The 121896-nt window shown below is 44.1% G+C and overlaps 2 pseudogenes; both read right to left on the bottom strand.

Moving 5' to 3' along the window:
- Positions 1-40339: 40339 nt before the first annotated feature.
- Positions 40340-47591, bottom strand: LOC133763901 (small ribosomal subunit protein eS4-like; annotated as a pseudogene).
- A 28325-nt stretch (positions 47592-75916) lies between these two features.
- On the bottom strand, positions 75917-113073 carry LOC133763903 (protein N-terminal glutamine amidohydrolase-like; annotated as a pseudogene).
- Positions 113074-121896: the final 8823 nt, after the last annotated feature.

The raw sequence follows: 121896 nt of genomic DNA on the forward strand, positions 1-121896 counted from the left end.
TTTTTTACCTCTTGGGAAGCAAGTAGAGATAGGTGGACTTTCAACCTTGTGCACTGGCACGGTATGAAGTGAGATGAGAGGGGCACACCCCTCAAAGGCATATCAGAACCTTGGAGTGAGGAAGCTTAGGGAGGTATATGATCTTTATGTTTATCAAAAGAGGACTTACATTTAAGAAGGACAGGAAAACAGAGGGAATGGGAAAGGCAGGGAAGAAGGGGAAGAAGAAGAGAGATAAAGGCAGGCAGAAAGAAAAAAGAATAGAAACAGGAAGGAAGTGAAAAAGAGGAAATAGAAGGGGAGGGAGAGAAAGACTTTCCTAGTGCACAGGTAGCAACCTTCCGGACTGTGTGGTTATAAGGTGACTGGGTGCATGTGGATTATTAATTGCTAGAAAAATGAGTTGGAATCCAAAGCCATACAGCCTGGTATCAAGTGGAGTATGATTAGCAGGCTTGTTGAAGTGCTATGGTGGGACTTTTATTTTGATCACACTAAAAGGAAGGGGGCAGATCCAAGGTGGCACAGGGAGAAGATTTCTGTCTCTTAGAAGGAACTTTCAATTTATGACCCAGATTAACCAGAAGCCCTTTTAGCTACTGATATCTAGATACTATCTTTCCTGAACCATCAATTCAACTGCCAAAGCTCTACTAAATTCTTAAGGGCTCATTTTCCCACAAACCCTTTGCTCTTGGTTCCACACAGGTTGCAATGGAACTTACCATGTTGATTGAAATATTAAATTTGGGGGCCAGCATGTGGCATTAGCAGGTAAAGCTGCCACCTGTGACACCAATATATGGGCACCAACTCGAGTCCCTGCTACTCCACTTTCAATCCAGCTCCTTACTCATGTGCCTGGGAAAGCAGAGAAAGATGGCCCAAATGCTTGGGCCGCTGCACCCATGTGGAAGACCTGGATGAAGCTCCTGGCTTTGGCCTGGCCCAGCCCTAACCATTGTAGTGACTATTTGGGTAGTGAACTGGCAGATGGAAGACCTCTCTTGCTCTGTCTATTCCGCCCTTCTATAAAAAAATAAAAAAGAAATATGAAATTTGGCGTTTTCCATAGCTTTCAGACAGAAACACAACCACAAGATGCTTGTGAGCATGCACTTACGACGTCATGACTGCTGAGGAACTCGGACTGAAGTTGGCACACACCAGATCACATTTTAAAAATCTGTTTTATGGGGAGATATACCAATGTTGTGGATTGGGAGACAATATTGTTAAGATGATAGTCATCCCTCAGTTTATTCATGGATTCAACACCCTCCCAGGAGACTTCTTTATAGCGTTGACAAATTGAGTCTAGCTTTCACGTGGAAAGTCAAAGGATTCAGGATAACCAAAACAATTTGAAGAATAAAGTTGGAGGACTTTCAGCACCTTAGTTGAAGATTTCCTATAAATTTAAAGTAATCAAGATAATGTGGGAGCTGGTGTTGTGGCACAGTAGGTTAAGCTGCTGCCTATGATGCCAGCATCCTTTATGGCTACTGGTTCAAGTCCCAGCTACTCTTCTTTTGATCCAGCTCCCTGCTAATGTGTTTGGGAAGGCAGTGGAAGATGGCTCAAATATTGGGCCCTGCCGCCTAGGTGGGAGAACCAAGTGAAACTCCTGGCTCTTGGCCAGCCCAGACCATTTGAGGGGGTGAACCAATGCATGAAAGATCTTTCTCTGTCTTTCCCTGTCTCTCTCTTTGCCTTTCATATAGACAAAGTTCAGAGGTAGACTCAGACAGATATAGTCAATGGATTTTGACAAAGTTACAAAGGGAATTGAGTGAAAGTAGAATAGTTTTCCAACAAATGGTGCTGGGACAATTGTAACCCATGTGCAAAAACATAACTTTGGCCGTCACCATGGCTCACTTGGCTAATCCTCTGCCTGCAGCGCTGGCCGGCACCCTGGGTTCTAGTCCCGGTTGGGGCACCAGATTCTGTCCCAGTTGCTCCTCTTCCAGTCCAGCTCTCTGCTGTGGCCCGGGAGTGCAGTGGAGGATAACCCAGGCCCTTGGGCCTGTACCCGCATGGGAGACCAGGAGAAGCACCTGGCTCCTGGCTTTGGATTGGCACAGTGTGCCAGCCGCAGCACGCCGGCCGTAGCGGCCATTTGTGGGGTGAACCAACGGAAAAAGAAGACCTTTCTCTCTGTCTCTCTCTCTCACTGTTTAAATTTTCCATGTCAAAAGATAAATAAATAAAAAAAAACATAACCTTTGACCTATAGTTAGCTGATTGCAAAAATGTAGTAAAGCCTGCATCAAGATCTAAATGTAAAATCTAGAAGTATATAACCAGAAGGAAAAAAAAAAAGGAGAAACTATTGTTTTGCCCTTGAGTTAGGTCAAGATTTTTTAACTATGTCACAAAAAACACAATCTTTTCAAACGTCATTGATGAGAGACTAAAATGTCAAACAATAGAGTGAAAGGAAATATTTGCATATCACATACCTAACTCATATCTAAATATATAAACTCTTAAAACGTAATAAGAAAAATGTGAAAAAGATTTTCACGAAGACCTTCAAGAAAGACATAAGGGTGGTCAATAATCACACAAGGAGATGCTCAACACCATTCATCACTAGGAACATGCAAATGAAAAATCACAATGAGATGCTGCTAAATATCTTTAGGATGTCCAAAATTAAAAAGATTGAGAATGCCAAGTGTTGGTGAGAACATGGAGGAGTTGGAATTCTCATATGTTGCTAGGGTAAGACATTCTGGAAGACAATTTATTAAAAAATTAAACATAAGGGTGGTCGTTTGGCATATAGGCTAAGATGCCTACGGCCCATGTTAGAGAATCTGGGTTCTGTGTCTTCTGTAGGTTGCCACTCCAGTTTCCTGTGAATGCAGACCCTAGGAGGCAGTGATAATGGCTCAAGTGACTTGGCTCCTGCCACCCACTTGGGAGACTTAGATTAAGATCCAAAGCCAGGAGCCAGGTGCTTCTTCCTGGTCTCCCATGCAGGTGCAGGGCCCAAGCAGTTGGGCCATCCTCCACTACCTTCCTGGGCCACAGCAGAGAGCTGGACTGGAAGAGGAGCAACTGGGACTAGAACCCGAGGTGCTGGCACTGCAGGCAGAGGATTAGCCTAGTGAGCCGCGGCGCCAGCCTATGAATGAATTTTTGTATAAGGTATAAGGTAGGGATCCTGTTTCATACTTCTACATGTGGAAATCCAGTTTTCCAACATCATTTGTTGAAGAGACTGTCCCTACTGCAGGGATTCATTTTAGCTCCTTGGTTAAATATAAATTGGTTGTAGATGCTTTGATTGATTTTTTGAGTTTCCATTCTGTTCTATGGTCTATCCATCAGTTTTTGTATCAGTACCAGGCTGTTTTGATTATAACTGCCCTGTAGTATGTCTTGAAATTCGGTTTTGTGATGCCTCGGCTTTGTTTTTGTTGTATAAGATTGCTTTAGCTATTTGGTGTCTCCTGTGTTTCCATATGAATTTCAGCATCATTTTGTCAAGAACTGAGAAGAATGTCTTTTTAAATTTTGATTGGTATCACATTGGATCTGTGAATTGCTTTTGGAAAAATGGACATTATGATGATATTGATTCTTCCAATCCATGAACATGGAAGATTTTTTCCATTTTTTTGTATCTTCTTCTTTTTCTTTCCTTAAAGTTTTGTAATTTTCAATGTAGAGATCTTTGACAATCTTGGTTAAATTTATTCCAAGGTATTTAATTCCTTTTGTAGCTATTTTGAATGGGATTGATGTTAGAAGTTCTTTTTCAGCTGCGGCATTGTCTGTGTATACAAAGGCTGTTTATTTTTGTATATTGAGTTTATATCTTGCTACTTTACCAAAGTCTTCTATGAGTTCCAGTAGTCTCTTAGTGGAGTTTTTTGGATCCCCTATATATAGAATCATGTCATCTGCAAATAGGGATAGTCTGACTTCTCCTTTCCCAGTTTGTATCCTCAGTGTAATCTCAGATTCCCCAGCAATGTCCAGGGAACCAGAGAGCCCTGATCATGTGGAGCCTCCCACAGTGACTGCCCAAAGTCCCAGCCACACCCTGAGCCTTTCCACACATCCTCAGTGTTTTCACAGCCCTGGCTCACAAGCCTCCCACAGTCACAAGTACCCAGCCTCCATCTATTCTCAACACTAGACTAAGGAGTCTCCGCTTGACTGGTTGCTGGGCATGGGCACAAGCTACCGCAGCTGTTACGTATGTCCAAAATGACACCTGTTGTCTATCAGCTTGTTACAGGAAGCAGTTACAGGGTGACCAGGGAGAGAGAAAATGTGCCCCCCCTTTTGTTTTTTTCTCCTCTAGTTTTGCAGGTACACTGTCACCCATTGGGCTCCAAGCCAGATTCCCCCTAGACTCGTCCTGCAGCCTTTTCACTGTTGGCTTGGGCTGCTGCAGTGTGGTCTCACCTCACTCTCCAACACAGGTACTTAGGCTCTCAGCTGCTGGGGTCCTGAGTTGTGCATATCCTCTCTTCCATATAGGTCCCTCCAATTTACTTAGAGTTTCTTCTGCTGTTTTCTCCCTAACTCTTCCCTGAGAATGCACTCTCTCCACTTTTGTGAAACTATCTTCTCCTAGACTGGAGCTCCCTCCCTACTCCGCCATCTTAATCCTCTCCTCAAATATATAATTTTTAAAAAGTTAAACATAAGCATAAAACTAGAGCATACTTCAAAAAAGTTTTCAGAAAATGGAATTAAAGAACTAGTGTATAGCCAGTGCCGTGGCTCACTAGGCTAATCCTCCGCTTTGTGGTGCCGGCACACCGGGTTCTAGTCCCGGTCGGGGCACCGATCCTGTCCTGGTTGCCCCTCTTCCAGGCCAGCTCTCTGCTATGGCCCGAGAAGGCAGTGGAGGATGGCCCAAGTCCTTGGGCCCTGCACCCACATGGGAGACTAGGAGAAGCACCTGGCTCCTGGCTTTGGATCAGCGCGGTGCGCTGGCTGCAGCTCGCCAACCGCGGTGGCTATTGGAGGGTGAACCAACGGCAAAGGAAGACCTTTCTCTCTGTCTCCCTCTACTGTCCACTCTGCCTGTCAAAAATAAAAAAAAAAAAAAAGAACTAGTGTATTTGGGAGAGAAAACAATTGAAATTGATGCATTTGAGAGGTCTGGGAAACATTTATGGAAAATGCATATGATAAAAAAGTATGCATGGATTTCACGATTTTTTTTATTTTTTATTTTTAGACAGGCAGAGTGGACAGTGAGAGAGAGAGACGGAGAGAAAGGTCTTCCTTTTCCGTTGGTTCACCCTGCAATGGCCGCCGCGGCCTGCGTGCTGCAGCCTGCGCACCGTGCTGATCCGAAGACAGGAGCCTGGTGCTTCTCCTGGTCTCCCATGCGGGTGCAGGGCCCAAGCACTTGGGCCATCCTCCACTACCTTCTTGGGCCACAGCAGAGAGCTGGACAGGAAGAGGAGCGACCGGGACAGAATCCAGCGCCCCGACCAGGACTAGAACCCGGTGTGCCGGTGCCGCAGGCGGAGGATTAGCCTATTGAGCCATGGCGCCGGCCGCATTTCAAGATTTTTAAAAAAGGTTTATTTTTATTTGAAACTGAGAGAGTGGGAGAGGGAGAGGGAGAGGGAGAGAGAGAGAGAGAGAGAGAGAGAGAGAATCTTTCATCTGTTGGTTCACTCCCCAAATGGCTGTGATGGTTGTGGCTGGACCAGACCAGAGGCATGATCCAGGAACTCCATCCTTGGGTGGCAAGGGTCCAAGAACTTGGGCCATTTTCCACTGTCTTCCTAGGTGCATTAGAAGGTAGCTGGATTGTAAGCAAATAGCCAGGTGTTGAACCCATGCTCTGATTGGATGTGGGAATTGTAGGCAGTGGCTTAACCTGCTGTACCATGATGCTGGCCTCCAAGATTTTTTGTTCCCAAATAAATTTATCTTTTAATTTCGCTTTTCAACACATTTTTAAAAGTACCCTCCTGTGACTTAGGTATTCCACTGCTAGTGGGATGAAAGCACACATCCGTACAAAGACCTGAACAGGAATGTTCAAATCAGCCTTAATAATAATAGCCTCAACCTGGAAACAGCCCAGATATTTAATGCCTGGTGAATGGTTCAGGAGGGTCTGATATATTCATGCAATGTGATATTTCTCAGAGACAAGAAGGAGTAAGCTACTGGTGCATGCTGAAACATGAGTGATTCTGAAAATAATTACACTGAGTAGAAGACATCAGACAGGAAAGGAGTACAAACTATGTGGTTCCATAGATACCACATTCTAGAAAATGCTAACAAATCCATAGTGACAGAATGAAGATCAGTGGGTAGGCAGGGGGCTGGATTAGTTCAAAAGACATAAGAAAGCTTTGGAGGTGATGGACATACTTGCTGTCTTGATTGTGGTGATCAGTTAACTTATCAAATTGGATATTTTAAATATGTTCAGTTGATGTAAATCATTCCTCAATTATACTGTTGTTAAAAATCACTCTACACATTGCTGTGCTCTGAAGTCTGCAGGAGACATCTCTTAGTCCTGTCATCCCTTTATTCTTCTCTTCCTCTCCATTCTTCCCCACCCTGCCCCTCCCCTTCTCTTATTTCAGCAACAACATTCCTCTCCTTGTCTCCTGCTAAGTACTTCTGCTCTCATTCCTGAACTCTGAACTTGTGTCTCCAACTCAGGCTTTGGCCCTTGGCCCTGACCATCTATTCTGTGAATGAGACATAATTTCTGGATCTATAAAGTGCATGGATTCAAAAGCTGTGTTTTAGCTGGGAGCTGGGAGCTTCCGCTAGTTATTCACCATCTCTGTACTTAAGTTTCCTTGTTTGCTAATTGGTGGTGACATTAACCCCGGGGAGTGCTCTTTCCATATTATTTGCTATAAGGTTTTATAGAAAATACTTATAATAATAAATGGCATGCAAGGAATATTCACTATGCATTGACTATTCAATGCATATTAGCTATTATTATTATTTTTATGACTTTAAAAACATTTTTTTGAAAGTGAATGCTGGGTGAAGTCTCTGTTGTTTTTTAAGTTTTTTTTTTTTTTTAAATTTATTTGACAGAGTTAGACAGTGAGAGAGAGACAGAGAGAAAAGTCTTCCTTCTGTTGGTTCACTCCCCAAATGGCCGCTATGGCTGGCGCTGCGCCAATCTGAAGCCTGGAGCCAGGTGCTTCTCCTGGTCTCCCATGCGGATTCTGGGGCCCAAGCACTTGGGCCATCCTCCACTGCCCTCCCAGGCCACAGCAGAGAGTTGGACTGGAAGAGGAGCAGCTGGGACTAGAACCCGGAGCCCACATAAGATGTCGGCACCACAGGTGGAGGACTAACCAAGTGAGCCACGGCGCCGGCCCCTGTTTTTTTAAAATTTTATTTGGAAGTCAGAAATAGAGACAGGAGAGAGAGGGAGAAAGTGAGAGGGAGAGAGAGACAGAGAGAGGTCTTCCATCCACTGGTTCACTCCCCAAATGGCTGTGATATCGGAAATGACCTCCTAAAATCTATATGAAAATGTGGCTCCTTAAAGTTCCCCAGAAGCGTCATCTGGGATGCCATATATGTTGTCAAAATTTGGGATGCAACATGATATCACCATATGCTTACTAATAAATCCCCAATATTAATAAGCCTGAGAGGGTTCTTGCCTAATATCTAGAGAAGAATTCTAAATACCAGCATCAATAAACGAGGCAGCATTGCACATTTTAAGCTTTTATTTAGTGCGAAAGATGCATAGGAGAGTGAGAGCTTTATTTAAGAGAGAGAGGTTAATCTGGGTTCATACCGAGCACCAGGAACCAGCCCCATGGAGGAGCATCTAGGCCAGGAAGCCTAGGGCTGGTGGCCCGAAGGCCACGCCCCCTGGAGGCACATGGCTACAGCCAGCCCTCTCCCAGCAAGAGGACAGGGCAAAGAAGAGAAGGGCAGGACACACCCTGTCCCAGGCTTTTAACCCACTTCCAAAGGGTAGTGGTTAATTAACCTGATTGGCTGGTGGGCACTCGGGTGTGGCCAGATAGGGCCATGAGGTCACATGGGGGCATGGCAAAAGTTATCAGGTAGGGTGTGAGGTCACACAGGGGCGTGGCGAAGGTGTGGTCTTCCAGCTCACAAACCTAATCAGTTTTAACCTCTATGACTGCCTGCTTCAGCTGCACTGGCCAGGGCTGGACCAAGCTGAAGTCAGGAGCCAGGAACTTCTTCCAGGTCTCCCTGGAACATGGGTTCAGGGGCCCAAGTACTTAGGCCATCTTCTGTTGCTTTCCTAGGTGCATTAGCAGGGAGCTGGATAGGAAGTGGAACAGCTGGGACTTGAACCAGTGCTGATATGGGATGCCTGCACTGCAGGCAGAGGCTTAACCTACTATGCCACAGAACTCCCCCCCCCCCCAAAAAAAAGCACTTTTTCTGTGCTCAGATAATTCTTTCCTGAGAAGGACTTATGACAATGGAGAAGGAATTAAGTAATTTTATGGCCCATCAACCGAGCATAATATTATGTATACCTTAAAAAAGTGATACTTCCTATGTATTTATAATATTTTGGGGAAATGCTTGTTAAGTGAAATAAAACAGGCTCTAATACCACATTTGATACCCTCTCAACTATCCTCAAAATTCCAAACAAAAACAACACACCAAGTAAAGACTGAAAGGAACACTGAAATACTATCAGTGTTTGTCTTTTTTTTTTTTTTTAAATATTTGTGTATTTATTTGAAAGGCAGAGTTCAGAGAGAGAGATGTTGGTGTTGGTAGGGAGAGAGAGCTAGAGATTGATCATCCCTCTGCTGGTTCATTCCCCAGATGGCTGCAATTGTCAGGGCTGGGCCAGGCCAAGGCCAGGAGCCAGGACCTCCATCTGGTTCTCCCACATGGATGCAGGGGTCCAAGCACTTAGGCCATCCTCTGCTGCTTTCCTAGGCAAATTAGTGGGGAGCTTGATTGAAAGTGGAGCAACTGCAACTCAGACCAGCACCCATATGGGTGTCTGTGTCCCAGGCAATGGGTTAATCCATTGCGCCACAATGCCTGCCCTTCACTGTTATCTTTCTTTCTTTCTTTCTTTTTTTTTTTGACAGGCAGAGTGGATAGTGAGAGAGACAGAAAGGTCTTCCTTTTTGCCGTTGATTCACCCTCCAATGGCCGCTGTGGCCGGCGCATCTCGCTGATCCGAAGCCAGGAGCCAGGTGCTTCTCCTGGGCTCCCATGGGGTGCAGGGCCCAAGGACTCAGGCCATCCTCCACTGCACTCCCGGGCCACAGCAGAGAGCTGGCCTGGAAGAGGGGCAACCGGGATAGAATCCGGCGCCCCGACTGGGTCTAGAACCTGGTGTGCTGGCGCCGCAAGGCGGAGGATTAGCCTGTTGAGCCACGGCACCGGCCTGTTATCTTTCATAATGGAAAAAAAAATGTGTTTTCTTACAAAGAAACTTCTAATTCCCAGTAAATTCCTCTGCAGGGGAGCTGTGATCTTTACCACTTTTGCTAGTTAATCTCTTATCTGGTCTAGCCTTTAGCAAGAAACAACAACACAATCCAGGGTGGAGAAGTATGTTTGAAGGGGAGAAGAAAAGATGACAGAGATACATGAGAGAGGAGGAGGATGCTCTTGGGAAGATGGGAAATGCAAAGTGCTGCTTTCTCATGGCGCCCAGAGCCAGGCTCACTCACACCCTTGCCCCAGCCCTCTGTAGCCCTCTGCTGGAAATCACTGTGGTGCCCCTTCATGCAGTGACCCCAAAGGTCACACATTTCACTTTGGTCGGGGGGGGCCTGTGCCTGTGGGAAGGAGTATTGCTCACTCAGGATGGGCATTGCAAAGATTGTGATTAAACTCCTATGTGCTGCACAAATCATTTCCTGATCTTCCTTCTCAAGCAGAAATTCAGTTTTTGTCACACTGACAAAATTTTCATCTTGGTTTACAGCTTATGTACACGTATTTAGTTGCAAGGGAAAGAAACCCTTCCTCTTTTCTCCTTTCTTGATGTCATACTCTGTGCGTTCGGTGGTGAGTAATTTATTTTGCTGGTCACATGCAGCTCATGAGATGAAGCAGTACATGGAGATGTCTTGGCTCCTGGGCACTTGATTCCTGTCAGCTGACCGTGGTTGTCTGGAGGGACTGGTTATTGTAGTTGGACATCTCTTAGTCATCTGAATTTGATCCTCAGCCCTGTGGATGGAGCACAGAGCCACACTGACACCAGTTCTGCCGGGAACTGCAAATCAAACTTCTGTACCTCCAAGGCTAGGAAACTGGAGACTGCCCCACTTTTCGTGGTCCTCTTTTTACTTTTTGTCAAGAAATCAAGAAAATGGAGCTACCAGTATATAGGCTGCAAGGTTTTCTAGGAGATCAGAACATCTCGCCAGGGCGGTCTGCTGGGAAACCGCTCGAGACACACTGACAGCCTGCCTGGGACGCACCTGCCTATTTGCCCACGGCAGCTCAGACCCCACTGGAGGGAGAGGGTGTTCACAGGCACCATGCGCTACCTGGCCAAAGAGGTGTCATCACTGTGGGCTGTCTGAGGCTGTATGCTTTTCTTTTTCCTTTTTAAGATTTATTTATTTGTTTGAAAGGCAGAGTTATAGACAGAGAGGGAGGGAGAGAGAGAGAGAAAAAAAAAGAGAGAGAGGGTATCTTTTATCTACTGGTTCACTCTGCAAATGGCTGCAATAGTTGGGGCTGGGCCAGGCTGAAACCAGGGGCCAGGAACTCCATTTGGGTGCCCTACTTGGGTAGCAGGTGCCCAAGCACTTGGGTCACCTTCCTCTGCTTTCCCAGGTGCATTATCAGGGAGGTAGATCAGAAGTGGGGCTGCTGGTGCTTGAACTAGCCTTGATATGGGATGCTGGTGTTGCAGGCAGCAGCTTAACCCACTCTGCCACAATGCAGGCCCACCTGCATGCTTTTAAGAATAATTATTTTGGGGCTGATGTTGTGGTGCAGCGGATTAAAGCCCCGGCCTGCAGTGCTGGCATCCCATGTAGGTGGCAGTCCTGGCTGCTCCTTTTCCAGTCCAGCTCTCTGCTGTGGCCTGGGAGGGCAGTGGAGGATGGCCCAAGTGCTTGGGGCCCTGCACCCACGTGGGAGACCCGGAGGAAGCTCCTGGCTTCTGGCTTCGGATCAACTCAGCTCTGGCCATTGCAGCTATTTGGGGAATGAACCAGCAGATGGAAGACCTCTCTCTCTCTCTTTGGTTCTACCTCTATCTGTAACTCTGTCTTCCAAATAAATAAAATAAATCTTAAAAAAAGGAATAATGGCCGGTGCCGTGCTTAACAGGCTAATCCTCCGCCTTGCGGCGCCGGCACACTGGGTTCTAGTCCCAGTCGGGGCGCCGGATTCTGTCCCGGTTGCCCCTCTTCCAGGCCAGCTCTCTGCTATGGTCCGGGAAGGCAGTGGTGGATGGCCCAAGTCTTTGGGCCCTGCACCCGCATGGGAGCCCAGGAGAAGCACCTGGCTCCTGGCTTCGGATCAGCGAGATGCGCTGGCCGCAGCAGCCATTGGAGGGTGAACCAATGGCAAAAAGGAAGACCTTTCTCTCGTCTCTCTCTCACTATCCACTCTGCCTGTCAAAAAAAAAAAAAAGGAATAATTATTTTAATTTACTAAAACACGCAAGCTCATTGTTGAATAGGAAATTGCAGAAAGAAAGAAAGGAAAAATTGTAGAACTTGATATTGTGGGGTTTTTCCTTTTAAAGCATCTCATTTTTATGCATAGCTGAGCAATACAATGTACAAGATTTTTATATCCTGCTTTCATTACTTTATATAATGGAATATTTTTCTATAGTGTTAAGAATAGTTTGTAATCATCAGTTTTAATGGCTTCTTAATGTTTCTCCCCACTACACTTTCTTTATCCGTTGTTTTATGGTTGAATGTTTTAAAACAGTATGAATGCTTACAGCAATAAACACTTTTGATCATAAAACTTTTTCATATTTCAGGTTATTTCCTTATCCTGGAGGACCAACAGAGGAATTTATGAGTGAAGTTAATAAAAAAAGCTATCATTTATTAAACAGTACGTGCCAGTTACTTTACATACCTTTTGTAAGTTAATTCTTACAAGAATCCTGCAAGATTTGTATTATTATTTATATCTTCTCAATGAAGAAAAGCCCATTGAGGTACACAGCCATTGACTGACAAAACTGAGATTCAAATACAGGTTGGTTCAGTTCCAAAATACATTTGTGATGGTTACTTTTTATATCTCAACTTGGCTGGGCCGTAGTGGCCAAATATATGACCAAACATTAATGTTTCTGTATCATTTTCAGATGGAACATAAATTGAAATCAGTGGACTTTAAGTAAAACAAACTATTCTCCATAATGTAGATGGCGTTCATCCAATCAGGTGATGGCCTGGGTAGAGAAAAAGGTGGGCCTTTTCCCAGTAGGAGGGAGTTCTGGAGCAGATAGCTCTGGGGCTGGAGCTGAAGCCCCAGCTCTTCGCTCTGTCACTAACATGACTCCAGTCTGCAAATCTAGGTTTTGCCAGTCTCCATTACAGTGGAAGCGAATTCCTTCAAATAAGTCTTCTATTGGCTCGGTTTCTCTGGAGAGCCCTGAGTAGAATATTCTCTGACGAGAGTCTTTTCTAAGTTCATGATAGGTATTTTCAAATGGCTTCCCAAAAGGCTTAATGGTGAATATTCCTAGAAATGTATATGAGGTCATGAACAGCCAGTCACGAGGGAGAGAAGCACAGTATATGAGTGGCCATGTCACCACAGCATTCGGCACTCATGTCTTTTTTTTTTTTTTTTTAAAGATTTATTTTATTTATTTGAAAGTCAGAGTTACACAGAGAGAGGAGAGGCAGAGAGAGAGAGAGGGCGGTCTTCCATCTGCTGGTTCACTCCCCAATTGGTCGCAACGGCTGGAACTGTGCCGATCTGAAGCCAGGAGCCAAGAGCTTCTTCCAGGTCTCCCATGTGGGTGCAGGGGCCCAAGGACTTGGGCCATCTTCTACTGCTTTCCCAGGCCATAGCAGAGAGCTGGATCAGAAGTGGAGCAGCTGGGTCTTGAACTGGCGCCCAAATGGGATGCCGGCCCTTCAGTGCCACAGTGCTGGCCCCCAGCACTCATGTCTTAAAATTGCGTTTGTACGCTGTATGGAAAAGGATATTTCAGTGTTGCTTGGATTTACACTTCTTTTTCTAACCAAGGATATTGGACGTTTCTCTATATGTTTTAACAGATAAATATTCACTTTTTAAAAATTATTTTACTTTTTAGCCGGTGCCGTGGCTTAACAGGCTAATCCTCCACCTTGCGGCGCCGGCACACCCGGTTCTAGTCCCGGTTGGGGAGCCGGATTCTATCCCGGTTGCCCCTCTTCCAGGCCAGCTCTCTGCTGTGGCCCGGGAAGGCAGTGGAGGATGGCCCAAGTGCTTGGGTCCTGTACCTGCATGGGAGACCAGGAGAAGCACCTGGCTCCTGGCTTCAGTTCAGCATGATGTGCCGGCCGCAGCGGCCATTGGAGGGTGAACCAACGGCAAAAAGGAAACCCTTTCTCTCTGTCTCTCTCTCTCTCTCACTATCCACTCTGCCTGTCAAAAACTTTAAAAAAAATTATTTTACTTTTTTTTTTTTAAGGATTGAGGTTTAGGCCTCTGGAATTTACTTTAGTTTATGTTACCTGTTGAGGATCTGATTTGATTTCATCCAACATGTCCAATATGCTGGCCTAATGTCTTCTATTGTCTGATCCACTGGACGTGAGAGGCTTGGATTGGAAGTTGTTCTCGGTTCTTGTCACTTAGAATTACCTGGGACAATTAAATGAAAGTAGTTGCTTGGGCTTCACTTCAGAGATTTTGTTTCAGTTGGTCTAGGGTTGGACTGGGAAATTTATTTTTCTCATTTCTGTTCTTTAAGGAGTTAATGTGAGTGCTAGCTTCGGCAGCACATATACTAAAAAGTTAATATGGGGCTGGTGTTGTGGCATAGAGAGTTAAGCTACTATCTGCAGTGTCTTTATCCCAAAGGGGTGCCTGTGTGAGTCCCGGCTGCTCCATTTCCAATCCAGCTATCCAGCTCCCTGCTTCTGTGCCTGGGAAAGCAGCAAAGGACAGCCCAAGTGCTTGGCCCTTGCACCCACATGGGAGATCCAGGAGAAGCTATTGGCTTTGGCCTGGCCCAGCCCTGGCCATTGCAGCCATTGGGGAGTAAGCCAGTGGATGGGAGACCTCTCTCTCCCTCCTCTATAATTCTGCTTTCAAATAAATAAAATAAACCTTAAAAGTTTTTTTCAATGTGCTGCAAGTTTTTTTCAATGTGCATGAGAATGACAGAGCTACAGGATTGCTGAGGTCACTGTATCTGTACAGTCCAGATGTGACACAAAGCCACCTATGACATCTGTGATTCTGTTGCTCTCCAGGGAGCCACCCCAGTCGGGTTTGGGAAATTCGGGATTCTTTTTGTCCCTTCCCCACTGCTATTATGTTCCTTCCATATCACAGGGGACAGTGCTGTCTGCCTGCTGGGACTGGTAGGAACTCAGTGATCTTCCTTTGTACCGCTGGTGTAGAATTCTGTGGTTATACTTTGAAGTGCTAAAATAGAATGGAAGGATATTTCAGACTTGGATTTTTACAAAAACCTCGCCAAAAAAGAAAGCAGTAGCAGAACAAAGCAGTGTAAGTCTCTTCTGTGGAATTCGGCTCTGGTGGACTGTGCTGGCTGATTGCTGGCCTCATGCCTGTTCTGTAGCCACCATTATCAGCTGGGTTCGTCCTCCTGGTCTTGCCCTTCAGTCACCTCAGCTGACATCCAGGTTCCCTAGGAAGTGGCTCTCCAGCCTGGCTGTATGTAAGATGCCCTGTGAACTCTGAAGAAAATGCTGATGGTTGTTGAGCCTTGCCCTCAGTAATTCTGAATGGTCTGGGTAGGGTGAAAGCATCTTAAGGGTTATAATATTCCCCAGGTGATTCCAGTGTGTAGCTCGATTTGCGATTTATTGCCCTGGAGATGGGGGTACAGATTTAAGTTGCATTTAGAGAGTGAAACTTGTTGAGGAAAACAATCCTAGACAAATTAATGATTCTTTTTCAATAATTAAGGGTAAAGAAAAAAGAGATGGCTAGTTTAGTATGAACAAACAATACATAAGGGCCAGAACTATTTTAATATAACTTAGCTGGGCCTGTGCTTAAATACAGACAGGCAGAAACTGGTCCATGGGATGAGAAACATAAAATCAGTCAAGTGGCATCCAGGTGGGCCTAGGGGCTTGGAAAACTTGGAGGGAAGTAAGGCCAGTGTTGGCACTCTGGATAGTTTATCCAGCAAGAAGGTGTCAATTAGATGGGCAGTGGCTTCCTGGCTGTGGACAGTGTCCTCAAGGCAATGGCCCAGATGGTGTCTGGGTACAGGAAGATCCCTCATAAATTGACAGAGGAGAGCATGATATGATGGCTCCGTGCACAGAGAGGAGAGGGATTGAGAACCGGGGTTGGTACATGGTCATGCCTGGGGAATATTTTCCTTTCTGGTTTCTCTGACTGGAGTGTAAGCTCAGTGACGGCAGACATACAGTTTCATTGTTAACCACGCTATCTCCGAAACAGAATACAGTGGCTGTTGCATAATAGTAGGGCCCCAAATATTTTGTAATTGGTGGCAATACCTGGTCTCCTTCGATTTACAGTAGAGGAGTAGGGATTGAAAGGCTCAGGGAGATTGGAATGCTGAGTCCTGCTAAACCCACTCCATCATACTGGGAGGGTACAGAGGACACATATTTCACTAGTATTTTGAGAAATAGATTTGTGAGTCCCACCATCTCTCCATGGTTGCTCTTTGTAGGTTGGCCCTTACGAAGAGAATCCTGTCATTCAATTGGAATACTCAAATGCAATAGGAATAATTGGATCCAGGAGTGGCACGGGCTGAGTGGCAGTACTCAACTCTCTGAGGCAGGATAGATATGGTTACCACATCAGACAAGAGAGGCAAAGCGACAATCAAAAGAAGTTGACTCAGGTAGATTTATGGCATTGACTAGTTAATCCTGGTGTTTCTAGAAGTAGAATAGATAGGGAGTCTACTTAGTTCTTGCTTGATCTGTCTAGACAAGTTTCAGGTCAAGTGAACAAAAGTCTAACTTGAATCACAAAAACATAATCATTGTCCCTCAATCTGTTCTCAAATTTGACCAGTTTATAGATCTAACACCCCTTGAGGAAGGGCGCCAGTATACTACTGGAAATTTGTGCTATTAACTTTTCACCCACCCTTCCCCAAAGAAACCTGTGGCCCTTTAGCAGGGTAACTGCATTGGGAAGAAGGAAATAATCATATCTTTCTGGTTCTACTGGAAACTGGCTGTGAACTGACAGATTGCAAAAGCATCCTTGTGGCCCTCCAGTTACGGTAGGGCTTTATGGAGGTCAGGCGATTTATGGAGATTGAGCTCAGATGTAACTCACTGTGAGTGCAGTGGCTCCCCAGTTCTAGAATGCACAATTGGAATGGCTGTACTTAGCAGCTTGCAGAATCACCACACAGGTTCCATAGAACCAATGGTGCAGAAGACCAAAAGAAAACCAACAGAGCTGTCTTTGCCTAGGACAAAGTGAATAACAAGCCAGATTGTATCCTTGGTGAGATTGCAGAGATAAATGCTAGTGTCAAGAACTTGAAAGATACAGGCGTGTTGATTTCTACCAGGCCCCACTTAACTGTCCTATGTGGTCTGTGCAGAGGACAGCTGGACCCTGGAGAATGACATTGGGTTATTATAAGCCTAGCCCAGTGGTGGCTCCAACTGCAGCTGCTGTTCCATATGTGGTTTCATTGCTTGAATCAATTAACTCATAATCAGTAACTCATATGCAGCTATTGATCTGGCAAATAAATACCTTTTCCTTTGTGTCTGTCATAAAACCCACCAAAGGCAGTTTGCTTTCAGCTGGCAAAGCCAGCGGTAAATCTTCACCGTCCTGCCTCAGGGGTATATCAGCTCACCAGCCCTATGTCACAGCTGAGTTCTCAGGAATCTTAATCACCTTTTCCTTCTACAAGACAGCATGCCGGTCTATTTCATAGGTGACACTGTGCTGATTGGACTTCTTGGTCAAAAATATTTGCATGTCAGAGGGTAGCAAACACACTTGACAGAATTTCAGGAGCCTTCCAGTTCAGTGAAACTCCTAGGAGTACAGAGGTGTGGGGTGTGTGGAGATGTCCTTCCCAAGGTGAAGGGTAAGTTGTTACAGCTGGTCCCTTCCACAATCAGGGAAGACCCACGACGACACCTATTTGAATTTTGGAGGCAGCACATTCCTCATCTGGGTGTGTTACTCCAGCCTATCTACTGAGTGGATGGAAGAGCTGCCTGACAGCCTTGAGTGGGGCCCAGAGTGGGAGAAGGCTCTGCCACAGGTCCAGGTGGCCATGCACACTGTTCTGCATCTTGGATCATATGACCCAGAAGATAGTTGAGATCCTGGCGGTTGCTCATGAATAATCAACAGAATAATGAATTGTAAAAACCGAACTCATTGCTAAGCACTCTTTCTCCATCCATGCCATGCATTTGCTTCACTTGAGGAAAATTTATTTAACTTTAGACTCATGCACTGGATTCTAGGACCTACATGGGCAGCTCCTCCCCAGATTCTCAGGCTTTCAGCCTGGGACTGAGAGTTCTGCCAGGAGCTTCCTGGTTCTGAAGCCTTTGCCCTTGGACTGAGCCATGCTGCTGGCATCACAGCATCTACAGCTTGCAGCCGGCCTGTTATGGGATTTCTCAGCCACCTTTGTTTTGTTGTTGTTGAGTTTCTTGATCTCTTTATATATTCTGGTTATTAATCCTATATCAGTTGCATGGTTTAGAAATAATCTCTCCCGTTCTGCCAGTTGCCTGTTCACTTTGCTGAGTGTTTCTTTTGCAGTACAAAAGCTTCTCAGTTGGATGCAATCCCATTTGTCAATTTTGGCTGACTTCTCAGCCACCTTAATCCTGTGAGCCCATTCCCTAATAAGTTCCTTCTCATATAGCTATCTATCTATCTATCTATCTATCTATCTCCTGTTGCTTCTCTCTTTGGAGAACCCGACTGACTCAGTGGTGGCCTGCTGTTAGGACATCTTAGGTCTACAAGCAGCAAGGCTTGGGTGTGGGCCCCTCTAGCTGGTGAGAGGCAGGTGCTGATGGCCCCTCCACTCTGGGATACAGCAGGCTAGGTCTAAGCAGGTGACTGCACCGTGGGGGGAATGTGGAAATGGTAGGATGATTTCTCCCAGTGGCCTCCCCTAATCCATGGGGCCAGCAGACATTCTCAGTCACTCCTGGATGCCCCCAGCCCCTCAGCATCTGCCTGTGAGCTGAGGCCTCTGAAGAGAGTTCCTGCAAGGGAAATGCCAGGGGACACCTGTTTTGGCTTCAGAAGAAGTTAGCAAACCTTAAAAGGGCAGGTTTTCGCTTCACACACACATTTAAAGCTTTCCTGGTGCCTCTGTAGCAGTTTGTGTCTTAGTAAAAACACTTCAAAGATTGTTTTTCCAACTTGGCAGAGAGTTTCCTCAACGTTAGAAAAGCCGGAAAGAGCTATTGCCAAGGCAACCAATAGAATCCATAATATTTGGCCTCATCCTCTTTAACCGTGCCCAAGTCAATTGGAGGGGTCAGAGCGGGGCGGGGTCAGCCTGTTTAAGTAGCTAATCTCCGCTCCCAGCCAGCTCCCTCCCTCTGCTCTTCAGGTCAATGCCGTTTATTGTGTCTGACAGCTGGCTCTGCAGCTGGGGCGCACACAGGCCGTTCCTTCTTTCATCTCAGAGTCTGAGACTGCTCCCTTATTAAAGAGACCTACTGATTCAGAGAAACAGAGTTTTCAAATAGGCTTTCAGGGAAGTCCCGAGAAATCAGCCTTTCCCATCAGCGGTGCCGGAGAGTGGCCATCACTTCCTCACTGGCCGCCCCTGTTGCAGCCAGGCTCTTCACAGCTCAGCCAGAGGGATCTTTTTCAAAGCTTAATCCTGTCATGCTTCTCCCCCACTTAATTTCCTTTAGTGGTTCTTTTCATTTCAATGAGGATAAAATCCAAGCTCTCTATGAGGGAGGCAGAGGGGGCCGGAAGCTCAGCTCCCAGCTTTGTCACCCCTCCCCCACCGGCCTGCCACCATGCTCTTTTATGGCGCCTGTATCCTTGGCTCGGTCATTTCACCCAGTCCTTCCCAGCCCCAGCTATCCGAGTTCTTGTCCCGTGTTAGGAGCTCATACTTTCCTCCAGATGGGCTAACTCTCAAGCAAATTTTGTTACTTTCTCGGGAAAACCCAATGTTAACAAATATGCTTAGGTCTGAAATTTGGAATTAAAACCTGGACTCATTTAGCATTGAAAGATGGGGAAAGAGAATGGGGAGAGAAAATGGGAGACCTGGGAGAGAGACCGGAGAGGCTGGTGGCACAAATGCAAGGGGGAGAGTTACTGAAGTAATACAGCTGCGAAATTTATTCATCACAGGGAATGGAATGATGCTAATTTTGAGTTGATGATGATAAACAGTGGGGCTATATTGTAATCTCCATAGCAATTGCTTAGATATACTAGTATTCAACAGAGACATTCATAAAAGCAGAGGAAATCATTTAAAATACAAAAGAACTCTGTTAATTAAATTTTTTTTAACTAAAAATTTAAAAAGCCAGGAAAGCAGGAAAGAGAAACAAAAGACACATGAGAAATACAGAAACAAAAAGCAAGATGGTGTATGTGTGTTAGAGTCCTGCAGAGAACAGAACCAATGATACACACATGCGCACACACAGACACACATACACCCTCAGCAGAATATGCACCATGGGACCGGTTCACACAGTTATGGAGTCTGAGACGTCCCATGATCTGCTGTCTGCAGGCTGGAGAAACGGAAGCCCAGTGGCGTGATTCAGTCTGAGACCAACGTCCTGAGAACCAGGGTGGAGGCGGTAGGGAAGTAAGCCCTAGTGTCAGAAGTTCTGAGAACCAAGAGCTCCACCGGCAAGGCCCCAGCAAAACCGGGTGTCCCAGCCCAAGAAGAGAGTGGGGTCGCCCTTCCTCCTCTTTGCTCTGTGCATCAGACCCTCAGTCGGTGGGATGGTGCCCTGCCTGGCCAGAACAATGTTCTTTACCCAGGCTCCTGATTCGAGTGCTCATCTCTTCAGGAACTGCCCTCACAGACACACCAGCAACCCACTGGGCATCCCTTAGCCCTGCCAAATATCACACAAAAAGTTAACTGTTACAGGCGGTATAGACTTAATCACACCCAGAATTACAGTAAGTGTAACTAACATAATAAAATTACAAAAATTAAGTGTCTTTAAAAAACTGCATTTATTCTTTAATAGTTCAAGTGTCCACAGATACAAAATTAAGGTATCAGCCAGCATTGGCTCATTCCCAGCTCTGCAAGGGAGCATCGTTCCCCGCCTCTCTCCTGGCATCCGCTGATTGCCGGCAACTCTTGGCATTCCCTGGCAGGCAGCTCCATCAGTCCAGTCTCCATCTTTGTCTCATGTGGCCTTCCCTCCTGTCTCTGTGTGTGTCCTCTCCACTTCTGTAAGGGACATCAGTCATTAGATTTGGGGGTCTGTCCTGTTCCAGTGTGACTTCATCTTAACAAATCACCACTTGCAAAGACCCAGTTTTCAAAGACAATTGTCATCCTCTAAGTTTCTGGGAGGACATGAATTTTGAGGAGTCATTATTCAACCCACTACATATTCAAGATTAAATACTCTAATTAAAAGCCAGGGATTATTAGGATTTTAAAAAAGCAAGACAAATATTTTGATGATCTCCAACTTACAAACTACTCAAATTACGATGGTGCAAAAATATGCATTCAGTAGAAACTGTACTCTTCAATTTTGATCTTTTTCCAGGCTGGTGATATGCAGTACAATATTCTCTTATGATGCTGGGCAGCAGCAGAGAGTTGCAGTGCCCAAACAGCCACACAATCACCAGGGTAAGCTACCAATGTATCAAATACCATTTGATTTACAATATTTTCAACTTAAAATGGGTTTATCGGTACATAACCTCATTGTAACACAAGGAGTACCTGTATGCTGTTCATATGACTTATTTATTTATATATTTTGGAAGAGTTACAGAGTGAGAGGGAGAGACAGATAGAGAAAGAGATCTTCTATCCACTGGTTCACTCCCCAGATGGCTGCAATGGCCAGCACTGGACCAGGCCAAACCCAGGAGCTTCATCAGGATCTTCCATGGGGGTGACAGGGAACCAAACATTTTGTGCCATTCTCTGCTGCTATTCCCAGGTCTTTAACAGGGAGCTGAAACAGAAGTGGAGCAGCTGGAACACAACCAGCACCCATATGGGACATGAGTGTTGCAGGCAGCGGCTTTACCTTCTGCAGCCCCTAGTTTTATCTCTTTTGATTTTATATCTTTTGGACCTTTGTTATTAGGAATATACACTTTTCATTAAGGAACATCTCTCTCTTTTTATTTTGATTTTTTAAAAGGATTTTGTTTTTTTGAGAGGCAGAGTTACAGAGAAAGGGAGAGAAAGAGAGGTCTTCCATCTAAACTGCTTGACTCCCCAAACGGCCACAACTGCTGGGATTGGGCTGTTCTGAAGCCATGAGCAAGGAGCTTCTTCCGGGTCTCCTACGTGGGTATAGGAGCCCAAGCACATGGGTCATTTGTCACTGCTTTCCCAGGCCAGAGCAGACAGCTGGATTGGAAGTGGAACAGCTGGGTCATGAATTGATTCCCATGTGGGATACTGGTGCCACAGGCAGAAGCTTAGCCTACCACGCCACAGCGTCAGCCTGGAACATCTCTCTTTAGTCATATTTCTTATCTTGAAAGCTGACTTTTTGTGTTATATAGCCACATCAATTTGCATGGTATATTTTTTCCCATAATTTTGATCTGTATCTTTGTGTAAAATACATGACATATCTGGACTGGCCTTGTGGTACAACAGAATGCCAATTCGAGTTGCAACTACTTCATTTCTTTCTTCTTCTTCTTTTTTTTTAATAAAGATTTATTTATTTATTTAAAAGAGCTACAGAGAGAGGGAGAGACTGAGATTTCAAAAAAATTTTGTACCACAATAAAAGTGTCTTTTTTTGGACTTTTTTCTTTTTTTTCTAACTTTTATTTAATAAATATAAATTTTCAAAGTACAGCTTTTGGATTACAGTGTTCCCCCCCCATAACCTCCCTCCCACCCGCAACCATGCCATCTCCCGCTCCCTCTCCCATCCCATTCACTAAATTTGTCTTTTTATTCTGTATACATCAAAAACACTTTTACACTACAGAGTAAAAACGTGAGTGCTTTGGTTGTTACTTTATTTTTCTAACCACAATATGGTTAGGAAGACATTGAAATGTTTCCTATGCCTCCATAAAATCATCCCCAGGGTGGCCCTGCCTTATATTACTGACTTTTTTTGAGCTAAAGCATTTTATTTAAGAATAATAACAAACAAAATTCATTATAATTCCCAGTTCATTAAGTGATCCGCTCATCGAACAGGGCCCTGTAGGAACCAGGTTCTTCAGTCATGAAGGAGGTTGGAAAGAGACAGGAAGGTGGGAGATTGCAGTGAGGACCCAGCTGAGGACTGAGGCGATGCCAAGGTCCTGTGCTGGCATCTGGTTGGATGGCACAAAGAAGACGGAGTCTTTATCCTTAAAAAACAGTAACCTCCGCTGCAGTCTCCACTCAGAACGCAAGCTTGATAAAGGTGGGGAACCGGACAGAATGGGGGTAAGGAGGGTGGGTGGGGGTCGGCGCTGTGGCATAGCAAGTAAAGCTGCAGCCCACAGCATGGGCATTCCATATGGCTGCTGGCTCAAATTCTGGCTGTTTCTCTTCTGATCCAGCTCTCTGCTGTGGCCTGGGAAGGCAGTAGAAGATGGCCCAAGTCCTTGGGCCCTGCACCTGAGTGGGAGACCTGGAAGAAGCTCCTGGCTCTTGGCTTTGGATTGGCCCAGCTCCTGTCGTTGCAGCCATTCGGGGAGTGAACAAGTGAATGAAAGATCTCTCTCTGCAACTCTGCCTTTCAAATCAATCAATCAATCAATCTTTTTTTTTTTTTTTAAGTTAGAATTGGGTGTATCCACATCTTCCCAGCCCAAAGCACAGTGCCTGGCACAGGCAGGATTTGAGGCATCATTTAACAGCCTCCACTCCAGGTGTTGTTCAGATTTAGAATTCCCATGGAGTGTTGATGTGGAGATCTTCATAGAGAAGGAGAGACTAACCTAGGCTTCCGGCGTGGTGGGAATTTGAAGGATGGAGGGCCGATGGAAAGACTTGGAGCAGACGTGTGGAGAGTGTTAGCGATGCTGGGAAGTGCAGTAGGCAGTCCCTCAGTCTTGGGAGATAAGACGAGGAAGTGGTTCTCCGGGCAGGCTGAATGCCATGAATAGCACAAAGCATCCTATGCACAGTGTCTGAGGGTAGGTTTGGAACACAAGCAGTGGAAAATAAGAGAAAATTGTGACATGAGACTTTCGTTATTATGCAACATTGTTGGCCTGGGCCCACTGTTGTCAGCCTTGATGAAGTTTTTCCTGAATCTGAGTGTTCAGCCTCCCACACACAGCCCGTGGTCTGCAGGGACTTCCTCATTTTGCACAGGCATGATGAAATCTTTGAGGAGTTTGGTCTTAAACTCTTGGCTCAAGCATATTTTCTGTATTCAGTTCAATTAGGTAAATCTACTTATTCTATAGCAAGAAATCTCACCAAACTCAAGACCGTCCAAACAGGGACTTGGCATAAGATCTTGGGACCTCTGCATGGAGCAATAGGAAGAGACAGACCTTGCATTAGCATGTTTAAGTGTGCTCTAGCCATGAAGTGTCTGAATTTAGTAGGGATCCAAAAACAGCAGTGCCTCATTTTCACTAAGTGGAGAATACTGGGTGGGCCCAAGCAAAAATACAGACTGAAGCAGAGGATTTGATGTGAATTCAACATTTCTTTCTTTCTTTCTTTCTTTCTTTCTTTCTTTCTTTCTTTCTTTCTTTCTTTCTTTCTTTCTTTCTTTCTTTCTTTTTTTTTTTTTTTTAAAGAAGACTCATTTATTTATTTGAAAGGCATAGTTATGGAGAGAGAGAGATCTTCTATCCACTGGTTCACTCCCCAAATGGCTGCAATGGATGGGGCTAGGCCAGACCAAAGCTAGGAGTCAGGAGTTTCATCTGGGTCTTCCACGTGGCTCCAGGACATGGGCCATCTTCCACTGCTTTCCCAGGCAGGAGCAGCCAGGACTCAAACCGGCGCCCGTATGGGATGCCAGCGCCACAGGTGGTGGTTTTTCCCACCATGCCAGGGTGCCAGCCCTGCAATTGAACATTTCTGCTCCACTCTTTACATCCTAACAGCATCTATGGATTTTGGGTAAGACAGACCAGACGTGAACCCCAGTTGACCTGTGACAAGTGGTGTAAAAGATTAGCTCATCAGTGAGCCAGTGATTCAAACCAAACAAAGCCCTGGACTTTGGTGTAGTGGTTGAAGGATAGATTGGGGGTATGCGTATTGCACTGGACACTATTGCAGCGGTTTTGATGTGATGAAGAGAGTCATCCAAAGGTGAGGCCAATGATCAGAAAGGGCAGAATTCAAAGAATTGATAAATGGAGAACTAGATCAAGTCCTATGTAAAGTCTGCCCTATCTTTAACATTGACAGGTATAGGAGCCAATAGTTTTCATCTATTAAACTGATTTATCTTATCTTGGGTTTTCTCTCTTTTTTTTAAAGATTTATTTTTTTGAAAGGTAGAGTTAGAAGGAGAGAGAGAGAGAGAGAGAGAGAGAGAGGGTGGGCTGGGCCAGGCCAAAGCCAGCAGCCAGGAGCTTCTTCCAGGTCTCCTACATGGTGCAGGGGCCCAAGCATTTGGGCCATCTTCCGTTGCTTTCTGATGCACGCTAGCAGGAGCTGGATTGAAAGCGGAGCAGCCAGGACATGAACTAGTGTCCATATCACGTGCTGGCACTGCAGGCAAAGGCTTAACCTTCTATGCCATAGCGCTGGCCCCTGCTTGTATTTTTGAAGATTTAATTTATTTGAAAGGCAGAGTGATGGGGGGAAGGGGGAGGGAGAGAGATGGAGATATAGAGAAAGAGAGTTCTGTCTGCTGATTCACTTATGCCCACAACATCTGAAGCCAGGATCCAGGAACTCCTGTGGGTCTCCCACGTGGGGGACAGAGACCCAAGCACTCGGTCCAGCTTCTGTTGCCGCCCAGGTGCATTAGCAGGAAGCAGCATCAAAAGACTCTAACTGGCACTCCAGTCTGGGATGCGGGTGTCCCAAGTGGCAGCTTAACCCACTGTGCCACAATGCCAGCCCCCCTTTTGCTTGTCTTACATTAAGTAAATAGAATTGGAAGTGAAATCTGAAGGCTTTTCCCGTCTGTCAGTCTCACTTTCCTCCCCAGAGTTAACAACTGACAGCTGGTTCCTATGTAGCCCTATCAATTTCCTATGCATTTATATTACTCTGTATTATAAGCTACACCCTCCCTATATTTCAGAAATTTCAGTACATCCTTCTTCCTCCACAATTTATGTTAATGCAAGGGTATTCATTGCTTATAATCCCAACTATTTCTATCTCTTTCCATCCAAGATTTCTAATCTGTTGGTGGTACATTCCTGGGCTTTCCCAAAGCTTCCAAGTGAAAAAATAAATTCTTGTAAAAGTTCTCATGCAATAGTGATGGGGCTGTTATTAAGCAGGAGGTTTTTGTTTGTTTGTTTGTTTGTTTGTTTAATTACACCAAAAAAAGTGAACGTCTGGCCCGGATAGTCTTTTTGGAAAATTACAGAACAAAACTGTCTTTAAGAGCTTGTTCCTTTTTAGGATCAGGCACTGGACGAGGAAATAAATTCCCAGAGGTTCAGTCATACCAGAGAGAAAACTTCCTAGCCTCAAGACCCAGGGTTGACTCTAAGGGCTGTCAGAGGATGAGGTGTTGGGGGAATTATATTCAGTTAGGCTCCTCTCAAAAGTTGTCAGCTGGCTCTGTATTCTTCTTGGGAAGAACCATTTTAACATTGTCTTTAAATTATTCAGTGTGGATGGAGTTCCAGGCTCCTGGCTGCAGCCTGGCTCATCTGCGGTTGTTGTGGCTCTGTGGGGAGTGAACCAGTGGATGGAAGATGTCTTTCTGTCTCTGCCTTTCTCTCTGTCATCCTGCCTTTCCAATAAATAAAACAAATCTTTTCAAAATAAATTATTCAGTGTGGATCTCTGCATGTCCCTACTTGGAGTTTGTAATTGCAGAGTTAAAACAGTTGGAGATGATTTAATTTTTTTTGACAAATGCTCAAGGGATCAGGCTCTTTGCCGAGAGAGCTCAGTGAGGTTAGCTAAAGAAAATCCCTGAGAATGGACCTTCATAGGGACTGCAAGACGAGTGAAATAGTGGCAGTTTTCTGGGAATAGAGCTTTCAGGCCGCTCCTCTCTGCTTCCTCGGATGGCTGCTTTATATCATGGTGAAGGTTGCAAGGCTTTTGGTTTTCAAGGCTGCTGGGTATCTGGGGAGCAGAGAATGGAACAGGAAGTTGTGATGCCACAGAACTCCTGTTGTGCTGAGAGTTCGCTTTCCCCTCGATTACACACTCCTCAGAATGATTCCAGGCTCTGGCGAATTTCCGAGTCCTGAACGATTCTGGGTTGATAATGCTCGTCAGTGTTGCTTTTGCTTTGGTGGAAGAGCAGATGTTCAGAGGCCCTCACTCTCTAATTCTGTAAGTGCTTCAGCTCCTTAATTTTTGAGCTCTACTGCAAGCCCAATTGAGGAAAGTCATCAAGAAACAATTCCAAGATGCTTCCAGGAGAAGCAAGTTTTGAACCAATGATATGGTCTCAACCCCAAGATGCCTCTGATGCTCAGATGCCTCCGGGCCAGCCATATGCACATACACATATACGTGTATGCCCATGTGTGGAGCTGTAAGGAAGGACCTGTGACCGTGGGATTACCAGACAACTTTGGAAAACAGTAACTGACACTTGATAGTGATCATGAGGGTTATCTGTTTGGCTCCAGCCGTGACAGGTGAGCACCCCGGAGAAAAGAGAGTTATTTTGGTTCACAGTTCTGGAGGTCCACAGCTGAAGGGCTGTATTTGATGGTGAGGCAGTGCAGGCATCGGATGGCGGGAGGCAGGGAGCATGCATGCGTGTGCCTCCTCTGCTGTCTGTCTCTCCTCTCATGAAGTCACCAGTGTTCAGTCCACCTGATCTTATTCCTTCCTAATCACCTCCCAAAGGTGCTGCCTCCATCACCATAGTTGGGTGAAGTTTCCTCTCTCTCTCTATTGTTTATTATTATTTTTTTTAATTGAAAGGCAGAGTTATAGACAGAGGGGATAGAGAGAGGGAGAGACAAACCACGTGCATGCACACCCGAGAGAGGGGGGAGGGGATCTTCCACCAGCTGGTTCATTCCCCAAAAGACTGCAATGGGTGGGGCTGGGCCAGGTCAAACCAGAAGCCCAGAGTTTTTTCCGGGTCTCCCATATGGATTCAGGAGCCCAAGCAGTTGGACCATCTTCTTCTGTTTTCCCAGGTGCATTAGCAGGGAGCTGGACTAGAAGTGGAGCAGCTGGGTCTTGAACTGGCACCCATATGGGATGCTAGTTCTGCAGGCTGCAGCTTTACCCACTACTCCACAGCACCAGCGTCTCTTTCTCTCTTTTAAAGATTTATTTATCTACTTGAAAGGATTTACTTGAAAGGCAGAATTAGAGAGAGAGGAGGAGACACACACACACATACACACAGAGAGGCGAGAGAGAGAGAGAGAGAGAGAGAGAGATCTTCTATCTGCTAGTTTATTCCCTAAATGGCCCCAATGTTTAGGGCTGGTCCAGGCTGAAGCCCGGAGCCTGAAACTCCATCCAGATCTCCCACATATGGGTGGCAGGGGCCCAGCTACTTGGGCCACCTTCCACTGGTTTCCCAGGTGCATTAGCAGGGAGCTGGATTGAAAGTGGAGCAGTCAGAACTCCAACCAGTGCCCATATGGGATGCTGGCACTCCAGGTGTCGGCTTAACTTAATGCACCACTGTGCTGTCTCCCTACTCCCATTTTTAAAAATGCTATTTATTGGCGGGCACCGCGGCTCACTAGGCTAATCCTCTGCCTGCGGCCCTAGCATCCCAGGTTCTAGTCCCGGTTGGGGCGCTGGATTCTGTCCCGGTTGCTCCTCTTCCAGTCCAGCTCTTTGCTGTGGCCAGGGAAGGCAGTGGAGGATGGCCCAAGTGCTTGGGCCCTGCACCTGCATGGGAGACCAGGAGGAAGCACCTGGCTCCTGGCTTTGGATCGGTGCAACGCGCTGGCCATAGCAGCCATTTGGGGAGTGAACCAATGGAAGGAAGACCTTTCTCTCTCTCTCTCTCTGTCTAACTCTGCCTGTCAAAAAATAAATAAATAAAAAAATGCTATTTATTTTTTTGAAAGACAGAGTGAGGGAAAAACAGAGAGATGGGGGTAGGGGAATTTTTATTTGTTGGTTCACTTCCCAAATGCCTGCCTGCCTTGGGCCAGGCTGAAGCTAAGAGCCAGAAACTCCATCTGTGTCTCTCACATGGGTGGTGGCAACCCATGTACTTAAGCCATCGTCTGCTACCTTTCAGGGTGTGTATTAGCAGGAAGCTGGATAGGACGTAGAGGTGGGATTTGATTCCAGGTGCTCTGATATGGATTGTGACATCACAAGCAGTGCCATAATGCCTGCTCTAGTTTTCACTCTCTAGTGAAAACTTACAATGAATGTTAAATTCACTTACAATGAATGTTAAATTTTAGTAAATGAATCTTTAGAGCACACACTCAAACCATGTGCAAACCTTAATAGTCAGTGAATCTCAACTCTGAGATATGTGGCTTTCTTTTAAATCATAAATTAGTGAGCTAGCACATTTTATTTACAGAAATATTGATAATGTAATATTTGATCAGCAGAACAACAGGCAGTCAGGGATCAAATATATGTTCATCTTATTAAGCATTAGATCTGTGAAACGTATACTCTAGTGAGTAAAAATGTGTATTATAGATGTAATAATGGATTACAAAAAGACATCTTTAATGAGTGTTTACTCTTTGCCACATGTTGCATAAGTTACTTTATCTGAGTATACCTCAACTTTTCACTGAAATTATGACATCATATTATCATAATACCTACTTGACAATCAAGGAACTATTTTTTTTAAGATTTATTTTATTTCTTTGAAAGACAGAGTTACAGAGAGAGAGGTAGAGACAAAGAGAGGTCTTCCATCCGCTGGTTCACTCCCCAGATGGCCTCAATGGCTGGAGCTGCGCCGATCCAAAGCCAGGAGCCAGGAGCTTTTTCCGGGTCTCCTACTTTTGTACAGGGGCCCAAGGACTTGGACCATATTTTACTGCTATCCCAGGCCATAGCAGAGAGCTGGATCGGAAGAAGAACAGCCTGGTCTAGAACCGGTGCCCATGTGGGATGCTGGCGCTTCAGGCCAGGGCTTTAATCCGCTGCACCACAGCACTGACCCCAGGGACTATTTCAATCTACAAACCCAATGTAGTAATATGTATATGAGAACAACATCTAGCACTGTGAGTTGAGAAGGTTATTTAGCAGATAAGATGCCTGGCTCTCGGGCTTAAATGAAGGAAAGCCTGTGCTGTACGATCTCCCCTGTTACCCCTCTGCTCTGATGTATTAAAGCCAGAAGTGGGTGGAAAGGGAGCCACTGAAGCTCGTCCTACCGCATTTTCCATTGGGTAGGACAGTTGGGGGACTGATCGCAATAAACAAGTGGCTATGCGGCAAGTACCTGGGACCTATGCAGCATCACCCAACACAAGGCCAAGTCCCTCCCTGCCTCAGATCTATGCATGACCCCCACCACCTGTGGGGTAAAGTGGAAGCTCAACATGTGCCAAGCTCAACATGGAACATTCGTCATGTCTTGCCCCTCAATGGAACAGGACCCTGCTTCTTCCAAGACACAAGGTTATGGTCCAGGCGATCAAACTGCCATCTATTCCCACCCCTCCATGCTGTCCCTTCTCTCCCCAGCCCCGACAGGGTGGGTCTCACCCTTCTGTCTGCATGAAGACCTCCATGCTGGGCTCTGTTGCTGTACTAATCACACCCAATTGCCTTGATGTGTTGGCATTTGTCTCCCTTATTGAACGGCAGGCTTCTCTTAGCATGACCAAGTCAGATTTATCTTTGTGTCTCCAGTGCAGAGCGCCTCAGGGTGTACATTCATAGCTGCTTGTTGAAAAGCAAATTAGTAAATGAAGCACTGGAATAGGCTGGAGCCCTAGACGGCTGGGTCTGGAGCTTGAATCACCACCTATGGACAGGAGGGATGATGAGAATAATAATGACAGTGACCATTTATTGTGTTTAGCTTGGCACTGTGTTACTTGCATCACGTGCACTAAATCATGCAATCCCCATGACAACCGTGTGAGGTGACTGTTAAACCCACTCAGGAAACTGAGGCTTGGAAAGTGCATGAGGTGTGCTCATAGCTGCTAGGTCAGCAGGACAGAGAGCAGGTTTCAGACTTCCAATCCCCTCCTTGCAGTAGGAAGGTGCAGCCAGCAGAGTTCCCATCTGTCACAGCGGTACTCAGGATGAGCCTGCCTGTCACTGCCCTACACATTACGTGCTGAAGTTCCGAGGGTGGAAAATCGGACACCCTCAGTGTGGGGGAGGTCCCGGGCTTTCCTGGCCGATCAAAGGAAAAGATATGACCACAAGATGGCAGTAACACCTACATGCTTTATTCGGATGGCGCTTCCACCAGTTTGCATGTCGAGGGCTGTCCCTCACAACATGAAACTGTCGTGCAGGCTCCCAGGGACAGGGGCTTCAGAGAGGGGGCTCATACATCAGGGCCGTGTCTCTCAGCAGCACAGCAGTCTTTGGGCTTTGGGTCTTTATAGCTACAGGATCTGTCTTATCTGTGTCTAGTGGATGTGGGGTAAGGCCTCATGGGGATACAAAGCAGGCAGGCTCTACATGGCTAACAGTCTGCCCACTTGGGCTAAGTTGAATTGGCCATGTGAACGTCTGAGTCTGGTGCCAGTGCCCATTTGAGCTGATGGGTCTCAGGCTGCTGTGAGAAGTGTGCAGCCTGGGGGAGGGGATACGGAGGCCGTCTTCGGTGCATTCATACAGCACGCAGGGAGCTTGGAATCTCCAGGAGAGAATCAGGCCAACACGAGTGCTCATTGGGCCCTGCCGCCCGCTGGATCAGCCTTGTCAGCCAGGGTCCTCGGGAAAGGAAACGGGTCTCCCTAAGAGACTACTAAAAATGTTGAAATCACACGGTTCTGACCAGCAATGCCAATAATTGTAAGGCATAGATTTTAGTGGAGCCCTGGCTGTTGAAAAATAAATAAATACTGACCTTGCTTGGAAGATGACTTCTCTCTCTTCCAGTGTGTCTGCCTCATGGGCTCCACAAGATCCAGAAGCTTCCCTCAAGCATGACCGATGCTGTATGCATGCCCAGGGACTCCTAATAACCCTGGCACTAATGCCTTCTCATCCCTGCCCAGGCTGGGTGCTGTGCTGTGCAAAGTGGGAACTGTGGGTCGCTGCTGGGCCAGGATCTGCTTGTTAATGGTCCATGACAGTAGGTACACACATCCGCATTAAGCATCTGAACACTTTTTTTTTTTTTTTTTTTTTTTTTTTTTTACAGGCAGAGTTACAGATTTAGAGAGAGAGATCTTCCATCTTCTGGTTCATTCTCCAAATGGCCACAGTGGCTGCAGCTTGGCCAGACTGAAGCAAAAAGCCTGGAGCCAGAAGCTTCTTCTGGGTCTCCCACATGGGTGCAAGGGCCCAAGCGCTTGGGCCATCCTCTGTTGCTTTCCCAGGTGCATTAGCAGGGAGCTGGATCGGAAATAGAACAGCTGGATCTCGAACCAGCGCCCATATGGGATGCCAGCATCGTGGGCGGCGGCTTCACCTGCTATGCCACTGCCCTGGTCCCTATCTGAACACTTTTATAGCAATTTGACATTGCTGCAACTTCCTAGCATTTTGGTATTTTATTCATTGTCCTTTACAAAACTATCAGCCCAAGTTTGAAAAACAAACAATAAACAAGAATTGGTCCCGCAGTTCGGAAAGTTTGAAAAGAACCGTTGTCTAGTATTTCCATTTTACAGATGAGCAGATGGAAGCTCTGAGCGATTGCCTACTTGCCCCAGGCTGCACTGTTTGAACCCTGGTGATCTGACTTCAGGTCTCTGCTCTCCAGGCCCTGCGGTGAGCTCTAAGATTGTACTCCGCCCCCTTTGACAGACATTGGCCATCTGGTCGTGGCTGCGGCAGCTTTTGGTAGAGCCCTTTCTTGAACTTGAACTGACCTATCATAGGGCAAGAGGCAAGCAGAGGTGCCTGACAGGGCCTGGCCATGATGGTAGAAGACTGGGGCACTTGGATTTTTGTGAATAATCACTTGTGGCCAGAAAGCCAGGGGTTCCAGCCACAGAAACGAGGGTTTCAGCACACTGCACTAATTACCATGGTTTCACAGCTGTGATCAATTCACGTTTTCTCACTTCACGCTCAGGCCTGGTCTATGGGGACTCATGTGAAGAGGTGTAAAAACAAGTTCTGTTTCCAGCCAGATTAATTATGGGCTCTGCTGAGGCCCCAGTGCGGACTGCCTGGGCTGCAAGATTGATTGGCTCGGGCTCCAGGTCCAGCTGAAGGAAGGCCATGTTGGCTGACCCAGGGCTGCCCGAGGGGATGCAGCTGAAGCTAGGGAGGCAGCACAGCCCTGCCCATGCCCAGCCTTGGCTCACATGCAGCTGGCCCTCCAGCTCAGGGAGGTGCCAGGAAGATGAAAATGAGGCAATGTCTATAACATGCCCAGGACAGGATGCAGAATGTAGCAGGTACTCAACGGAAGGGGTTGCAGTATTGTTGTTAGCATTATAGATGTGTTCAACAGTTTGTCAGATATGTGTCAAACATATATATTTGATATATATATCAAATTGTATATATACCTATATACACATCTGTCTTGTCCCACTTACCTCTGAGTTCTTTGAGAGCAGGGACATTTCGACCCTGGGACCTACATAGCATTGTGCTAAGCACGCCATGGAAGTTCTGTAACTGCTTGTTGAATGAATATAAATCAAGTGATCGAGCTGACTCGTGTTAGCATCATTCCATTTTTATATCTAATGCATTTCACTTGTTACTGGCTTGCCTCACGGTAATACTCATTGTTTGTGGGGGAGTAATTCATTTCCAGGTGGGCTCGCTCCTCTGTTCCTGGGAACTCAACCTCAAGTCCTCTGGGGAAGCAAAGCATCTCTTAGCTCAGTCATACCCATCCCTACGCTGTGCCTGCATTCGCACACCTTAATGCAATCAGCAATTATTGGGTGCCTATATGGATCAGGTGCTGAGTCAGCAGTTGGAGATATAGCCCAAAGGACACAGCCTGTATTTAGGTTGGGTTTTGACTGCAGTGAGCACACAGGAGCTGCGCAAACCTGGGCTTGAAAAGTTTGGAGGAGGCTCTGTTGAGCAGTGGCACTGCTGAGGAACTGGAGGAGGTGAGTGAGGAAGGAGGAGAAGGGGGTGAGGGAGGAAACTGAGGACAGGGCAGGTGCCCTGTGCCAAAGGCCTTTGGAAGGCGTGACAAGGAGTTTGAGCTTTATGCTGGGGCAACAGGGAAGGCCAGGCTGGACGGGGTGGGTGGGTGGAGTTGAGAGGTTGACACTAAGTGATTTTAAGGTGAATAGCTCACTGTCATTGCAGGGTTTGGGGTGGACTGGGAAGCACAAAGCCTGCAGGATGGGGATGGGTTTTATGAGGTGAGATTTGGGGAGACTGGGTTTGCCTAAAATCCCAGGCTCCTCTTTGTTGGCAAGGCCAGAATGAAGACAAGCTCTTTGGAACCATATTCACAGCTGTACAACCCTGATCCCATTCAGGGTGAAATAAGTGATAGACGTGGTGTTCTAAAGACAGGCTACACTGTGCAGTGTATTCACGATGTGGTGAGTGAAGGGAGTGGTTGGTGTCACACACTGTGTGCACGCACATGTGAATGTCTAAGGGAGGTGACAAGGTCTCCTTTTATGCAGGACAGTAGTAAAATGTTCTTGGAGACTGGAATTTGCTGCTTGAGATTTGGGTAGTGGGCAGGCAGGCAGGGAGGGAGAGGTGGTGAGAGCTCGATGGAGACCAGTGCTTTTTGAGAGTTGAGTGTGAACTGGAGGGTAGATGTCTTGACGGAGGTCCTGGGAACAGGCAGGCACCGTGTGTGTGTGTGTGTGTGTGTGCGCGCGCGTGCACGTGCCCACGTCAGTGTGTGCTCCTTGGATTCTTGACTTTCCAAGCTGCTAAATGAGTTACGAAGTTAAGCAATGACACCTCTGAGAAACAGCTAAGGAGATTTGCCTGGCGACAGTGAAAGTCACAGGTGGTGGGGCAGGCCGTGCCGGCAGTCTCCTGTGTGCGCAGAGTGCCAGACGTAAGTCATAGTTTCTGTTCTGCTGACAAGAGGGGATCAATATACTTAAAATGCCTCAGCTGGGGTGAAGCGTTTTTTGCTAAAACAGGAGGCTTTGCCAAGAACTTGCAGGGACTCTTTCAGGAGTATTCCAGAGGAAGGGGCCGAGAGGGTGAGGGTCCCTCATTACAGAGGCGATCAGAATGATTCAACTCACCTGCACCAACAGCACCCCTCCAGAGCCTGCCCTGGGACAGCAGCCTTAGCCAAAGGAGGGGGCACACCTGAACAAGTTTGGGTCAACTAAGAATTGAAGCTACTAGCAGTAATTGCTAAGATGCGTTGAGCACTAACTATCGACCAAGCACACAATGTCCACTGTGCTTTATTTCATTAACAACCCACAACAACCTCTTGCGGTAAACAGTAATAATATTCCCATTTCACATCTGAGGAGACTGAGGCTTACATAAGGCACATAGCTTATTCACTGCTACCCCGGAGTAAATGCTTTTGGATTTTGTAACCCGCAGCCTCAACCTCCTCTTTCTCCCAGTCCATTGGTTTTTTTCCTACTGGGGAGTCGTCTCTGCTGTGCTATGGGCAGTTCTGGTGGGGGCAGTTATTCTTGTGGAACCTGCCTTTCCCTAGTCCAAGGAGGCAGACAAAGGACCAAAGTCGGGAAAAGCAAGCGCTCCTTCCTGACACTCGGAGCCACGCTGGGAGTGGATTCTTGCTAGCAGTAGTTGGGTACAAGGTGGCCGCTGGTCTCCTGCTGCACAGAAATCAGAACCATCCCAACTCATGTGCTGCCTGGCTCTGTAGCCACTGCCCAACACCCATCCCATAAATTTCCTCTGGGCTGAAGTTAGCCAGACTTGGTTTCTGCCACTCGTGACCACTGAACCCTGAACAACACAGTCACAAGTAGTAGGTCTTGGATCCAGCAGCCTGGCTCCACTGTGTGCCCTCCCAGTGGCTCCAGATCATACCCGAGGGTAGTGGCCCTGCATAGCTGCCTCCAGGGGACCCTCACATGGCAAGAAGGCAGCTGAGAGAGCTGAAGATGGCCACTGCTCCTGTGTTTACCTGTGCACATTATGAGCTAAGCGTCTAAGTTGCCAAGTTCTAGTTGCATTCAGGGCTTCTGAGCCACACTGCAGCCGTGACTTTGGCTGCACCTCCAGCAGCGGTGGTTCTGCCTCGGATGGGCCCTGGAAGCTGTTGCCGCAGCCCACCTTTTCCCCAGGTCACGGCTCTGATTTGGTTCCCACAGCTTCATCTGGCTTCTTTGTTCCCTGCCTCCGGCTCTGGGAGGGCCTGATACCAGCTGTGTAAGCTGTGGCGTGGTGCTGCTTGGAGAGCTGCTCCTTCTCTGCCATCCATTTGGGAAGGAAAGGCTTCGTTCCCAAGTAACGAATAGGAAGTTTCAGAAGCAGGGGAGGGTGAGTGGCTGTGACCGGGGGCTGCCCTCTCACCTGTGAGTGAGGCGGGTTCGTGCTCTCCTGTGATGGCTGCCTCCAAGCAATTGTTCCCTGCGTAGGGAGGCTTCTCTGATTGCCTTCAAGGTTGTTCTGCCTCTGGGTCAGATCTGCTGCACAGGCAAGCCAATTTGGTCAGGAAGATGCCAGGCTGATCATTTTCCAATCTGATGATCATTTTCCAATCTGGTGTGTTTCCTTGCCCAACGTGAGGTTCTTCCATCGGATTCTGAATTTTTTCCTATTTTTCCTGGCTCATTGCATGGCTCTCTGGCCCATCTTTGGGGCATCAGACCTCCTGGAATCCTGCGTTCATTGTCCTGGAAGCCAGCAAAGAGGCCCAGGGTAGGAGATGGGAACCTGAACAATAAATAAGGAAAAATAAACCTCCTTAGAGGGGGGAAAAAGGCAAAAATATGTGCTTCAGTGACCTTGTTCAGCAAAGTAGAAGAGATTAGTTTGCAATTAAAGCAGAAAAGCAAAATAAATACTAATAGACTGAGAAATCAATTCATTAATCTTACCATGGCAGTTCTTTATATTTGATGCAGAGTAAATTAATTACATGCTAATTATTTTTAATTTCTGAATCACTGATACAGGCATATGGCTCACAAACCAATATTCTGTAAGTTTATATTGAGAAGTTTTCCTGCTAACTTTGCTTCTCATTTAAAGTTTGAATATTTTTCAGTGACTAAAATCTGTTTTTCAAACCAATATTTGTACTTCCCTAGGCTCGGTTTTAACTCAGATTTATGTTGTAGCATAAAATATTTTCTCACATTGTCTCTCCTTTTATAAAAGTTTGAGACAGAGAAAGATGTGCGTGTGCACACACACACACATACACACACAGAGTGGGGTGAGAGGGATCTGTTGGTTTTCTCCTGAAATGTCCACAACAGTTAGGGCTGTTGGGATTAGGGCCTGGGATTCAATCAGTCTCTCACTAAGTGACACAGGCCCACCTTTAAGTGACACTGCCTCCCAGGGTGCTTATTGGCAGGAAGCTAGAACTGGGAGTGGAGCCTGCAATTGAACTAAGTGTTCTGGTGTGGGATGTGGAGATCTCAACTGGCATTCTAACTGCTAGGCTAAACACCCACCCCTCATATTATCTTTTGAGGTAATCATTACTTTTCAAACAAAAGCGAGTGATCCGTAATACAGACTTGTGTTACCATCTTTGACTTTCTCAACTCTGATGTTTTTACAAGCAAACTCTCCATCTACTTCAGATGAACTGATAAAAAGTTTTCTTTTTGTGTCAAAACCCCAGAAAGATTTGTTGAGTGTCAGTTTGAATCTGAAGGTCCATTTAGTCACTAATAGGTCCCTTGTGAAAATTTACAGTGGCAATCAAATTTGTGATCCCTATGAAGACTCTCTGGCCCGTCATGCCCTCTTTCCTGGAGGATCTCAATCTGTCAGTAAGGAGTTTGTTCTTGTAGCCCAAACCCGAGAAATGTCAGCAGGGACAATGGTGCTCTCTGGGAAATGCCTTCAGCTCGGATCAACAACCACATACCAAATGCTGTGCCAGGTCCTGAGAAGGGAAAAAAATACAGTGTTTTAAGGTAGTTCTAAAGTTGGGTGTTTTGGCCAGAGGCGGTGCAGGGAGAGAATATGCTAGGATAAGAAAAACAGAAAGCGCAGTCTTTAATTCTGGCCACACATTAAAATCACCTAGGGGAGCTCTTAAAAACTCTTGGTCCTTGAGCCCCATATCTTAGAGGTTGTGGATTCTGATTTAGTTGATCTGGAGTAGAGCCCGGGTAGGACTGTATTTTAAAATTGCCTCCAGGAGTTTGTACTATATAGCCAGGCAGTGAGCTCTCAGATCATTGGAGTCAAAAAACATTTTACTTCAAATCACATTGAGATACAAAAGCTTGTGATAACAACATCAGTTTGTTCTCAGAGAGTACACTGAACAATAAAAATATCTTTCCCTGAGCTATCTGGATGAAGCCATCTACTATGTATTTGAATTTGCACAACCTAGAACCTTGCTTAAAAGTAAAAGAAGCTTTGCAGAACCCAGCCCCTTTACAGACTGGCCAGTGTGGCCCGAGTTGTCCCTGTCTGTACGGCTCTGTGCCTTACCATTCTCTTCTGGATTGCCCTCCCTGTTGTCCTCTGTACAATGACTATACTCTGTTCACTTTCCACTTCAAAGCAAATCTATCCAGAGCTCTCAGCAGCTTAGGGAGAGCACAGCTTCCCAGATTGGTCCCAAGGTCATGTTATGCTCAGAGGATTGCAATTCATTGCTCGGAGGAGATAAAGTGTATAGCTTTGTTTATCCAGCGTTTCCTAAAATTTTTAGCCACAGAACAGTTTTTGTGTTCACAAAAGTAAATAAGTGTTTATAGTTTAAAAATGTTTTAATTAAAAATAATTTTAACAGGCCATACAATTTATATATATTAATGGGTACCAAGTGATGTTGTGTTACATGTATACTGTGTAATGTCTAATTGGAGTCAATATGTCTATTTAAAAAATCTAACTTTTTATAGTGAAAACATTAAAATCCTGTATGATTGTTAAATACACAGTACCTTACCAATATTCTCTTATTGTTATTATTGCACTTGCATTGCGCTTCACTGCACAATAGAAATGCTAGATAGTCTTGCTCCTATTGAATTATAACTTAGTACCCATTAATCAACCTTTCCCCTTCCCACCTTTCCTTCCTCCCTTGTTCCCCAGTCTCTGGTAACCATTAGACTTTTAACTTCTATGACATCACTCCCCCCCCCCCTTTTATATCCTACACGAGTCACATTATACAGAACCTGTCTTTTGTGCTTGACTTGATTCACTTAGCATAATCTTCAGTTCCATCCATATTGTGGCCAGTGAGAAAATTTCATCCTTTTTATGGCCAAATAGTATTCCATTGTGTGTATGGACCACATTTTCTATCTTGGGTCATCAGCAGATGGACACTTAAGTTGTTTCCATCTCTTGGCCCTAGTCAGTAGTGCTGCAATAAACATGGGAGTGGAGATGTCTATTTGACAGAGGGGGATTTTATTTCCCTGACTGTATACCCATTGCTGGGTCATATGGTAGCTTTATATTTAGTTTGAGAGATATCAATATGGTTTTCCACAATGACTGTACTAATTTACATTCCCACCAATAGTCATTGCCTGCATTTGTTTGTCTTTTTCATAATGGCCAATCTAACTGGGTGAGGTGATATTTCATTGTGTTTTGCTTTGCATTTCTTGATGATGATTAATGACATTTAGCATTTTTTTCATGTGCCTGTTGACTGTCTTTGAGAAATATCTGTGTAGATTTTCCTATTTATGAATTGGATTATTTGATATTTGTGTTCCTTATATGTTCTGGATATTAACCCTTTGTCAGATATAACTTACAAATATTTTCTCATTCTGCAGGTTGTCCGTTCACTCTGTTTATTGCTTCCTTTGTGCAGAAGATCTTTAGTCTGAAATCCCATTTGTCTATTTTTGCTTCTGTTCTAGGGCTTTGGGGTCTGATCCAAAACACCCTTGCCTACTCCAATGTCCTGAAACATTCCATCTATTTTTGATAGTAGTTTCAAAGTTTCAGATCTTGTATTTAGGTCTTTAGTACATTTTGAATTATTAAGTTATTACATGATGGGAGATAGGTCTAGTTTTATTCTTCTGTGTGTTTATATACCCAATATTCCCAACACCATTGACTGAAAATACTGTCTTCCTTCCAATGCACATTCTTTATCTATGGATTCATCTTTCCCCCTTCCAATTCTGTATTTTTTTTTTTTTTGACAGGCAGAGTTAGACATGAAAGAGACAGAAAGGTCTTCCTTTTTGCCGTTGGTTCACCCCCCAAATGGCCGCTACGGCCAGCGCACTGTGCCGATCCGAAGCCAGGAGCCAGGTGCTTCCTCCTGGTCTCCCATGCGGGTGCAGGGACCCAAGCACTTGGGCCATCCTCCACTGCCTTCCCAGGCCACAGCAGAGAGCTAGACTGGAAGAGGAGCAACAGGGACAGAACTGGCGCCCCAACCGGGACTAGAACCTGGGGTGCTGGTGCCACAGGTGGAGGATTAGCCTAGTGAGCCGCAGTGCAGGCCAATTTCATTGTTTTAAATTAAGTACAAAAGACTCTTCTAACATGTCACCTGGAGGTCATTTTAACCACTGCTGTTTGGCAGCCAGTCTCTTGTGTGTCTCTTGAGCAATGACAAGGTGGATTCCCTTTTCTTCAGGAAGAGAAATCCATGGTTTGCTGCCTTTGCCAATAATGCAAATGTTGGAGGGCTGAGTGACAAACCTGTTTCATTGGCATCTTTTACATGAATCGCATCCGAAGAACAAGGATGTCTCTCTGTTCATGTACATTAATTCTTCCCAGCTTGGCATCGCTACTACTATGCACAGGTTATCAGCATCAAACTTGATGAAAGCAGTAATCCTGCAGTCTCCAGGTCAGTCTGAATGGTGTCACTCACCTTGATGAGGGGATCAGGGTAGATCAGGGGTCACCAGATGGGGGATTCCTTTGTGCTCACAAAGATCCTTCTCACTCTGCACTACTTTTACTTGCCCTCCTCAGATATAATAGCATGAACAGCAAAGCAACCCTTGGTGTCATAGATCAGATGGAAATTCTCTCCAGTCTTGTCAATGCTAATTATATCCATAAAACCAGCAGGGTAGATTATCAGTTTGGACTTTGCCATCAATCTTAATGAACAGCTGCATGAAAATTTTCTTCATCCTCTGTCAGCACATACTTAAGCCTGTTCCCTCAGAAAATGGTGAGAAGGAGACATTCTCAGCTTGTGGGGACCGGTGAATGGGCAAGGAGCAAGCAGAGCAGTCAGTTTATTCCACATCCAGTGCTTTCAAGCTGCTACTCCAGATGCTTCCTGGGACCATGAGCCATGGTTGTGCCATGAATAGAAAGAGCAGCAGTCTGTTCATTTTCTCTGAAACTGCATACACTTCTGGTTTTATAGAACTAGATGGCCCCCGGAGCTGAGGTTTGCTGCAGGTCTCCTGTTGATGTGTTTTAGTTGCTTCCATTGTAAAATATACCCCAAACTTAGATTCATCTCAAATCTGCCGTTGGTGTGTTATTCAGAATGACCTTGGGAAGCATCAAAAAAGGGACAGGTCAGACTACCTCTACAGGTCCTTTACTGGGGCTAGGGTATGCCCACGCACCTAGTCTTGTAGCCACCAATGTCATCAAGCTAGATCATATCCAGAGTCCACGACCCACTGAGAACAGTGCAACCTGGGGACAGGACTGAAGCCCACTCTTGTATGATCTGTCTGATACTGAGGTGGACTCGCAGCCTGAGGCCACTCCTACCTGCTGCTGGTGATACTCATTGGGATATGAGACTCATCAATTGGGGCCACAGAATTCCACATGGCTCCGGAGCAAATCTAGAGACTCGATCAATAAGTAGTGACCTGGGGGCAGACACTGTTAGAATCTGCCCAAAGTTGAGTTTTACCAGCGTGGTACTGCCCTGTACAACCCCATGGTTCCTTTCTTCCTGCCCAAGATTAGAGAAGGAGTGCTAGAGGCAGCCCCTCAGCTGTTCAAGCAGGTACAAGGTGGGTAACACCTGAGTCTTGCACTCACCAGGCTGTTGTAGTCTTGTGGGGTACGTGCCGTGCCTTGTGGTTGCTGGTGGTGATACACACCAAAGCAAGTCTGTCTTGCAAGGACAGAAGTCTCTGCCTGATACAGCGGCCAGTCTACAGGCTCAGAATCTACAGATACTGGCCCAGGAATGGGGCCTGGTTAGGATCTTCCCAGGGTTGGGCTATACCATCCTGGCGCTGAGTGCCAATACTCAGTTTTGTGGTTCCTTGCTATCTTCCCAAAGTTGGTGGTGGAGGGGTAGGAAAGACATTTCCTTGGCCACACATACTAGCATTTAGCTTGGGTCTCACAGTCACCAGGCCCTATGAAGCCTTGGCTGTGTGTGCTAGGCCCTCTTGGCGCTGATGGTGATACATGCTCAGATGAGTCTGTCCTAGCAGAGTGCAGGTCTCTGCCTGATGCTGCAGCAAGTCTAGAGGCTCTATCTGCTCACAGTGCCCTGGGCTTACCGAGTGCTGGGTTTCACGAGAGTGGGCCTGGCTCTGAGCTCCTAGGCAAGGTCCTAAGTGCCCTCTCCTGCCTGACTCCACAGAGGCCAGAATCTCCTCTTTCTGCGGGCAGTTGAGAGAGGCTCCCTGGCTGTGGAGCCTGCCAGTGCTCAGTGTGCAGGTAGAGGCTGGGAGGCAGGGGCCATGGGGCCCTGTCCAGCTGAATTTTATCTTAAACTTGAATCCCAGTGCCAAGTCCACTGAGATTAAGTTCCGCACTTGGTTCCCTCTGCCTACTCCAGTGGGCACATCTCTCTCCATGTTGTACTACTTAGGGCCAGGGGAGGAGAGACTTGAGGACCTCTGTCCATTCTGCTTTCTTCAATGTTATTTTTCTTATTATACTAAAGCCAGGTACTGCGTTCTTTCATCTGGTTTCTGTAGCCCTGTGATGATGACCTGATGCAGGCAAAGCTGTTCACACTGGTGTCTTGGTAGAGACTGTTGCCAGAGTATCTTATTCAGCTGCCATCTTTCTCCATCATCCTACGTGGTTTTAAACCACTATGTTTGGGAACAGTTTGTTACTCTGCAGTAGAAAATTAACACCCAGAGGATTTTACATTAGGTTTCAGTTTCCTCATCTGTAAAGTTGTCATTAGAGCATCTTCTTCCTAAGTTTATTAGAACATGTCTGACCTATGGTATGTGATCAATAATTGGCAGTTATTTTTATAAACTCTTCTGCATTCTGATCATTCTTTTTAGTCTCTTAAAGCCTTATTGTAGTTGCACATTCATTATTCACACTTTTATTGTAAAATTCCTTCTTTGCCTTTCAAATAATTTTTTTTTAAAAAAATAGAGTTACAGAGAGAGAGAGCACTTCTATCTGCTGATTCACTCCTCAAATGGCCAGATTTGCCGTAGTTAGGCCAGGCCAAAGCCAGGAACCAGGAGTTTCTTAGGGGTTTCACCCATGCGTGCAGGGGCCCAAGGATGTGGGCCATCTTCCGGATGCTTTCCATTGCATTAGTGCTCCCCGTGCATAAACAGAGAGCTGGATCAGAAGTGGAGCAGCTGAGGTTTGAACTGGCACCCATATGGGATGCCAGCACTGCAGGCAGCGACTTAACCCACTGCATCACAGCACCGGCCCCATCTCTCATTTCTTTTGTCTGATCTGAAAACACCTAGAATGTACTCATCCAAATTCATGGTCTAAGCAGCAACAGGTGGGCCTTTTGAAGGCTTATTTTGTTCTGTCCAGGAAGCCTCTCGTTTGCTGAGCTTGTTGGCCTTCTCTACAGTCATCTGCAGCCAAGGAGGGGCTGGTGTACTTACGCATGGCCATGCTTTAGAGTCACTCTGCTTCTTCTCAGCTCGGGTGTCCCATATGCCAGGTACTTGAGGTGGACATTGCAGAGGATGGTGACAACCTGGAGCCAGCATTACTTCTGAAATACTATAGTCCCCACTGCCCAAGGCATCATAACTCTCTTCCCTTTCTTCTGTCCCTACCATTGTTATCCCTTGTCTGAATGATCACAATGGCTTCCTGCATAGTCTCCAGGTTCCAAACTTCCCTCTCCCTCAAATCACCCCCAGTATTGCAGTTGGAATAGTCCTCTCTAAGTTTACATTTGACTCTGTCACTTCTCTTCTCTGAACACTTGAACATGATTTAAAAGACCTTGTAAGACCTTGTGTCTGTCTACCCCCTGGTCCTACCTCCCCACAATATCCATTTGCGGTTTTCAAATGTGTTAATCTCTTTCTGGTCTCCTGAGCTTTGCACGTAATTTTCTCTCTGCTTCAGGCCATGTAATGTACAAAACACACCAAAACATCAGGACCATAAAAACCCCACAATTCTCTCATTCCAGGCTGGCTGGGGCTGCATAAAATCCCACTATTCACTGATGGATAGCACGATGGCTATGTCTTCTTGTTACATTGCAGATGACTGACCTGGGGTGATAGGCGGGGTTTGGGGAGTTACACAGAAATTTGGCTTCTAGGCATTAAAAGGCATGTCCACATTATATTCTGAGGTTAAAAGTCAAGAGCAATTAGAAGTGGAGGGAAAGAAGGCTAGATTTCTGTGAACTCAGACTACCACCCAGCCCAGACCCTTCCTCTGAACACCAGACCTGGGAAGCCCATTGCCAACTGGGCACGTCTACTTGCTGGTCCTACAGGCTCTGCAGACTCCACAGGTTCATAACCAAACCTGTCATGGGCTCTCCCAGGCCTTCCTCCCCACTGGCACTCACTCTCTTGGTGAGTTAATGGGGCCATGAACCACTAAGCCTCTGAGCCAGCTACCTGGAAGCTGCCCTGTGCCTCCCTCTGAACTTGAGTCAGTCATTTACTACATCCTGTAGATTTTGCTTGCTCTTTCTGGCCAGTCCTTCCCTTTCTGTTCATACTATCCCTGCCTGGGTTCGGATGATTGACATCACCTTCTGAGTTTCCCCAGAGTTGCTCTGCTTCCAGATGCATATTTGTCATAAATGCTAATTAACATCTTTGGTAAATACTAAACTGTGCTGTCTAAAATTCTTTTATGACTCCTTTGGTCTGTAAGATGGGTTCCCAGATCTTTGCCATTGCCTACAGGGACCCTGAGGAAATACTTCTGTTTTCCTCTGCAGCCTCACCTTTTTTTTTAAATTTAATTATTTATTTATCTCATAAATATAACATTAGGAACATAGTAATTCTTCCCACTATACCTGGCCTCCCACCCACTCTCCCCCGTTTCTCCCCTCTCTCCTATTTAGTCTGAGAAAGAAAAAGAAATAGAAAGAAAGCAAAAAATATGGAATAGAATAAAAAAAACTAAGAGCACACTGTTCCTTAACAGTCTATACAAGGGCTGTTCTGCGTTGTTGCTTCTCGAAGGTGATTTTGCTTTTTTCCCCCTTTCCTCTTTGCCGTTACTTTCTCTCCCTCTTTCCTTTTGGAAACTTAATTGTCTTGAAAGAAGAACCCAAGGATGAAATATCTTTTGTGGGCTCTTACACATAACTATAACTTATGAGACATAATAATATCTTCCATTTAATACATTAAAAAGAAGTGATTCTTGAACAAGTTTTACTATTAAGTCTCATGGTATAACTCTTTGGGGACAGAGGTCCTGCATGGGAAGTAAGTGCATAGTGACTTTGTTTATTTAATAAATAACACTTTTCTGTATGACATTAGTGATCACCCAAGGCTCTTGACATGAGCTGCCTTGGCTATGGAAACCTTTTGGATCCACTAGCTTGATAAGGCCATAAGCAATGTGGAAGTTCTTTCCTCCTTTCAGAGAAAAATACATCCTTCTTTGGTGGCCACTTCTTTCCACTGGGGTTTCACCTACAGGTCTCCTTTATGTAGGACAATTTTTGCCCAATGTCTTGGCTTTCCATTTCTGAAATGCTCCCCCTGGGCTTTCCATCCAGACTGGAGTGACTTAAGGGCTGATTCTGGGGTCAGAGTGCTACTTAAAGTGATTATCATTCTATGAGTCTGCTGTGTGGACTGCTTCCCATGTTGGAGCCTTTACTCTTTTTTAATTCTGTCTATTATTGTTTCCAAACACTTGGTCCTATTTATATGGTATTATATTATATAATTATATACTATATATTATATATTATATGATATAATACTTGATCCTATCTATATGATCACTTTACCACATAGTCCTATCCATTTGATCTTTATAACACTTAAGCTGCTGTTTTTATCAGCCAGCTTAAGGGATTTTGGAGTCGTATGGCAAGTTGTTAAGCTGTACCCTTAGAAGTAAGTCCATAGGAAAGTATGTAGGACTATACTGCTTTGCAATTATGAACTTCATAAATTTCACAATTACAACTTCGGGATCTTGGTAATTTTTCCCACTGCACCCACCCACACTCCCACTCTCCCTTACTCTTCCTTTTTTAATTTCACTTATTCTTTACTAAGATCTATTTTCAATTAGCCTAATACATGTGTGATTAAGTCCATGTTAAGTATAGAGTTTGATTCATATGGGAGAGAAAAAATAAGGAAAATACTATAAAAATATAAACAAAAATATAGGATAAAAAGCTGTTCCTCGGGGCTGGCGCTGTGGCACAGTGGGTTAATGCCCTGGCCTGAAGCACTGGCATCCCATATGGGCACCAGCTTGCTCGCTCTCTCTCTCTCTCCCCTTCTATCCTCTCTCTCTCTCTCTGACTTTCAAATAAATAAATCTTAAAAAAAAAACTGTTCCTCAACAGTCAAGAGAAGGGCTGTTGAAACTCATTGCTTCTCAAAGTATCAATTGCATTTCTATGTGTTGCTTTTTAGGTGCTCTATTAACACAGGTCTGGTAGAACATACAGAGTTTATCCCTTTGGGGCTGGCTTATTTCACTAAGTGTGATGTTTTCCAGTTTGATCCATTTTGTTGCAAATGACCGGACTTTGTGGTATTTTTTTCTGCTATGTAGTATCTCATGGTCTACATATCCCATAACTTCTTTATCCAGTCTTCAGTTGATGGGCATTTGAGTTGCTTCCATGTCTTTGCTATTGTGAATTGAGCTGCAATGAACATGGGAGTGCAGATAGCTCTTTCATGTGTGAAGCCTCACTTTTGCCTACATTCCTCTCACACCCACCGTCCAGCCATGACGAGCTCTGTACTACAGTGCTGTTCCTGTGAGCACCCCTACCCACCAATCCTATTTCTATTTCTACCATTTCTGCCTGGAAAGTCCTTTCTTTCCAGTATTGAGCCCATTCACATGGAACCTAGCATCTTAAAAGAAAGTCTTGAAAGAGTGTCTAGTACCCAGTTTAGACACAGAAGCTTGCTGAAGCCTTTCTCGACTACTTCCCCATCCTATTCCTCTCCGCCCCCAGGAGACCACTTACATGGGAGAGTTCTCACGGCAGCTGTGACTGGCTGGCCAGGGGTAGGGGCTGGGGACGAGGCCTGAGCTTGTTAGCGGGGGCATGAACAATTTAATCTGGGTGGAAATTGTTGGTGGAAGAGGTGGGGGTCCAAGATGAACTCTGCCTTGGATTTGGCACTGCACTTTGGCCCTTGCCTATGTGAGGCTGGAAGAGAGGAGGCTGGAAGGAATCCAGGTGAGGGCAGCAAAGGAGGCAGGCAGGTCTGGCCCCGGGGACTGTCCGTGCTTCCTGTTTTCGGGTTTGTGGAAATCTCAACGTGACTGTGATGGGGCCAGTGAAGAGAAAGTGAGAGACAGGTTGAGTGTGGGCTGCAGAGAGACTTGGAGGAGGGGAGGCCAGGGCCGAGGCTGGGTGGGAAGGGGTGGGTGTCGCCCTTGAAGACTCTTTGCTGGGGCTAGTTGACGTTAAGGCTTGTGCCTCCTACAGTACCCCTCCAGATTCCTACCTTTAGATGCCTTGGAGAAGCGAAGGTGTGGAGAAGAGACACGCCCTCACCCCTGTCCTGCCTCCAGCCACTTGGCCATACTGCAGAGGCCTCAGCCCCATTTCCGCACAACAGACAGCCTTGTCTTGTGAGCAAATGGGAGACAATTGAGTATAAAAAATAAAGTCTGTGTGAGCATGTGCTCCCGCTGCTGGCTCAGAGGGGATGTGGTGGGCGCCATGGGCCCTCGGCGGGGGCTGCCTGCGCTCTGTTCCTCTGGGACTCGCTCCTGCAGCGCCCGTGGTGCTGTGCCAAACATGGCATTTTGATTTAACCAGTTCAAAAAAGGAGTGAACTTCTCCTGAAAAGTTTCACTTAATTGGAAACATGCATTCTGGCAAAGACACAAGGAGAAATTCTTGGTACAACGCCCAGAGGAAAGGCCAGCCTACCAAGCGCTGGGGGACCGAGGAGGCTGGATGGCGGGAGCCTGGGAATTTAGACCGCTGCAGCACCTGCATGGGCCCTCATGCATTCAGGCAGGCAGGTAGGTAGCTGCTGAGTAATGCCACAGATCTGGACGGAAAGGTAGGAGAGAGCTTTGTACACGAAAGAGGCAGGGAGGACTGAGAAAGGGAATAATTTTCCTTAGAGCTGTAGCAACTTTTTTCCTATGAAAAAATGTGACTTGGACTGATGCCATGGCAGTAACTCCCAATAGACCTCGTATTGTGCTGGGGCAAGTAGGTGATGCATGGTGTGTCCACGTGGTGGTAGTGTGGACGGAAGGTGGGTTTCTCCACCACTTACTGACAAGTTTCTTAACTTTTCAAGGCATAGAGATAAGTTGGGGACATAGCTGCCTACCCAGGCAGCTGTGAAGAGGCTCTGAAAAGCTACTTATAAAATGTACCCAGCACAGTTAGGTACACTGCACGCTGTGGCTCAATAGGCTAATCCTCCGCCTGTGGCGCCGGCACCCTGGGTTCTAGTTCCAGTCGGGGCGCCGGATTCTGTCCCGGTTGCCCCTCTTCCAGGCCAGCTCTCTGCTATGGCCTGGGAGTGCAGTGGAGGATGGCCCAAGTCCTTGGGCCCTGCACCCACATGGGAGACCAGGATAAGCACCTGGCTCCTGCCTTCAAATCGGCGCAATATGCTGGCCATTGGAGGGTGAACCAACGGCAAAGGAAGACCTTTCTCTCTCTCTCTCTCTCTCTCTCTCTCTCTCTGTCCACTCTGCCTGTCAAAAAATATAAATAAAAAAATAAAAAAAGGGATAACCTTGCAGGTAACTGTTTGTAAGATGGTGTTGATCAGCTAATGAAGGGAGGGGAGAGGCTACCACACCAGGCCTTGGAGGTCCCTGGGCTATTGTGTTCAGGAAGCTGTGTGGCCCTCTGTGGGCCTCTGAGGATGCTCGCCATGGGGCTCCCCATGTAGCCATGCATGGCTGTGCCTGTCACCGCTCCTGACCTTACTCTCGGAGCTCTGGCCTGCTCTCCAGATGCCCGTCTCTGTCCTCTGGTGCTGATCGGACTGTTCCCAAAGACTTGGGGCCTTTAGTCTGCCTTCTCTGACTGCTCCCTTCCTCCTGAAGTTGTAAGAAGCTTCAAGGATCCATTCTGGGGACGCAATCTCTGTTGGAATAGAAGGCTCTGCAGTAGCAGCTGGCCTTTTCCAGTATGACTCCATCCTTGGATTTGAGAGTTCTGTGGTGATGAAGAGCCAGGCTTGTGGATCTCTGTGTCTCTCCTTCTCTGTAACTCTTCCTTTCAAATACTAAATCATTTTTAAAAAAGAAAAAAAAAGAGCCAGGCTTGGGAACCCAGGCAAGAATTCTGATCCTGGCTCACTAGCTGTGTGCCTTTGGGAAAGTCTCTCAACTCCTCTGAACTTGGGTTTCTCGAACTGCAAAATAAGAATAACAACCATCTCATGGTGAAAATGATTTGATTAGGATCTAGCATTGTGAAATAGCCAACAAATGGTACCTATGAAAAAGAATATGCTTATATGTAGATGCATGAATTTATACACAGACACACAAACATGTAACCCACTGCTCTCCAATGCTCCTCTTCATCCCTAGGGTTGCAGAAGACTCTCACAGACTCAAGAGCCAGGTCACTTAGTTGGGATGCTGGCACTCCCTCTAACCAGCTGAGTGGCCCTGGAGAAGCCACCTTATGTGGCTGGTTCTATTTGCTACAAACTGAAAGACCAAGAGCACTGTGCCAGAGTGCACAGGGGATGAGAAGCAAGGATCCCCATAGGTTGTCAAGACTGAGCTCCAGGAAGAGTGGTGGGGGAAGGGAGCTGCTGCCTTCTGACTCAGTTTCTCCTCCTCTAGCTTCTTGGGTCAGAATGACCACATAGAGGATGAGAGAGGGTCCTCTCCTGTCTGCCGTGACTCTGAGCCCAAGGCTGCTGCCAGACTGAGGCTGGTTGGTTGTTTCTTCTTGCTTTTCTTTTTTTTTTTTTTTTTGTTTTAAGATTTACTTATTTCTTTGAAAGGCAGAGTTACCAAGAGGGAGGGAGAGAGAGAGATCTCCCATCTGCTGGTTCACTCCCCAAATGGCCACAATGGCCAGGGCTGGGCCAGGCCAAAGCAAGGAGCTTCATCCAGGTCTCACACATGGGTGAAGGGGCCCAAGCATTTGAGCCTTCTTCTGGTGCTTTCCCAGGCACATGAGCAGGGAGCTGGATTGGAAGTGGAGCAGCCAGGACTTGAACTGGTAGCCATATAGGATGCTGGCACTGGAGGTGGTGGTTATACCCACTATACCACAGTGCTGGCCTCCAGTTGCTTCTTAAGAGTTATGAGCGGCCGGCGCCGTGGCTCAACAGGCTAATCCTCCGCCTTGTGGCGCCGGCACACTGGGTTCTAGTCCCGGTTGGGGTGCCGGATTCTGTCCCGGTTGCCCCTCTTCCAGGCCAGCTCTCTGCTATGGCCCGGGAAGGCAGTGGAGGATGGCCCAAGTGCTTGGGCCCTGCACCCGCATGGGAGACTAGGAGAAGTACCTGGCTCCTGGCTTCGGATCAGCGGGGTGCGCCGGCCGCAGCGGCCACTGGAGGGTGAACCAATGGCAAAAAGGAAGACCTTTCTCTTTGTCTCTCTCTCTCACTGTCCACTCTGCCTGTCAAAAAAAAAAAAAAAAAAAAAAAAAGAGCTCCTGCCCAGGTGTCAGTCACTTCCCAGATAAAGGCAGGGTCCTCTGGGCTCATAGGAGGCAGCTGTGTGCTGGGAATGGGCTCCTACCACTTGGATCAGGCCCTAAGGGCCACAAGAACCCTGATTTTTAAAAAATATTTAAAAGCCAGAGTTACAGAGAGCGGAAGAGACAGAGGTCTTCCATCTGCTGCTTCACTCCCCAAATGGCTGCAAGCCAGGAGTTTCTTCCTTGTATCCCACTTGGGTGGCAGGGATCCAAGCAGTTGGGCCATCTTCTGCTTTCCCAGGCACATCAGCAGGGAATTGGATTGGAAGTGGAGCAGCTGGGACTCGAACCAGCACCCGTATGGGATGCTGGCACCGCAGGCATAGGCTTAGCCTGCTAAGCCGCAGCGCCTGCCCCAGGAACCCTGATTCTTGAGTTGGATTTTGGGACTCTAGTTTTACCACATGGATGGAAACCCAGGCCCTGGGAAAGTAAGAATAAACTAAGGTTGAGGTGCAGGGATAGCATGATACAGCATAGCATGAGCTCACAGAAAGGCAAGAGGGTGGTGCCAGAGCACTTGCAGAGGTTCATGAAAAACACAATCAAAAGACAAGTTCACTTTGGGGCACAATCTTGGATTCACACATAGTCTTTCCATAACCTGTATTTTCCATGAACTTTTTGAGATTTTCCCCTCTGCCCAATATGTGTGTTAAAGCCTGTGTGCTGGCATTGCACTTAGCATATTACGCATACTCTTACTTGTATCCTGCAACAGTCCTAGGATGTCAGATCTGCTTTAGATCCCTTTTTTTTTTTTTTGTATTTTTAAAACTTATTTTCATTGGTTTGAAAGTCAGAGAGAAAGAGAAACAGAGAAAGATCTTCCATCTGCTGGTTCACTCCTCAAGTGCCCGCAACACCTGAGGCTGGGCCAGGCTGAAGCCAGGAGCCCAGGTCTTCCACGTGGGCTGCAGGGACCTGTGTGTTTGTACTGTCATCTGCTGTCTCCCAGCAGCAGGATCCAGTCCTTGAACCCAGGCACTCTGTCTGATGTGAGATGTAGGTATCTATGAAGCAGTTTACCCACTGTGCCAACTGCCTACCCCACCATCTCATTTTAGACCTAGAAAGATTAAGGTTGAGAGCTCAAGTGAGTTGCCCAATGTTACCCAAATAGTAAGGCCTGGTATCAGGATTTGAATCTAGGTCTTTGTGATTTCATAGCATAAGCTATGAGATGTCCAAGGGATATTTAATTCTCTGAAGCCATTTCAGTGATAGCTTCTCATGTGGAAGCACTACTTCCCTCACTTTATGAGAATGGAGACCCAGATGTCTCCAAGGATTCCCTTCATCTCACATCAAAGCTGTCTGAGTGTAGTCCCTCATCCTGTCCACCTGACCTGGGAGAGCTGCCTGGACTTCCTCCTGGATGGGACATGCACAAGTGGAATGTGTGGTCCCTGTGTGACTAAAGACTGAATTATTAAAGACCTATTTATTTTGAAAGAGTTAGAGAGAGCGAGATGTCCTTCATCTTTTAGTTCACTCCCGCAAGTGGCCCATAACAACCAGTTCTGGGCCAGGCTGAAGCCAGGAGAAGACAGGAGCTTCATCTGGGTCTCCCACATGAGTGGCAGGGGCCCAAACACTTGGACCATCTTCCACTGTTTTTCCCCAGGCTGTTAGCAGGGAACTGGATCAGAGGGGGAGCCACTGGGACACGAACCGGCGCCTATAAGGGTTACCAGCACTACGCCACAATGTCACCCTCAACACTTAATTATTATCAATAACATTGACCACTTCTGTCTGCTTAGTAAAAGAAATTTTATGTCAAGTGGAAGCATGAAATTTAGAAGGGATTTGTTTAATGTGATACTGTGTTAAGGGAGCCATTTCAACTCACTGGAGGTATGAAAAACATTTTGCGTTTAAGCAAATAGGTCTCATGAGTCCACTGGTAATTAAGTAACCCCAAATTTATGGTTGGTAGGTCTCCTTGGATGAAATTGGAAGTATCACAGCAAGCTTGTTAGATTATGACACATTAAAAGAGGAATGTGAACTATTTACTAAAGCAACAGGCGATGATGAAATAGCTTGGGGCTTGATACTTGAAGATGAGAATGAAAAACTTGAACAAACACAAGCCCTACTTTCTGCTCTCTCGCAATATTTGTTAATATCTGTTACAAAGGTTGAGGAGTCCACCCAGAGAATTTGTATAAAAATATAGTTAGACAACTAGATGGAAGTGTACAGGAGAACCAAGGAGAAGTGTGAGATACCTTTAGAATGTCAGGAAGTCTTCCTTTTCAGAACGCGTGGGCAAGGAGTTTAGAGTGTATTTAGGGCTAAGATGCCATGTGCATATACTGGCCCCCATTTAAGATTTATTTATTTGAAAGGCAGAATTATAGAAAGCGAGGGAGAGACAGAGATCCTCTATCCTCTGGTTTACTTCCCAAGTGGCCTCAACAGCCAGGGCTAGACCAGACCAAAGCCAGGAGCCTGAGTCTCCCACAGAGGTGGCAGGGGTCCAGGCACTTGAGCCATCTTCTGCTGCTTTCCCAGGCACATTAATAGGAAGCTAGATGAGAAGTGGAGCAGCCGGGCTTTGAACTGGTACACATATAGGATGCTGGCTTTATACGTGGCAACTTAACCCGCTGCCTCCTACTGAGTGTAGTGAATGGAGTCATTCCCAAGCCTGTTTGTCATCATTGTATCCAGGCTGTTTAAGCAATGTAATTTCAGGTCTTCACATGAAAAAGTGCCATCTGGTTTATCTCGGAGTAGACATATTTGTAAATAAAGCAAGATTCCTCTAGACCAACCCGGAGAACATGGGTGATAGGATTACTCTGCACAGCACCCCCGGCTCTCCCAGTCGCCCTGGCTGTTTGAATCTTCCCTGCTGAAGACCCAGTCATCAGGGTGCAGAGGCGTGCTGCTTGTGCCGTGCTCTGTCCAAATTTCTGACTGGCCTGTGTTTTAGGGTGCTAATTTGGGTGCTTTGTTATGAGCAATAGACCACCAAAGCATAGTGGAGTCTCCTACATGTTTAGGTGAAACAACGAATTCAGGATTTAAAATCAGTAGCAGCAATACTGCTATGCTGGCCCAAGCTGTGCAGGCCAGATACGATTGCTAAATTTGTCCCATAGGACACCAGTTTGAGACCTCAAGTTAGAGGAGGGGTAAATGGTAGGCAGTGGATGATAAATGGGACTCAGGAAAACCAGCACAGAGGGCAGAGTGGCAGGCACTGTGCTTAGTGTGCTACCAGAGCAGATTTTTAAGGAGTGAATATTAAGTAAGTGGAGGCTGTCATTGAGGGACCAGAGAACCTTCAACACTGCACTACGCTGGCTCCTTATGTACCATACACTCGGGCCTTTTGAAATCTACTCCAGAACACCACTCCAGTGATAATTACTCTTTAATTATTTGTCTTCAGCTTTAATGTGAAAGGGGCGGGGAGAGAGAATGAGAATGAATGAATGAGATATTACTGTGCCAGGGTCAGGCCAAAGCCAGGAACCCAGAACTGAAGCCAGGTCTCCCATAGGGGTGGCAGGGACCCGAGCACTTGAACTATCATTGGCTTCCTCCCAGGTGCACATTAGTAGTGCACATTAGCAGAAGCAGAGGAGCCGGGACTTGAACCCAGGCACTGCGACGTGTGACGCAGACATCTCAAGTGGTAACATAACAACCACTGTACCAAATGCTTGCCTCAGCTGCTTTAATTCGTGAGTACCTGGTATTTTCTCCTGGCAGAGGGTCCCACTTGCTTCATCCTTGCCTGGGTGCAGCTATGCCGAGTTCTCTCTGGCTGAGTTGTGAGAAAACACCACAATGGACAGGTCCCAGGCAGACATCATAAGGACCCTGGGCCGCAGCAAATCGAATCCACGTAGATAAGGCTGTGTGGACTCAGATGGAAATGTCCCAATCTTCTACATAGGCAAGCCTCCAGTTAGGGGTTGCTTGTTTCCAGTCAGCCCTAGGTTGGTGACATCCGTTTAGAGATTGCCCATCAGATAGAGTTAGTAAGGGAAATGGGTCACTGATAAACGCACCAAATACTGGAGCCAGAAGAGATCTGGTCACTCAGCTTTTTTTTTTTTTTTTAAAGATTTATTTATTTTAAAGTCAGAGTGACACACAGAAAATCAGAGATCTTCCATCTGTTGTTTCACTTCCCAAATGGCCACAGTGGCTAGGGCTGGGCTGGGCTGAAGCCGGGAGGCCAACACACCATATTTATCTTCTTTGTGGGATAAGGTCTCACATCCTCGGGCCATCATCTGCCACTTTCTCAGGTGCTTTAGCAAGGAGCAGGATCAGAAGCCTGGAGTAGCTGGGACTTAAATCAGCTCTCTGATGATGAAACACCAGCATTGCAAGCAGTGAATTATCCCACAACACTACAATACCAGCTCCAGGCTTCTCATCTCTTTAGACTGGGAAACAGGCTCAGAGAAAGTCCTGCAGAAAGTCACACAGCCGTTAGCAAACAATCAGAACTGCAGTTTGGCTTGATCTAACAGTTTTCAGAGCATAATTCCTATCTTCCTTCCTGGCTTCATAATATATGAAGATTCTGGTCTCTTCAAAGAAGGCCGCATTTTCCTGTGTCACACTTAGTATTCCTTTTCCTACCATCCTATCTTTGTAGGATGGTCGTGTTAATGTTCTACATAGTCTTTTTCAGCTCTGTTGCCTCTCAGTGAGGTGGGCTGATGTGGCCACACTTCTTCCAAAAGGACGTGGTTCTGGGAGCTGGTGTTGTAGCATAGCAGACTAAGCCACTGCTTATGATGCCGGCATCCCACATGGGTGCTGGTTTGAGTCCTGGCTGTGCCACTTCCAATTCAGCTCCCTGCTGATGCACTTGGGAAAGCAGCAGAAGATGGCCCAAGTCTTTGGGCCCCTGCACCCATGTGAGAGACCTTGATGAAGCTCCTGGCTCCATGCCTGGCCATTTGGGGAGTGAGCCAGTGGATAGAAGAACTCTGTCTCTATCTCTTTTTCTCACTCTCTTTCTCTGTGGCTCTGCCTTTCAAACAGATTAAAAACAAAAAGCTGGTTCTAGCTCTACTTCCCATTTATCACTTCTTTGACTCTGGCGGTCAGTCCATTAGCTGGTCAGTGGTCAGTAATTCTTTCCCAAACCTGGGTAGGAAGAGACTCAGAAACATGGCTGCGTTATCAATGAGTGCTTGGATTACAGGGTTAAGCAGAGTGGGAGCCATCACTCTGTTGTGTGCGAGAAAACAGGGAAGTGGTCAGATCGAGAGAGTTCTCTGGTACAAATGTGATGGGTGACAGCACACCTGTGAAAGACACTGAGGCAGAACCCAGAGAGGCCAAAAAGAAGCCAAGAAGTCCCCTCGGGGCTCCCCGATGCCCATTCTGTGCCCACAGGGCCTGGCTGATGACCTCTGTACTTGAACCAGCTGCTGCTTATAACCAGCTGACTTGGAAGACACAGCACCTTACCTTAACCAACTCCTGGCCCATCAGTGGAGGTTGGACATGTCACTGGATGCCTGTAGATTCCCATTTAGTGTTTCTGGAAAGGGACTGGGTGGCTTATTTTAAAAGACCCCGCTTCATGACTTTGAAGAACAGCCAAGGCCAAGGACATTACCCTGAAGAACAAAGTCCCAGATCCTGGCTGTTCCACATGGCTTGGTCTCTGCCTTCCACACTTGGTCTCTGCCTGTCTCATTCCCCTAACCTCTCCTCAAGTCCTACCTCTTATACTTTTTTTTAAAAAAATATTTATTTTTAAAAGGCAGAGTTGCAGAGAGAGAGAGAGATTGATCTTCCATCTGCTGGTTCACTTCCCAAATGGCCTCAACGACTGGAGCAGTGCCCATTCAGAGGGAGATACTTTTTAAATATAGCAGGGTGGGCATGTGTAGATGGGGGACCCGGTCTCCTGCCAGGACCAGAATCAAACTCCCTGTGAGGTGCCTCAGGCCTCCCTCAGTGGGTATATTGTTTGCTTCTCAAGGGGCTGAGCCAAGCCAAAAGCAATTCTAGAACATAGATTCTAGCATGGAACTAACACACAGTCTGGTTTCCATACAGGAGACTTCCCTCGACCCCAAGGGTTGAAGCTTAGGGAGAAGTAGGTTATTCTCAGGGTCCAGCCCAGGTTTGCCCCACCTCCTTCCCCTGTCTTCTTCCACTTCCCCTGGAGTCTTCATGTGTTCCCACAGGGAGGACCTCACTCGTCCACTCCCAGTCTGAGTCACTCAGGGCGTCTGCATGTCTGTGCAGGGCTGGATGGCTCTTCTGGCAGAACTGTGGGGGAGGCTCTGGTGTCCAGGATGGGACCCCTCGCATACTTTTTCTTCAACTTTTTTTTGGTATGTAACTTAATAGTTAATGTAAATCTGTCCTCAAGGACAGCTATTTCAGGGGAACCGGCTAGTACCATCTTCATTTTAAGCCCAAACAAGAAAGAAAATATTTCCCTAATTAGTAAGATACCTTCTGTTTCCCCAGCGCTGTGGGCACGAGTTAGGGTCCAGAGCAGCCTGTGGTTTTTGTCCAGCTCTGTGGCAGCTTCCTGTAGTATAGAAGAAGCTGTGGCCAGTGCTGTGGCTCAATAGGCTAATCCTCCACCTGCAGCGCTGGCACACCGGGTTCTAGTCCCGGTCAGGGCACCGGATCCTGTCCCGGTCACTCCTCTTCCTGTCCAGCTCTCTGCTGTGGCCAGGGAGTGCAGTGGAGGATGGCCCAAGTGCTTGGGCCCTGCACATGCATGGGAGACCAGGAAAAGCACCTGGCTCCTGGCTTCGGATCAGCGCGGTGCGCCGGCCGCAGTGGGCGGCCACTGAGGGGTGAACCAACCGCAAAGGAAGACCTTTGTCTCTCTCTCCCTCTCTCACTGTCCACTCTGCCTGTCAAAAAAAAAAAAAAAAAAAAAAAAAAAAAACAAAAAAAAAAAACAGCTGTAGCATCTTTTATGGTCTCTGTGACATCAGGAAGAGCACCCCACTTGCGTTACCGATTCTTGGGTCACTCTGCTTGTCTGCTACCCCCACCCCAAGTTTGCTTTTTAATGCTGCTTTCCCCATCAGTCTAGCTGCTCCTTCTGTGTTGAGTCTTGGTGCTTCTTTCCCTCACCACGCTGACTCCTATTTATTCTCTGCCTCGACATGACTGCACATTTTTGGTTCTCATACAGAGCTCTGCCAGCTCACCCTCTTACTGAGAGAATCTTCTGGGGCTGAAGGTGGCACCTCCACATTTCTTGGCTTCCCACTTCCTCCAAGCATTTCCCCTTTGCTCTTAGACACCACATAGGCCTCCATGGGCAGTGATCAGAGATAAGTTCAGGGGCTTGATGATGGATGAGTCATGGCTTAGTAGGGACCTAGAGAAAAAGGTATCAGGGCCCAGAGAAGAATGAGGGGGACTTCGGCATGGTTGTATGAGTACATATGTGTACAGGCACACCCACTGATTCCCCTCACCCACAGTCATATTCTATCCAGTCGTAGCAAACACTGAATTAGAGAGTATGGACCCATTGCTCCTAAGGGGAAGACAGGGTTAGATTCCTGCAAGCCTCCACGTGTGTTTTCATTAACCTTGTTTTATGTATATTTCTGTTTAAGGATGCTTTATATAACGTTGATCAAATTGGGCTCAAGGCCAACAGCAGTTCTTGCTGAACCAGGCTCATCTGACTTGTCTTTTCTGCACAAGGCTCACCCTAGCCTTTTTGCCCAAGGCAGCAGGAAACAGCACTTCAGCACTATGCTTGGGGCCATTTAAAGAGCAAAATCATTAACAAAAACGCAAAAATGTGAAAAATGTGGCACTAAGTATACCGTAGGCAGGACACTTGTTTACCGTGTGAAACAAGTACAGCATGAAGGCGGGGTGCTGGTCACCTTGTTCCCTTCAGTTGGGAATGTGAGCATCTGGTGACTTGAATTTTTCACTGCTCTACGCATATCTGCAAGTAACAACCAAATCACTTGAGCGTGGATTTTGGGGTCAAAATTTAGAAACAAATTTTAGCAAGTAGGCATATCTGCATAATGAGGATCAACTGTATGTATATTTGAAAACTGTGGATACTGTAACTCTATACCCTTGAAAGCACCTCTTAAGAATGAGCACTTTCTCCAACACAACCACATTACCATTCCCAGTCAGGAAGGCTGACTTTAATCCAATAATAGCATCAGTCATGCAGTTCTTGGTAAGACTCCTGTGATTTTATTGAAGAATATTTTTTAGATTTTTATTTGAAAGAGTGATGGCAGGAAAGAGAGAGCAAGCGAGCAAGTAAATGACCTTTCATCCACAGGCCACACTCAAATGGCCACAATGGCTGGAACTGAGCCAGGCAAACACCAGGAGCCTGGAATTCCATCTAGGTCTCCACATGGGTGACAGTGGTCCAAGGACTTGGGTCATCATCCAATGCTTTCCTAGGTGCAGCTGGATGGGAAATGGAGTAACCAGGACTTGAACCAGTGCTCCAGTATAGGATACTAGCTTTGCATGTGGCTTAACCCACAGCAACACAATACTAGCCCCTTCCTGAAGAATTTTAAGAAGTATTTTTGGGGGCTTAGAATCTAATCAAGGTTCACCCACACAGTGCATTAGTTATGTCTTTTTTGTCTCCTTTAATCTATAACAGTTTCATGCTTTTTTGTAAAAATGACATTGAATTTTTTTAAAAAAATTATGTTATGCAAATTTCATGTATTTCATATATTCAGATTTAGGAACATAATGAAATTTTCCCCCACCCTCCTTCCCATCCATGCTCCAATGCTTCCTCCTCCTCCCTCTCATATTCTCATTCTTATCTATTTTTCAGTTTATTTAATGATCATATAATTAAGCCTATACTAAGTAAAAGAGCTCAACAAATGGTATGAAGAAAAAAAAATTGTTGTTTGTTGATTTCAGTAAGAAAGCCATTCCAACTGGGGTGAGGTAAAACCTCATTGTGGTTTTGATTTGCATTTCCCTGATGGCTAGTGATCCTGAGCATTTTCTCAAGTGTCTGTTGGCCATTTGAATTTCCTCTCTTGAAAAATGCCTGTTGAAGTCCTTTGCCCATTTCTTAACCGGATTGTTTTTGTTGTTGTTGAATTTCTTGAACTCTTTTTTAGATTCTGGATGTTAACCTTTCAGCAGTTGCATAGTTTACAAAAATTTTTTCCTATTCTGTTGGTTGTTTCTTCATTTTGCTGGCTTTTTTTTTTGCAATGCAGAAGCTTCTTAGTGTGGTGTAATCCAATTTGTCAATTTTGGCTTTGATTGCCTGTGCTTCTGGGGTCTTTTCCAAGACATTTTTCTGCCAGTGTCTTGAGTTTCCCCAATGTTCTCTAGTAATTTGATGGTATCAGGCCGTAGAGTTAGGTCTTTGACCCATTTTGAGTGGGGTTTGTGGAAGGTGTTAAGTATGAGTCTAGTTTCAAACTTTGGCTTGTGGAGATCCAGTTTCTCCAGCACCATTTGTTAAAGAGACTGTCCTTGCTCAAGGGATTGATCTTTTTTTGTTTTTTTTTTTTTTTTTTTTTTTTGACAGGCAGAGTGGACAGTGAGAGAGAGAGACAGAGAGAAAGGTCTTCCTTTGCCGTTGGTTCACCCTCCAATGGCCGCCGCGGTAACGCGCTGCGGCCGGCGCACCGCGCTGTTCCGATGGCAGGAGCCAGGTGCTTATCCTGGTCTCCCATGGGGTGCAGGACCCAAGCACTTGGGCCATCCTGCACTGCACTCCCTGGCCACAGCAGAGAGCTGGCCTGGAAGAGGGGCAACCGGGACAGGATCGGTGCCCCAACCGGGACTAGAACCCGGTGTGCCGGCGCCGCAAGGCGGAGGATTAGCCTGTTGAGCCACAGCGCCGGCCTCAAGGGATTGATCTTTAGCTCCTTTGTCAAAAATAAGTTGGTTGTAGATGCATTTATTGATTTCTGGGGTTTCTATTCTGTTCCATTGGTCTACAAGTCTGTTTTTGGGCCAGTATCAGGCTGTTTAGATTATAACTGTCCTGTAGTTATAACATACCTATAGTATTGAAATCAGGTATGATAATGCCTCTGGCTTTGTTTTTGTTGTATAAGATTGTGTTAGCTATTTAAGGTCTCTTGTGTTTCCATATGAATTTTAGCATCATTTTTTTTTTTTTTGTAGATCTGAGAAGAATGTCATTGGTATTTTGATTGGAATAACAATGAATCTGTAAACTGCTTTTGGTAGCATGGACATTTTGATGATGTTGATTCTTTCAATCCATGAACATTGAAGATTTTCCATTTTTAGTGTCTTATTTCTTTTGTTAGTGTTTTGTAATTTTCATTGTAGAGATCTTTGACATCCTTGGTTAAATTTACTCCAAGGTTTTTAATTCTTTTTGGAGCTTTTATGAATGGGATTGATCTTAAAAATTATTTTACAGCCATGACATTGTCTGTGTATACAAAGGCTATTGATTTTTCTGTATTGATTTGATACCCTGACACTTTACCAAACTCTTATGGGTTTCAGTAGTCTCTTGGAGTCTTTGGGAGCCATTTGCAAATAGAGATAGTTTGATTTACACCTTTCTAATTTGTAAATCCATTTGATTTCTTTTTCTAGCCTAATGGCTTTTGCTAAAACTTTCAGGACTATATTAAATAGTAATGGTGACAGTAAGCATCCTTTTCAGTTCTGGATCTTAGGGGGCACTGCTTTCAGCTTTTCCCCATTCAATAGGATGTTGGCTGTGTGTTTGTCATAAATTCCCTTGATTGTGTTGAGGAATGTTCCTTCTATACCCAGTTTGCTTAACGTTTTCACCTTGAAAGGGTGTTGTATTTTATCAAACTATCTCTGCATCTATTGAGATAACTACATGGTTTTGTTCTCCAATTTGTTAATGTGATGTATCACATTGATTTTGCGAACATTAATCCCACGTGGTCTGGGTGAATGATCTTTCTGATGTGTTGTTGGGTTACATTAGCTAATATTTTGTTGAGGATTTTTGCATCTATGTTCATCAGGGATTTGGTCTATAGTTCTCTTTCTCTTTCCAATATCTTTTTCTGGCTTGGGAATGAAAGTGATGCAGGCTTCATAGAAGGAGTTTGGGAGGATTCCCTCCCTTTCAATTGTTTCGAATAGCTTGAGAAGAATTGGAATTACTTCTTCTTTAAATGTCTGGTCAAATTCAGCAGTGAAGCCATCCAGTCCTGGGCTTTTTCTTTGTTACTGGGTCTTTATTACTGATTCAGTTTCTGTCTGGTTATTGTTCTATTTAGGTTTTCTGTGTCTTCATGGCTCAATTTTGGTAGATTGTATGTGTCTAGAAATCTATCCATTTCTCTAGGTTTTCCAATTTATTGCCATACAGCTCAATTTGTAATTCCTGATGATTCCTTTTATTTCTGTGGTGTCTGTTATATTTCCATTTTCATCTCTAATTTTATTGATTTTAGGTCTTCTCTCTCCTTTTTGGTTAATTTGGCCAATGGTGTATCAATTTTGTTTATTTTTTTCAAAAACCAGCTCATCATTTCACTGATCTTTTGTATTTTTTTGCTTCATTTTTTTCTATTTCTTCTATAATTTTAATTATTTCTTTGCTCTTACTAATTTTCAGTTTGGTTTGTTTTTTCTAGCTCCTTGAGATGCATAGATAGCTCATTTAATTGATACCTTTCCAATTTCTTCATGTAGGCACTGATTGATATAAACTTCCCTCTTAATACTGCTTTTTCTGTAGTCCATAAGTTTTAATATAATTTACCATCTTCATTTGTTTCCAGAAATTTTTTGATTTCTCATTTGATTTCTTCTATGACCCATTGTTCATTCAGGAGCATGTTGTTGAGTGTCTATGTGTTTGCATATAATCTAGAGATTCTTGAGTTGTTGCTTTCCAGCTTCATTCCATTGTGGTCAGAGAAGATGCATGGTATGATTTTGATTTTTTTGAATTTGCCAAGACTTGCTTTTTGGCCTAGCATATAGTCTATCCTAGAGAAAGTTCCATGCACTGATGAGAAGAATGTGTATTCTACAACTGTGGGGTGGAAAGTTCTGTAGATTTCAGTTAGGTCCACTTGCTCCATAGTGTCAATTAGCTCTGTTGCTTCTTTGTTGATTTTCTGTCTAGTTGATCTGTCCATTGATGAAAGTGAAAGTGGGGTGTTGAAGTCCCACATTACTATTGTATTGGGGTCCTTGTCTCCCTTTAGATCCCTTAACACTTCTTTTAAATAGTCAGCTGCCCTGTAATTGGGTACATATACATTTATTGTAGTCACCTCTTCCTGTTGAATTGATTCCTTAATCATTACATAGTGCCCTTCTTCATCTCTTTGAACAGTTTTTATGTTAAAGATTATTTTGTCTGATAGTAGGAGGGCAACATGCACCTTTTTTTTCCTTTTCATTAGCATGGAATATCTTTTTCCATCCTTTCACTTTCACTCTGTGTGTATCTTTGAGGTATGTTTATTGTAGGCAGCAAATAGATGGGTTTTGTTTTTTAATCCATTCAACCAGTCTTTATCTTTTTTTAAAAGATTTATTTATTTATTCAAAAGTCAGAGTTACACACACATGGGGGGGGGGCGGAGAGAGAGAGAGAGAGAGAGAGAAAGAAAGGGAAGGTCGAGGTCTTCCATCTGCCGGTTCACTCCCTAGATGGCTGCAATGGCCAGAGCTGTGCCGATCTGGAGCTAGGAGCCCAGAGCTTCTTCCAGGTCTATGTGGGTGCAGGGGCCCAAGCGCTTGGGGCCATCTACTGCTTTCAAGGCCATAGCAGAGAGCTGGATTGGAAGAGGAGCAGCTGGGACTTGAACTGACACCCATATGGGATGCTGGCACTGCAGGTGAAGGATTAACCTACTGCACTATGGTGCCAGCCCTCTTCTTATTCTTCCTTTTTTATTTTTTGACTGTAACATTTCCAAAGATTTGTCTTCTAACTCAGATATTCTTTTGCCTCACCAAGACTACTGTTAAGGGTTTCCACCATATTTTTAAATTTTCTATTGAATACTTAATTCCCAAAAATCTCAATTGCATGTGAAAAATTTTCATTTATGTCATGTATGGTTTTCTTTAGTTTGTGGATTTGCTTCTGATTGCGTTTGCATAGTATTATGATTATTTGAATTCCATCTCCGGCATTTCCTCAATCTCTTCATCTTCACATAATATTGAAATGTTTTGTTTCTTCTGGTTTGGGTCATGATCTTCCTTATTCTTGTTTCTTGACTTTCTGCTGTTTTTAGGCATTTGTGGAGTTGATTATTTTTTTTCCTCTGATGGTTTTTGTCTTTGAGCTATGCGTCTGTGGCTTAGTGGAATGTCTGCACTTTCATTGAATACCAAGAGGTGTGTGCTAGGTGAGGGCAGGGAGCTCTATTCAGTGCTCCAGGGTGGGGTGAGTATCCAGGGTTATATCCAAGTTGAGCATGGTAGATCTCAGTGCCTGAGTGTAGTCCCCAGTAGGTTCTGTGGCACTGTATGAACTGCACAAGTGATCTGCACAGTCTTCATTGTGAGCCCAGTGAGCATGTGGAGCCACTCCTGGTGATTGCCCCAAGACCCTGTTCCTTCTAGCACCTCCTCATGTAACCACTGAATCCCCACAGTCTCAGCATATGAGGCTCCCACAGTTGCTGGGTGCAGAGGCTTCTGTTTGCCCTGCTAGCCTGCCTAGTCAACAGAGAGGCAAATGTTCCCTGAGACAGCTTTACCTCACTGTCTTGCTCCTGGGAGGCTACAGGTACCTCACCATTCTACATGGTTGTCCAGCCACCTCTCAGCTAGGCTCAAAGTCAGTTTTCACTGCAGATTGTTCCCTCTACTGGAATCACTGGATCATATGGGTACATAAGAGCCACTGGCCGAATGTTGCTCTGCCACTGCCACCAATACTGCTGTGAAGGTGGCATGTTGTCTCAGCCAGTTGCTGTGTGTGTGCACGCACATGGGCATGAAGGCTTGTGTGTCTGCCACTTGGACCCATAATGGCACCCACCCTTTCTCAGCCAGGCAGCAGGCACTGTTGTAGGAAGTTGGTGGGCGCGAGACAAATGTGCCCCTTCTACTTCCATTGGGTCCACGGGCTACCACTAGCGACTTCTAGCTCCCAGGGCTCCAGTCTGGACTCATGCCATGCTCTCTTTCACCATGGGTTATATCACCATGGTTGCTGCAGTCCAGTCTCCCCTCCATCTCCAAGCAGGTCCACAGCGTTTCTCCTCTTCCTATAGGATTTCCAGTGTAGTTCTTACCCCTTTCTTTCACTGTTTATCCCTAGTCTAGCATATTACATCACTCCCTATACACCACCTTGGAACCCATGACTTGTTTAAAGAGTCCCAGCCAACTGTCATTTAGAATGTCCGATGCTCTAGCCTCATAGTTAGATCCCAGTGAAGCCTTTGTGTGGGATTATAGCACAGCATAGGTGACAGTGTGTGCCTCTTCGCGTATGCCCAGAGAAGGCTCAGGATGTCCATTTGTGTCTCTCTGCTGGCGGTGCTCACTTTGATGCCTCAGTTAAAGTGCTGCTGGAGGGGAAGTAGAGGCATTGCTGTCAGCTGCAAGAGGAGAAAGGCCCTGAAGAGATGAGAAGGGGCCAGGAATGGTACAGGAAGGCAAAGGGGCTGGGTCTCAGCCCTGGAAAACAACAGCCTCCTTCCTGCAAGCAGAGGCCTGCGTTGGTCCTGGAGCCCTTTGGTTACCAAGAGGATGAAGTAACACAACCCTGCTGTCTGGGACCTACTTTGAATTTCCAGTGAAATTAGCACCAAGTTCCTTTGGGCTTGATATCATTTCTTTTAAGCCTGAGGCTTGATGTTGGAGCTTTCTAAATACTTAGGAAATTGTTATGAATAGTAACAAAAGGCAGCATAGCTAAGGCCTGACATAGCTTGTTCTTTGCCATCACCACTGGATGATTTAAGATTTAATATGACTGTGGTCAAACCAAGTCTGAACAGAGAAAGCCTGAAGCATTTCTAGCCTCACAGCCAAGTGGACAGGAGCCCAAAGTGAAATAACTGAGGTTTACTCACAAGCCTCAAACATAACCTTTAGGGCTGGTTGAACTCTCAGATACCACTTAGCATTTCCTAGCAATGATCTGTAATACCTTTGGGAAGCCTGTTTGAATCACCTCATTAGATCGCATTAGCCGAGGGAGCCTTAATGCAGGAATGCTGCCAATGGCTTCGGCAGAGCCAACTGGAGCACCTTTCGCTGTGTGAGTCGTCTTCCACCCTTGGGCTCTGATTCTCACAATAGCCTTGGGTAGCATCCCAGGCAGATATTACTGTTGTTGTTTGCACATGGGGAAATTGAGGCTTGCCAACGTTAAGTGATGGGGGCTAAATCACGAAGCCATTGAGTAGCTGGTTGAACCCATGCTGTGACTTTCCACTCAGGTGCCCTTCTTCACTTGGTTTTGGAAGTTACGCAGAGATAGGCAGGTCATTAATGGGATGGAGAGGCATGAGCCAGCCATTGCTCCGTGCTGAAACCCAGCTGTGCTTATCTGATTAGAAGGAGGAATTATGTGGTCAGAATCGGGCAGAAGACCCCCACAAAACTCCAACCACTTTCCACAGAGTCAAGAGGGCTACACTACTGGAACCACCTGGAAATGGCCCCATAGCTTGGAGGTGGAAACCACAGGCTGAGAGCCTGATGGAGATTGCAGCTCAGGCTCTGGCTTCTGCTGAAGCGTGACCTTGACTGAGTTTTTTGACCTTGTTTAGCATACATCCTCTCATTTGTGATATGTGGATAACAGTATAACTTACATGTTGGTGTTTTGATGTAGGTTGAGTTTAAATCACTTAGATCAGTAGTAGGAACTCTCTGATTATTAGCTGTTATTATATGCTTAGTAAACACTCAATAAGTAGCCTTTCTGATGGGGCTAAGACATTTTCAGTCGTTGCCGTTCGAGGATGATGTCATTGAGGATTGCACACATTCTCTGACAGGATCTCCAAGAGGCTAAAGAAACTCCTGAATTGCAAAAAACAAAAATAAAAATAAAATAAATAAAATTTAAAAAAAGGCCGGCGCCACGGCTCAATAGGCTAATCCTCCACCTGCAGCACCAGCACAGCGGGTTCTAGTCCCAGTTGGGGCACTTGATTCTGCCCCGGTTGCCCCTCTTCCAGTCCAGCTCTCTGCTGTGGCCTGGGAGTGCAGTGGAGGATGGCCCAAGTGCTTGGGCCCTGCACCTGCATGGGAGACCAGGAGGAAGCACCTGGCTCCTGGCTTCAGATCAGCGTGGTGCACCGGCCGCAGCGCACCAGCCCTAGCGGCCATTGGAGGGTGAACCAACGGAAAAGGAAGACCTTTCTCTCTCTCTCACTTGTCCACTCTGCCTGTCAAAAAAATAGAAAATAAATTAATAAATAAAATAGAAACTCCCGAAGTGCAGAAGCAGGTGACTGACACTTCTGTGATGGCTCAGTGGGACCCTCTCCCATCAGATCATCATAGTGCGCTGAAGTAAGTGCTCCTCAAACAGAGGGGAGTGGTTTCTTCTTGCCCTCAGGGTACTTATCACCTGGCTGGGGGTAGTGGTGGGATGAGAGGGACGTAAAAGTCCATGCCTGAAAGATGAAAACCAGTACAGTAGCACTGGTTACGTGGAGAGGATAGGGACTCCTCGCAGTGCAGGGCAGCAGAGCAAGGCCTGATGGAGCAGTGGACGTGAGTGGTGGTTCTGGGTCTGTATTTGGCCATACCTGGCTCCTCCTCGTTGAGCAGGCATGAGATAGCCAATCCTAGTGACAGGGGCAAGGTGATCTGACTTCCTAGGACCGCCCAGGCCCTCATGTAGAGAGGGGGTGGGTTACCTTGTGATCAGCTCTAATTCTCAGAGGGTTCAGGTGGCCGGTGTGGGGGATTGTCAGAGTCAGGTTCTACATGAATCGGGCACACTCTGCCCATCTGTTGATCTGTCTGCCCATGTATCTCTTCACTTCATTATCCATTTATTTGTCCATCCATCTGTCTGATCATTTGTGTGCCGATTTCTTCATCCATCTATCTCTGCATGTTCATCTGTCCATCAATTTAATCATCTACTCATCTCTTTTTTCTGTACTTTCCCCATATAATTCTATAAAATATTTTCAGTGGATTCCAGAATACACACACCAAAATAAACACACACACACACAGGATTAGGAAGGTGTGGGAAGATAAGAAGTTGAGAATGGGAAGAGAAAGAAAACCCAGAACATGTTGCAGGAATATATTGGTTGCTCCTATAGTTGGGTCACAAATCTGTGTCCTACTTGTTTCCACAGTCCTCGTCACTGAAGCAGAGACATCTACAGTTTGTTCGAGGGAATGAAAACTTGTTTTATCCTTAGTTCAGAAAAGACTATCTCTCATGAGACTTCCTTCGGCTTCAAGGCAGAAGCAGCAGTCTGGTGTTTCCATCTAACGGCTTCTAACTCAGACTGAACTGAGTTCAAATCCCATGTCTGTCACTCAACAATCACTTAACTTTGGGCAAATCACTGAGTCTCTCTGGGCCTCAATTTTCTCATCTGTGAAAAATGAGATAAGCAAAGTCCCTTTCTCAAAAAGCTGTCATGTCGATTCACTTACATTGTGTCCAGAGAATTTAGCAAGGCGTGGAACACACAGTTAGACCTGAATACATGGCAATGCTTTTTATTATTGAACTTAATCAGGTTTTGAAAGCCGTCCCTTGAATATGGTTGGGTATCTGCTTTCACTCAGTGTCTGTGTGTAGAACCACGGGGACAGTCAGGGCCAGAGCATCTGTGCTGATGGTGCCTGCCAGCCCTGAATGCGCAGGGAGGATGCTTTGGGTCCTCACGGTCTCTCCTGTCAATTACAATCTGTGTTTTTCCTGTTCTCCCCTCCATGGGAGGGGGACTGGTTGAACTGTCTGATACCATGGCCCAGGTGGAAAGCAGAGTCTGGGCAAGCTGCAGAGACTCACCTAATCTTCCCAGAGGTCATCTACTTGCACATATAAATGATTAATTGCATAAGGGAGCGAGAGTGCATCCCTCTCCTTGGCTGGGATTCCCTCTATCCCTTAAGCCCCTTATAGCTGACAATGTTATACTGCTAACTTTGCAGCCTGCCTGATTTGCATCCATAGAGTCTATATGTCTCAAATATGAGCTGAGCCATCTCCCCTTGGAAATCAAGGGGTGTGGTGGCTTATTCTGTCCAAGAGCAAGAGCCCATGTCTTGGTTGTGAGTGTATATGTCCCTTTGTAGGAGGGTAGGATGAAAATTAAACTATTCCACTTGGTTTTTACTTTTAAGTATTGCACCGATGGTCTCTGGAATCCCCTGGCAGCTGGTGGACTTTGATTCAGCAAGCAATGAATTATGTCCTCCAGTTGTGAGTCAAATTACAAATATCTTCAAGATGTTCAGTGCTCTTAGAAAGGGCAGCCAACTTGTGTCGGCTCTGTGGGATGCCTCCCTTCCAGGGAAGAACGCAGCATATCTCTCCCTGGAGGAGAGGTGGGGAGAAGACTGTGAGTTGGGAGTAGGGGTGAGGCAGGCACCTATGACAAAGAGACCAGAGAGGGGAATGATTTAGGGATGCGGCCTGGGCCAAGTGTGGGGTAGGCAGGGATGGGAAGGCAGAGTGAAGAAGCATGGGCCCCTTCCAGGCTCTGCAGGTGAAATCCACCCAAAGGAGTGTCGGGGAAGCAGCTGTGTAGTCACCAGCACAGGGTAGAATGGACGCTGCTTGAGCAAGGCTTTGTCATCTCGGCAGCAAGTATTTACCAAGTATCCTGAATGAAGGAACAGATTGCCCAGAATTTATAGTCACCAGGGCTAAACCAAAATATACAGACTCCCCAAAGATCAGATATTTATTTACACATTTAACAAAGATTTCCTGAAAATAAGGTACTTAAAAGTATGCTGATACTGAATAATTATTTGAGAATGAATGAAGTTGAGGAACATGGTCACCTGGGCACCTATAGCACCCTTTCCTACTTTTATTGAGTGCGCACACACACACACACACACGCAGAGAGAGAGAGAGAGAGAGAGAGAGAGAGATTTCATCTGCTGGTTCATTCCTCAGATACATTCAGTGACTGGGCAGGGACACAGCTGAAGCTGGGAACCACACAATCCAGGTCTTCCATGTGTGTGGCAGGGATCCAATTGCTTGAGCCATCATCACTGTCTCCTGGGTCTGCACTGGCAGCAAGCTGGAATCAGGACAGGGAGCCGGGAATCGGACCCAGGCACTGCCAGTTGGAATGTGGATGTCTTATGCTAGCCTAAGCAACTGCCCTACCAGGGTGTTGATGGTCTGACTGTTAGAGTGGGTATTCCCCTTAACATGTGACCAACACAAAGAAATGTTTGCATTTTGTTCATCCTTCATCATAATGGCCTCTCCTCTCTTCAACATTTTTCTTGGCTAGGGAACTAGCAACGTTTATTAAAATTTGTCTAAAGCGTATGAGAAACAAGCTTTCCTTATCTCTGGAGAGCTGGTGATTTCTGGGCATTTTTTTGTTTGACTTTGATACCTAGAGCTCTCCCCCACCCAGAAACCTTTTATTTAAGGAATGTAAACTTCATGCATTTCATGAATACAACTTTAGTAACATGGTGATTCTTCCCACTGTATGCATCCTTCCACCACACTCTCACCCATCTTCCTCTTCCTCTCCTATTCCCATTCTTATTTTTTACTAAGAGCTACTTTCAATTAACTTTATATACATACTAAGTAAAGAGCTCAACAAATAGTATGAAAACAAATTGCTCTTTAACAGTTGAGACAAGGGCTGTTCAAAGTCATGGCATCTCAAAGTGTCAATTTCACTCCTACAGATGACCCTTTAGGTGCTCTCTGAGTTATCACAGGTCAGGGAGAACCTAGGGATTCCCAGAGCTGTAACGGATGGCATCGTTCTCTGGAAGCTACCCCCGACCCTCACCTTCTGGACTGCACCTCTGGCCTCTTAGTCCCTCTTGGGCACAGAGGGGAGCAGGTGTGAACACTGCAGTTGGTGCTAAGGTGGATTCAGCAAGTTGTGCTGGTTACAGCTGCATGTAGGAAAGGTAGCTTCTTATCAAAATAGCTCATGGTTTTGGTATTGAGTGCTTAAGCTGGGCCTAGCATCCTCATTTGATCCTCACAGCAGAACTTTGTAGCATGTTCAGTCAATATGTTCAAGAAGCTTGCAGTTTCTTGGTACCATTGAGTACACTGCAACAGGAAGTTAAAGCAAGATGTTTGATTGTGGAAGGTAACCCAAGGCAAGGCAGCTGGTCAGGTATTTAAGCCTTGGAAGTTTTAATATTCTCCTCCCTATAAAGAATTAAACTGACTTTTATTAATAGTAGCAAAAAATATGCCCTTATCTGTATATACTAGCATTCTCCCCTCCCAGGGACTAGCAGGAAGACTTGGTCGTTTGTGTTTTTAGCTATGTGAATTATTTGTAGATCACCTCAATACTGGGCGGTCCCTCTCATGTTCGAACAGTCTCTTCACTGGGGACCGGTGAGCTGGCTTTCACATTGTGTTACTTTGATAAGCGTGGCAGAGTCATGTGCCAAGTCTCTGTTCTCCTGTAACAGAAGTACCCATCCAGACGCATTGTGCAATCTCTCATGTGGAGCTGACTTACTCTCCTCCCCACCAGCGTGGGGTTGATTGTGTGACCGGACACAGTGGAGTCTTTGAAACTGCTTGTGTGCTGTGGCTTGACTTGGTTTCCTTACCTGTAAATTCAGTTTTAGTTTTGTCCTGAAGAATAAAGATGATGTTTACAGGATACCTAAAACGCTATGTACATATAATGGACTCTTAGGAAAAAGTAGTCTTTAGCACCATTATTTTCAATATTGTAGGCAAAGGTCAAGTTAGAGAGCCATGTTTGGTTGCCACGGGCCCCCAGGAACATCTAGCCACAGGATCACTGTGAGGTCTCCTGGCCAGTCTCTTGCTGCAGCCCACACGAGGACTTTCACCAGTATGCTCCTCTTGTTTTTTGCTTCCTTCTCCCCTCCTCTCTCCACCCCTCCCAACTCCTGTCCTGACCAAGCTTTTAAATGAACCTCTTAGATTTGATGGTGGGAACTGCTTGTAAGATGGTCTTTTGTGTTGTCACAGTGACCTTTTATTTTGTTTGAAAGATTTATTTGTTTATTTGAAAGGCAGAGTTACAGACACAGAGAAATAGAGAGAGGGAGAATTCATCCATCCACTGGTTTACCTGGTTCACTCTCCAAATGGCTGCACTGGTCAGAGCTGTGCCAATCCTAAGCCAGGAGCTTCTTTGGGTCTCCCACATGGGTGCAGGGGCCCAAGGACTTGGGCCATCTTCTACTGCCTTCTCAGGCCATAGCAGAGAGCTGAATCAGAAGTGGAGCAGCTGGAACTTGAATTGGCATCCATCGAGGATGCCAGCATTGCAAGCAGTGGCTTTACCAGCTAAGCTACAGTGCTGGCCTCACAGTGACCTTTTAGACGACTTGACTGGGAGGGAGTTTTGGTCCTTTCCCAGGTAATCCTGTGGCGAGGCCTCCAGCGTGAGCACCTGGGAATCAGACCCATGGAATGTGACATATTGGAAAGAGAAGGCTGATGAGTTCCTGTAAAGGCAGATATTCAGAAGGTACTTGTCAGAGAATTAAAAACACTCATTTAATGACTAAACAATTTCTAAAAAACACTGAAATTTCAGCAAACACATATTTATCTAATTCAATAACTTTTGATAAGAAAGAGGCAGGAAAGATGTGAAAACATGCACAAAAACACACTTAAAGGATCTGGACCATTCTCCCTGCCAACCCACCCAACAGATCTAGTGAGATATAGTGAGAATAGATGGGAAATTAGAATGTGGTCTTTAGTTGGTCTCTTTTTTTTTTATGTCTCAGTTTTATGAACATTGCACTGAGTATTTTGTCACTCTGTTGAAAGGAGTGTTGGGCTTCCTGAGAGACAACAGTCTTCACACAGTGGTGTCCCATGGAATTTTGAAAAAGGATTTTTAATCATTTTTGGTTGTTTAAGTTTAGTGTTAGATGCCTATAGCAGAAAATTCAACTAGTTGACTTAAGCATGATGAAGATTGATTTCTTTCCAACAAAAAACTGCAGCATTAAAAGTAGTTGAGGGTTGGGGACCCCATGGACAACAGAGATCCAGGCTGTGCCTGTCTTGGTTTTACTCTTATGTTTTCCAATTCAAAGTCCCCTCACAATCCAAGGTGATGACAGGAATGTCTTATAGCCCCTATTCTAGGCAAGACAGGAGAAAGGAACAAACATGCAACCACACCAGTAGAGTATACCCCTTTACAGCGCCTTCTGCATAGCTCCACCCCACCCCACCCCAATGATTCTGGATCATCGGCCACCTCCAGGGAGCCTGGAGAATAGGATCTGTTAGCTGAACATGCAGTGATCCGGAATAGAATTGGGGTGCTTTTAATGTGGCATGAGTGTGAGGGTTGAGGAGGTCAGCAGCAGGCTCTGCCTTGATGTTCTGCTTTCTGAGCTGATTTGAACATCCAGTCTCCGTGTCAGTGAGCTCTGCCTTGTAACCAGAATTCTTCAAGTCTGGGGTTGCTTGTGACTTGTGAATTCCTGGGAGGCAGATGTGCTGACCTGGGCTAGCACTATAAGGTGTGAGCTTGCTCTGCAATTGGGATGTAGAGAAGCTGGTTTGAAGGGTAGAAGGTGGATTTCTTCTTCCTCACTTTGAAGAAGAGAGCAAGCATGGCATTAACAGCTTCTGGGTGGGGTGAGAAGGGCTAGAAACAGGATGCAGTGGGCGAGGGGAGAGGCAGTGCCTTGGTTGCTGGGGCTGGGAGAGGGGGACTTTGGCACTTTGGATAACAAGTGGGGAGTTCTGGGAGCCTTCTGTCAAAGGCAGGCCAGAAACATTTTTAGGAGTACAGTAGAACCCACTTGTTGACTAGAAATTCTGCCAGTGAGGGGACAGTTTCTCTGCTCAAACCTATAATACAAGTGGTCTTCAAGAATTTATGGAAAATATGTATCATTAAAAACTATGCATGAATTTCAAAGCTTTTTATTTTAAAAAAGTTTCAACATGGGCCCAGCCCTGTGGCATAGAAGGTTAAGCCTCTACCTGTAGTGCCAGCATCCCATATGGGCACTGGTTTGAGTCCTGGCTGCTCTACTTCCAATTAAGCTTCCTGCTAATGGCCTGGGAAAGCAGTGGAAGATGGCCCAAGTCCTTGGGCCCTCTGTTCCCCCATGGGAGACCTGGAAGAAACTCCTGGTTTCGGCCTGACTCAGCCCTGGCCGTCGTGGCCATTTGGAGAGTGAACCAATGGATGAAATATCTCTTTTCCATCTCCTTCCTCCCTTCCCCCCACCCATAGCTCTGCCTCTCAAACGAATAAATCTTAAAAAAAGCTTCAACTGAAAAAATGTATATATTTGTGGTATACCATGTGATGTTTATGCTTATTGTACAATGTCCATCTGGCTGAAATACAGTTATCTTCTCGAACATTCTTTGTAAGGTTTTACTTATATGCTTTTCAAATAATAAAAGATGTAAAAGGTATTTTATTTGTATTTATCTTCTAGTTCACTTCCCAAATGCCTGCAATATTCGAGTTTAGGCCTGGCAGAAGCTAGGAGCTGGGAACTCAGTCTAGGTCTTCCCTGTGGGTGGTAGGGATCCAGTACTTGAACATCACTTGCTGCTTCCAAGCATGCACATTAGGAGGAAGTTAGATTGGAAGTGGAGAAGGACTCATACCCAGGTACCCCAAGAACGGGATGTATGAGTATTAACCTGTGTGCCACAACACCCCCATTTAACCTTTCTTTTTTTTAATGAAAAGCAGTTCTACTTTATTCACGTGAACAGACTCATACCCAGGTACCCCAAGATACGGGATGTATGAGTATTAACCTGTGTGTCACAACACCCCCATTTAACCTTTCTTTCTTTCTTTCTTTTTTTTTTTAAATGAAAAGCAGTTCTACTTTATTTACGTGAACAGAGTCAGAGCAATCAGGACTTATTTGCATGATAAAGATTACTGGACTGGACCTTTAAGTTTCTTTATGGTGAAAACATCTCAAATCCTATCTCTAGATTTTTTTAAATAGAAAAATATACTACAAAATGTTATAGTTACTGTACTGCGCAATGGAATCACAGAACTTCTGACCCCTGTGTAGTTACACCTTAGTGCCTGTTAGTCAACCTTTCCCCATTTTTCCTAGCCCCTTCCCACAACAGTCTCTGGTAATCACCATTATACTCTTAACTTCTATGAGATCATCTTTGTTTGTTTTTTTGACTGCACATATGAGTGAGATCATGAGGTACTTCTCTTTCTGTTGGCTCATTTCACTTAACATGATGACCTCCATTTATATTCATGCTTTGTCAAATGACAGCATCTCATCCCTTCTAATGGCTAGTATTCCACTGTGTGTATGTACCTCATTTTCTTTGTCTACTCATTAGTGGATGGACATTTAGGTTGTTTCCATCAGCTTTGTGAATAGTGCTTCAATAAACATGGAACCAAAATAAGTTTTTTAATTCTACTTTTCATGAACATTTTGAAGTACTCTAATATACCCTAGTTACTTTGACAGCTGGAGTTATCCAGCTGGCTTTTCTTAAAAAATTCTAAATCAATTTTATTCAAAACCATAAATAAACAGACCAAATAACACTTGAGCCTGAGAGGAATGCAATCTTCTTAACAAGATCATAGTCCCCAAAACTAATACTTAGTATTGATTCAGCTCACAATATTATCCCTTTTCAGGCAACATCATGGTCACAAGAAAACATTTTATGGGTACCTTGTCCGGGTATCAGAGATTTGCAGAACAGAGCAATGATCCACAGCTCTCCCCTCAGGAAGCTTCCCAGAGGGACACTATAGACATCCAGAACCAGCAGGAGGACCTGGCTCTAAGATCACACCTTTATCCCAATAGGAGCAATCACTGGCATAAGTCAACACACATCTAACAAATAAGCCGCTGGAACATCTCAGCAATTAGACACTGAGTCAAGTTTCAACTTGACATATCTGAAAAGTTTTTACTTGATTTATACTTATGTTCATTCATGTTTCCACTCAACTGAATTGAAAAAGAAAACATAATTCCAGGCCAACTATACTGCACTGTTCATGTCCTAAATGAAAGAATGGCTTCTCCATGTCCTAAATTTTTCTACAGTTGCATGTCCTGATGTTAAGTCAGTAGTTTTTATTTCCAAATCAATGTGCAAATTCAGATAGCACGTAGACAGCTCCCCATCCCACCTTAGGGTCCACACTGATGCAATCATTAAGGTTCATATTGGAATCTCCAGTCTCAATGCTGGGTTCAGGCGGAGGCGGCTCTCTCCAGTTCCCACTGGAGTTTTTCATGTGCGCACATGTCAGAAGCAATGAATTTGTATGGATCACTCTAAACTTCCCCCTGAACTATGGCTAAATGTTGTCATACTTACAGGCATCTTCTATGGAACTGTCAAAGGGACAGGGAAAGGGAAAGACAGCATTGAGATCATAGGTCAAGCTCCGTCCCCCTTTTGAAACATGAACTAAAACAGCATGGTAATCCCAGGTCATAGGTCCATTCCCAGGTCTTGCCTGTTTCCAGATTGGTAGCATCTTTGTCTCATTAGATGTGAAGATGGTCATGGTTCTTGATGTGTTCACAGAGCTCCTAAATATTTTCTTCACAGAACCAGATGCTATAGATGCAGGTATCTCATGGAGTGCTGCTGGGAGGTAGCAGTTAGCAATGGTGGTGCACAACTGTCCCTCCCTCCATGGTGGGCAAGCTTGGGCTCTGGCCTGGCCAGGGGATAAGTCTGTTTTGTTTTGTTTTAAAGATTTACTTATTTATCTGAAAATTAGAGTTTGAGAGAGGAAGAGCCAGAGAGAGGTCTTTCATCTGCTGGTTCACTCCCCAAGTGAACTGAGCGAGGCCAAAGCTAAGAGCCAGGATCTTCATCCAGGTCTCCCATGTAAGTGGCAGGGACACAGTACTTGGGCCATCTTCTGCTTTTCCCAGGCCATTAGCAGGAAGCTGGTTAGGAAGTGGAGCTGATGGGACACAAACAGGGGCCCCATATGGGATGTTGGTGTTGTGGGCAGTGGCTTAACTCACTATACCACAACTCTGGCCCCAGAACAATTCTTTTATCCAGCTTACTACTGTTGCCTGCTTTGGTTTGGTATTCTCTTAGAATTACTTTGAGAAAAACACAGCCTGAAGAAGTACACAAAGATGGAGATGTATGGGTGTTTAACTGCTCAAAGAGTGAAAATTTAGATACAACCTAAATATTGAAAATGCTCATCAATAGTATATCAGTTAAATTATGAAAGACTCATTTAAGTATTCTATGGTATCATTAAAAAAGAAGGCAATATTTATGTACTCAGTGGTATAAGAGGAGTTCCATGATATACCACAGAGTAATAGAGGAGTCCCAAGTCATCCATTTATGGTAATGCCATTGACATAAAATGTTAAAATACACACTATGTGCATATTTATGCATAGAGCAATATCACAAAGGATGGGCCCCAAGATGTTCCAGATGATATTTTATCTTCTTTTTAATACTTTCCTATGTTTATTAAACACATTAACAGTGTGTTATCTTTCCCATCATAAGAAACTATAGGAAAAAAATTGTAAGTCATTTAAAACCTGGAAGAAAACTTTCTAATGATCACAGTTTTGTGTTGAGATTATATATACTCTTTGTTCTCCTTTCTTGTCTTATTTCCCCAAAATTTTATATGGTGTAATTATGATACTTATAACAGGAAAAATGAATATAATCTACTTATGAGGGATGATACTAAATATTTTAAAGGATATGGTCATAGATGATTTTACATCTATAATATTTATATCCATATAGCAACTCAAAAAGCTTGTCTAATTAAGCCAATAGAGGATAAGCAGAGGGTAGAGAATGACTATACAGGAAAGCTTATTTGTGGGAAAGAAATCAAGATTCAAGGATTTAAAGATTCTATGGGTTATCCAATCTATTTCCTATTAGTGCAAAAATTACCTCCATTTTATCCCATAGAAGGGAATTTACTCTTTCCTTGAGTAGTTGCAGTGTGCAACAAGATAAAAACCATGGAAAGTATATTGTGGAATAGATCTATTTATTGGAAATCCTTGGTCATCTTGATCTCAACTCTGTCTTCTTGAAACTTGAACTCTTGGCCCTTAGTCCTATTCTGTGGGGTAACAAGAGGCAAGTCTCTTCCACCATCCCCCTTGGCAGTGGCTTTCAGACTGACCCTATGAAAATCAGATCCCCCACAAGTGTCTCTTCTAAACATGCTGCATTTTGAATGGTGCATATTCCTTTAAAGAGCAAGGCAGGCACTGAGAGCTTTGCCTATGGCCTGGCTCGCTCTGATCCCAGTGAGAATCAGGCAGGTTTCTCTCGCCCTGGACCTACTTCTGTTTACAGTGGTAGCGGAAGCCTGCCACTCCTACTACCAGATTCTACTCCTTCAAGTGTTTGTCTGTTCCCCATCCTGGCTCTGAGACCTACTGACAACTTTTTAAGTAGAGATGGTTTTCCAGTAAATCCATTTTTTTTTTCTGCTTAAGTTAGTCAAAATCAGTTTCTGTGGTTTGTAACCAAAGAATCCTGACTGGTACAGATGGTATTAGCCTCTTTATTACAAACAAATATCACATTGATGGCTCATATCCTGATTCAGGTCAACCAGACCCATCCTTACCTCACTTCACCCCTTACTTCTTTATGTCAAAGCTGTCGCTAGGGTAGCTCTTTCTACCCTGTGCGTGTGAAGGTAATACTTCATTTTTAACCTGTAATCTGCCTCTCTTTAATTTTGTTGCTTTGGTCAATTTGTAGCAAGGTTATATTTAATTTGGCTGTCTAGCTTTCATAAATCTTATTCTTATTAACTTTGTTTTATCTTCCGGCATTGTCAGTAAGAATTCTAGGTTTTCATCTAAGCCATTGATAAAAGCAGACAATAGTAAAAACAATTTTATTTTAATTATGAAATATTTCAAATGTATGGAGAAGAAAATAACACAATATACCCATGGGCCACTCTCTAGACTTTGCCATATTTGCTTCTGAACTTGGTAATGCAAGTGGTGGTAAGAGTGCAGGGCACTTTTGGCAGTGTAAATTACTCTGAACATTTAGAGGATGAAATCCAAATAAATCCAGAAATGGAAATGGATATGCCTACACCCTATAACTCAGAAATCTTATATCCAGGTATATACCCTAAATAAAGTCTATTGTGTGGCACATGAGCTAAATACTAGGATGCATATAACAAAACATTAGAAATGACTTAAACATCTGTAAGTGTAGTATGAATATATTCATAAACTGAAATATATGGGGTCCTCAAAAAGTCGCTGGACTATGGAATTAAAACATAAGTTTACTTTGCTGCAAAAAATGTGAAATTCATGCACAGTATTTTCATAAAATGTATTTTTCTGTGAGCTTTTTGCAGATACTTATATGCATGGATTTCAAAACTTTAAGCATGTAAATAAACTTCTATTTTATTTTACATGAACTGTTTGGAGTACACGTATATCATTATTAAAGCAAGCTAAAGCAAATTTATCATCATAACTAGATCTCACTCTGGGCTTCACACAGGGGTAGCAGGGACCCAAATGGTGCGCCATCACTGCGGCCACGCAGCGTCTGCACTAGCAGGAAGCTGGAGTCAGGAGTGGAGCTCGGTCTCCAACGTGGGTACTCCAATATAGGGCACAGGCATCTTAACCAGCATATTAGGGGCTGGTGCTCTGGGGTAGTGGGTTAAATCACCACCTGCAGGGCTGATATACCATATGTGTGAAAGTTCACATTCTGGCTGCTCCACTTCTCATCCAGCTCGCTGCTGTTGTGCCTGGGAAAGCAGCAGAAGATGGCTCGAATCCCTGGGCCCCTGCTACCCGCCTGGGAGACCTGGTGGAAGCTTGGTGTTTGTCTGTCTGTCTGTCTCTCTCTTTCTCATCCTCTTTGTAACTCTGCCTTCCAAATGGTGCCCCCCCCCCATTAGTATCAACTGCTACACTAAATTCTTGCCCAGAAACTTCGATTTTTATAGATCTTTGTAGTTGTTAAAGCACTTGGTGCTGCAGATAACCTATGAAATTGTACTGAGTGAAATCCTGGCTGTGAGCTCTACAACCAGAGTTGTAGAAGTTTCCTGAACATCAGTTTTCTCATCTGTTAAATGGGAACAATAATTGAACCTATTTCATAAACTTGCTTTGAGAATCAAATTATATCAGGTATTTAGGCGCTGGTGTTGCAGCATAGTAGGTTGAGCCTCCACCTATGGTGCTGGCATCCCGTATGGGCACTGGTTAGAGACCTGGCTGCTCCACTTCCAATCCAGCTCCCTGATAATTTGCCTGGGAGGGCAGCAGCAGATGGCCCAAGTGCTTGGGCCCCTGCACCCACATGGGAGATCTGGAAGAAACTCTGGCTCCTGGCTTCAGCCTGGCCGAGCCCTACCCGTTGCAGCCATTTGGGGAGTGAACCAGTAGATGAAAGATTTCCCTCTCTCCCTTCCCTCCCTCTCCCCCTCCCCTTCCCGTCTCTCCCCTCCCCTCCCCCTCTTCTCTTTGTAACTCTGCCTTTCAAATAGCTATCTAATAAACCTTAGAAATTACATTAGGTATTTAAGTGGTTTAGCACAGTGCCTCATCTGTAATAAGTGCTGAGTAAATATTGATTGGACCATTTCTTGCCGAGGCTAGTAAGCGTAGATAGGAAAGGGTGGGCGTGGAACATGGTGAGCTGTGCTGGGCAGGACAGGAGGAAGCCAAATCAGAGTTGTATTCACAGCAGGTGCTGGAAATAGGATCATGGGAGAGAGAAAGTGCACATAAGCAGAAGGCAGGGAGCAGAACAGCTGGAAACATTCAGGGAAAGCATCTCAACCAGTAACCCAGTCCAGCATATTGAGCTGGGAACCGTGGCAAACTGGGGACCAAGAGAAGAAAACACATTGGCACTTCTGGAAGGAAATGCAAATGGAAGAATAAATCCTGTGTTTCTTCTCTCCTGCTCTGGGGGCTTCCCAGGCCCTGGGTCTGCCTCCGGCACACATTGCTTCTTTCATAGCCCCTTCCACATTGCTCAGGTTCTGTCTGGAAACCAGATGGGATGATAGGGTCCACGCGGCTCTGTGCTTTCAGGAATGTGGTGGTTTGAGGGGTGGGAGCTCCTCCAAATTCAGGTGTGGAAGCTTCAGGGCTGCTGGGCTAGTGATGACAGGTGACTGCCTCCACAGGCCTCCTCCCACATGACGGGCTTGGGCCCTGATGAAAGGGCGTGAGGGTTTGGGTTTGCTGGCTTTTCTCTCTGCTCTGCCACCGTGGGAGGAGACGGCAAGAAGGTTCAGCAGATGCTGGTGCCTGGAGCGTGGCCTTCCCAGCCCTGAACTGTGAGGAGACAGTTTCTGTTCTTTCTAAATTACCCCACATCAGGTATTCCATTTCAGCAGCGCAAATGGCCTAAGTGCAGGGCCTGCATTGACTGTGGAGATCTTGTGAAGTCTTGTGCTGACAGAAGCCCTGCGTGGTGGCACGGGTGAGGCTTCCAGAGGGGAGCGTTGCTGCAGGTGCACAGGGACTCCTGCTACCGCTCCTACCGTGCTCTTTTCTCCATCTTTCTTGTCTCTTACCCTCCCCATTCCACTGGCTTTCAGTTGGATTTTTTCTATTTTTTTTTCTTTTAATTTTTTTTTTAACTTTTATTTAATGAATATAAATTTCCAGTGTACAGCTTATGGATTACAGTGGCTTTCCCCTCCCATAATTTCCCTCCCACCCGCAACCCTCCCCTCTCCCGCTCCCTCTCCCCTTCCATTTGCATCAAGATTCATTTTCAATTCTCTTTATATACAGAAGATCAATTTAGTATAAAGGTTTCAACAGTTTGCACCCACATAGACACACAAAGTGAAACATACTGTTTGAGTACTAGTTATAGCATCAAATCCAAATGTACAGCACATTAAGGACAGAGATCCCACATCAGGAGCAAGTGCACAGTGGCTCCTGTTGTTGACCCAACAAATTGACACTCTAGTTTATGGCACCAGTAACCACCCTAGGCTGTCGTCATGAGTTGCCAAGGCTATGGAAGCCTTCCAAGTTTGCCGACTCTGATCATATTTAGACAAGGTCATAAAAGACAGAGTGAGAATAGTAACCAATGATCCTAAGAGTGGCATTAACCAGGTTTGAACAATTATACAGCATTAAGTGGGGAAGAGGACCATCAGTACACACATGTTGGGAGTAGAGCCATTGGTGGTAGAGTAGAGGTTATGATTACAAAGGAATGAGGCCCAAGTACGCTAGACGGGGTCTAGAACAAAGGACAGAGTCATTCTTAGAGGAGCTAAGAAAGGTGCTGTCTAAGCTACAATTAAGTTTTCTGATTGAGAGGCAAATAGAACCTGATAGAAGGGGCTTGATAATAATCTGGTGGGCTTTAGGCCTTGTAAGCTAAGAGGCCCAGACCTATCTATCTCTTCACATGGGGTATATCTTAAGGGAGGTGTGAACCTCCTAGGGGAAGGCACTCTGTTGACTTTCATTACTTGGCTGGCCTGGGAGGAGAGCTGGCCAGGTAAAGGCAGGTGGCAACTCTAACAAGAAATTTACAGTTCTGCCTGCAATGTTGCTGACCCTACTTGACCTCACCCTCAGCTGCAGTGGTCACTTTGGAAGTTGGGCTGAGTGAAGGGCTTTTCAGCTTAGAGCCAATAAGATCTGTGGCTCTGACCTGGGCATCCTTCGACTCCAGGGCAGGTCCATTTCCAGTGATCCAACTCTTGGCAGAGCTGCCAGGGCTCTTCACAAGCTGACTTCTGCTGAAGCCCAGGCTTACCTCATTGAAAGCCACTGCAGTGGACTGGCCTGTTGGGTCTCCTTGAGGGCAGATCACTGTATAGATCAGCCATTAATAGGCCTGCCACCCATTGCTTCTGATGCCTAGCTTTCTTTTCCTCCTGGTTTGTGTTAAAGCAGACCAGAGGATGCAAGTCAAGGGAGTGCCCGTGTCCCATCTCTAATCTTCAGTGGCCTGAACTACAAGTCTATAGTCACAGGCATGTTCTGTAGTAGTTTTTCCAAGGTAGACAATGCCCATGAGGAAAATTATATTCTCACTTTAAAACTTTCTTTCCCTTTGGTCTGAAAGGGAGGTTTTTTCTACTTACTGTATACTTTGCTGATGGCGAAGTGAATCTAGCTATGAGATTATTATTTAAGTTCTTATTTTGGCTATGCTATTACAGAAAAATGTTAGCCATCTCTTTTATAAGGTCTAAAGATTAAATTGTGCGTCCTACAGATTCCTTCATAATAGATTTAGTTTCCTATCTTGAAGAGAATAGAGAAATGAAAGAACAAGTTGGGCTTAGAATAGAGAAATGAGGGAGCAAGTCCTAGATCGCTTGCTGACAATAGCAATATCACATGAATACTTAGCAAACAGTTTCAACCATTAGATAACAACTTAAGAAAACATTTACCAGAAGGTCCAATGCCTTCTATAAATTTTAAGAATCATGTATTTGAAAATACCTCTTAAATATCTAACATGGTGTAGTTTGTTTAACCAGCAAACTTAAGCACAACCATATAAAATGTTTTTAGTTTCTTTCTACCTACAAGTTTAAAACATATGATACATAGATTCAGGTCACTCAAATTAAAATGTATCTTTGATTGATTTTAGCAGCTTAAATTTATGGACAATCTTATCTATAAGCCATTTAAAATAAGACTCTTAATAAAATTTCCCCATGTGGACATACAATATGTACACACATTTAACATAGCATAATAGACCAATATAGCGTTTTTAATAATAGCTTTTAAAATCTTTAACTCTTTTTGTAGATTGCCAATTGATTTGAATTGCTTTTTTAGTAACCTCAGTTAACCATACTTTCTCTCAGTTGGTACTGTTAATACATTATTGGCTTCATCTGTTTACAGAGCCATCCCAAAGTACTGAATACAATGGAAGTGGCTGGAGAAAGTCCATAGGAACCCATAGGAGGACAGCTACACACAGAACCAACAACGCTTTAGTTTTATGAGCAGCAAATCATATATAACTGTGGATGACAAAAGGCTTTAAGTCGCCATGTTTAAAATTATAAACTCATAGACCAAATTTGATCTTGTTACAAGGTGATTATTCAAATCTTTGAAAATAAGCACATATTTACATAACCCATAGATCTTAATAAAAATTCAGCTGTTTTTGAACAATTAGAATTTAACAGACATCAAGAGAACACAATAGATTACTTTAACACATTGCTTTAACAGAGCATTAGAGTTTAATTCTATGTCAAAGATAAATTGAGCTTCCTGTGATCTTTTGCTGTGAGGTTTCCTTCCTTTACCTTCTTTCATATTGGTGACCATGTTTCTGTGTTTCTGTGTGTAACACATCTTTAAGCATCTTTTGCAGGGCAGGATGAGTGGCAACAAATTCTTTCAGTTTCTGTTTGCTATGAAAAGTCTTAATTTCACCTTCATTCACAAATGAGAGCTTTGCAGGATATAGTATTCTGGGCTGGCAGTTGTTCTCTCTTAGTACCTGGGCTATGTCTCGCCATTCCCTTCTAGCTTGTAGGGTTTCTGATGAGAAGTCTGCTGTGAGTCTAATTGGAGATCCTCTGAGAGTAATCTGACGTTTCTCTCTTGCATCTTTTAGGATCTTTTCTTTGTGTTTCACTGTGGTGAGTTTGATTACAACATGTCGTGGTGAGGATCTCTTTTGGTCATGTTTATTAGGGGTTCTATAAGCTTCCTGTACTAAGATGCCTCTGTCCTTCTCCAAACCTGGGAAATTTTCTGCTAGTATCTCACTGAAAATGCCTTCTAATCCTTTCTCCCTCTCCATGCCTTCAGGAACTCCTAGAACTCGAATGTTGGGTTTTTTAATAGTATCCTGTAGATTCCCGACAATATTTTTTAGATTTCTGATTTCTTCTTCTTTTCTTTGGTTTGCCTGTTTCCTTTCCTGTTCTCTGTCTTCTAAGTCCGATATTCTCTCTTCTGCTTCGCCCATTCTGTTTTTAAGGCTCTCTAATGTGTTTGTCATTTGATCTATTGAATTCTTCATTTCATTATGATTTCTCGTCACTATCAGAGTTTCTTGTTCCACTAGTTGTTTCATTTCATTTTGATTCCTCCTTAATATTTCATTTTCACGAGAGAGATTTTCTATCTTGTCCATGAAGGATTTCTGTAGTTCAAGAATTTGTTTTTGAGAACTTCTTAATGTTTTTATCACTTTTTTGAGATCCGCTTCTTGCATTTCTTCGATCTCATCATCTTCATAATCTTGAATTGGGGTGTCTTTTTCATTTGGGGGCGTCATAGTGTCTTCCTTGTTCTTGTTAGCTTGGTTTTTGCGTTTGTTGTTTGGCATGTTGGAGATATTTGGTTTCTTCACTGTGGTGTTTTTTCTTGTTACACTATGGCTCCTTATTAAGTGGACTGTCTGCTTTCGGTGGAGCCTTAGAGGCTTGAGATGAGTGTGGACTGAGAGCTGTGTTTGGTTCCTCAGGGCTGAGGGTGTGTCAAAGATGACACTCCCAGGTTAGGCGTGGTAAATCTCTCTTTCTTTTTTTGATTCAAAAGGGAAGTAATTCCGCACAGCTGAACGTAATTGGAGGTAGTAATTAGCAGGCAAATGATATACCCACAGGAGCCAGAGATCGGAAGCTCTTTCCCAAGGACCACACAGGGAATCTCTGCTGCCCTCAGTGTGGGCTCCAATTCTCCTGCAGTCTCCCACTGGGTTGCCAAGTTAGATGCTAATCTCCAGTTATTTCACCCCTCCCCCCAGAGTCAGGTGTTTCTGCTAGGCTCAGGGCCGGTGCAGACCTGAGGTCGCCCTGCTTATGACGTTTGTCCAAAATGGCGCCTGCTCTTTGTCTTGCTCGCCTTTGAGAGGTGAGCGGAGAGAGAGAGACTCGTGTCCGTATCGGTCACTTTTTTTTTTCCTCTCTCTCTTCTAGTTAGCCTGGTGAACTTTTCCCCACGGAGTTTCAAGCCTCGTTCCCTCTAGCCTCCTCTTTCCGCTTGCCCGCTGGTGTCTCGGGCTATGGAGGTTCGGCTCACCTCGCGTTCTAGCGCTGGTGCGTTGAGTCTGCCGCTGCTGTCCCGAACTTGGGCTCCCACGCTCTCCACGCAGGTCCACTGTGAATCACTAGTTCCGGAAGAGTTTCCTCTGCTGTTTCTTCCCCTACTCTTCCTTGACCCTGCAGTATCTCCACTTATATTAACGTGTGTCTTGACGAACTATCAATGTGCTTCCTTCCTATTCCGCCATCTTGCCGCTCCCTCGGATTTTTTCCATTTTTAAGAGATTTTTATTTATTTATTTGAGAGGTGGAGATAGGGAGGGAGAGACAGAAAGAAAGGTCTTCCATCCGCTGGTTCACTCCCCAGGTGGCAGCAATGGCTGGAACTGGGCTGACCCAAAGCCAGGAGCTTCTTCTGGGTCTCCCACATGGGTACAGGGGCCCAAACACTTGGGCCATCTTCTATTGCTTTCCTAGGTCATAGCAGAGAGCTGGATCAGAAGAGGAGCAGATGGAACTCGAACTGAAGCCTGTATGGGGTGCTGGCACCACAGGCAGAGGCTTACCCCACTACGCCATGGTGCCAGCTCCTCCAGTTTGATTTTTCTACAGTAGCACTCAAGTTGGATCAGTGCCCTGCTTGCAAACATCCAGTAGCTCTTTGTCTTCAAAATTAAAGATGAGTTGCTTGCTACATCCCTCAAGAGCCTGCCATAACTTTATTCCAACATGTGGTTCTAATCTATTGAACTTGCTTTCTCCTGCTTCCGTCCACCAGCCACTCCTGATCACTACACCGCCCCTCCCCCTTTGGTGTGTTCCTGTCTTTGCTCCTTTCCTCGTTTCCTTCCTACCGTTCCCACCTGCACACATGTTTCCCATCTGTGTGGCTGACTTCAGATGCCCTTTTCTCTATAGAGCCTGCCTGCACATTTGCCTGCCTTCCTCGCTGGATGTAACTATCCTACCCCATTTTATTGAAGAAACAACTGAGTGACCAGCATGAGGGAGACAAGAAAGAATGACACAGCTAGCACCTGCTTAGGCAGCATGCAAAAAACAACTTCAGCCCAGGAGTCGAGAGACATCAGCCAGGTGCACAAGGCCCTGTGGAGACACCATGGAGGCACCAGCGTGTCTCGCCTCCTGACTGGTCTCTCCTTCTCTCATTCACTCCGCACACCTTTTAGTTCTTTATCCACACAACAGTCAGAAGGTTGACTCTGATACATGTTCCTCCCCCTTAAGCCTCTCCAGAGCCTTGCGATTGTCCATAGAATGAAATTTATACTCTCTGGGGTGGGAATTAGGCCTGGAGACTAGGATGCTAGTTAAAATGCCCACATCCCACACCCAAAGGCCTGGTTTTCTGCACTCCCCATTCTGGCTACTAACGCACACCTGGGAGGAAAGCAGCGATGGCTCAAGTGACCTGCCACCCACATGAGAGTCTGGCTTGAGTTCCTGGCTCCTTGCTTCAACCCGGCACAGCCACAGCCATTGTGGGCATCAATGGAGTGAACCAACATATGCCAACTCTCTGCCACTCGGTTGCCCTGTTTCAGATAGAGAATTTAAAAAGCAATAGCATTTAGAAGGTGCTACTTAGAAATTCAATGAAATTGACATCCACCATCCTGTCTTGCAAAAACCTTCAAAATTGACTCCTGCCTGCCATTCTGACCTTCCCTGTCCCGTTATTGGCCTCACTCAGCTGCCCCACACTAACTTTTCTGATTGTTGAATAGCCCACGTTTCCCTCATCGGGACTTTGAATCAGCTTTGTCCCTGGCTCTTGTCATTTAGGTATTTAAAATTTGCCTTCTTGGTGAACACTTCCCTGCCCATCCGGCCCAAATCAGCTGTTGAGACGCTCTCACATTGTGGCTGCCATTTTTACTGTTTGGCTGTTGACCGTGAGGGCAGAGGCCTTACTGGGCCACTCACAGTGGCAGCCCCATGCTCCAGCGGAACAGGCCTTGGCACAGAGCAGATCTTCCGTCAGTGTGCGTTGACGAATGAAGGCATTGTGGGAGGAGTTCCTGGAAGAGTTGAGTGGGCATTGGTTAGCGCAGGGAGAGCACTTTTAGGCAAAGAGAATGCAAGGAGAAGGGCTGATGAGAGAGTGGTGAGATAGCTGTATGCACTTCCCAAGAGGTGGAGCTTGGCTCACCCTACAGACATTGTTGCCTGATTGTTCTTCCCCTGGACTGTAAGATTCTGAGGGCAGGGAACTTTACCTGTCTTGCTCACCTGTTGTAGTTTCAATGTCCTAACCCTCCATGAGCTCTCAATAGTTATTTGAGGAATGAGGGGTCTGAAAGGAAGAGCAAGGTGATTCAGGACTGGAAAGACAATGCAAAGCCTTATTGTTCAGGGTCTTGAGTGTTACACAAAGGAGTTTGCATTTGTCCTGTGAAAAATGGAAAGCCATTGGAAGTTTTTGTTACTTTTTTTTCTTTTTATAAAGTAATCATGCATTCTTGAGTGTATTTTTTAGCTTTTAATTTTAGGAATTCCTAGGAAGTTGCAAAGAAAGGCATATCAGAGTCCCATGCACCCTTCATCCATCTTTTCCAAGGTAATATCTTATAGAATCAGCATAATATCAAAGTCAAGGTATTGACATTGGTCCAATTCATTGAACTTAGATTTCACTAGTTTGCATGCACTAATCCACATATGTGTGCTCCATGTAATTTTGTCACATGTGTGGCCTTTAGTAACCACTATCACCATCAGGATACTCAACTGTGCCATTCCCACAAGTTTCCCTTGGTTCATCTCTTCATTGTCACACCCACACCCCATCCCCATTGCTTGGTAACCTGTAACCTATTTGTCATCTAATTAGGCTAGTTCATGGTTGGTATATAAATGGAGTCATGCAGTGGGTACCCTTTTGAGGAGGGCATTTTATTTTCAGTTAGCATAATTTCCTTGAGATTAATTCAAGTTGTGCATATTTTGAGTCCATTTCTTTTTATCAGGAAGTAGTATTCTATGGTATAGATGTACCACAGTTTGTTTAAACATTCATCATTTAAAGGACATTTCCAGAATGCTTATTTTTTAGTGATATTTTGTAACTATATATTTATGGAGTATATTTTGTTGCATATAAATATACACTATAGATAGATCATACCTGGGTAGTTAGCATTTCCATACTCATGCATTTGTATTGTTTTATTTTTTATTTTTTAGTTTATTTGACAGATAGAGTTAGACAGTGAGAGAGAGAGAAGAGAGAAAGGTCTTCCTTTTGTTGGTTCACCCCCCAAATGGCCGCTGCGGCCAGAACTATGCCTATCCGAAGCCAGGAACCAGGTGCTTCCTCCTGGTCTCCCATGTGGGTGCAGGGGCCCAAGCACTTGGGCCATCATCCTCCACTGCACTCCCAGACCACAGCAGAGAGCTGGACTGGAAGAGGAGCAACCGGGACTAGAATCCGGTGTCCATATGGGATGCTGGTGCCTCAGGCAGAAGATTAACTAAGTGAGCCACGGCACCGGCCCCAGCATTTGCTATTTCTTTGTGGTGAGAGCAATCAAAATCCTCTTATGTACTTTCTTTGAAATACTTGCGTAGACCATTACCTATGAAAGAGCACAGCAAATGGAATTAAAAGATAAGTTTATTATGGTGCACAAAAATCTTAATCTATGTATAGTTGTGTAATATCTTATTGTAAACTATGGTCATCCTACTATGCAATAGAACGCCCCACCTTACTCCTCCTATTTAACTGTAACTTCATACCTGTTGATACTTTCAGTGTCTGGTAATCACTGTCCTAGCCTTGTATGAGATCACCAGTTTTTAGATTCTACAAAGAGTAGGCCATGAGGTGATTGCTTTTGTGGGTCTGGTTTATTTCACTTAACATAATGTCTTCCACATTTGTTCATGTTGCCTCAAATAGCATTTCATTCTTTTTTCATGGGTTAATATTATTTTACTGTGTAAATACATCACTTTTTAGCATTTAAAAATTTATATAAAGGGGACAAATTTCATATGTACAGTTTTAAGAACATAATGCTGCTTCCCTCACTCCCACCTTCCTCCTCTTATTTTTCTTTTAATTTTTACAACGATATACTTTCAATTTCCTTTATAATCACAAACTTAACCCTCCACTAAATAAAGAATTCAATAAGTACTAAGTAGAAAAACCATTGCTTCCCAAGAATATGGACAAGGGTTATACACAATAATCAAATCTCAAAAACAATAATTTTGCTCATATATATATATATTATGTTTTTGTACTCTATATTACTATATGTCATGGAAAACATGATATTTGTCTTTTGGGGACTTGCTTATTTCACAAAACATAATGGTCTCCAGTCGTATCCATTTTGTTGTGAAAGACAGGATTTCTTTTCTTTTCTTTTCTTTTCTTTTTTTTTTTTTTTTTACAACTGAGTAGTATTCCATCATGTATATTTATACCATAAGTTCTTTATCTAGTCATCAATTGATGGACATCTGGGCTGATTCTACATCTTAGCTGTTATGAATTGAGATGTTATAAACGTGGGGGTACAGACAACTCTTCCATAAGCTGAATTCATGTTCCTTGGGTAAATACCCAGGAATGGGATTGCTGGATCATACTGCAGATCTATTTTCAGATTTCTGAGGAATCTTCATGCTGTCTTCCATAATGATTGTACAAGTTTATATTCCCACCAACAGTGTATTGGGATATTTTCCCCTATATCCTCACCAGTGTTTGTTACTTTTTTTTCTAAAGATTTTATTTATTTATTTGACAGGTGAGTTACAGACAGTGAGAGAGAGACAGAGAGAAAGGTCTTCCTTCTGTTTGTTCACTCGCCAGATGGCTGCAACGGCCAGAGCTGCGCCGATCCAAAGCCAGGAGCCAGGTGCTTCTTCCTGGTCTCCTATGCGGGTGCAGGGGCCCAAGCACTTGGGCCATCTTCTACTGCTTTTGCAGGCCACAGCAGAGAGCTAGACTGGAAGAGGAGCAACTGGGACTAGAACTGGTGCCCATATAGGATGCTGGCACTGCAGGTAGAGGATTAATCTAGTGTGCCACGGCTCCGGCCCCATTTGTTACTTTTTGATTTTTGGATGATAGCCATTCTAACTGGGGTGAAATGAAACCACATGTGGTCTTTATGTTTCTCTGGCTAGTGATCCTGAGCATCTTTTCATGTGTCTATTGCCATTTGTGCTTCATCTTTTGAAAACTGCCTGTTCATATTCTTAGCCCATTTCTATACTGGATTGCTTGTTTTGTTGTTGAATTTCTTGAGCTCCTTATATATCCTGGGTATTAATCCTGTATCAGAAGTATAGTTTGCAAATATTTTCTCCCATTTCATTGGCTGCCTCATTGTTAGAGATTCCTTTGCTGTGGAGATGCTTCTTAGTTTGATGTAAGATTGTTTTTCTATTTTTGCATTTATTGCATGTGCTTCTGGAGTCTAAAAATTCCAATGCCAATGTCTTGCAGTATTTCTCCTGTGTTTTCCTCTAGTAATTTGATGGTTCCTGGTCTAAGATTTAGAACCCTGATCTACTGAGAACTGATTTTTGTATAGGGTATAAGGTAGGGGTCTCATTTCATACTTTTGCATGCAGGGATCCAATTTTCCCAGTCCCATTTGTTCAAGATACTGTCCTTTCTCCAGGGAATGATTTTATCTCATTTGTCAACAATTAGTTGGTTCTAGATGCATGAATTAATTTCTGAGGTCTCTAGTATGTTCCATTGGTCTACATGATTTATTCTTGTCAGAACCAAGCTATTTTCATTACAACTGCCCTGCAATAAGTCTTGAGATTGGGTATTGTAATGCCTTCAGATTTATTTTTTATTGTTTATGATTGCTTTAACTATTCAGGGTCTCTTGTGACTTCATTTGAATTTTAGGGTAATTTTTTCCAGGTCTGAGAAGAATGTCTTTGGTAATTTTATTGGAATTTGATTGAATTTGTAAATTTCTTTTGGTAGTATGGACATTTTGATGATGCTAATTCTTACAATCCTTGACATGGAAGATTTTTCCATTTTTATTGTCTTTTTCTACTTCTTTCCTTAATATTTGACAATTTTCATTGTAGAGCTCTTTTACATCCTTGGTTAAATTTACCCTGAGATATTCAAAATTTTTGGAAGCTATTGTGAATGGGACTGATCTTACAAGTTCTTTCTCAGCCATATCATTGTGTATACAAAGGCTACTGATTTTAGTATGTTGATTTTATTTATTTTTTAAAGATTTCTTTATTTATTTGAAAGTCAGAGTTACATAGAGAGAGGAAAGGCAGAGAGAGAGAGAGAGAGAGAGAGAGAGAGAGAGAGAGAGAGATCGGTCTTCTGTCTGATTGTTCACTCCCCAGATGGCTGCAACAGCTGGAACTATGCCGATCTGAAGCCAGGAGCCAGGAGCTTCTTCTGGGTCTCCCATGTGGGTGCAGGGACCCAAGGACTTGGACCATCCTCCACTGCTTTCCCAGGCCACAGCAGAGAGCTGGATCAGAAGAGGATCAGCCGGGACTAGAACCAGTGCCCATATGGGATGCTGCTGCTTCAGGCCAGGGCATTAACCCACTGCACCACAGCACCAGCCCCGTATATTGATTTTATATGCTGCAACTTTGCCAAACTCTCTAATGTGTTCCAATAATCTCTGAGTGCAGTCTTTTGGTTTTTCTATATATAGGATCATATAATTTTCAAATGGATAATTTGATTTCCTCCTTTCGAATTTGTATCTCTTTGAGTTTTTCTTTCTAATGGTTTGGCTTCCAGAACTATATTAAATAATAATGGTGAAAATTTGCATCTGTATTTGGTTCTGGGTTTTAGTGGAAATGTTTCTAGCTTTTCCCCATTCAATAAGGTGCTGGCTATGGGTTTGTTATCTATTGCCTTGGTTGAGTAGAGGAATGTTCCTTCTATACCCAGTTTGCTTAAGTTTTTTTCAATTTATCTTGAAAAGTCTGTTTTTTATCAAATGCTTTCACTGCATCCATTGATGTAGTCATATGTTTTTTATTTTTTATTTTTATTTATTTTTTTTGTTAAACTTTTAATGAATATAAATTTCCAAAGTACAGCTTATGGGTTACAATGGCTTCCCCCTTCCAAAATTTCCCTCCCACCCACAACCCTCCCCTTTCCCGCTCCCTCTCCCCTTCCAATCACATCATGATTCATTTTCAATTCTCTTTATATACAGAAGATCAGTTTAGTATATATTAGGTAACGATTTCAACAGTTTGACCCCATATAGTAACACAAAGTGAAAAAAAAAATACTGTTGGAGTACTAGTTATAGCATTAAATAAGAGTGTACAGTACATTAAAGACAGAGATCTTACATAATATATTTTTTAAAAAATTAATTAATTTTCTATGCCATTTCCAATTTAACATCAGGTTTTTCCTTTTTTCATTTCCAATTATCTTTATATACAGAAGATCGATTCAGTATATAATTAGTAAAGATCTCATCAGTTTGTACCCACGCAGAAACACAAAGTGTAAAAATACTGTTTCAGTACTAGTTGTAGCATCACTACACATTAGACAACACATTAGGGACAGATCCCACATGGGATGTAAGTACACAGTGACTCCTGTTGCTGACTTAACAATTTGACACTCCTGTTCATGGTGTCAGTAATCACCCTAGGCTCTAGTCATGAGTTGCCAGGGCTATGGAAGCCTTTAGAGTTCGCTGATTTGATCTTATTCCAATAGGGTCATAGTCAAAGTGGAAGTTCTCTCCTCCCTTCAGAGAAAGGTACTTTCTTCTTTGATGGCCCTGTTCTTTCCACTGGGATCTCACTCCCAGAGATCTTTCATTTAGATCTTCTTCTTTTTTTCTTTTCCATGGTTTCTTGGCTTTCCATGCCTACAATACTCTCATGGGCTCTTCAGCCAGATCTGAATGCCTTAAGGGCTGATTCTGAGGCCAGAGTGTTGTTTAGGACGTCTGCCATTCTATGAGTCTGCTGTGTATCCCACTTCCCATGTTGGATCTTTCTCTCCCTTTTTGATTCTATCAGTTAGTATTTGCAGACACTTGTCTTGTTTGTGTGATCCCTTTGACTCTTAGACCTATCAGAGCCATCGAATGTGAACTGAAATTGATCACTTGGACTAGTGAAATGGCATTGGTACATGCCACCTTGATGGGATTGTATTGGAATCCCCTGGCACATTTCTAACTCCACCATTTGGGGCAAGTCCGATTGAGCATTTCCCAAATTGTACATCTCCTCCCTCTCTTTTTCCACTCTTAAATTTAACAGGGATCACTTTTCAGTTAAAATTTAAACACCTAAGAGTAATTGTGTGTTAATTACATAGTTCAACCACTAGTACTAGAACAACAACAACAAAATACTAAAAAGGATAAAGTATTACATTGTACATCTAGAGTCAGGACAAGAGCTGATCAGTTCATTGTTTCTTATAGTGTCCATTTCACTTAACAGGTTTTCCCTTTGGTGCTCAGTTGTCGCTGATCAGGGAAAACAAATGATATTTGTCTCTTTGGGACTGGCTTAATTCACTCAGCATGATGATTTCCAGATTCCTCCATCTTGTTGCAAATGACTGGGTTTCATTGTTTCTTACTGCTGTATAGTATTCTATGGAGTACATGTCCCATAATTTCTTTATCCAGTCTACTGTTGATGGGCATTTGGGTTGGTTCCAGGTCTTAGCTATTGTGAATTGAGCTGCAATAAACATTAATGTGCAGATGGCTTTTTTATTAGCCAAATTAATTTCCTTTGGGTAAATTCCAAGGAGTGTGATGGCTGGGTTGAATGGTAGGGTTATATTCAGGTTTCTGAGGAATCTCCAGACAGACTTCCATAGTGGCTTAACCAGTTTGCATTCCCACCAACAGTGGGTTAGTGTCCCTTTTTCCCCACATCCTCTCCAGCATCTGTTGTTGGTAGATTTCTGAATGTGAGCCATTCTCACCGGGGTGAGGTGAAACCTCATTGTGGTTTTGATTTGCATTTCTCTGATTGCTAGTGATCTTGAACATTTTTTCATGTGTCTGTTGGCTATTTGGATTTCTTCTTTCAAAAAATGTCTATTGAGGTCCTTGGCCCATCTCTTAAGTGGGTTGTTTGTTTTGTTGTTGTGGATTTTCTTGATTTCTTTGTAGCTTCTGGTTATCAACCCTTTATCTGTAGTATAGTTTGCAAATATTTTTTCCCATTCTGTCGGTTGCCTCTTCACTTTCCTGACTGTTTCTTTTGCAGTACAGAAACTTCTCAATTTGATGCAATCCCAAATGTTAATTTTGGTTTTGACTGCCTGTGCTGTTGGAGTATTTTCCAGGAAGTCTTTGCCTGTGCCTATATCTTGCAGGGTTTCTCCAATGCTCTCTAATAATTTGATGGTTTCAGGTCGTAGATTTAAGTCTTTAATCCATGTTGAGTGAATTTTTGTGTAAGGTGATAGGTAGGTGTCTTGCTTCAAGCTTCTGCACGTGGAAATCCAATTTTCCCAGCACCATTTATTGAATAGACTGTCCTTATTCCAGGGATTGGTTTTGGATCTTTGATCAAATATAAGTTGGCTGTAGATGTTTGGATTGATTTCTGGTGTTTCTATTCTGTTCCATTGGTCTATCCATCTGTTTCTGTACCAGTACCATGCTGTTTTGATAACAACTGCCCTGTAGTATGTCCTGAAATCTGGTATGGTGATGCCACTGGCTTTGTTTTTGTTGTACAAGATTGCTTTGGCTATTCGTGGTCTTCTGTGTCTCCATATGAATTTCGGCATCATTTTTTCCAGATCTGAGAAGAATGTCTTTGGTATCTTGATTGGTATTGCATTGAATCTATAAATTGCTTTTGGGAGAATAGACATTTTGATGCTATTGATTCTTCCAATCCATGAGCATGGAAGATTTCTCCATTTTTTGGTATCCTCGTCTATTTCTTTCTTTAAGGTTTTGTAGTTTTCATCGTAGAGATCTTTAACGTCTTTGGTTAAGTTTATTCCAAGGTATTTGATTGTTTTTGTAGCTATTGTGAATGGGATTGATCTTAGAAGTTCTTCCTCAGCCGTGGCATTGCCTGTGTATACAAAGGCTGTTGACTTTTGTGCATTGATTTTATATCCTGCTACTTTGCCAAACTCTTCGATGAGTTCCAGCAGTCTCTTAGTAGAGTTCTTTGGTCTCCTAAATAAAGAATCATATCATCTGCAAAGAGGGATAGTTTGAGTTCTTCCTTCCCGATTTGTATCCCTTTAATTTCTTTTTCTTGCCTAATAGCTCTGGCCAAAACTTCCAGAACTATATTGAATAGCAGTGGTGAGAGTGGGCATCCCTGTCTGGTACCAGATCTCAGCAGAAATGCTTCCAACTTTTCCCCATTCAATAGGATGTTGGCCGTGGGCTTTTCATATATTGCTTTGATTGTATTGAGGAATGTTCCTTCCATACCCAGTTTGCTTAGAGTTTTCATCATGAAAGCGCGTTGTATTTTATCAAATGCTTTCTCTGCACCTATTGAGAGAATCATACAGTTTTTCTTCTGCAGTCTGTTAATGTAGTGTATTACGTTGATTGTTTTGCGAACGTTGAACCATCCCTGCATACCAGGGATAAATCCCACTTGGTCTGGGTGGATGATCTTTCTGATGTGTTGTTGCATTCTATTGGCCAGAATTTTATTGAGTATTTTTGCATCTATGTTCATCAGGGATATTGGTCTGTAATTCTCTTTCAATGTTGCGTCTCTTTCTGGCTTAGGAATTAAGGTGATGCTGGCTTCATAGAAAGAATTTGGGAGGATTCCCTCTTTTTCGATTGCTCTGAATAGTTTGAGAAGAATTGGAGTTAGTTCTTCTCTAAATGTCTGGTAGAACTCAGCAGTGAATCCATCTGGCCCTGGGCTTTTCTTTGTTGGGAGGGCCTTTATTACTGTTTCAATTTCTGTGTCAGTTATGGGTCTGTTTAGGTTTTCTATGTCTTCCTGGCTCAATTTAGGTAGGTTGTATGTGTCCAAGAATCTGTCCATTTCTGATAGATTTCCCTGTTTGCTGGCATACAAGTCCTTATAGTAATTTCTGATGATTCTTTTTATTTCTGTGGCGTCTGTTGTTACGTTTCCCTTTTCATCTCTGATCCTATTGACTTGGGTGTTTTCTCTTCTTTTTTTAGTGAGTTGGGCCAATGGGGTGTCAATTTTGTTAATTTTTTCAAAAAACCAGCTCCTCGTTTGGCTGATTTTTTGTAATTTTTTTTTGGATTCAATCCTGTTGATTTCTTCTTTGATTTTAATTATTTCTCTTCTCCTACTGGGTTTGGGTTTGGTTTGCTGCAGATTTTCTAGATCCTTGAGATGACTTGAAAGATCATCTATTTGGTGCCTTTCCAATTTCTTGATGTAGGCACCTATTGATACAAACTTTCCTCTTAACACTGCTTTTGTTGTATCCCATAGGTTTTGGTATGTTGTGCTTTTATCCTCATTTACTTCCAGAAAATTTTTGATTTCTCTTTTAATTTCTTCTATGACCCATTGTTCATTCAGGAGCATGTTGTTCAATCTCCATGTGTTTGCACGTGCTCTAGGGATTCCAGAGTTGCTAATTTCCAACTTCATTCCTTTATGGTCTGAGAAGCTGCATGGTACGATTCTAATTCTTTTGAATTTGCTGAGACTTGCTTTATGGCCTAGTATGTGGTCAATCCTAGAGAAGGTTCCATGTACTGCTGAGAAGAATGTAAAGTCTTTAGATGTAGGATGAAATGTTCTGTAGATATCTGTTAGATCCATTTGGGCTGTAGTGTCATTTAAATCTAATGTCTCCTTGTTGATCTTCTGTCCTGTTGATCTGTCTATCTCTGAGAGTGGAGTATTGAAGTCCCCCAGTACTATTGTATTGGGGTCTAAGTCTCCCTTTAAGTCCCTTAACAAGTCTTTTAAATAAGCTGGTGACCTGTGATTAGGTGCATATACATTGATAATCGTTATATCTTCCTGTTGAATGGATCCCTTAATCATTATATAGTCCCCTCTTTGTCTCTCCTAACAGTTTTTGTGGTAAAGTTTATGTTGTCCGATATTAAGATGGCTATGCCCGCTCTTTTTTCATTTCTGTTGGCATGGTATATCTTTTTCCAGCCTTTCACTTTCAGTCTGTATGGATCATTGTTGGAAAGATGAGTTTCTTGTAAGCAGCAAAAAGATGGGTTTTGTTCCTTAACCCAATCAGCCAATCGGTGTCTTTTAACTGGACAGTTCAAGCCATTAACATTCAATGTGACTATTGAGAAGGAGTAACTTTGCCCTGCCATTTGCCAAAGATTTTTTCTAATATATGGTTTGAGATTCCTGTGATCTTTTGCTGTGAGGTTTCCTTCCTTTACCTTCTTTCATATTGGTTACCGTGTTTCTGTGTTTCTGTATGTAACACATCTTTAAGCATCTTTTGCAGGGCTGGACGAGTGGCGACAAATTCTTTCAATTTCTGTTTGCTGTGAAAGGTCTTTATTTCACCTTCATTCATAAATGAGAGCTTTGCAGGATATAATATTCTGGGCTGGCAGTTTTTCTCTCTTAGTACATGGGCTATATCTCGCCATTCTCTCCTAGCTTGTAGGGTTTCTGAAGAGAAGTCAGCTGTTTGTCTAATTGGAGATCCTCTGAGAGTAATCTGGTGTTTCTCTCTTGCACATTTTAAGATCTTTTCTTTATGTTTCACTGTGGTGAGTTTGATTACGACGTGTCGTGGTGAGGATCTCTTTTGGTCATGTTTATTAGGGGTTCTATGAGCTTCCTGTACTAGGATGCCTCTGTCCTTCTCCAAACCCAGGAAATTTTCTGCTAGTATCTCACTAAAAAGGCCTTCTAATCCTTTCTCCCTCTCCATGTCTTCAGGAACTCCTAGAACCCGAATGTTGGGTTTTTTAATAGTATCCTGTAGATTCCTGACAGTATTTTTTAGATTTCTGATTTCTTCTTCTTTTCTTTGGTTTGCCTGTTTCCTTTCCCGTTCTCTGTCTTCTAAGTCTGATATTCTCTCTTCTGCCTCACCCATTCTGTTTTTAACGCTGTCTAATGTGTTTGTCATTTGATCTATTGAGTTCTTCATTTCATTATGGTTTCTTGTCACTATCACAGTTTCATGTTCTACTAGTTGTTTCATTTCATTTTGATTCCTCCTTAATATTTCATTTTCACGAGAGAGATTTTCTATCTTGTCCATTAAGGATTTCTGTAGTTCTGTTGTTTTTGAGAACTTCTTAATGTTCTTATCAGTTTTTTGAGATCTGCTTCTTGCATTTCCTCTATCTCTTCATCTTCATAATCTTGGATTGGGGTGTCTTGTTCATTTGGGGGCATCATAGTGTCTTCCTTGCTCTTGTTACCTCGGCTTCTACGTTTGTTGTTTGGCATGTTGGAGATAATTTATGGTTTTTTTTTTTTTTTTTTTTTTGCTGTGGTGTTTTTTTCTTGTTATACTATGCCTCTAAGTGGGCTGTCTGCTTTGATGGATCCTTAGAGGCTGTGATGGGTGTGGCCAGAGAGCTCTGCTTGATTCTTCAGGTTTAAGGCTGTGCAAAAAGTGACTCTCCTTGCTCCTTGCTGGATCTCTCTCTCTCTCTTTTTTTTTTTTTTTGACTCAGTTGGGAAGTAATTCCGAATGGCTGAGTGGAATTGAGGGTAGTTGAAATCTGGCCTCTGTGAGTATTCATTTGAACTACCCCTGGGACCACACACAGAGTTTATGCAGCCCTCAATGTGTTCTCAAGTTTCACCTTAGACCCAAAGTTACTGTGTTTGTGTACTCATTGCCGCTTTACATATGTAAAATGGTGCCTGTTCTTTGTTTTGCTCAATGAAGGGAGGGGCCTCTGCCTTTCCCCACTAATGTCTCACGTTTCTGAGGCTTTTGTCTTACCTCCCATTCGTTCCCGCACTGGGGAGATTCTGCGGCTCGGGTCCCGCGGTTGGATTTCCACGCGGTGGGCCCCTTATAGGTCCTCTGTGTCACATCCACTAGATCTGGAAGCGTTTCCTCTGCAGTTTTTTTTCTTGAATCTTTTCCTGAGGCTCCCATTGGTTCCCGCGCTGGGGAGATTCTAAGGCTGGTCTCCCGCGGTTGGGTTTCCACGTGGTGGGCTCCCTGTAGGTCCTCTGTGTCACATCCACTAGATCCGGAAGCGTTTCCTCTGCAGTTTTTTTCTTGAGTCTTTTCCTGAGGCTACAGTAATTCCACTTTTATGAAACTTTATTTTCCCAAACTACGGCGCACGTCCTCACTATCCGCCATCTTGGCTCCGCCCCATATGGTTTTTATTTTTCAGTTTGTTAATATGACATATCACATATTGATTTGCATATGTTGAAGCATTCCCCTATATCAGGGGTAATTCCCCTTTGGTCTGGGTAAATGATCTTTCTGATGTGTTGTTGGATATGATTAGCTAGTATTTTGTTGAAGTTTTTGCATCTATGTTCATCAGGGATATTGGTCTATAGTAATATGTCTTTGTTTTATCTTCTGGTTTTGAAATTAAGGTGATGCTTTACTCATAGAAGGAGTTTTGAAGATTTTTCCCCCTTTTAATTGATTTGAATAGTTTGAGAAGAATTGGAGTTAGTTCTTCTTTAAAAGTTTGGTAGAATTCAGTCCTGGGCTTTTCTTTATTGGGGGGGGCTTTATAACTGATTTAATTTCTGTCTTAGTTATTGGTCTTTTAGGTTTTCTGTGTCTTCAAGGCCTAATTTGGGTAGAACAAAGTGTCTAAAAGTCTATCCATTTCTTCTTGATTTTCCAGTTTGTTGGTGTACAACTGTTTGTAGTAATTCCTGCTGATTCTTTTTATTTCTGCCACATCCATTGTAAAATCTCCTTTTTCATCTCTGAGTTTGTTAACCTAGGACTTCTCTCTCCCCCATTTTTTTTGTTAGTTGGGCCAGTGGTCTATCATTCTGTGTTTTTTTTTTAAACAGATCTTTATTTCGTTGATCTTTTATATAAATTTTTGGTCTCAATTTTGTTTATAATTTTTATTATTTCTTTCCTCTTAATTTTATATTTGGCTCATTCCATTCTTGTTTTTCTAGAATGTTGGAATGCACTGTTAGATCATTTATTTGATGACTTTCAATTTCTTGATGTAGATACTAATTGCTACAAACTTTCCACTTAATACTGCTGTTTCTGTATACCATAAGTTTTAATATTATATTAATGCATTTTTAGGAATAGTTTGATTTCCCTCATGATTTCTTCTATCATCCACTGTTAGTGAGGAGCATGTTGTTCAGATTCTATGTGTTTTCATATTTTCTGGACTTTCTTAAGTTGTTAATTTCCAGCTTCATTGCATTTGGTCAGAAAAGATACAAAGTATGATTTCAGTATTTTTTGAATTTGTTGAAACTTGCTTTATGCCCTAGTATATGGTCAGCCCTACAGCAAATTCCACACACTGATGAAAGAATGTATATTCTGTAGCTGTAGGATGAAATGTTCTGTAGATATCAATTAAGTCTATTTGGTCCATAGGGTAGATGTGTAGATTAGCTCTGTTGTTTCTTTCTTCCTCCCTTCCTCCATTGCTCTTTTCCTTCCTCCCTTCCTTTCTTTCCTTTTAAAAAGATTTATTTATCTATTTGGAGGCAGAGTTACAGAAGAGAAGGAGACAGGGAGAGAGGTCTTCCATTTGCTGGTTCACTTCTCAAAAGGCTGCAATGCCTGGAGCTAGGCTGATCTGAATCCAGGAGCCAGGAGTTTCCTCTGGGTCTCCCACATGAGTGCAGGGGCTCATGCGCTTGGGCCATCATCCACTGCCCATGAAGGCCATAAACAGAGAGCTGTATCAGAAGACGAACAACCAGGATATGAATCGGTCCCTACATGGGATGCCGGTGCCTCAGGCAGAGGCTTAATGTACTATGCCACAATGGCAGTCCCTCTATTGTTTCTTTGTTAATTTTTTTGTCTAGTTGATCTGTCCATTGATGAAGTGGGATATTTAGGTCCTCTGTTACTATTATATAGCAGATTATATCTCCTTTTAGATGAATTAACTTTAATTTTAAATAGCCAGGTACCCAGCATTGGGTGCATATACATTTACTTTATTATTTTTATTTATTTGTTTTTTAAGGAATACAAATTTTATAAGTACAACTTTAGGAATGTAGTTATTCTTCCCAACATACCCACCATCCCACTCACACTGCCACCACTCCTCCTCCTCTCTCTCCCATTCCCAGTCCCATTCTCCATTAAGACTCATTTTCAATTAACTTTGTACACAGAAGACCGACTCTATACTAAGAAAAGATTTCAACAATTTGCAAACACATGCACACACACACAAAACTGAGAACTAATTTTAGTTAACTCTCATAATACAACTCATTAAGGACAGAGGTCGTGCATGGGGTGTTAGTGCATAGTGATTCCTGTTGTTAATTTAACAATTAACAGTCTTATGTATGATGTCAGTGACCACCTGAGGCTCTTGACAAGAGCTGCCTAGGCTATGGAAGCCTTTTGAGTCCATGAACTCTGTAAGTATTTTGACAAGGCCATAAGCAAAATGGAAGTTCTCTTTTCCCTTTAGTACAGTACATCCTTCTTTGATGAATGCTTCTTTCCCCTAGGGTCTCACTCACTGAGATCCTATATGTAGAACTTTTTTTGCCTGAAATGCTCTCAAGGGCTTTTCAGCAAGACCAGGAAACCTTAAGGGCTGATTCTAAGGTCAGAGTATGACTTAAAGTGATTGTCATTCTATGAATCTGCTGTGTGGACTGCTTCTCATGTTGGATATTCTCTCTTTTTTAATTCTACATATTTGATTACCAGGTGCTTGATCCTATTTATATGTTCACTTTATTTTATTTTTTATTTTTTTACTTGAAAAGATAAATGATAAATACATTTATCCTAATGGAATATTACACAATGTATATGGGTAATGAAACCTCACATAGTACATACACTTTAAGTATGTAATTACAAAAAATTAAACTCACCACAAAAACAAAAAATGGGGGCCTGTGCTGTGGCGTAGCAGGTGAAGCCACCACCTGCAGTGCTGGCATCCCATATGGGTGCCGGTTTGAGTCCTGGCTACTCCAATTCCAATCCAGCTCTGCTATGACCTGAGAAAATAGTGGAGGATGGCCTAAGTGCTTGGGGCCCTGCATCCATGTGGGAGACCTGGAGGAAGCTCCTGGCTCCTGGCTCCTGGCTCCTGGCTTCGGATCAGTGCAGCTCCGGCCGTTGTGGTCATCTGGAGAGTGAACCAGCAGATGGAGGAGCTCGCTCTCTCTGCTATTCTTCCTTTCTCTATGTAACCCTGACTTTCAAATAAATAAATCTTAAAATAAAAACAAAAAATGCTCCCACTGCAGGATGGAGATATCTATATATCTATATAGACATATCTATACACACACACACACACACACACATATATATATATAGACATAGCAAAGCATACCTATAGGGAAGGATAAATTTAATAACCTGCAAAAGACTATGCATTTTAGTTCCTTTTTGTCTCTTATACAAATCCACATCACTAAAGAACCTTTTTGAACATTTTAGAAACAAAATATATCTAGTCATTTTTTAACTGCTTCTGGTTCAATTCATTTGACATTTTTATGGTCAAGATACAAGTCTATATGGAAACCTAGTACCCAAATGGGTATTCTCTGGGGAAGCAAAGACATCTCGAAGCCCTGCATTGGCCATCACAGCACCTTGGTTCTGCAATTTCCAACTCAAAAAGCATAAATTCAAGCACTTCTGCTTAAATGACTGTCTCCTACCTCCCTGGTCCCACTCTTCACATACATTCAGACATTTAGATACTTGAGCCCTTCCTTTTCATTGTTTTTCTTTTTTCTTTTTACTTTATATACAGAAGACCAACTCTATACTAAGTAAAGGTTTCAACATTTTTTACCCACACAGACACACAAAGTATAAAGTACTGTTTCAAGACTAGTTTTACTGTTAATTCTCATAGTACAACTCATTAAGGGCAGAGGTCCTTCATGGGAAGCAAATGCACAATGATTTCTGTTGTTGATTTAACAATTGACTCTTATTTATTTATTATCTTTTAAACTTTTTTATTTATTTGAGAGGTAGAGTTACAGGCAGTGAGAGGTAGAGACAGAGAGAAAGGTCTTCCTTCCGTTGGTTCACTCCCCAGATGGCCGCAATGGCTGGAACTGTGCCATTCTGAAGCCAGGAGCTAGATGCTTCTTGCTGGTCTTTCATGTGGGTGCAGGGGCCCAAGCACTTGGGCCATCATCTACTGCTTTCCCAGGCCATAGCAAAAAGCTGATTTGGAAGAGGGGCAGGTGGAACTGGAACTGGTGCCCACATGGATGTCAGCACTGCAGGCAGAGGATAACCTACTGTGCCATGGCGCCAGTCTCAGACACTCTTATTTATGACGTCAGTGATCACCTGAGGTTCTTGTCATGAGCTACCAAGGGTATTGAAGCCTTCTGAGTCCACAAAATCTGTTAACATTTAGACAGGGCCAGAAGCAAAGTGGAATTCTCTTCTACCCTTCTGAGAAAGGTACCTTTTTTGATGGCCCCTTCTTTATACTGGGATCTCACTCACAGAGATACTTCATGTAGATGATTTTTTTTTTGACAGAGTGTCTTGGCTTTCCATACTTGAAATGCTCTCATGGGCTTTTCAGCCCGATCCAAATACCTTAAGGGCTGATTCTGAGGTCAGAGTGCTGTTCAGGATGTTTCTCATTCTGTGAGTCTGCTTCCCAGGTTGGATATTCTTTCTTAATTCTATTTATTGTTATTAGCAGATGACTTGGCCTTATTTATGTGATCCCTTTGACACTTAATCCTATATTATCAATTACACAGTTAATATGATCACTTTAACATGTAAGATGGCACAAGTATCACCCAACTTAATGGGATTTGGAGTCCCATGGCAAGCTTTTAGTTTTACCCTAAGGAAATGTGTCCTGAACTCTACATCTCTTCCCACTCTTATTCCCATTCTTATTTTTTACTGGGATCTATTTTCAACTGGGTTTAAACATCTATAAATAATTCTATGTTAAGTAAAGAGTTCAACCAATGGTATTTAGTGGAAAAATAGTAATAAAATAAAATAATAGACTGTTCCTTGACACACAAGACAAGGGCTGTTCAGGTCATTGGTTCTCATAGTGTCAGTTTCATTTCTACAGGTTTCCTTTTAGGTGCTCAGTTAGTTGTCACAGATGAGGGAGAACAAGTCTCCCATGCAGGTTCAGGGGCCCAAGGACTTGGGCCATCTTGTACTGCTTTCCCAGGTAAAAGCAGAGAGCTGGATCAGAAGTGGAGCAGCCAGGGAATCTAACTGGTGCCCAAATGGGATGCCGGTACTGCAGGCAGCAGCTTTTACCCACTATGCCAAAGTGCCAGCCCTAAGGCTGTTTTAATCATAAGTGCCTTGCATATGTCTTTTTTTTAAAGATTTATTTATTTATTTAAAAATTGGAGTATACAGAGAGAGGAGAGGCAGAGAGAGAGAGAGAGAGAGAGAGGTGTCTTCCATCCACTGGTTCATCCCTAGTTGGCTGAAATGGCTGGAGCTGCACTGATCTGAATCCAAGAGCCAAGAGCTTCTTCCAGGTCTCCTATGTGAGTGCAGGGGCCCAAGGACTTGGGTCATCTCTACTGCTTTCCCAGGGCATAGCAGAGAGCTGGATTGGAAGTGGAGCAACTGGGAATGAAATGGCACCCATATGGGATGCTGGCACTGCAGGTGGTGGCTTTATCCATTATGCCACTGTGCCGGCCCCTGTGGTATGTCTTGAATTCTGGTATTGTGATGCCTCTAGCTCTGTTTTTCTTGTATAAGATTGCTTTAGTTACTAGAAGTCTCCTGTGCCTCCACATGAACATCATCATTTTTTCTAGAACTCAAAAGAATGTCTTTGGTATTTTTTAAAAAATATTTATTTGAGATGGAGAGTGAGAGTTCCAGTAGTCTCTTAGTGCACTCTTTTGGATCCCCTCAATATAGAATCATGTAATCCTCAAATAGGGATAGTTTGACTTCCTCCTTCCCATTTTGTATCCCTTTGATTTCTTTTTCTTGCCTAATGGCTCTGGCTAAAACTTCCAGGACTATATTGAATAGCAATGGGGAGAGTAGGCATCCGTGTCTGGTCCCATTATCTCAGTGAGGATGCCTCCAACTTTTCCCTATTCAATATCACACTGGCCATGGGTTTGTCACAAATTGCCTTGATTGTTTTGAGGAATGTTCCTTGTATCTCAATTTTCTTAGAGTTTTCATTATGAAAGGGTGTTGTATTTTATCAAATGCTTTCTCTGCATCTATTGAGATAATCAAATGGTTTTTGTTCAGCATTTTGTTAATGTGATGTATCATACTGATTGAATTTTAAATATTGAACCATCCCTGTATACCAGGGATAAAACCCACTTGGTCTGGGTGAACTTTCTGATTTGTTTTTGGATTTGTTTGGCTAGTATTTTGTTGAGGGTTTTTGCATCTATGTTCATGAGAGAAATTGGTCTGTAATTCTCTTTTGCATCTTTTTTAGGTTTAGGAATTAAGGTAATGCTGGCTTCATAGAAAGAATTTGGGAGGATTCCCTCCCTTTAAATTGTTTTTGAATAACTTGAGAAGAATTGGAGTTAGTTCTTCATTTAATATCTGTTAGAATTCAGCAGTGAAGCCATCTGGTCCTGGGCTTTTCTTGGTTGGGCGGGCCTTTATTACTGATTCTATTTCTTTGTTGGTAATGGGACTCTTTAGGTCTTCTATGTCTTTATGGCTCAATTTTTGTAAGTTATTTGTGACCAGGAATCTATCCAGTTCTTCTAGGTTTCCCAGTTTGTTGGCATACGGCTCTTAGTAGTAGTTTCTGATGATTCTTTTTATTTCTATGATGTCTGTTACATTTTCTTCATCTCTAATTTTATTTGGGTCCTCTCTCTCTGTCTTTTGTTTGGTTAGCTGGGCCAATGAAGCATCAATTTTGTTTATTTTTTTCAAGTAAACATCTTCATTTTGCTAATCTTTTGTTTTTTTTTTGGATTCAGTTTTGTTGATTTTTTTCTCTAATTTTCACTATTTCTTTTCTCCTACTAGTTTTGGGTTTGGTTTGCTGTTTTTCTAGATCCTTGATGTATTGATAGCTCCTTTATTTGGTGCCTTTTCAATTTCTTGGTATAAGAACCAAAAGCTATAAATTTTCCTCTTAACACTGCTTTTGCTGTATCCCACAAGTTTTGATATGTTTTGTTGTCGTCTTCATTTGTTTTTGGAAATTTATTTCTCTTTTGATTTTTTTCTATGACTAACTGGTCATTCAGGAGCATGTTGTTTAGTCTCCATATGTTTGCATATGTTTTAGAGATTCCTGAGTTTCTGATTTCCAGCTCCACTGTTGTCTGAGAAAATGCATGGCATGATTTTTATTTATTTATTTTTTTTTTTGTTGAGACTTGCTTATGGCATAGCATGTGGTCAATCCTAGAGAAAGTTACATGCATTGGCAAGAACAATGTGATTTCTGCAACTATAGGATGAAAAATTCTGTAGATATCTGAAGGTCCATTTGGTCTATAATGTCGATTATCTCTGCTGTTTCCTTGCTGATTTTCTGTCTGATTGATCTGTCCATTGCTGAAAGTAGGGCATAAAATCTTCCATTACTATTGCATTTGAGTCTATGTGTCTCTTTAGATCCCTGAACATTTCTTTTAAATAGCCAGGTGCCTTGTAATTCAGTGCATATACGTTTTTAACAGTTACATCTTCCAGTTGAATTGATCCCTTAATCATTACATAGTGCCCTTCTTTGTCTCTGTAGCAGATTTTTGTGTTAAAGTCTATTTTGTCTGATACTATGATGGCTACACCAGCTATTTTTTGGTTTCTGTTAGCTTGGAGTATCTTTTTTCCATACTTTAACTTTGTCTGCATGCATCTTTGTCCATAAGATATGTTTCTTATAGGCAGAAAATAGATGGGTTTTGTTTTTTAATCCATTTAGCCAGTTTGTGTCTTTTAAGTTGAGAATTGAGGTCATTTACATTCAAGGTGACTCTTGATAAGTAACAACTTTGCCCTGCCATTTTTCCAAAAAATTCCCATTTTTTGATTTTCATTTCCTTTGAACTTTTACTGAGAGATTTTCTTGCTTTACCTTCTTTACTAGTGATGACCATGTTTCTGTGTTTCTGTGTGCAGCACATCCTTAAGCATCTTTTGTAGAGCTGGATTGTTGGTTACAAATTTTGTCAATTTCTATTTGTTATGGAAGGTCTTTATTTCACCTTCATTAATAAATGAGAGCTTAGCAGGGTATAGTATTTTGGGTTGACCCCCCTTTTTTTTTCTCTTAAGATGGAATATTATTGGTCAATTCAGATCGTCTGTGTATTCAGATTTTAGTAAATTGTATGTGTCTAGAAATCTATCCATTTCTTTTGTATTTTCCAATTTGTTGGCATATAGCTGTTTGTAATAAGTCCTAATGATTCTTTGTTTTTCTATCAGTGGTAGCATCTGCTTTTTTCTCATATTTTGTTTATTAATTTTGACCTTCTCTTATTTTCCAGTTAGTTGGATCAATGGTTTATCAATTTTATTTTTTCAAAAAACCAGCTCTTCATTTCACTGATCTTTTGTTCTTTTGTATAGTTTTAAAATTTTTCTATTTTATTTATACTCAATTTTTCTTTTCCCTAATTTTGATTTCATTCTTGTTTTTCTAGATCCTTCAGAGACATTGTTGGATGATTTATTTGATACCTTTGGGATTTTTGCATGTGGATACTTAATACTATCAAGTTGCCTCTTAACATTGCTTTTGCTGTATCCCATAAGGTGTGATGTTTTTATTTTCATTGTTTCAGGGAATCTTTTGATTCCCCCCCCCTTTTTTTAATAGAAAGATTTTATTTATTTATTTGAGAAGTAGAGTTAGAGAGAGAGGACAGACAGAGAGAAAGGTCTTCCATGTGCTGGTTCACTCTTCAAATGGCTGCAGTGGCCGGAGTTGGGCTAATCTGAAGCCAGGAGCCTTGGAGCTTCTGAGTCTCCCACACAAGTGCAGGAACTCAGCACTTATGCCACCTTTACTGCTTTCTCAGGCCATAGCAAAGAGCTGGATTGGAAGAGGAGCAGTGGGGACTAGACCAGCCCTCTGGGATGTCGGTGCCACAGGCAGAGGCTTAGCCCTCTATGCCACAGCACCATCCCCTTGATTTCCCTTTTGATTTCTTCTATGACCCACTGTTCATTGAGGAGCATGTTGTTCAGTTTCCATGTGTTTGTATGTTTTCAAGTTTCTCATGTTGTTAATTTCCAGCTTCATTCCATTGTGGTTAGAAAAGATACATGTTTTCAGTTTCTTTTAAATTTGTTGATACTTGTTTTATGGTTTACCCTCACATGTTCCATGCACTGATGAAAAGAATGTATATGCTGCAGCTGTGGTATAAAATGTTCTGTAAACATCTGTTCCATTTGTTCTATAGTGTAGATTAGTTCTGTTATTTCTTTGTTGATTTTTTTTTGTCTAGTTGATCTGTCCATTAATGAACGTGGATAATGAAGCCTCCCATTATTACTGTTGAAGCTTATGTTTACCTTTATTTTTTTAAAAATTTATTTATTTGAAAGGCAGAGTTACAGAGAGGCAGAGGCAGAGAGAGAATAGAGGTCTTCTATCTACTGGTTCACTCCCCAGATGGGTGCAATGGCTAGAGTGGGGCTGATCTGAAGCTAGGAGCCAGGAGCTTCTTCCAGGTCTCCCACATGGGTGCAGGGGCCAAAGGATTTGGGCAATCGTCTATTGCTTTCCCGGGAAGAGGAGAAGCCAGGACTTGAAATGGCACTTGTGTGGGATGTAGGCAAGGCAGAGGGCAGCTTTACCCTTCTACACTACAGTGCTAGCCCCCGTTGTTTCCCTTTAAATCCATTAATATTTGTTTTGTAAAACTGGGTGCCCTAGCATTGGCTGCATATATATTTAGACACATGTTCTTGTTTAATTTCTCTCTTAAACATTACATAATGACCTTCTTTGTCACTTTTAACAGTTTCTATGTTAGTCTATATTGTCTGATATGAGTAGAGCTACTTCTCACTTTGAATTTCCATTTGCATGGAATATCCTTTAACATCCTTTCACTTTCAATCAGTGTATAGCATTAGTGGTGAAGTGGGTCTAGTTTTTTTTTTTTTTCAATCCATTGAGCCAGTCTGTGTCTTTTAATTGTGTAATTTAGTCCATTTGCCTTTAAGGTTATTATTGAAAGATTTTTCCATAAATATTCCTATTGTTTATTTTAAATTTCCTTTTTTCTTTAAGAGGTTTATTGGCTTCATATTCCTTCATGATTCTCCTTGTCTTCCTCTGTGTGGATAGTGTACCTTTAAATATCATTTGTAATGCTGACTAGGTGGTGGAAATTTTTTCAGTTTTTGCTTCTCTTGGAAAGTATTTATTTTACATTCATTTATGAATGACAACTTCTCTGGGTAAAGTATTTTGGGTTGACAGTTTTCTTCTTATAGGATTTGAACTGTATCTCTCCATTCTCTCCTGGCCTGTAGGGTTTGTGTTGAGAAATCTCTCAATCTGATATAATTTTCTTTAAGTCACCTGGCATTTCTCTCATCCAAATTTTAGGGTTTTATCTTTTGTGTTTTAGTTTTGAGAGTTTTAGTTTAATTGTGGTGGTGAGGATATTTTCTGATCATGCCTATTTGGGGTTCTATGCACTTCTTGTATTTGGATATTTGTGTCTTTTTTCAAATTAAGGAAAATTTCTGCTCTCATTTTATTGAATGGATTTTCTATACCATTCTTATTTTTTCTGTTTATCCTGGAACTCCTAAGACTTGTATATTTGGTTGTGCAATGGTGTTCCATCAGTCCTGAAGATTGTTTTCATTGTTTCCAATTTTTTCTTCTCTAAGATATTTCAAAAGATCTGTCTTTTGATTGTATACTTGCTCTCTGCCTCATCAAGTCTGCTGTTAAGACTTTCTACTCTGATTTTATCATGACTTACTGAATACTTCATTTAGATTATTTCTGTTTGGTTCTTCTTCAGAATCTATATCTGAATCTGCGGGGGGCTCCAATTGAAAAGGAAATAAGGCCGTCTAATAGACTCTTATAATGGCTGGGGAGGGATGTGGGGAGGGTGGCTGCCCTACCTCCTGCTGTTGCTTGGTCCAATCACTGCCATAATTGCACTTCTGCTCATAGGCCCCTGTGTGGTTAACACCTTAGGTTCCTTTGTTAGAAAACAACTTTGTTCAATCCATGTCAACCAGCTGGAAGCCAGGTACCAGGCCCTTGTTAGTCAGCAGGATACCCCTCTGGGTTACTAGCCAAACCTCTCCGCTTACCTAAATAGGGTACTGGTAGCCAATGATGGGTAAGATCCCCCAGGAATGGTCGATGGAGCTGAATAGTGTATTCAAAGCCCAAGCTTTTCTCTGTACTTAGGTGAACTAGTTGATTCAAAGTTTCGAGTGAGATTAGCTGCCGTTGCACTTCACCTACCCAGGTGTGCACTGTCCAGAGCACTGACTCAGTCCATAGTGTGTCCCCTGACCCCACAGTGAGATCTGTCCCAGGATGTGGGGAGTGCTGAGTCTCTGCAGTAAGACTTGATGAGTGCATGGGAACTGAGCTGCAACACGTAATTTTCTGAGCTCCAGGGCTTAAGCCCAGAGTCACCACAGTCACAGGGTGCGGGAGGTCTGCTCTCTGCCCTGCAAATTGCTCTGTTCTCTCTCCCTGGTGGCTTCTGGTAGCAGGGCTGCTTTCTGTCCCCTGAATCAAAACAGGGTTCAGCTTCTATTCTACCATAGCAAAGTGAGTCTGGTGCTTTGGTGGTGGAGGGAAGGCAAGTAATGTGGCTTTCCTTTTCAGAAAAGTCATCACCCAGACTGAGTTCATTTCCCTGGGTTGGACTTGAAGATGGGGCGGGGGGACTGTGGGATCCTCCTTCAGTTAATGTTGCTGGGGGCAGGGGCTGAGGCTCCTTCTTCCTACCTTGTCCTAGCAAGATGGCTTTCCTCAGCCAGGGACCAGTTGAGAAGATGCAAGGTGGCTGGTAGTATAGACAGCAGCAGTGGCATGTTCAGCCTCTCTCCTCACTGCTCATGGCATCTCTGTTCCGTCACTTCACTGAAATTTCTCTGAGTCAGGCCCTGGGAATGTGGTCCTTCATTTCTCATTTCTCTCTCTCTCTCTTTCTTCTTCCTTCCTTCCTTCCTTCCTTCCTTCCTTCCTTCCTTCCTTCCTTCCTTCCTTCCTTCCTTCGATACAGCTTTAGGAATACAGTGGATTTTTCCCTCATGCCCCCCACCCCACTCCCATCCCACCTCCCATTCCCTCTCCCATCTCCTTCTTCATTATGGATCATTTTTAGTATGAGAGAGAGAGAGAGAGAGAGAGAGAGAGAGAGAACCACCTCTGTGCTAACCATAGAGTTCAACAATTTTCCCTCACGCCCACACACAACATATAGAGTACAGTTTAGGGAGAGAATTTGCAGTCAATTCTCATATTGCAATTCAATAGAGACAGAGGTCCTACCTGGGGAGCAAGTGCACAGTGACTACTGTTGTTCCTTTAACAATTAACACTCTTTTTTATGATGTCAGTGATCACCCAAGGCTCTTGTAGTGAGCTGCCAGGGCTATGGAGGCCTTTTATGACCATAGACTCCGTCAGTATTTGGACATGGCCATAAGCACAGAGGATGTTCTCCTCTCCCTTCAGAGAAGAGTGTCTCCTTCTTTGATGACACTTCCTTTCCTCTGAGGTCTCGCAGAGATCCTCCGTGTAGGGTTTTTTTTTTTTTTTTCTACAGAGTCTTGTCTTTCCATGCCTGAGATGCTCTTGCAGGCCTTTCAGCCCGACCAGGAGGCCTTATGGGTTGATTCTGAGGTCAGAGTGTTATTTACTGTGAAAGTCATTCTAGGAGTCTGCTGTGTGGACTGCTTCCCATGTTTGTCTTCCTTCCTTTTTTAATTCTATTATTTTTACCAGGTACTCAATGTTATTTATGTCGTCCCTTTTAAACTTAGACTGGTCTACCTGTTGCCTTTAACACTTACGTTGATCATTGTAACACTGAAGATGGTGTTTATACCACCGATTTTTATGGGTTTGGAACCCCATGATTCGTTCTTAGGCTGTACCCTTAGAGGTGAGTCTATACGCTTGTATGCATAACTATACTTTTTTACAGTTTTAGACTACCTCCTCCATCTCTTATTCCCTCCTTTCCTCCTTTTTTTTTTTTAAGCTGGTGTCTCTTTCCAATTGCTTTAAAATACATATAATTAACTCTGTGTTACATAGAGAGTTCAGCCTATAGTGTGAGGTCTGGTATCTTTCTGTGGCTGAAGTTTGTGTGGCTTCTCAATATTTAGTCACCTTGGATTCAGTGTCCCAAGTTCTCTTCTAGTAGTATATAGATGTGAGTTTCACATTTAAGACTTTAAAAATCAAGTATAAATAAGTTAAAAGATTTATTTATTCATTTGAAAGGCACAGTGGGGAGAAAGAGGGAAAAAGAGGGAACAAACTAGATTTCATTTGCTGGTTTACTCCCCAAGGGGGCCAGTGGCTGAGGCTTGGCCAGTCTGAAGCTGGAAGCCTAGAACTCCATCTTGGTCTCCCACATGGATGGCAAGGACCATCTGTGTGACTCAAGAACTTGGCTCATCATCCACTTCTTTTCCAGGTACATTAGCAGGGAGTTGGATTGAAAAGGGAGCAGCTGGGGCTCAAACTGGCACTCCTATATTGTGTGCCAGCATTGCAAGTGGCAACCAAACCTACTGTGTGACAATGCTGGCCTTAAATTGATTTTTGTATGTGGTGAGAAGTAGGAGTCTAGTCTCACTCTTATGTACATGGGCAATCAGAAATCTTTTTAAAAAATGTATTATTAATTTTAGAGACAGACTAAAAGAGACAGGGATCCAGCCAGTAAGCCAAAGAGCTCTTATTTATGGTTCCCTCTTCAAGTGCTCCCAGGGGGCAGAGTTGGGCCCACTCTGTAGCCAGGAGACAGGAACTCAATACTGGTCTCCCATGTGAGTGTCAGGATCCAAATTTCTCGATCCATCACTTCTGCTTCCCAGAGTCTGCATCAGCAGGAAGCTCCAGAAATTTTTTTGAAAGATTAATTATTTATTTGAAAGTTGGAGTTAGATATGGGTATGTAGGAGGAGAGAAAGATGGATATCTCCCATTGGTTTACTCCCCAGTTGGCCACAGCAGCTGGGACTGGGACAGGCTGAAGCCAGGAGCTTCTTCCAGGTCTCCCATGTGGATGGTAGGGACCCAAGTACTTGGGCCATCATCAACTGCTTTTCCCAGGCCATTACCAGGGAATTAGATTGGAAGTGGAGCAGCCAGGACACCAACTGCTCATGTACTGGATGCAGGCATTGCAGCCAGAGATTTTACCTGCTATGCCACACACCAGCCCCAGAAACCTTTAACTCATGGAATATCATGCTTAAGATTATATCATAAAATAATTATGGGGTAAATGGAGGGGACGGCCTGAAATGGGATTTATCATAAGGAAGAGAAAAGGAGTCCAACAGGAGACTATTTCAACAGCACAGGACAGAGAGGAGGGCTCTGAGGCAGAGGCAGTGAGGGTGGAGAAGAGATTCAAGAGAGATTCTTAAGGTAGAGTAGACAGGAAGCAGCTGGCAAGGAAGCTGGTGTAGAAGGCAAGGGGGAGGCATCTAGCTCCCTGCTATGACCTGGGAAATCAGCAGAGGATGGCTGCCTAGGCCCCTGCCACCCATGTGGGAGACCCAGAGGAAGCTCATGGCTTCAGATTGGCCCAGCCTGGCAGTTGCAGCTATTTGGGAGAGTGAACCAGTGGATGGAAGACCTCTCTGTCTCTCTTTCTGGCTGTCTCTCCCTCTCTCTAATTCTGACTTTGACATAAGCTAATAAATAAATAAATCTTTTTTTTTTTTTTTTTTAGTGGAAAGTAAAGTAAAAGTAGCAAAGTTTATTAGGGAAGGGGCATCTGTAAGAACTGATGGGCACCTCTCCAGACAGGACCTGAGAGAGAGTGCCCAGTCACTCAGACTGGGGCGGGGGAAGGTTACATGGTTGAGTAGAGATTACACCTGGCCAGACCAGGTGGGCAGCTCAGCAGAGAGGCAGAGGGCTGAGTGCGCAGTCCGGTTGATGCTGGGGGTTTTTAAGGAGATGGGTCTTGCTTCCCCACCTCTGCTCCTCTTGGAACAAAGGGCTTTTTGGATGTAAATAGAAAAACTTTTATCTGAGTTTTCTCTTGAAGGTCTGAAACAAAGGACTTTATGGATGCAAATGTTATCAGACAGGAGGAAGGGTGGGCAGGACCCCCTAGAGAATTGGGATCTGAGCAGGGTATTTGAAATGCAGATACTGGGCTGCACCTGGGAGATTGTGGAAGATTTTTCAGGCAGAAGGGGTGGGGACCCCCCCACCTGGCAGGTTATCAGGTAGAAGGGGCCAGGGCAGGGCAGGATGTGAATACTGGGCTGCCCCTGAAACACCATCGGGATGACCTTGAGATGCAGCATATGCTGGACATGGATGTCTTCTCTTTAGGCCTTTATGTCACACACACATAAGCTCATAACTGACTTCCTACCTAACATTCCCCCCTCAAGAGGCAATACCCAAAATTCTTCTTTGGGATTATGGATGGAGTTCCGTTTTCTGTAACTTCTTCAAAGCTGGCATGTGGGCGTTGAGGGGGATTTGGGTATTTCCTCTTGCTATCTGTATTATGGTGTGCAACAGTGGCCTTGGAAAGACTGTCCTGCTCAGTCCAGAGGGCTGCTCATATCGTCCAGTGGAATGTCTGACAACCATTTGGAGTTCGACAGCTTTTAGTCTAGTTCTAGAGCTCTTGTTTAGGCGATCAGTTTTGCTAACTGAGCAGAAGTTTCTGGGGGCAGAGCATGAGCTTCAGTAATGTGCCGTGCTGTGACTATTGCATACCCTGAGAAGTGGGTTCCATCCCTGACAAAGCTGCTTCCATTTGTGAACCAAACTTCATCTGCGTTAGTCAGGGGGCTGTCTTTTAGGTCCCTTCTGCTGGCATAGATCAAGTCTATAGTCTCAGTACAGGAGTTGAGGGGACCACTTTCCCCTGGAACTGGCATTAAAGTAGCTGGGTTTAGGGTAGAGCAATGCCTTATTTTCACCTGAGGGTTTTCTAGAAGGAGGACCTGATATTTTAGTATTCTACTATCTGTGCGCCAGTAAGAGCCCTTTTGCTCTAATAGAGAATTTATTTGATGTGAGATATAAAGGGCGATATCTTGCCCCAGTGTAATTCTAGATACCTCCTCTGTCAGCAAGGCTGCTGCTGCTATTATCTTTAGGCAGTGAGGCCATCCTTGTGCAACCATGTCTAAGGTTTTAGAAAAGTAGCCTACAGGTCACTTAACAGGTCCCAGATCCTGAGTTAGTACTCCTAAGGCGACTCCCTGCCTCTCAGTGACATACAGCTGGTAGGGTTTCTCTGAGTTTGGCAGTCCTAGCACAGGGGCTTTAGTCATAGCATCCTTTAGCTGAGCAAAAGCTGTAGTTTGGTCTTTTTCCCAGAGGAGGGGGCCTTGTTCTGGGCTATCTTTTAGAACCTGGTAGAGAGGCCTTGCTACTTCTCCATATTTTGGAATCCATAACATATAATACCCAGTCAGTCTGAGGAATGCTCGGAGTTGCCTTAAAGTGGTAGGGGCAGGGATTTGCTGTATGGCCTGTATTCTCTCTGGGGCTAGTCTCCTCTCCCCAGGAGTGAGGATGAGCCCTAAATAGTTAACTTCCTGGCGGACTAGCTTTGCCTTTTTCTTGGATACTCAGTAGCCACGTTCTGCCTGGTAGTTAAGGGTTTTGATTAAATGTTGAAGGCCAGAGTCTTGAGTGGGAGAACAGATAAGCAAGTGATCTATGTATTGGAGTATTCTGCCCCCCCCCCAAGAGATAGGTCCTTGAGGTCCTCTGAAAGGGCCTGCCCAAATAGGTGTGGCGCATCCCAGAACCCCTGTGGTAATATGGTCCAGGTTAGCTGTTGCTTTAAGTTCTGTCTATTGACCCATTCAAAGGCAAACAAAAACTGACAAGAGGGGTCTATAGGGATATAGAAAAAAGCATCCTTAAGGTCTAAGACTGAAAACCATTTAGTCCTGGAGGTATTTCTCCCAGTATTGTACAGGGATTAGGCACAATAGGTTGAATGGGTATTACTGTCTCATTAATGACTCGCAAGTCTTGAACTAGTCTGTACTCCCCATCTTTCTTTATAACTGGCAGAATGGGCGTATTGCAAGGGAAATTGCAGGGTGTCGACAACCTGTGCTTTGAAACTTGTCAGTCAGTGGCTGAAGGCCTTTTCTAGCTTCTGGCTTTATAGGATATTGCCTTCGATTTGGAAAATTATTAGGGTCCTTAAGTTTAATAATGATTGGGCAGGCCTTCAAGGCCCGGCCAGGTATGTCTGAGGCCCATACCTGTGGGTTAACTTGTAGCTCTATCTCTTCACATGGTATGTCAGAAGACAGGCAACGGCACATGGCAATAATAGGAATCTGGCTGTCCTCATGTGCAGAGAAAATCACTCAAGTTCCCAGCTTACTTAGGAGGTCCCTTCCCAACAGGGATGTGGGACACTCAGCCATTACTAAGAACTGGTGGGGAAATATGGTCTTCCCCAAAAGGCAACATAAAGGGGGTGTGAATCTTCTTAGGGAAGGCACCCGTTGACTCCCATTACTTGGCTGGATTGTGAGGAGAGTTGCCCGGAATACGAGACAAGTACAGAGTAGGCGGCCCCCGTGTCTAAGAGAAAATTTACGGTCCTACCTCCACATCAACTGTAACCCTAGGCTCTGCCCCCTTGATGGGGATGGTTGCTTTGGGAACCGGACAGAGCGAAGGGCTCCTTCAGTTTAGGGCCAACAGGTTTTGCGATTCTGATCCGGGGGTCCTTCGACTCTCGGGACAGTCTCGCTTCCAGTGGCCAGGCTTTTTGCAAAGCGGACAGGGCTTCTTTGGAAGCCGGCTGCTGCTACGGCAGCCTCTAGCCCAGTGCCCTGGCTTCCTGCAGTGAAAGCAGTTACCACTTGGAGGTGGGCCGGCCTTGTTGGGTCCCTTTGATGGCAGATTACCACGCAAAGCAGCTATCAACTGGGCCTGCCGCCTATCCTTACGCTGTTCCTTCTGCTTGTCTCACTCCTCCTCCTCCTAATCTCTGTTGAAATAAACAGCAGAAGCAGCCTTGATAATGTCAGCCAAGGGGGTGTTTGGTCCCATCCCTAATTTCTGAAGCTTTCTTCTAATATCAGGGGTGGCTTGAGTTAGGAACCTATCCCCTAATATGGCATTTCCTACAGCAGAATCAGGATCTAAAACAGTATACTTATCAAGACCCTCTTTGAGCCTTTCTAGAAAGGCAGCTGGATTTTCCTGTGGTCCCTGTTCTATCATTGATAGCTTATTAAAGTTCTTCGGTCTTGCCTTACTGGCTGCCCTTAGACCTGCTAAAAGACAAGCCAGCCTGTGGTCCCTACTTTTTCTTCCCTCAGGGGTATTATAGTTCCATGAAGGTTCCTTCATTGGGATCGCTGCCTCCGTGATTGGGTGTCCCTCATCCTGCCTATGCAAAGCGTTTACATAATCATTGGCATGCTGCAACACCATTTGCTTTTCCCATGAGTCAGGGTAGTGTTTAGAAGGAATACTACGTCCTTCCAAGGAAGCTCAAACATGCTGGTAATCTTATACCATTCCTCTAGCCACCTGTTGGGTTCCTCAGTGAAGCTTCCCATTCACGTAGCAGTAGGCAGCATGACTAGGCATCCCTCCAAAAGAGAGACCTGGTCCTCTGGTCGCAGTCCGGCCACCGGGAAGCCAAAGCGAGCTCAGGGGGTCTCCAGGCTCTCAGCCAACTGCCCTTCCTAATCGCCCTCCCGTTCCTTACAATCCCTCTGGAGTTTTGGCCGTAGCTAAGCCGTGGCCCGGGGGGACTCTGCGTTCTCAGAGAGCTGTGGGGTGCTGGACACTCAACGGTCACTTCCACAGATCCAGTCCGGCTTGAGGGAAGGAATACTGACCTCCTATGTCTTCTCAAAATCCCTTCGTGGTTGCCAAAATGTTACCAGAGAAATTGCAGGGTTCTTGTCTTCACGCAAGAAAGAATTCAGGCGTGAGACAGAGTAGTGGAAAGTAAAAGTAGCAAAGTTTATTAGGGAAGGGACATCTGTAAGAACAGATGGGCACCTCTCCAGATAGGACCTGAGAGAGAGTGTCCAATCGCTCGGACTGCGGGGGGGGGGGGGGGGGGAAGGGGAAGGCTACATGGTTGAGTAGAGATTACACCTGGCCAGACCAGGCAGGCAGCTCAGCAGAGAGGCAGAGGGCTGAGCGCTAAATCTTTTTTTTTTTTTTTTTAAAGAAGGCAAGGGAGAAGAAGTCCATTATTTCAACTGTTTTGGTTTGTGAGACTACAAGATTAACAATATTGTATGACATTTTATTCAGTGGGGAAAGGACATATGTAGAAGAGAAAATTTAGTTCTACTTGTGGTGTTTGGGTTGTGAGAAATGAGCAAGTCTGTGAATGGACGACAAGCTGCTGAATGAAGAGACAGGTGGCGACCAAGGGGAAAGGAGAGATCAGTCTTGGGGAAGAATTTTCCTTTGTTCTGAATCAAAGTATTTGAATTGAGAGATGATGGTAGCTGGGATGTACAGGCAGAGGTGCTGAGGCCACAACTTTATCAGTGAGTCAGGAGGTTATTGCATCTGAAAACGAGGAAGTAAGAGTTGTTTGATTGCTCAAGGAAAGTGATAAACATTCAGAGCAACACTATTTATAGTTCCAGTCCCTACTTGGCCTACTATATTGGTGTGATTTTTGTTTGTAGGATGTAAACTCCATGCAGATAAACTGTTTGTCTCATTCACTCTTTATCCCCAACATTTAGGATAGTGTCCTATTTAGTGTCCATTTAGGACAAAATGGCTCAATGAATATTTATTGAGTAGATGGAAAAAAATGAATGAGGAGGAGCAAAATGACTGGTGAGTGTCCAATGGGGCCCAGCTGTGGTGGGAAGTAGTCCCGGCCTCTCCCGCTGTGGTCTGCTCACCTGCACCTGTCTCTTGCTATTTTCTATCTAAGATATTTATAGTCGTGGCTTGTCTCGCATTTGGCACGGAGTGCTCTTCCTGGCCAAGTGTGTAACGGATCCTTTCTGGTGTGTGCACGACTTGATAGGCCTTTAGACACTGGAGACTGTAGTGAAGGGATGCGTGAATGGGATGCTGAGGAGCGTTGGTGGTTGTGAAGGCTCTTTTGGCTTTAAAACCCAGCTTCTTGTGACTTGTATACACGAGTTGGAGTGTGGCAGTTTGGTATAAATAAATCCTGTTTCTTCTATCATTAGACAGCTTTTCAAGTATTTGGTGTGGTGTCTCCATGTCCTCTCGTCCAGGAAGACACAGATTCTTGTGACTGTCCCTTGTGTGTTTCCCAAGCCCCCTGCCATCCTAGTGTCCCTGGGCAAGGAAATTGCTGGCCACCAGAGGTGGTTTAGATACCACAAGACTGTGCTGCTTTGGAGTACCCAGACATCCTGGCCTAGTAACACACGAGTAAGGCCAGAAGTCCTCATTTTAGCATCCCTTTCCAAAATTTTACTGTCAACTTCCGTGTGAGGTCCAGCGCATTCTAAAAGTAGGAGCCAGTCAATCACTGGACCTGGCTTCCCTGCTAACAAAGTGACCATGACCCTGAGCTGTCAACCAACCACTCTGTGGGTGTTTTGCTCTGCTCCTTTTTGGGAGATGAATGGCAGGCACTCCTGGGTTTTCCTCTCACAGTTTGACAGATGAAGATAGTAAATTGGGGGGGGGGGGGTGTCACTGTATCTCTGGGTTAGAGGGCAGAAAGGGGGTATTTCTCATACCTCCCTGCAGCTTGGGCTTTTGGTTGAAGATGTTTTGCTGAAATTTGTCATCGCTTTTATCTGTTAGACCTAGGCTATTTGGAGAGTTCTGTAGTTCAGACCTCAGATTTCATGATGAGGGGAGGGAACTGGCCCCAAGGAGCCACGGCCACAGCCCTTGCAGCTAATCCAGCAGGGTTTGTTTTTTAATTTATTGAGATATAATTAACATACAGTAAAATACATATATGGGTGTTTCAAAAGTCCATGTAAAAGTTTATTTTAGTGCAAAAAATTTGAAACATGCACATGAGAGGCTTTCAAAAAGATCACAGAAAACACATATTATGAAAAATATGCATGGGTTTCAAAATTTTTCATCTAAGAAACTTTTAAAAAATATTTATTTATTTGAAAGCAAAGTTACAGAGAGGCAGAGGCAGAGAGACAAAGAGAGGTCTTCCATCTACTGGTGCACGCCCCAAGTGGCTGCAATGGGCAGAGCTAATCCAATCCGGAGCCAGGTGCTTCTTCCAGGTCTCCCATGTGGGTGCAGGGCCCAAAGGACTTGGGCCATCTTCTACTGCTTTCCTAGGCCATAGAGAGCTAGATAGGAAGTGGAACAGCTGGGATTCTAACCGGCACCCATATGGGATGCCGGCACTGCAGGTGGTGGCTCTACCTGCTATGCCACAGCCACAGCCCCAGCCCCTTAAAGAAACTTTTAATTCCATTTTTTCATTAACACTTTGAAGTAGCATTGTAGATCTCAAGAGTTCAATTAGAAGACTTTTGACAGTTGTAAATGCCTGTGTAACTACTACCCCAAAATAAGATAAATATTTCTGTTCCTCTTCAACATCCCCTTGTGCCCTTCAAATCTATTCTACTGTCCTCTTCAAAACTTGACTTCCATCATTATGCTAGAGTATTTTCTGTTCTTAGAATTCATGTAAATACAATCTGACACTCTATTCTTTTGTGTCTTCTTTTTTTTTTTTGCTTGATATAACATGTTTCAGGT

This window comes from Lepus europaeus, chromosome 7 (genome assembly GCF_033115175.1).
Source record: "Lepus europaeus isolate LE1 chromosome 7, mLepTim1.pri, whole genome shotgun sequence".
NCBI lineage: Eukaryota > Metazoa > Chordata > Mammalia > Lagomorpha > Leporidae > Lepus > Lepus europaeus.